The 144,179-nt window shown below is 45.0% G+C and overlaps 1 protein-coding gene across 4 annotated transcripts; it reads right to left on the bottom strand.

Annotated features, from left to right (window-relative positions):
* Positions 1-35,777: 35,777 nt before the first annotated feature.
* LOC141082913 (NACHT, LRR and PYD domains-containing protein 3-like) lies at positions 35,778-130,173 on the bottom strand. 4 transcript variants are annotated; one of them, XM_073566966.1, is made up of 12 exons: positions 130,143-130,170; positions 129,895-129,960; positions 122,250-122,351; positions 69,259-69,335; positions 68,271-68,431; positions 65,295-65,472; positions 64,793-64,855; positions 60,543-62,229; positions 56,900-56,986; positions 56,585-56,755; positions 52,774-52,938; positions 35,778-38,885 (listed from the first exon to the last, which is right to left on the bottom strand). In XM_073566966.1, exons 4-12 carry the CDS (start codon positions 69,290-69,292, stop codon positions 38,798-38,800), a joined length of 2,634 nt encoding a protein of 877 aa, XP_073423067.1. In that variant the 5' UTR covers positions 69,293-69,335; positions 122,250-122,351; positions 129,895-129,960; positions 130,143-130,170; the 3' UTR covers positions 35,778-38,797. The 4 variants fall into 4 exon arrangements, with proteins under 4 accessions (XP_073423067.1, XP_073423064.1, XP_073423066.1 ...); XM_073566963.1 differs by lacking the exon at positions 35,778-38,885 and adding an exon at positions 48,662-52,579 and having other exon boundaries at positions 130,143-130,173; XM_073566965.1 differs by lacking the exons at positions 35,778-38,885; positions 122,250-122,351; positions 130,143-130,170 and adding an exon at positions 48,662-52,579 and having other exon boundaries at positions 129,895-129,955.
* Positions 130,174-144,179: the final 14,006 nt, after the last annotated feature.

The raw sequence follows: 144,179 nt of genomic DNA, 5'->3' as shown, positions 1-144,179 counted from the left end.
CGGTACCGGGCCCGATGAACTTTATCGGGAGATGTCACGGTAGCTGGGACCCGGCCCGTGGCCCTGGGCGCCCATTGTAAAAGGAGAATGTTTCAGTGTGCCTTATGGTGGTGAAAGTTTATAAGTGATTCGTGACGCCACCTGTGGTGTTCGGCAATAGAGATGTAGAATCATAGAATCATAGAATTGTAAAGTTGGAAGGGACCTCCTGGGCCATCTGGTCCAACTCCCTGCTCAAAGCAGGATTCGCTAAATCATCCCAGTCAGATGTCTGTCCAGCCTCTGTTTGAAGACTTCCATTGAAGGAGAACTCACCACTTCTTGTGGCAGCTTGTTCCACTCATTGATCACTCTAACTGTCAAAAAGTTTTTTCTAATATCTAATCTGTGTCTCCTCCCAATCAGTTTCATCCCATTGCTTCTAGTCTTTCCTTGTGCAAATGAGAATAAAGTTGATCCTTCTACAATGTGACAGCCCTTTAGATATTTGTAGACAGCTATTAAGTCTCCTCTCAGTCTTCTCTTTTGCAAACTAAACATTCCAAAATCCTGCAACCTTTCCTCATAAGACAGGGCTTGCAGATCGGTCACCATTCTGGTCGCTCTTTTCTGAACTTGCTCCAGTTTGTTGATGTCTTTTTTAAAATGTGGTGCCCAAAACTGGACACAATATTCCAGATGAGGTCTGACCAAAGAGGAGTAGAGGGAAATAATGACTTCACGTGATCTAGACTGTATGCTTCTGCTAATACATCCTAGAATTGCATTTGCCTTTTTTGCTGCTGCATCACACTGTTGACTCATATTCAGTCTGTGATCTATTAGTATACCCAAGTCTTTTTCACATGTGCTGTTGCTTAGCCCTATTCCTCCCATTCTGTATATGCTTTTTTCATTTTTATTGCCCAGATGTAGTACTTTGCATTTTTCCCTGTTAAAAACCATTCTGTTAGTTGCTGCCCACTTCTGCAGTTTATTTATATCTTTTTGAATCCTCTCTCTCTCTTCTCTAGTATTAGCTATCCCTCCTAGCTTTGTGTCATTAGCAAATTTAATCAGTTTACCCTCAATTCCTTCATCTAAATCGTTGATAAAACTGTTGAACAATACAGGGCCCAGGACAGAGCCCTCCGGGTCCAGAGCTCAGCCAACTTCCTGGCAAGATGAACTTAGAACTCCTCTTACCCTGGTCCTTGTTCTCTTATTCTCCTTACGTTCCGTACTAATCCTTCTTCCCAATGCAGAATCAAGCTTCCTTTCTCTGTCTCTTTCCTGTGCCAGCAGACCCAGATCACAGTGGCCTGCTGCAGCACTTCCTTCCTCCATCCCTCTCCCGGGGATCTTCTCTGTCTCACACTCTGTCCTTCTACATCCTCATTCACTGACTGAGTGGAAGACTGACTGACTAACTCAACTCTTCTCGCTCTTTTTGGTGCAAACTAAACTCCACCCACCTCCCAGCACATTTCGTGTTCCAAGCAGGGAGCCACCAATGGGTGCTTTGCTATACTCCAGGCAGGGAGCCGCCGAAGGTGCTTTGCTACACTACTTTGTGGTGTGGGGTGCAGGTGTTGGAGTGTGGCCAGGTGTCTCCACCTTACCTTGATGGTGGGGCACCACACCTCAGGAGGAGGTGCAGTACCTCTGTGGCGACTGAGCCTCAGGGGCGCCACATACGCAGCTGAGAAGCTCAGAAGAGGAGTTGGAGGAGGAAGATTAGAAGGTTACATTGCAGCTTCCCACAGAGACATGAAGTGATGCAACCACAACAAGCACTGCATCCTCAGCCCCAACTCTGGCTGTGGTCAGCACCGGTTACAAGTGTGCAGTTCACAGGCGCGGCAAGGGTTGCCTAGCCTGAGCATTTTTTGAGACCACAATTGATAAACCAACACGTTATCTTCAAATTTGCAAACAAACCTCAATAGAGGCAAAAATTGCAATAATTTGACAACTACATGCATGAATCGGCACATGCACGATCAATATATCTTGGTCTGGGAATCTCACTGCGCTAAAATGTGGACTAGAGGGCCTCACCAAACACCATCCATCCCACAACCCTATCTACTTCTTCTTCCCCCTCTGGCACTTTGCCAAGTATTCTCACCAGTAGCGTAGCTACCAGGTGGGCAGGGTGAGCGGTGGCCCCCGGCCCCTCGCTCTGAAGGGGCCCACCCACTGAAATTGTATCTGCGGCAGAGCAAGGAGAATCGATCATCTCCCTCCCTGTTCTGCTTTGTTCTCTCTTCTGTGTGCACAGGACCTGTGATGAAGTCACAGGAGGGGAGGAGTCAGGGGTCACATGATCAGGGGCCTCAGTGTGCTGGTTGTCATAGTGCTGGATGAGGGGACGTTTATGTGTGGGGTCAGGATAGGTTTACAGGGTGCATGTAGCAGAGCTGTGTGTGTACAAGGTGTACGGAGCGGAGCCGTGTGTGTACGAGGTGTACGGAGCGGAGCCATGTGTGTACTAGGTGTACGGAGCAGAGCCGTGTGTGTACGAGCGAGGTGTACGGAGCGGAGTCATGTGTGTACGAGCGAGGTGTACGGAGCGGAGCCGTGTGTGTGTGAAGTGTACAGAGCGGAGCCGTGAGTGTACAAAGTGTATGGAGTGGAGCCATGTGTGTACAAGGTGTACGGAGCAAAGCCATGTGTGTACGAGGTGTACGGAGCTGAGCCGTGTGTGTAGGAGGTGTACGGAGCGGAGCTGTGTGTGTACCGAGCGGAGGCGTGTGTGTACGAGGTGTACGGAGCGGAGCCGTGTGTGTACGAGCGAGGTGTACAGAGCGGAGATGTGTGTGTACGAGGGAGGTGTACAGAGCAGAACCATGTGTGTACGAGCAGAGTCGTGAGTGTACGAGCGAGGTGTACAGAGCAGAGCCGTGTGTGTACGAAGTGTATAGACCGTAGCCGTGTGTGTACGAGGTGTATGGAGCAAAGCCGTGTGTGTACGAGGTGTGCGGAGCGGAGCCGTGTGTGTACGAGATGTACGGAGCGGAGCCGTGTGTGTATGGTGTACAGAATGAAGCACTGTGTGTATAAAGTGTACGGAGCTGAGCAGTGTGTGTGTACAGAATGGAGCCACATGTGTATGGAGCGGAGCCGTGTGTGTACGAGGTGTACGGAGCGGAGCCATGTGTATGGGGTGTACGGAGCAGAGCCGCGTGTGTACGGGACATACGAAACGGAGCCCTGTGTGTACAAAGTGTACGGAGCTGAGCAAAGCCATGTGTGTACGGAGTGTATGGAGTGGAGCCGCGTGTGTATGGAGCAGAGCCGCGTGTGTACGAGGTGTACAGAGTGGAACCGCATGTGTACGAGGTGTGTGGAGCAAAGCCATATGTGTACAAGGTTTACGGAGTGGAGCCATGTGTGTACAAGGTGTACAGAGCATGGCCGCGTGTGCACAAGGTGTACGGAGCAGAGCCACATGTGTACAAGGTTTACGGAGTGAAGCCATGTGTGTGCTAGGTGTATGGAGCGGAGCCGTGTGTGTACGAGGCATAGAGAGCAGAACTGTGTGTGTATGAGGTGTGCGGAGCCATGCGTGTACAAGGTTTATGGTGGGGAGCATTCATACCTCTCAACCATCCCGGATCCAGCAGGACAGTCCCAGTTTTGAGAGAGTCTGCCCTACTGCCCCGGCCGGGAGCTTACTTTTCCCACAGACACAGGAGTACACGGCGGAGCCCCGAGGAGCACTTTAAAATTCACATGTGACGTTCCACCGGAAGTGACGTGCTAGAAGCTGACCACAAAGGGAGTAATTTCAGGAGGAGATTGTGGCGGAACAATGGAGGCACTTCAGGGAATGCTTCAGATCCATCACCGTGTCCTCCTCCTCCAGCGTGGACAGCGGATCACCTTGGACTTGAGGATGTTGGCCATGTGAGCGGATCATGATATGTCCTGCACCGGGAGGCTCAGGTGGGCATTACAATGGGAGTCGGGCTGCTATAATATCTTTATAGAATCTTTCTTTTTTTTTCTCTCTGTTTATTTCTCTCTCTCTTGTTCTTTCTTTCTTTCTCTCTCTGTTCTTTCTTTCTCTCTCTAATCTTTCTTTTCTTTCTCGCTCTCTGTTCTATCTTTCTCTCTCTCTTGTTTCTTTCTTTCCTCTCTTCCTTTCACTCTCTCTCTGTTCTTTCTTTCTTTCCCCTCTTTCTTTCTCTCTCTAATCTTTCTTTCTTTCTCTCTCTCTGTTCTTCCTTTCTCTCTCTCTGTTCTTTCTTTCTCTCTCTCTGTTCGCTTTCTTTACCCTCTTTCTTTCTCTCCTCTCTTTCTTTCCTCTCTTTCTCTCTCTACACCTACAGCTCCAAAATTTTACACACATACACTAATAACATTATTATCGAGGGACATATAAAAAATAACGGATATGCAATGGTTTACTGTATGTAAACCATGTCTCATATCCTGTCGGGTTCTGTAATGATTTTACAGAAGCTGACAATTGAATTATCGGCTATTCTGCTATCTACCTCTGTATGAAATATATATATATATATGTGTATGTCTCACTGACATATATATATATCTATAATATAACGCTAAGAGCGTCACTCTGTCTGAAGCCTTTATAGAATGCGCAAGCGCGACTCGCCTGCACAGTCTGGCTCCAGACAGAATAAAGCATCCAGCGGTTACTGGTAAGAGGAGTGTGGATGGCGCCGGAGATTGCCATTCCATGATCTCCGGCGCTATACTTACCTGACTGGGAGGAGCGTTGCCACGGCTCTTCTCGCCGGAGACCGGGGCAGGAGTGTAGTGTCGGAATCGCGCATGCGCATAGCGCTATCCCGCGCCATTTTACTGAAGACACATTTGCAGTGTGTCTTTAGCAATATGGCGCTGGACAGCGCGGTATGGGCATGCACATACTCTGGCGCTTCTCCCCCGGCCTCCAGCAGAACGGGACAGTGCTGGAGCACAGGGTAGAAAGGTGAGTATAAATGTTTGTTTGTTCTTTTTTGTATGTGTGCAGTTTAATAGGGGTGAGGGGGACCATACATATCAGGATAGGGGGGTGAGAGGTAGCATGCATACCAGGATAAGGGGTGAGGCGACCAAGCAAATCAGGATAGGGGGGTGAGGGGTAGCTTGCATACCAGGATAGGGGGGTGAGAGGACCATGCATACCAGGAAAGGGGGGTGAGAGGACCATGCATACCAAGATCGGGAGGTGAGAGGGTCATGCATACCAGGATAGGGGGGCGAGAGGACCATGCATATTAGGATAGGGGGGTGAGGGGACTATGCATATCAGGATTGAGGGTGAGGGGACCATGCATACCAGGATTTGGGGTGAGGGGACCATGCATATCAGGATAGGGGGTGAGGGGACCATGCATATCAGGATTGGGGATGAGGGGACCATGCATACCTGAATTAGGAGGTAAGGGGTGCCATGTATACCAGGTTTGGGGGGTGACTGGTTACCATACATCCTACGATAGGGATGAGGGGCGACCATGCATACCAGGATTGGGGGGTGAGGGGACCATACATACATGAATAGGGATGAGGTGGCCGTGCATACCATTATAGGGATGAGGGGGCCATGCATACTATTATAGGGATGAGGGGGCCATGCATAGCAGGACAGGGATGAAGGGGTGCCATGCATACCAGGATATGAAGGGGCAGCACATACCCGGATGAGAGACCATATACCAATAAAAATGCACGCCACCTGGGCGTAAAACGGTTTCATAGCTAATATATATATAGAGAGAGAGACTGCATATATGTTTTCACAAATATTTGAGGCTAGGGACCCATTATATGTCCATTTTGCAAGCCGGCGAGAAAATCTCGCTGTACATATGCCATACGGATGTCATACGGATGCTTAGGTGCGAGAAAATCGCATCCTCGCATTGCACACGGATGACGTACGGATCACTGTTCAGGGAACATTTCTGTGATTCTCGTCCATTTAAAACGGACAGTATATTTATACGTTGTGTGTGACTGCAGCCTCAATGTGTGATCGGTGAGGACATGGTGCAGAAGTGGAGTCTTCGCAAGAGTGGACGGTGGGACCGTGGAAGGTTCGAAGGGTGGAGGCAGAGCTGGGGTGAAGCCTGGAAGTAGTCTCAAGGGGGGATGAAAATTTTGGCGGTATGGGGCCCTGACATTCCTGGTAGCAGTCCTGGACAAATGTGCTGAGACAGCCATGAAAAAATTCTGCTACCATCTACCACGATGATGAAGATGAAACTAATGTGGACATTTTAGCAAGACAATGATCCCAAACACACAACCAAGTTAACTCTCAATTAGTTTCAGAGAAAGAAAATAAAGCCGATCACTGGACCGGAAAATGTATCGAAGAAGCTAAAGCTCAGAGTTCAAAGAAGGAGGCCACAGGATCTTCAGGATTTTTTTTAATTTAAATATTTTTATTAGGTTTTAAACTTTTTACTCTGTTTCTCTCCCTACATATATCCACCTAGACCCATAGTGGTCTGTAAAGTACAAAGTGCCATATAGAGGAAAAAATCCCCATGCTGGTAATTTTCCTTGAAAAAGCTAAAAAGGCGAAACGTGCGTCGGACTCCAGGAATTCTGTGAACAGGAGATTAAATGGGTATGTGCTCATGTTATATGTGATTACCAGCATGGGGATTTTTTATATTTTTCTATATGGCACTTTGCACTTTACAGACCACTATGGGTCTAGGTGGATATATGCTTATATGCTGATATATTTTTGCACTTTACCATTACCTGTATCCATTCCTTTATTCCTGTATTTGTGTGTATTTCACTTGGGTACATGGGTCGCCCTCCCAGGGCTGTGGGGTACTCGGTACCGGGCCGGTGTCAGCGGGATGTGTCACAGCAGCGGTGACCTGGTCCGTGGCCCTGGGTGCCGAAGTAATGGGGGAGATTGAATGGTGGAATGTAGTGGATTAAATGAATAGTTCGTGACGCCACCTTTGGTGTTCGGCAAGTGAGATGTTAAGCCGACGCTGCATGCAGATCCTCTGGGACTGGTGGTGTGTTGCAGCCAAATGGTGAAGCTCCCCACAGGTGGAGCTGTAGTCCCAGGGCAGTGTAGATGTAGGGGTAGAGGAGAGGCACAGGCGGTGTAGAAGCTGGTACCCCGATGTAGTGGTACAGGGTGTGTTAGCGCAGGAATAATTGGAGGACACCAGGGCATGTAGTTCCAAAGCTTTACTCACAGTCTGTAGTACACACAGGTGCCTGTGTCCTCCGGGTCAGGGACTCAGTCAACCTCCAGGTCAGATGGAATGCTCCCTTCCAACACTCCGCCAACATGTGCCTTTCTGAACGTCTCCTCTTATAGCGCCTTTGGTGTGAAGTACTCCTAGTACTGAGTTACACTGGAGTTCCTCCTGACTGATGTTCCCAAGAACTATACTTGTACGGCAGACAGCTGTAGCCTGCTTCAGGAACTCCTCATTCCTAAGTCCCGGCTCACTATCCAAGTTGCTGTTGTGCCCTCAAGTCTTAGATGGGAGTAGTGCATTTACAGCTCATTACTCCACCGGTGTCTGCTGCAGAACCATTAGTATCCATACAACCTCGGGGACCGGGCCCCAGCCTTGCGCTTAGAACTTCTAGGCAGGGTTCTCTCCTAACCCACGTCCTCTGTTCCCTTTTACTCCTACGTTCCGTACTAGTCTCTCCTTCTTATGGAAGATCAGGTTTCTGTTCAATGTCTTTCTTCTTCTTTCCTTTCCCGTGCCAGCAGACCCAGGTCACTGAGATCTTCTGCAGCACCTCCTTCCTCCATCCCTCTCCCAGGGATCTTCTCTCCTCACTCCTCTGAACTGAACTCCTAAACCTTCCTGCTCTTCTATGTATTCTAACTCCACCCGCCTCCCAGCACGTTTCGTGTTCCAAGCAGGGAGCCACCAAAGGTGCTCTGCTACACTCCAAGCAGGGAGCCGCAATGTGGCTTTGCTAAACTACTGTGTTGTGTGGGATGCAAGTGTTGGAGCGTGGTCAGGAGCCTCCAACCTACCTGGATGGTGGGGCACCACACCTCAGGAGGAGGTGCAGTACCTCTGTGGCAACTGAATTCTCAGGGGCGCCACATAAACATTCCTTCCTCTTACTTGTATTTTGTTTGTCTATTTATCTATGATATGAATTTACTTAATAAAATTTATTTTTTATGATATGTCTCTCTTTGTGAGTGCTTTTACAGTAGGTAGTCTGTGTGGGGCTCATGCAATATATAGAGAGGCTGTGTGGGGCTCAGTGAGTATATGGAGAGGCCTTGGGGGGGCCTCATGCAGTATATGGGAGGCTGTGTGGGGCCTCATTCAGTATGTGGAGACTGTGGGGCTCATGCTGTATATAGAGAGGCTGTGTGGGGCTCATGCAGTGTATAAGGGGAGGCTGTGTGGGGCTCATGCTATATATGGGGAGGCTGTGTGGGGCTCATGCAGTATATATAGGGAGGCTGTGTGGAGCTCATGCAGTATATATAGGGAGGCTGTGTGGAGCTCATGTAGTATAAGGTGAGGCTGTGTTGGGCTCATGCTGTATATGGAAAGGCTGTGTGGGGCTCATGCTATATATGGGGAGGCTGTGTGGGGCTCATGCAGTATATATAGGGAGGCTGTGTGGAGCTCATGTAGTATATAGTGAGGCTGTGTTGGGCTCATGCTGTATATGGAAAGGCTGTGTGGGGCTCATGCAATATACAGTGTGTCCGTAAAGTCATGGTGCAAATGTAAGGAGGTGAAGTGCAGGAAGAGCCGGGGGAGGGTTGCCTCCTCTGCTCCATGCCCGGAACCATTGAGCAGGACAGCAGGTTCCCCGGGGAACAGTAAAGGAGCCGAGAGCAGGGCAGAGAGCGGGAAAAGTGCACGCGCTTTCCTCAGAGTAGCCTGGGAGGTAGACAGGAGAGGACGCTGACCCAGATGGGGAGAGAGATAGATCTCCCGTTCACCAGTCAGAGACCGAGGGACCGCACACAAAGACTGCAGACCGTATGTGAAGCCGGGTACTGCAGAGTCAGCAAAGTTGCGCTCTCATCCCTGTGATAAGACTATTCCCTGCAAAGAGACTGTGCCTGTTGACTGGGCTGTGACCTGTTTAGAGAGACTGTCCCACGTACGAAGTTCTGGTAACCTTGGTGTAGGTGCAGAGCCCCTGATTCCAGTGAGAGAGCATCGCTGCAGAGTTGGAGAGAAGGACCGGAGCATAGGGGATCTCGTTTGTCTCATATCCCTATGACTGCCGCAGTAACCCTTCATATCTCGGCTGGACATTGTTAAAGACACAGGATACAGATTACTACAGACTACAAGCGCTGCTGGTGATTCGGCGCCAACGTGGGAGAAGAGTGACACTTCAATCAAGACCCCTTCAGACTGATAAGTTCCTCCATAGGAAAACTTATTCTAATGCTGTTTAATACTGTTTATGCCTTTTTGTCTGCTTCCATAACTCGTTCTCATAATATTCATATTTGCACTGTTATTTTGTTAGTGTTACCCTCTGTAAATAAACCTCCCTTTAACTGTTGCTCCGTCTGTTCCGTGGTGAAATGAGTCCGCACCTGAAGCAGGAGGTAAATCTGGGCTGTCAAACAAAGACGTTAATGGACCCAACCTACGTGATATAGCTGATGAGATTAAGACTTGCTCCCATGTTTTCAAAAGTGTTCAGTGAGTATTGCTGATTGTTTAGTTTGTACATGTATTTTGTCGATCCAATGTAAAGAAGTGAATTCCAGGAAGAGTGGTCTCAATCCAGTTTCACTCATTGCTTATGTTCCACAGACCTGAACCAGTCCACTGTTCTCTTAAGAATCGCAGATTGATGGTATTTTTTTTTAGATCGGGCAGACTAGTACCCCCTTTGGGATGACATAATATTTTGCAACATATCCTAGTGTTACGATACTGGTGTAGCACTGCAGGAATCCAGTGGCCGGAGGAGCACGAGCAAGAAGCAGCAGGCAGTAATAGAAGTTCTTTCAAGTAGCAGTCGGAGTTATAGAGAAGTAGGAATAGTCTGGATAACATAGTTATCAGATCAATGAGCTGGAGACTGAACTAGACTAAACAACTAGACACAATACTCAAGCAATGAGTGAGGGATCCATGGGACTTAAAGTAGGCCAAAATAGGAAACAAGAATGGATTCCACAGGTTCAGTATCTGCTATCTTAGTAAAGGGCAATTGCAAGACACAACAGCAGCCTCCAGTGGTAAGAGGTGGAATTGCAGCACAATATCAAGGTGATCAATAGCAGCCACTAGTGGTCAAACTGTAGAAGGACAACAGGAATCCTGACACCTACTGTAGGTCTTGACATTCCCCATACAAACTTGTAAAATAGCCTTATTGAGAAGGGGGACAAAGGTCTGAGGAATGCAGACAGGAACAGTCTGGAATATATAAAGAAGTTTTGGCAAAAATATGCAGTGAAACATGTTGGGGAGGATGTGGGCTTTAATTGTATGTCCTGCTGTGCTAGTTAATGATGACACCTCACGGTCCCATCAATTGAATAAGTATACATAGTTATCATTAAAGTCAATGAATTTTAGGTAGATTAGGGACATCTTATTATTTATACCCCGTATGCATTTAGTAATTTAGTAATAAATTTAGTAATAAAAGTTGGCTTGCTAGAGAAGGATTCAAACATGGGGTTCTCCCCTTCACTCTAAACCAATATTTTAGAGAATATTTTGGCATCTACATTCATTAGTGATATTGGATGAAAATTAGGGCTGGCTGTTGATTCTTTTCCAGGCTTTGATAAAGCCATTATGTAAGCCTCAAGTGATTGGGGCAGCAAAGAGGTGACTTTTGAGATATTTTTGAACACTTTTTCTAAAAATGGTAATAACTGGGGTGCAAACATCTTAAGAAATCTATTATTGAATTCATCGGGGGGCTAAGGCTCGTCCCTATAGGGAATGCTTTAATGGTCTCTCCTATCTCTTGATCAGTGAAGGCTTTGTCTCCTACGTCCTTCCTCAGGTAACCGGTATGAAGAATGGACAATGTCTATAATATATCTGTGAATTTTTGTTTCAAGTATATTAGATGGCATGTCATGGAATTGTCCATGAATATTATATAGAGACCTCTAATAGCAACAAAATGCTTCCTCTATCTCAGTGGAATTATGAATTTCTGGCCACGGTGCCCCTTGTAATTTTGATGCGTATGTCCTTTGCACGTGGAGATGTAACCTCCTTGCTAATGAACGGCCACATTTATCTGTGAATTCATACGAGTAGCATCACATGCGATCTTGGTGTTTTGTATAAGTTTGATCTTTTGAAGACCTTAGCTCCTTTCTAGCTTTAAGCAGGTCTACCTATACCTGGAGGAAAGCAGATTGTTTATGTTGATTGTCAAAGAGATCAATCCACTCAAGCAAATGGGAGACTTTAGTTGCTCTTTTTTCATTACCCTGATCCATGTTTTATAAGTATTCTTCTGAGGACTTATTTGAATGCTTCCATGAGTCCATAGTCCCAGGAAGGTCTGAGACACAGAGGGAGTCTTTAGGCAGAATCTTTTACAAGTTCCAACGTTTGAAGCTTTAGTGGAGTCAGGTATGATCAGATTGCAATATGCAGGAGCATGATCTGACCATATAGCAGGTTCTATCTGAGATGTAAGTTTCCAGGTAAGTGTGGCTCCCCAGAGGGTTCAGTCACCACAGAGGTACAGCACCTCACCCAGAGGTGGGGTACTCCACTCTCAGGTAAGGAGGGGACATCACCCAGAACTTACACACTTGCATCCAACATCAGATCTCTCAGTCAACAGGAAGAGCTGTGTAGAGGGTTGTGGGTGGAGAAAGTTAGAAGGGGAGGAGTCAGAGTGGTATGCAGTGGTCTGTGAGACCAGAGGGACATTCTACAGGGTGAGGCTGAAGCTGAGAGCAGCTGGTCCCCCAACTACAGAAAGTTAAGTGAAGAAGGACAGAGGAGAGAGAGAGAGCCTCCAGAGGTGGAAAGGAAGAAGAGGTATTAGGGGCATGGATAGTGAGAGATCCATCCGTGGGGCCAGTATCCACCGGCGTGGCCGGTAGAGGGACCAGGTCGCTAGTGGAAAAACTAAGGACTCAGCTAGGAAACTGGAGGCTGCAGTATTTCAAGTGCTACAGCTACATCCATACACATTTGCAGAAAAGGCAGACATATAGGATCCAGGGGACCTAGAGTATGTTGCCCGACAAGATCCGAGGCTGCTGGCTTGTGACACTGTGTGTGAAGACGTGGGGCAGGAGAGGTGGTAGCCAGCATAGTGAGAAACCAGGAAAGGAACATCTAAAGGGGGCTCTGGCACGGTGTACCCCAATTTACCTGAGAGGTGTCTGGACCACGGACCCTAAGGACACAGCACCCCAGCTGGGGATTGTAACATCTGAACTGTGAGTAAAACCTGTGAAAACTACACACTGCTGTATACTCATGGCCCTGGCGGGCGCTCCATAAGGGGGTAATGGCTAATTAAGAAAAAGTCTATACGGCTAAGTGTGTTGTGTAAAGGAGAATAATACACCCTATCCTTTATGTCTGGATGTAATGCAAGGAGAAAGACCCGGCCGCAGGTACCTGTTCTGCGCCGGTGTGAAAGGCCAAATTAACCCCACCCCCACCCAGAATATACCCGGGATTAAAGTGGCCTAGGCAAGATTATACCCCAGGTATATAGTGGCCTAGGCAAACTATACCCCCGGGGTTAAATTGGCCTAGTCCAGATTATACCCCCCCCAAGGTTAGAATATACCCGAGCTGCTGTAGATCAGATTTTTCATGCTTTTGAGAACCATCAAAAACAGGGCCCCAGGCAGCACACGGGGGAGGGGGGGTAAAGACAGCGAACAGGGTCCCAGGCAGCCCACGCAGGCCTCAGGCAACACACAGGGGGCAGAGACAGTGAACAGGTCCACAGGCAGCACACAGGGGCAGCACATGGGGCGCAGAGACAGCAAACGGGGTCCCAGGCAGCACACGGGGGCAGAGACAATGAACAGGGCCCCAGGCAGCACACGGGGCTTCAAGCAGCACACAGGGGGGCAGAGACAGCGAACGGGGCCCCAGGCAGCACACAGGGCCACAGGCAGCACACAGGGGGCAGAGAAAGCGAACGGGGTCCCAGGCAGCACACGGGGCCCCAGGCAGCGCATGGGGCTCCAGTCAGAATACAGGGGCCCCAGGCAGAGCACAGGGCAGAGACAGCGAACGGGGACCCAGGCAGCATACGGGGGCCCCAGGCAATGCACAGGGCCCCAGGCAGCATACAGGGGCCCCTGTAAGCACACAGGGGCCCCAGGCAGCCACAGGGGGCAGAGACAGTGCATGGGGCCCCAGATAGCACACAGGGGGCATAGACAGCATGCAAGGGGGGAAGAGACAGCACGCAGGACCCCTGTGCACTGTCTCTGCCCCCATGTGCTGTCTGGGACCCCCTATGCGCTGTTTGGGACCCCCTGTGCGATGTCTGGGACCCCATTCTTGAGTATATCACTCAATCCTGTCCGATGTCTGGGGCCCCTGTGTTCTGCCTGGGGACCTGTGCACTGCCTGGGGCCTCGTGTGCTGTCTGGGACCCCGTTCGCTGTCTCTGCCCCTTGTGTCCTGCCTGGGGCCCTGTGTGCTGCCTGGGGCCTAATGTGCTGCCTGGGACCCCGTTCGCTGTCTCTGCTCCCTGTGTGCTGCCTGGGGCCCCGTATGCTGCTTGCAATTTTCCAAATTTGAATTTTCATGCCCTTAAAACAGAAATACTGTATGTTACACAAAATAGTTAATAAATAACATTTCCCACATGTCTACTTTACATCAGCACAATTTTGGAACCAAAATTTTTTTTTGGTTAGGAAGTTATAAGGGTTAAAAGTTAACCAGCGATTTCTCATTTTTACAACACCATTTTTTTTAGGGACCACATCACATTTGAAGTCACTTTGAGGGGTCTATATGATAGAAAATACCCAAAGGTGACACCATTATTAAAACTGCACCCCTGAAGGTGCTCAAAACCACATTCAAGAAGTTTATTAACCCTTCAGGTGCTTCACAAGTGACACCATTTTGGAAAGTAGACCCCCTAAGGAACTTATCTAGAGGTGTGGTGAGTAGAGATGAGTGACTTTGCCTTTTTTAGGGTCGAGTCGGCTTTCATGAAACCCGACTTTTGCAAAAGTCGGGTCGAACGAAATCGGCCGACTATAGGGAAAAGTCGGGGTCCGACTGAAACACAAAACCCAATGCAAGTCAATGGGAAAGCAATGTCGGCAGGGAGTGGAGGACAGTAAACAAACCTACAGTGCCCATTTCAATGCCAAAAACATCAATTCTTATAACAATCTTGTCAACCTTAATTTACTTCATAATAATAGTTACGCATTGAAAACTGGGGCTTATTTGGTTGAAGTTGTTGGGTGGTAGGGCTGGCTCCAGGTTTTCGTGTGCCCTGGGCCAACGAGTGTCACTGCGCCCCTTTAATACATACCACAACTCATGATGCTCCGATACGGCACAGAAAAAAAGGTATAGTACAATGACAAATACTTCACTGCTTACATGACATGACTGATCTATTTTAAATTGTACAATAGCTCAAAAAAAAGGACAGTATATTACTCCATACAGTATTATGGCCACCACATTGTGCGCCATACAGAATAATGAGCCCCATATATTTCTCCATACAGAATAATTGGTCACATATAATGTTCCATACAGTATATGATGAGCTCCACATAATGCAACAGTATATGATGGTCCCCATGGACGATGCTCCAGTGTGTTATGGGCCCAATAGATGCTGCTCCAGTGTCTGATCTGCCCCATTTGGAATGCTCCAGTATATGATGGGCCTCATGGATGATGCTCCAGTGCATGATGGGCCCTAATAATGCTCCATATATAATGGGCCCCATTTCTAATGCTCCAGTGTATCATGTGCCCCATAGATGCTGCTCCAGTGTCTGATCTGCCCCATTTATAATGCTCCAGTATATGATGGGCCTCATGGATGATGCTCCAGTCTATGATGGGCCCTAATAATGCTCCATATATAATGGGCCCTATTTCTAATGCTCCAGTGTATAATGGGCCACAGTAAATGCTGCTCCAGTGTCTGATGTCCCCAATCTGGAATGCTCCAGTATATGATGGGCCTCATGGATGATGCTCCAGTGTATGATGGGCCCTAATAATGCTCCATATATAATGGGCCCCATATCTAATGCTCCAGTGTATCATGTGCCCCATAGATGCTGCTCCAGTGTCTGATCTGCCCCATTTATAATGCTCCAGTATATGATGGGCCTCATGGATGATGCTCCAGTGTATGATGGGCCCTAATAATGCTCCATATATAATGGGCCATATTTCTAATGCTCCAGTGTATAATGGGCCCCGTAAATGCTGCTCCAGTGACTGATGTCGCCCATTTGGAATGCTCCAGTATATGATGGGCCCCATTTATAATTAACCCAGGCATGGTATGTGAAAAGAGCTCCATGGAGTAATCTGAAGTGTGTGCTGCCGCATCCTTCACTTTTCGTGTGGGTGAAGGACACAAAGAAAGGGGTTGCTCCTGACCAGAAGCCTGCACTTACGACTCAGTGCTTGCATTTTTTTAAACTTCAGAAGAGGAGGCGATAGAGCTGGAGGCTGTTTCAGCAATGTAAACCAAAAACAGTTCCTGATGCTCTGGCTTTAAAAGCAGTCTACCTACTCCCAGAAAACGGAGCCTTGCCGGCCTTCCAGAGCTACACCATGACGCAGGCTCAACACCTCCGGCCTTAGCTGCTATTGTGTTTTTGGCACTACCAGCAGATGCACCACCATCACCATCAGTACCAGGTGGCCCCCCATGCCCACGTCCATGTCCTCTTCCACCATACTTCCTCATGTTTTGGAAAATGGACCCAAAATACCAGCACATATATGGTACTGTATCAGAAGTGTACAGCTCTATACAGTCTAGGGATAACAGTAAATCTCCGTATATATTTCATGAGTCATACACAGACGCTCACAGGCTCAGTATGGATTAACCAATAAAATAAAAAGTTGAAAAAGGGTACAGTATCACCAGATACAAGGTATATATAGTACATTGTAAACTTTCTGAATCTCAGTATACATTTCTGGAGGCAGACACAAACGCTCTCAGGCCCAGTATGGATAACACAAGAATATAAAAAGCTGTAAATGGGTAATGTAACACAAGCGTACAGCTGTATACAGTGTTGGGGTAATCTTAAAGCTCCTAATCTATTGCCGGAGTAACAGACAGACGTTTACAAGCTCATCATGTATTACACCAGAATCTAAATAGCTAAAAAGGTTACTGTATCAGAAGCGTCTACAGTGTTGGCCAAATTTGAAATATCGGTATATATTTCCGGAGTCACCCTCAGACGTTCACTCTGACTGGGTTTGACCATAATAAAAAATGTTGTAAAAAAGGTACTGGATAACAAGATAGCAAGTATATATATTATAGGGTACAATTGAAATCTCTGTATACATAGTCCCGTAGTCACTCTCAGACGCTAACTCAGTATGGATTTGACCGTAATACTAAATGTCAAACAAAGGTACTGTATAACAAGATACAAGCTGTATCGAGTATAGGTTAAAAATTGGTATCTCCGATTCACCGTATATATAGAAGGCGTAAACCACACACGCTCACTCACTATGGATGATACCGTAATGCAAAATTTTGAACAAAGGACCTGTATCAGCACATACCAGGTGTATCCAGGCTAGGGGTAAATGTAAATTTCGGTATATACTTGCATAGTCAGACACAGACACTCACAGGCTTACTATGTATTTCACCAGAATTTAAAAAGTAGAAAAAGGGAAAGGTAGTTGAAACGTACAACAGTCTACAGTTTTGTGGTACTTTTAAATCTTCATATATATTTCAATCTCAGTAAGCCAGTCCAGACTCTCTGCTACTGGTAACTACATGGATACAAGAACAGACGGAAAGTTGAGTGTTAGCAGAAATTTGGGAATTACTCATCGCGGGAAAACATCACGGTAGATGTTGCAGAGGCAAGGCAGACCCTCAATTACTGTGTCTGTGGAGACAGCGAAAACGGTTCTTTGTGAAGAAAGGATTGCTTTATTGCAGTAGTGTGGATCACATCACCGTTACTCGTCTCCATCAAATTGTGATCACAGGGAGAGATGTAGACATGGTCCTCACTGCCTATCATGATGTGTCTAGTCATTTTGGAGTGCAAAAGACAGAAGCCACAGGTCGTAGGCGATTCTATTGGATTGGCATGAGAGGAGACATTGAAAAATGGTGGCAGGAATGTCACACGTCTGTGACTATCACAGCTGTGAAAGGTGATCATAAACCACCACTGCATCCTCTTGTAAGTTGACGTCCATTACAAATGGTAGCCATTGATCTTCTGAAGGTAGAGGCCAGCAGGACAGGCCATAGCTACATCTTAACCATCATCAATCAATATACCAAATTTCTAGTGGCCGTCCCTGTGAAGGATTTAACTGCCCAGACTACACAGCGGTGGAGCAGGGAGAGGTAAGTATTGCAACTTGCAAGTGCTGTGGCCATGACCAAGCAGGGGGGGCACACTTGTGGTTGACTGTACTGGCACAGGGCCCCTCATAGTACGCTGGTGTATCTGACGGCGAGTGGGCCCCCCCACCGTCAGAGACACTGTATTGTACAATGAGGGGCCCTGTGCCAGTGCCGTCGGCCATCAATGGGCCCATCCACCTGTTCAGAGCAACGGCACTTGCCCGGGTGCGCCAGGTGTTGACCCCAGCTATTGGGGGGTGGGTGGGCTGCTCACTTAGGGAGGTTTAAAAAATGGCATATGTTGATGTGTTGGCTGGACATTCAGTTGCTGCAAAGGGCGGAATTGGGCAAGTACGAGGAAAAGGAGGACTATAGCGAGGCAGTTTTCTGGCAACCTATGTGTCATCAGGGGAAGGTGGGACTAAATCCTTTAAAACCCATGCATGGTTCATTTTAATGAAGGTTAGATCATTAACATTTTGGGTTGACAGACGGGTTCTTTTTTTGTCAGTATTGATCCAGCAGCACTGAAGATTCTTTCAGATAACACACTAGTAGCAGGGCAAGCGAGCTCCTGTAAGGCATATGTGGCGCCCCTGAGGCTCAGTCGCCACAGAGGTACTGCACCTTCCCCTAAGGTGTAGTGCCCCACCATCCAGGTAAGGTGGGAACTCCTTGCCACACTCCAACACCTGCATCCCACACACAGGATAGTTCAGCAGGACCACATTGTAGCTTCAGGCTCAGGGTAGCAGAGCACCCTTCGTGGAACCCTGCTTCGTAACACAAGATGTGCTGGGAGGTGGGTGGAGTTAGTATAAAAGAAGGGGAAAGATAGGATTTAGAGTTCAGTTCAGACCGGGAGGTCAGCCTGAGGGGAGCCAGGAGGAGGAAAGATAGTCAGGAGAGGCTGAGGACTGGTCTTAGTGGAAAGAGCTCCCCGTGGAAGGAAGAGAGGAAGGAGTGCTGCAGTGGCCTCAGTGATCTGAGCCAGCTGGCACGGGAAAGGAGAGAGAGAAAGAGAGAAGGAGGGAGACGTAGAACTGGAACCTGTATTTCCATAAGAGAGAGAAAGACAAGTACGGAACGAAAGAGGAGAGAGAACAGAGAGGAGTTGTGGGTTGGAAGAGGAACCCTGCCTATAAGTTCTCAGCGCAAAGCCGGGGCCCGGTGTTGTGAGCTCATTTTCGGGTTTGCCTCTGGCTTCTGGTGAGGGTTATGGAGCTGGCTGTGCTGACAGAGGAGTAGTGAGTTCTCTATCTGGACTCCCTCTGTTGGTGAAGGGAGGTAATGAAGCTGATCTAAATGGCAGAGACCAGGCACCTGAGGAAGAGGACTGTGATTGGACATCAGGAATTTCTGATTGGATTTAAGGCAGCCGACTCCCTAGTTTCTTGCTGGTGATTTCTCCTGACTGTGGCTTCTGGCTTCCAGTTTGGTTCCTGCCTTCTTAAAGCTAAGTTTTCTCTGCTATTGTTCATATGAGTTTTTGTCTGGTTTACTTAGTTTTTGTGTTCAGCCAGCCCTGGCTGGGACTGGGCTGAATCTCCATTTTGTCTCTGATCAGTTGATCTCTTTTGCTCTGTCTTCAGAATATACCTGAGTGCTGATATAGGGAATTGAAGTCTAGCGACTTCAGGGCATTTTTCTATCAGACATGTTGGACATTTTTTGGCAGGGTTTTTTGCGTGATTGCAGACAGCAGCTTTTCTTTCCTGTCCTTTCTAGTTAGTGAGGCCCCCATTGTTTGCTCAGCCTATCTTTCTATCTGTGTTTGTGTTTTCATCTTGCTTCACCGACAATACATGTTGGGGGCTGTCTATTGCTTTGGGGTCTGCTCTGGGGCAGTTTAGATTTCCCCTTTCTTTCTTTAGGCTTATTTAGTTCTCCAGCCATGATGAGGCGTCTAGGACCACCATAGGCACGCTCCACGGCTACTGCTAGTTGTGTGTATAGGATCAGGGGTCTGCAATCCGCTAGTTACCAACCTCTCCGGTTTTCTGGGCTTAGCTTGCTTTTTGTTTTTTCCTCCTCGGTGACTCTTTCATAACAGAATCACCAGCCATACCGCAGATTCTAGGGTACTCAAAAGCAGGAGAGAATTGTTAAAAAAAAAAAAAGTGTCGGAATTTTTTTTTTTTTTTTTTTTTTATATGTATATTTTCTCTTCTTTTTCTCTGGGGCCGTAGGAGGATCCTTTTTTCTTCTTTCTCCTTGATGGAGATTAAGTAATTGTCTGATCGTGTGGAGCAGCTTGCTGCTGAAGTGCGGGGAATTTCCGCCTATCTCACTCATTCGCATGCTGTTGAACCAAAGATCCCTCCTGATGTGTTTTTTGGGGATCGGTCTAAATTTTTGAATTTTAAGAATAATTGTAAATTATTTCTTGCCTTGAAGCGTAACTCATCGGGGAGCTCTGCGCAGCAGGTTAAAATTGTCATCGGCGATCCCCAGGATTGGGCGTTTTCTTTGACACCTGAAGATCCTGTTTTGACTAATGTGGATGCATTTTTTCAAGCCTTGGGGTTATTGTATGATGAACCTAATGCTATTGATCAAGCTGAGAGAGCCCTATTGGCATTGAACCAGGGTCAGGATCCTGCAGAGCTATACTGTCAGAAATTCCGAAAGTGAGCGGTCCTTACTACATGGAATGATAGTGCATTGGCAGCTCTCTTTCGGAAGGGTTTGTCTGAAACTTTAAAAGATACTATGGTGGGATTTCCTGTTCCCTCTGGTCTTGACGATTCTATGTCATTAGGCATTCAAGTTGATCGGCGTTTACGTGAACGCAAGACTACACGAGAGGCGCTGCCACCTTTTGAACAAATGTCTGAACCTATGCAATGTGATAGAGTTTTGTCTAGGGCGCAACGTCAGGAATTTAGAAGGCGTAATAAGCTGTGTTTTTTCTGTGGAGATGCCTCTCATGTTATTTCTGTCTGCCCTAAACGAGAGAAATGTTTTGCACACACATTTGCTGTGGGTGGTGTACAAACTAAGTTTCTTTTGGCAATTACTCTGATCTGCTCCTTATCCACATTTTCCGAGAAGGCTTTTGTGGATTCAGGAGCGGCCTTGAATCTGATGGACTTGGATTTTGCTAAACGTTGTGGTTTTCCTATGACACCTCTGTGGATGCCTATGCCTTTGAGGGGTATTGATGCTACTCCTTTGGCGAAGAATAAACCTCAGTTTTGGACCCAGGTGATAATGCGGGTCGCCCCAGACCACCAAGAAAATTGCAGATTTTTGGTGTTGCATAATTTACATGATACCATTGTTCTGAGTTTTCCCCGGTTGCAAATCCATAATCCAGTTTTGGATTGGAAATCTGTGTCTGTGGTGAGTTGGGGTTGTCGGTGTGCTTTTGGCGACACTCCTGTTTTCTCCACCTCTCCCCAGTCGCATGATGCTCCTGACTATTTGGCTGATTTTTATGATGTATTTAGTGAGAGCAAGTCTGCGTCTTTGCCTCCTCATAGGAGTTATGACTGTGCAATTGAGTTGAGACCTGGGTGTAAATTTCCCAAGGGTCGACTTTTCAATTTATCTGTACCCGAACACGAGGCTATGCGATCTTATATTAAGGAGTCGTTGGAGAAGGGTCATATTAGACCATCCTCTTCGCCCTTAGGTGCTGGGGTTTTTTTCGTGGCAAAGAAAGATGGTTCATTAATGCCTTGTATTGACTATCGTTCCCTCAACAAAATTACGGTTAAATATCAGTATCCGTTACCCCTGATTTCTGATTTATTCTCCAGAGTTAAAGGTGCTTGCTGGTTTACTAAGCTTGACCTCAGGGGGGCGTATAATCTTATTCGCATCAAGAATGGGGATGTATGGAAGACGGCGTTTAATACTCCGGAGGGACATTTTGAGTACCTGGTGATGCCTTTTGGGCCCACTAATGCCCCTTCTGTCTTCCAATCCTTCATGAATGATATTTTCCGGGACTTTGCGGATAAGTTTTTGATCATCTATCTGGATGATATTTTGATCTTTTCCAGGGATTGGGATTCTCATGTGGAACATGTTCGGACGGTGTTCCGGATTTTGAGAGTGAACTCCTTGCATGTTAAGGGATCGAAGTGCCTTTTAGTGTACAGAGGATTTCATTTTTGGGATTTATTTTGTCTCCGTCAACTATTGAAATGGACCCGGCCAAGGTACAGGCCATTTATGATTGGGTTCAACCCACTTCTTTGAGGGCTCTCCAGAAGTTTTTGGGTTTTGCTAATTTGTATCGTAAATTTATAGCTAGTTTTTCTGGTATTGCTAAACCACTGACTGATTTAACTAAGAAGGGTGCTGATGTGCTGAATTGGTCTTCAGAGGCTGTTTCGGCCTTTCAGGAGCTGAAGCGGAGGTTCACTTCTGCTCCGGTTTTGCGGCAACCTGATGTCTCACTTCCTTTTCAGGTGGAGAAAACAAAAAGCAAAAACACAAATATCCTGAACTAAAAAGTAAAAAATGTATACTGCAAATAATGCATAAAGGTAATAATAATAAGGGTATTTAGTAAACATAATTTTGATCAAAATAATGTACAAGCCATCCCGCCACGTCACGGCAACCCTTGTGGGACAGTCCCTACTCTAGTATTTAAAGCCTTCTCACTTGCCAAGTGGCGTGAATGTGAACAAGGGTCGAGCGGCTGAACCACTAGTAACAGTGTAGGCCAGACTGGATGGCTTTCCCAGCTCAGAAAGAGGGCGGTCACACCCATATATGCACTGAATGCACAATGAAATGAATAAAAAACAAATCTGAACTGAGAATAGTAAGTTAATGTGTATGCACAATGTAAGCGCATATCAACACATGACCATTAACCAGAGAAAACAAAAAGCAAAAACACAAATATCCTGAACTAAAAAGTAAAAAATGTATACTGCAAATAATGCATAAAGGTAATAATAATAAGGGTATTTAGTAAACATAATTTTGATCAAAATAATGTACAAGCCATCCCGCCACGTCACGGCAACCCTTGTGGGACAGTCCCTACTCTAGTATTTAAAACAGTCTGGCCTACACTGTTACTAGTGGTTCAGCCGCTCGACCCTTGTTCACATTCACGCCACTTGGCAAGTGAGAAGGTTTTAAATACTAGAGTAGGGACTGTCCCACAAGGGTTGCCGTGACGTGGCGGGATGGCTTGTACATTATTTTGATCAAAATTATGTTTACTAAATACCCTTATTATTATTACCTTTATGCATTATTTGCAGTATACATTTTTTACTTTTTAGTTCAGGATATTTGTGTTTTTGCTTTTTGTTTTCTCTGGTTAATGGTCATGTGTTGATATGCGCTTACATTGTGCATACACATTAACTTACTATTCTCAGTTCAGATTTGTTTTTTATTCATTTCATTGTGCATTCAGTGCATATATGGGTGTGACCGCCCTCTTTCTGAGCTGGGAAAGCCATCCAGTCTGGCCTACACTGTTACTAGTGGTTCAGCCGCTCGACCCTTGTTCACATTCACGCCACTTGGCAAGTGAGATGGTTTTAAATACTAGAGTAGGGACTGTCCCACAAGGGTTGCCGTGACGTGGCGGGATGGCTTGTACATTATTTTGATCAAAATTATGTTTACTAAATACCCTTATTATTATTACCTTTATGCATTATTTGCAGTATACATTTTTTACTTTTTAGTTCAGGATATTTGTGTTTTTGCTTTTTGTTTTCTCTGGTTAATGGTCATGTGTTGATATGCGCTTACATTGTGCATACACATTAACTTACTATTCTCAGTTCAGATTTGTTTTTTATTCATTTCATTGTGCATTCAGTGCATATATGGGTGTGACCGCCCTCTTTCTGAGCTGGGAAAGCCATCCAGTCTGGCCTACACTGTTACTAGTGGTTCAGCCGCTCGACCCTTGTTCACATTCACGCCACTTGGCAAGTGAGAAGGTTTTAAATACTAGAGTAGGGACTGTCCCACAAGGGTTGCCGTGACGTGGCGGGATGGCTTGTACATTATTTTGATCAAAATTATGTTTACTAAATACCCTTATTATTATTACCTTTATGCATTATTTGCAGTATACATTTTTTACTTTTTAGTTCAGGATATTTGTGTTTTTGCTTTTTGTTTTCTCTGGTTAATGGTCATGTGTTGATATGCGCTTACATTGTGCATACACATTAACTTACTATTCTCAGTTCAGATTTGTTTTTTATTCTTTTCAGGTGGAGGTAGACACTTCAGAGATTGGTGCAGGAGCTGTTTTGTCCCAAAAAGATCCGGTGACGTCTAAAATGAAGCCCTGTGCCTTCTTTTCCTGAAAGTTCTCCCCATCTGAACGCAACTATGATGTGGGGAATCGGGAATTGTTAGCCATGAAATGGGCATTTGAGGAGTGGAGGCTTTGGTTGGAGGGAGCTAGACATCAAGTTGTGGTCCTCACTGACCACAAGAATTTGATTTACCTGGAGTCGGCCAAACGCTTGAATCCTAGACAGGCTAGGTGGGCCTTGTTCTTTACGCATTTTGATTTTGTGGTCTCCTTTCTTCCAGGCACTAAGAATGTTAAGGCAGACGCCCTTTCTAGGAGTTTCTTTGCTGATTCTCCTGTTGTGACCAAGCCTACTACCATCCAAGGTGAGGGGGTAGTTCTTTCTGCCATCTCGCCCGATTTGAGACGTGCTCTGGAAGAATTCCAGGAGGACAAACCTGAGCGTTGTCCTATGGGAAAATTGTATGTTCCTGACCAGTGGAGGAAGAGAGTGATGTCTGAAGTTCATTGCTCCGCATTGGCTGGTCATCCAGGTATTTTTGGTACCAGAGATTTGGTGAGTCGGTCTTTTTGGTGACCTGCCTTATCTCGTGATATCAGGAATTTTGTGCAGTCCTGTGGGACTTGTTCCCGGTCTAAACCCTGTTCTTGCTCTAGTGGGTTGTTGATGCCCTTGCCGGTGCCTAAGAGGCCATGGACCCATATTTCAATGGATTTTATTTCTGATCTTCCTGTCTCTCAGAGAATGACTGTTATCTGGGTGATTTGTGATAGATTCTCTAAGATGGTCCATCTTGTACCACTCCCAAAGTTGCCATCTTCCTCAGAGTTGGTACCCTTGTTTTTACAACAGGTGGATCGGTTGCATGGGATTCCTGAGAACATTGTGTCGGACAGAGGAGTTCAGTTTGTTTCCAGATTCTGGAAAGCCTTTTGTTCCAAGCTGGGAATTCAGTTGTCCTTCTCCTCTGCGTTTCACCCTCAGACCAATGGGCAGACGGAGAGAACAAACCAGACTTTGGAGTCCTATTTGAGATGTTTTATATCTGCTGATCAGGATGATTGGGTTTCATTTTTGCCCTTGGCCGAATTCGCTTTAAATAATAGAGCTAGTTCTGCCACCTTGATGTCCCCCTTTTTCTGTAACTTTGGGTTTCATCCTCGATTTTCTTCAGGGCAAGTGGAATCTTCAGCCTGCCCAGGTGTTGACACTGTGGTAGAGAGAATGCAGCAGATTTGGGACCAAGTAGTGGATAAGTTGTCTCTCTCCCAGGAAAAGGCCCAGCGGTTTTCTAACCGGCATAGGACCATTGGTCCCTGGTTTAAAGTGGGTGATATGGTTTGGTTGTCATCAAAGTATATCTCTATGAAGGTGGCTTCTCCAAAGTTCAAGCCAAGATTTATCGGACCTTACAAGATTTTGGAGATTCTTAATCCGGTTTCTTTTCGATTGGCTCTTCCTGTTACGTTTAAGATCCATAACTTGTTTCATAAGTCGCTGTTGAAGAGATATGTTGAGCCAGTAGTTCCTACGGCGGCACCTCCTGACCCTGTATTGGTTAAAGGTAATGTGGAATATGAGGTAGAGAAAATACTGGATTCTCGTCTGGCTAGACGGAGACTCCAGTATTTGGTCAAGTGGAAGGGTTATGGCCAGGAGGACAATTCTTGGGTCTCTGCCTCTGATATTCATGCCGATAGATTGGTTTGTGCTTTTCATCAGGTCCATCTTGATCGGTCTGGTGGCATGGATGAGGGTTCGGTGACCTCTCCTCAAGGGGGGGGCACTGTTGTGAGCTAATTTTCGGGTTTGCCTCTGGCTTCTGGTGAGGGTTATGGAGCTGGCTGTGCTGACAAAGGAGTAGTGAGTTCTCTGGACTCCCTCTGTTGGTGAAGGGAGGTAATGAAGCTGATCTAAATGGCAGAGACCGGCCACCTGAGGAAGAGGACTGTGATTGGACATCAGGAATTTCTGATTGGATTTAAGGCAGCCGACTCCCTAGTTTCTTGCTGGTGATTTCTCCTGACTGTGGCTTTTGGTTTCCAGTTTGGTTCCTGCCTTCTTAAAGCTAAGTTTTCTCTGCTATTGTTCATATGAGTTTTCGTCTGGTTTACTTAGTTTTTGTGTTCAGCCAGCCCTGGCTGGGACTGGGCTGAATCTCCATTTTGTTTCTGATCAGTTGATCTCTTTTGCTCTGTCTTCAGAATATACCTGAGTGCTGATATAGGGAATTTTTCTATCAGACGTGTTGGACATTTTTTGGCAGGGTTTTTTGTGTGATTGCAGACAGCAGCTTTTCTTTCCTGTCCTTTCTAGTTAGTGAGGGCCCCATCGTTTGCTCAGCCTATCTTTCTATCTGTGTTTGTGTTTTCATCTTGTTTCACCGACAATACATGTTGGAGGCTGTCTATTGATTTGGGGTCTGCTATGGGGCAGTTTAGATTTTCCCTTTCTTTCTTTAGGCTTATTTAGTTCTCCGGCCATGACGAGGCATCTAGGACCACTGTAAGCACGCTCCACGGCTACTGCTAGTTGTGTGTATAGGATCACGGGTCTGCAATCCGCTAGTTACCAACCTCTCCGGTTTTCTGGGCTTAGCTTGCTTTTTGCTTTTTCCTCCTCGGTGACTCTTTCATAACAGCCCGGTCCCCGAGGTTCTATGGACACTTATGGTTCTGCAGCAGACACCGGTGGAGTAGTTGGCTGTAAATGCACTACTCCCATCCAAGACTTGGGAAACAACAGCAACTGAATAGAGAGCCGGGATCCAGGAGGTCCCCGAGCAGGCTACAGCTGTCTGTCATACAAGTGAGAGTTCTAGGAACATCTGAAGAGAGGCATTCCAGGGTAACTAAGTACTGGAGTGCTTCGCACTAAAAGGCGCATTGGCGGAGTCGTTCAGAAAGGCACACGTTGGCGGAGTGTTGGTGGGGAGAACCCTGTCTTGCCTGGGGGTTGGCTGAGTCTCTGCCCCACAGGACACAGTACTGAAGCGGGCACCGGTGTGCACTATGAACTGTGAGTAAAGCTCTGAAACTGCAAGCTCTGGTGTTCTCCATTCATTCCCGCATCAGCACCGCTACATCTGGGTACCAACATCCATCCTGCCCGTGCCTCTCCGCTAATCCCACATCTACACTGCCCTGGGACTACAGCACCACCTGTGGGGAGCTACACCATCTTTGCTGCACCACATCATCAGTCCCAGTGGATCTGCATGCAGCGTTGGCTTAACATTTTTCTTGCCAAACACCACAGGTGGCGTCACGAACTATCCATAAAAACTACATCACAAACCCACCATTTTATTGGGCGCCCAGGGCCACGGACCGGGTCACTGCCACCGCAGCACATTCTCCTGATACTGGCCCGGTACCGAGTACCCCACAGCCCTGGGAGGGCGACCCACATATTGTATCAATTCAGGCCAGGTGTCCAGTTTAGAGGCCCAATAGACAAAGGGGAATGACCTGTGAGGGAGAACACCGATATGGGAGAAGTAGTTTATAACCGTAGTTGACAACTGCTGTCTCCTGTAACTTTTAATCGATGCAGTATTAGCAGTCGTGTGAGGCTGTGTTCACACACAGCGTTTTTTTAGCGGTATTTTTAGTGGTTTTGCCAATAAAACCGCTATAAAACCGCTAAAAATAAGCTTACCATTAATTTCTATGCATTTTGCACTTTTTATGCATATTGATGCGTTTTTTACCGTGAAAAAACAGCATCACAGTAAAAAACACAGCATGCTCATTAATTTTGCGGATTTTTCCGCGTTTTTGGCTAGTTCTATGCGTTTTGAAAACACGCCGGAAAAAAACGCATCAAAACCGCGCAAAAAACTTGCAAAGAACGCGTGGATTCTGGGAAGGGAGTCAGGTTTTTGAGCAGAAATTTTTTGCTACGTGTGCACTTAGCCTGAGCGGTACTTGAGAAATCATTCTACAACATGGTCATTAAACCCCTGTCTCCAACGCCACTTTGGCTGTGTGCACCACGAACACCTCTTCCATTGTGCCCACTACGGCTCGTGGGAGAACCAGCACCGCTGCTGTGTGCTGGGAAATCCTCAAACAAGCGGTTTACCAGAGTAGCTTGTTTGTTAGCCAGTATTATCTCTAGGTTCTCCTGTGACATGATGTTGTGTAATTTGCCTTTGTAGCGTGGATTGAGGATGCTCGCCAGCCAGTAGTCGTAATCCCTCATCATTTTGGCAATGCAGGGGTCCCTTTTTAGGATCCGCCAGGCATAATCGCACATGTAGGCCAATGTTCCAGGTGTCAATGCTGCACTTCCACTGCTGGATGGAGGAGCACTTTCTGGCAAATCCACATCCCTACAGTCACACACAAACACTGTACCTGACCTTGGAACGGCAACATTTTCTCTTGCCCCCTGAGAAGCATCCTCCTCCCCAAAATAATCATCCCCCTCATCCTCCTTCTCCTCCTCTTCTTCCTCCACCTCGTCCAGGACAGTTCCCTGACCAATGGCTGACTGTCATCAAGGCTTCCCTCCTCCTCCTCCTCCTCCGCTGCAGACGCCTGATCCTTAATGTGCATCAAACTTTGCATGAGCAGATGCATAAGTGGGATGCTCATGCTTATGATGGCGTCATCTGCGCTTACCAGCAGTGTGCATTCCTCAAAACACTGAAGGACTTTACAGAGGTCTTTCAGCTTTGACGACTGCACACCCGACAATTCCATGTCTTCCCTCAAACTGCCTGCCCATGTATCCTCCCAAAAATGCATTACAGCCTGCCTCTGTTCACACAGCCTCTCAACCATGTGCAGGGTGGAGTTCCACCTTGTTGCATCGTCTATGATTAGGCGGTGCTTGGGGAGGTGGAGCAATCGCTGAAGCTTCTGCATACGAGTGGAGTGGACATTTGAGTCACAGATGTGCGAGCACAGTCTTCGGACCTTATGTAGCAGGGATGTTAACTCTGGATAATTATTAAGAAAGCACTGCACCACCAGATTCAAAGTGTGAGCCAGGCAAAGTATGTGTGTGAGTTTTGCACGGGCTGTAGCTGCCACAAAATTACGGCCGTTATCACTGACTACATTGCCTGCCTCAAGATGTAAAGTCAATATAGAATCACTGCACATGTAAATTATGCTAAAGTGAGCTTTTTATTATTTAATTGACGGTGATGAAGCGACAGCTGACGTTTCGGCCTAACAACGGCCTTTATCATAGTCACCCTTCATAGTCGCCCTTTTGAAGTAGAGTTTTGGTAGTCACCGGTTTCACTGCTGAGGCACGGCGGTGCCTGCATCCCCCACAGCGCCACCAATGTTTTTTTGCCATACCAACAGGATCTCTGCTCCTCTAGCACCTGGACTATTGGCTATATTGGATAATCCGCAATTTTTTGAAATATTGCCTAGCAGTGATAAACTATCAACCGGTGACTACCAAAACTCTACCTCAAAAGGGCGACTATGTGATAAAGGCCGTTGTTAGGCCGAAACGTCAGCTGTCTCTTCATCACCGTCAATTAAATAATAAAAAGCTCACTTTAGCATAATTTACGTGTGACGTTATTCTATATTGACTTTACATTTAGGGGACCAGAGGCTCCCTTTCACTAGCACCGTTTATTCATTACACTAGTCGAGTGCTAGCCATCTTCCATATCTACTGCCTCAAGATGTAGACTGCCCAGCCATGACTCAGTTTGTCGCTGCAAGTAGTCGGCCAGTACCTCCGCGGTGTGTCTGTTGTCGCCCAAAGACATCATCTTTAACACAGTCTGCTGACGCTTACCATTAGCTGTTCGATAGTGGGACACCTCGTGTGCAACACTGCCAGCTACGGATGGAGTGCTCGTGCGACTCTGCTCTGTGGACGAGCTTTCGCTGATGGAGGAGGAGGGTCGAAAGCCTACAGCCAACTGTTTCCTATACCGTGGGCTAGACAGCACTGTTCCACCACCGCTGTCCCCTGTGGAGCTTGCATTCACCACATTAACCCAATGCGCAGTGATGGACACGTAACGGCCCTGGCCATGCCTACTGGTCCATGCATCTGTTGTGAGGTGCACCTTTCCACTTATTGACTGTTTTAGTGCATGGACAATGCGGTCTTTCACATGCCGGTGGAGGGCAGGGATGGCTTTTCGAGAAAAGAAGTGCCGACTGGATAGGTCATAGCGTGGGACAGCGTAGGCCATGAGCTTGTGGGAAGTTTCGCTTTCAACCAAACAGTAGGGCATCATCTCTAATGAGATTAGTTTGGCAATGTAGGCGTTCAAACAGTGTACGCAGATGAGAGGATGAGTACTTTATTGTCCTACTCAGAGTGCCTGACAGGGTGAGCTGGACTGGGGAGCTGCATATGGGGGAAGTAGCGTTGGACCGGACAGAGTGAGAGGGGATTGGTGATGTATTGGTGGTGATGGCCTAGATTCAGTGTTGTGTTGCAAAACCATTATGATTCCCTGAGTGCTTTGGCCTTGCGACGACACCTCCACATTTAGTGCTGGTGGTGTGCTTAATGGTGGCAGTTGTCTTACAGTGGGGGAAGCGATAGAGCATTGCTGGCTACCTTCAGTCGGAGCAGGTGCACATGTGTTACCTGAGGTTTTGTAGTCCATCCACGCTTGCAAGTGCATGTTGATTAAATGTCTAAGCATGCAACTAGTATTCAAATTTCTGAGTTGTTTACCTTGGCTAAAGGGCCTTCCGCACTTCTTACAGGTAACCTTTGCCTCATCAGTAGGATTTTGGACAAAGAAGTGCCACACTGCACTCATCCTACTATGGTATACATTTTCTGGCCTTGCATGCTGTTGTAAGTTGACCGTCTGGCCAAGTTGTCCTGCAGCTCTTTTAGTTTTTAGTCCACGTTTTTGGACAGCTACGGGCCTGCCAGATAACCGCTGCTGTGATGTCAATGCCTGGTGCGGATCCTTCTCCTTATCTGAACTATTGCCAGCGCCACCCTCCTCCCCCAATGGATGCCAATCCGGGTCAAGAACTGGGTCATCCATCACCTCTTCAAAGTCATCTGCACCTTCCTCTTTACCTTCCTCTGTGTCACCGTGTAAGGTGGTATAGTATGCGGGAAGGGGCACCTGAGTTTCATCAGGGTCAGATTCTGGCTCAATAGACTGCGAGGGCAATGTAGTGCTCTGGGTCAATGTACCAGCAGAATCATCTAGCAGTGGCTGTGCATCAGTGCGCTCCATGTCAGATTCATCTTGGACTGGGGAATTCAGGATTTGACTGGATAACCCAGGCATGGTATGTGAAAAGAGCTCCACAGAGTAATCTGAAGTGTGGGCTGCCGCATCCTTATCTTTTGGTGGGGGTGAAGGACACAAGGAAAGGTGTCTTTCCTGACCAGAACCCTGCACTGACGACTTCGTGCTTGCAGGTTTCGAACGTTCAGAAGAGGAGGCAATAGAGCTGGTGGCTGTTTGGCAATGTACGCCAAAACCTGTTCCTGATGCTCCGGCATTAAAAGCGGTTTTCCTACTCCAAGAAAAGGGAACCTTACAGGGCTTCTTTGGCCAGATGATGACGCAGGCTCAACACCTCCTGCCTTAGCTGCTATTGTGCTTTTGCCAGAACCAGCTGATGCACCACCACCATCAGTACCAGCTGCGCCCCTCTGCCCACGTACGCGGCCTCTTCCACCATACTTCCTCATGTTTGGGAAAATGTACCAAAAATACCAGCAGAGAGATGGTACTGTATGAGGAGCGTCCACCTGTGTAATGTGTATTAAAAAAAATTAAATCTACGTATATATTTTGTTAGTCACAGATGCTCTCACAGTATGTATTTGATCGCAATCCAACAAGCAGATATATCGAACTGTATCAGAAGTGTACAGCTGTATACGTTTTTTGTGTAACTAACAATCTCCGTATATGTATTTATGGAGTGTCACACACACACGCTGACTCTGTAGAGATGTGACTGTAATGCGAAAGGCAGATATACAATACTGTTTGAGAATCAGATAGCTCTATACGGTGTGTGTATGGAAAATTGTCAATCACCGTCTATTTGTATACGGAATGACACACGCTGTCTCTGTCTAGTTTTGACCGTAATCAAACAGCAGATATACAAAATTGCTTGAAAAGCGGACAGCTCTATTAGGTGTAGGTCTGGAAAAATGGAAAATCTCCTCGGCTTTTTCTCCAGAGTCACACACAGATAGCTTTACTGTTTGAAAAGCGGACAGATCTATAAGGTGTAGGTTTGGAAAAACGGAAAATCTCAACTTTTTTTTCCAGAGTCACACACAGATAGCTTCACTGTTTGAAAAGCGGACAGCTCTATACGGTGTAGGTCTGGAAAAATGGAAAATCTCCTCGGCTTGTTTTTCCAGAGTCACAAACAGATAGCTTCACTGTTTGAAAAGCGGACAGCTCTATAAGGTGTAGGTCTGGAAAAATGGAAAATCTCCTCGGCATGTTTTTCCAGAGTCACACACAGATAGCTTCTATTTGTCCGTGATACCAGCCGGAATACACGGTAGTGTGTGAGGAGCGTACACCGCTATACGGTGTGTGAAAAAATGAACGCTCAGTAACTCACCAGAGCAAAATTACAAAAGTTGGAGTGCTTTGAAAAAAAGCAGTTTGAACAGTAGTGTGCACACAGCAATGCAGCTAGCAGGTAGCCCTAAAAGGCAACCTAATCACCACCAGCGCTGCTGCACACAACAAAAATCGTCCCCTTTCACTGCACACTAACTGTACAGTGAAAAGCGCTATCAGCAGAAGCATTTTCTTTCTTCTTCCCTGCGCAACGCTCTCCGTGTTCAGAATCAGCAGCACCTCTCCCTATTCTAAGATCGGCAGAAGTAATATGGCAGTCACGGCCTTTTATACCCACTGTAACGCCACACAAAGCCAGCCAATCACTTCAATGCCCTTCTCTAAGATGGTGGTGGCCGCTGCGCATGTCATCGAGTTGCCCACAATGTGCATCCTACATCATTGGCTGAGAAAAAGTGCTGGAAGCATTATTTGAAACACGACTTTGGCACTCAGCTCGGTGACCTCATGGCCGACCTCACGCTATGGTCGGGTTTCGATCGGCGAAACCCGACTTTAGCAAAAGTCAGCTATTTTTTAATTTGACTGACCCATTTCGCTCAACTCTAGTGGTGAGCAATTTAAACCCCCAAGTGCTTCACAGAAGTTTATGATGTAGAGCCGTAAAAATAAAAAATCTTATTTTTTTCACAAAAATTAATTTTTAGCCTCCAATTTTTTATTTTTCTAAGGGTAACAGGAGAAATTGGACCAAAAAAAGTTGTTGTGCAATTTGTCCTGAGTATGCTGATACCCCATATGTGGGGGTAAACCACTATTTGGGTGCATGGCAGAGCTCGGAAGGGAAGGAGCACCGTTTGACTTTTTCAACGCAGAATTGGATGGAATTGAGATCAGATGCATGTTGGGTTTGGCGAGCCCCTTATGTGCCTAAACACTGAAAACCCCCCAATTCTAACTCCAGCCCTAACTCCAACATGCCCCTAACCCTAATCTCAACCCTAACCATAACCCTAACCACAAACCTAACCCTAACACACCCCTAACCCTAATCCCAACCCTAATCCTAATTCCAACCCAAACCCTAATCTAAACCCTAACGCTAGCCCCAACCCTAACCCTAGCTCCATTCCTAATCCTAACTTTAGCCCCAACCCTAACCCTAATAGGAAAATGGAAATAAATACGATTTATTTTATTATTTTTCCCTAACTAAGGGGGTGATAAAGGGGGGTTTGAGTTACTATTTATAGCAGGTTTTTATGTTCGGCAGCGGTCACACACTAAAAGGCGTTTTTTATTGCGAAAAATAGGTTTTGCATCACCACATTTTGAGAGCTATAATTTTTCCATATTTTCACCCACAGAGTCATGTGAGGTCTTGTTTTTTGCGGGATGAGTTGACGTTTTTATTGGTGCTATTTTTGGGCACATGACTTTTTTTAATCGCTTTATAGTCCGATTTTTGGGTGGTAGACTGAACAAAAACCAGCAATTCATGAATTTCTTTTGGAAGGGCGTTTACACTGTTCCGTGGTGGTAAAATTGATAAAGCAGTTTTATTATTTGGGTCAGTACGATTACAGCGATACCTCATTTATAGAATTTTTTATGTTTTGGCGCTTTCATACAATAAAAACTATTTTATATAAAAAATAATTATTTTTGCATCGCTTTATTCTGAGAGCTATAACTTTTCTATTGTTTCGCTGATGACCCTGTATGGGGGTTTGTTTTTTGCGGGACAAGATGATGTTTTCTGCGGTACCATGCTTATGTATATCTGTCTTTTTGATTGCATGCTATTCCATTTTTTGCTCGGCGGTAAGATGATAAAGCATTGTTTTTTGGCTTGTTTTTTTTATGATTTTCTCTAAAGGGGTTAACTAGTGGGACAGTTTTATAGGTCAGGTCGTTATGGACGCGGGGATACCAAATATGTGTACTTTTATTGTTTAGATTTTTTTTAATTCAAAAATGTATTTATTGCTGGAATAAATATTGATTTTATTATTATTTTTTATTACATTAAATATTTTTACAATTATTTAAAAACTTTTTTTTATTTAATTCTTACTTTTACACTGTGTTCCACTATGGGACACTCATTTTGTGCAAGCTGATCGCTTCTATAGCGTGCAGATCTGCATGCTAAGAAGCTGTCAGCGCTGCATGCATTTTGCACTGACCTGTGAGACTTCCTGATATGCACTGCGCACTGTTGTCATGACAACATCGGGTCTCCATGGCAGCAATCGGACACCCCGTCATGCCAAGGGGTCTCCAATCCAAAGGCAGAGGGGCTGTCAAAGCTGACAGCCCCTTTGCCGGCTCCGGGTACGTTGTGATGTTTGATCACAGTGTTCCGGGGGTTAAAGTGCTGGGAGCGGTCCGTGACCACTCCTGGCACTTAGTACTGGGTGTCAGCTGTGAGAATCAGCTGACACCCGGCTGCGATCAGCTGCACTACCCTCGTGAGCCCGGATGATCGCCTATGACGTACTATCCCGTCCAGGGGAATTAATGGTGGTTTTACTTTTACCACATTTTTTGCGGTCCTGTATTGCAGCCCGTTTTTCCAGGCCATATCATCGCATTTTTTGTGTTGTACCGCAATAACGGGCCTCAAATAATGTTTGCGGATCGCCGTTTGTTTTTCCAATATGGAAATTATGATTGAAAAAAAACCGGCGTTCTGCAAAACTGGAAGTGAGGGCCCCCTTGATTAAAATGGGGTCCATGTCCATGCACTGTATAAAAGATTGAGCAAGCTCGATCTTCTATCACGGCTGCAAAAACGTCCCTCATGGCCGTATGGCGCACCATTGAATTTTTGAGGGCCGATTTTGCGGCCCCATAGAAAGCTATTGGGGTCGCAAAATCGGCCCACAAAAATATGGTAAGTGTAAAACCAGCCTTAGTCCCAGGGGACATGGATGGGATAGTACTTCATCTGGCAGAAAGGGGTTAAACAGCCTCACCTGGACATGAGTTCCAGACTCGGCAGTGAAATATATAAATCCCATCATCTCAGTTCACCTATGAAGCTCAGCTGTAGACAATAATGTGGTAATAAAGAATAGGGGTTCCCTATTTATAACCATATCCCTACTCATATTCCTCTCACTTAGATTATTATTAACCCTAGTGCTAACTTTGTCTCTCACTTTAGCCCTATCCATTTCACAAGTTTTTCTTAAGCCCTATCGTCCACATTTTGAGCGCCATTGTGGACAGTGGTGACGATGTCTGTAAAGTTTTGTTGAATTAATGGCACTTTATAAGCGAGTAAAATAAATAAATGTCAGGAGTCAAATCAGAAAAGGTTATGGTGCCTCTAGGGAAAAAAATTAGAGAGAAACTATCAGAGAACAATAAAATACGAGCAAAAATACTAACACAAACTACTCAAGTAATACTATAAAACTGACACTTTAAAAAGAAAAAAAGACTTTACTTTTACCATTTATTTTTATCAATAGTTGCACAAAAAGTTCTCATTACGCATATTAAATACACAAGGATTTTTTTTATATCAGCATGTGGTCAATTTTTCATCAGTGTTTCTTGGATGAGAAGAAAGGATTTTTCGTAATCATAGTGAAATCCGTTTTTTTGTAGCCATAATTGGGCCACAATGCTAATAAAACATCCCCCAAAAATAAAGGTAGGTGCTGTGCCCCCCAATGAAGGATAGGAGAAAGGGATTTTAGGTAAGTACAAAAAATCTCTTTTCTAGGTCATTTCATTGGGGAACATCTCAAAGCAGTCCAAGGATGGAAAATAGAAAAAAAAATCAGACCAAGAAGGTAATGGGACCGATCCCTCAGGGTGTAACCCAAGGTATTGATTCTTGTAGCACTTTTCTTTCCAGGCTCATGGCAGCCGACACAAAGGTAAAAACTATGTAAAAGTTTGAGGACGTGTGGATGGAGGAGGACCAAGTTTCAGACTTCAAGAACTGCAGAACAGAAGCCTGATGGCGAACAGTAAGGCTGAGTTCACACGTGGCGTTTTTTTCGCGTTTCCACTGCGGTTTTACCTGTGCGATTTTGCCGCGAAAAATAAGCATCCCATGCATTCCTATGGGATTCCGCAATGCTGTGCTAATGCTGCGGTTTTTACCGCGGCGGAATCGCTTCACGGTTAAAAACGCAGCATGCTCATTAATTTCACGGAATCGCGGCGATCCCGCACCCATAGGAAAGCATTGTTCTGCTTACTTTCCGCATGTGGCTGTGCACACCATGTGAAAAGTAAGCAAAACAATTGCGGATGGTACCCACTGTTCGGAGGAGATGAGACTGTCCTCCAGGCTTTGGGTACCATATCCCTGTAAAAAATAGAATTTAAAGTAAAAAATATTGTTATTCTCACCTTCCGACGTCCCGCGCAGCCTTCCCGCCTCTCTCCACGCTCCCGGTCCCAGTAAGCCTTTGCGAGCGATGACGTCCGTTCTCTCGCGATCGCGAAGTCTCGCGGTCATTCGCGCGACGTCATTGCGAATGACCACGAGACATCGCGATCCCGCGAGAATGGACATCATCGCGGTAATTGTCGCAAAGGATTACTGGGACCGGGAGCGTGGAGCGAGGCGGGAAGGCTGCGCGGGACGTCGGAAGGTGAGAATAACAATAATTTTTTTTTATTATTATTTTTTACATTCTATCTTTCACTATTGAGGCCGCATAGTAAAAAGTTGGTCACACTCGTCAAACACTATATTTGACAAGTGTGACCAACCTGTCAATCAGTTCTCCAAGCGATGCTACAGATCACTTGGAAAACGCTAGCAATTCTGCAAGTTAATTACGCTTGGAAAATGCTAGTTTTTCCACGGGAAAATCGCTGGAATTTAAAATGTGATTTTCCTGCGTAATGGAATTCCGGAATTCTCGTGGTAATTTCCATGAGAGTTCCGCTACGTGTGAACCCAGCCTTAAGGAGGGCGCCACCGCCCAGGTGAAGTGAGCCTTGACCCTCAGCAGAGGCGCTCTGGCCTTAGCCAAATATACTTCCAGAAATTCAGAACGCTGTCAGTAAGAGATGGAGGCCTGCAGATGGTGAAACCTCAACGAGATTCTTTCGAAAGGTCAGATGGGGAGTCTGAACATCTGAATGAGACTGTCACCGACATGTATTGATGCACCTGACCACATCCATCTTGAGTAAAAATTATCCAGACAAATGAGAGATGGACAGAAGGAGGGTAGAGCGATCTCATTAAGGTTGAAAGCTACCTTAGGGCAAAGGAAGGTATGCGTTCCATTTGTGAAAAACAGGGATAGCACTCATTTGAAAATAAAAAAAAGACGCGTGAATGAGCCTGAAGGAAAACAGTTTGGGCAAACATAACGGTTAGTTATTAGTCTCATTATTAGCAGATGGATCACATTGCTTCTAATGTACATAGATGCAACCTGCTCACAATTTGACGGCCAAATAATTTTTATAAAATGATCATGTTTTATGTTAAATAATTATTTTCATATTCTGTAAATCTTAAAATTAATATTTACTTTGGCAAAAGAAGCAAAAAACTTTTTTCTAAGACTTTGTGTACACAAAGTCTTTATTTTCTGAGTTTTCCAAACAGACACTAAGGCTACTTTCACACATCAGTTTTTTGCCGTCAGGCAGGATCCGGCTATTTTTAGAAAAAACGGATCCGGCATAAATTTTGGAGAACTGTAGAAACGGATCCGTTTTTCTGCTGGATCCGTCTAGCAGGTTATATCTGTTTCCTGGGGGCTGGACAATTGGATCTGAGCATGTGCAGACTTAAAAAAACGGATCCGGTAGCTGGATCCATCTTTTTCTGGATCCGGCGCATTCCGGCGCCCATAGACTTTCATTGTGGCAAAAGGCCGGAAGCGTCGGATCCGGCGCTTCCGGCTTTTTCGCCGGAGACAAAAAACGTTACAGTAGCCGTTTTTTCCAGACGCCGGAATGAGACAAGTAGCCGGATCCGGCAAAAAACGGATGAAACGCAATGCCATCTGGCGCGATCCGGCGCTAATGCAAGTCAATGGGGAAAAACTGGATCCGGCATTGCATTTCGCCGGGTCCGGTTTTCCAAAAAAAAGCCGGATCGCGCCTTACAGCAAAAAACTGATGTGTGAAAGAGGCCTAAGTGGAGACTTTATTTTGAAACATTTTTGAGAAGTTTTGAGATTTTGGAAAGTATTTGGAGAGTTTCCACACAGTTTCTGCTCCAAAAACCCTTTTGTGCACTTAGCCTAAATGTGCAAATGAACACAGCAGCAGCCAGAAAACCCAAAGCTCTGACACAATACCGGACCCTACTAGGATATAGACCACCTTTCCTTTGGCTCTGTCATCAGTATCAGGTCAATGGGGGTCTGATATTGATGACCTAGATAGTGGAAAATCCCTTCAATCTTAGACAACTTGAAGAATGTCGTTTAATAACACTGCACATTATCGGACGCCTTTGTCTTCTTGTTATATTTTATACATGGATACGTAAACCAGGCTTAAGTGCTTCCAGTTGTTTTAAAAATTCTTCTCCTTCAATGGATAAATCATTTACCTCAATCCTGAAATAAATAAAGGAAAGTAATTACCAAAATAATAAAGATTCATGGCAAAATTAAAACCCAGCACCCCAGCCTGATCACTTCCAGCTAGTGATGGGCGAGCATTAAAATGCTCGTGTGCTCGTTGTTTGGGTCGAGCAAATTGGAATACTCGGATACTCGGACAGAACAACGAGCCCAATGTAAGTCTATGGTAGACCTGAGCATTTTTACTGCGATCCCCCTGGGGGTCATTTTAGGCTCTAAAAACATCTGAAAATGATGGAAACACTGCTCAAATGACATGGGGACCGCCCCTGGAAGCATTCCTGTCTCCTAGTTCACAGCTTTAAACAATTTTTTCAGAGTTTCATGTCATTTTTACCGATGCACCAAAAAACATACCAAAACGAAACCAAAACGGATTTTGCTGGGAAATATGTTAAGGTACATCCTTTCCAGGTTAATGACTTGTATATAAGGCAAAATAATTAACCCCAGACCAAAATGTTCCTCCACCACTTGGGCTATGTTCAGACACAGCGTTCTGAAAAACATTCTGTTTTCTTATGCATTGACTGCAAGGCCTGCCCTGCTACCAAGTGATATGCACCCCAATAAGCCTTTGAACCTACATACTGGATGGGTCCAGGAAAATCCACTTCACATTATTAATTTTGTACTTCCATACTCTTTTCTTATGCTTTGACAGCAAGGCCTGCCCTGCTACCAAGTCATATCCACCCCAATAACCCCAATCCTCCCTTGGAAGAAATATGGAGGAGGGCCTCTTAACAAAAAAATGTCCCATTAAAAAGGAGTGGGTCTCCTAGACTTGTAATGCCCATACACTAAGTGTGCTGGCTGGCAAATATGTTTCCCTGTGGGTTACAACTCAACCTTTTCCATAACAAGTATTTTAAGCCCAGCAAAACCACACACCCTTGTTCGTGTGACGACTCCTGGCGTGGACCCTCTGAGCAGTGATACCAACCCACCCCGGGCAAGCTGACCTAGTGAGGACTACCCCCTATACAGGGAGCTTCAGGGGCAGGCCCACGGGAGTAAAGTGCCACGACTGCTGGGACCAGGTGGCTGGCTCGAGGAAGTCACAAGAGACTGTTTAGCAGGGCGAAGACTGGGGCACGCAGGGTACAAGAATATGTAAAGCGTGTACTCGGGGCATGCTGGGTACGGAAGTGTGTAGAGCGTGTACACGGGGTCACGCAGCATACAGGATGGTGCAGGACGCATACTGGGAAGCACGCCTGAGAACAGGATGGTGCAAGACGTGTACTGTGAAGCACGCCTGGGTACAAGACAGAGCAGAGCACGTGCTGAGAAGCACGTCTGGGTACAAGACAGAGCAGAGCACGTGCTGGGAAGCACGTTTGGGTACAAGACAGAGCAGAGCAAGCATGCCTGAGTACAAGACAGAGCAGAGCATGTGCTGGGAAGCATGCCAGAGTGAAAGGTAGTGGACCTGAGTACAGCGAGCCACCATGCAGGCACCAAGAAGGCCTAGCAAGGAAGCAAAAGCGATAATTAGGCGCCACCTACAGGATGATTAGGCGGGAAGACGTGTGATTTTGGTCAGTAAGGAGGTTATGTCAGGTACACATAGGTAGATGTGCGTGTCATCGGCATAGTGATGAGATTGCAAACCGTGCCATTGCATCAGCTGTCCCAGGCTGAAGGTGTAGATGGAGAAGAGTAGGGGTCCTAAAACTGAGCCTTGGGGAACACCAAAAACAGGTGTCGAGGTGAGGAGGTGGTGTGGGAGAGGGTGACAATGAATGTCCCCCTAACAGTCTTGGTTTTTAAAGACTCTGCCGACAAACCCAAAAAGACCATTTGGACCACCGGCCATGTGCTCATCAGCAGAGGTAGCAAAACTACCAGCCTTACCACCACCAGCATGATCAGGCACATGGCAGCAAAGCACCCGACTTTGTTGGTTGAACACCAGGCTTCATGAACAGTGTCTGCGCGTGATACCATTGTTTCTTCTGCTGTTGTGCATGCAAGCCAATCCCCTGTCCATGGTGCATGCAAATATGCCTGCTGCCCTGCATCTGTAGTTGCACACAAACTCAACTAGCACCATTAACAAGCACGTCCACGTCCTTGTCCCAATGCAGCGTACAGTTGTCCATACCCCAGTCCTTTTAGCGCAAGCGGAAATACGCAGCCAACGCCAGAGTACTAAATTCATGCATTTTTCACCTGCTTGTGCTTGGAATGTTGCATTTTAGGCTCATGGGAGACAGAAGCTTTCCGCAACCTGATGGCGGTGAATGTAACTAGGTACTTGGTCCACACCCACAACTCTTTCTTCCGGTCTGCCATCACGACGTTACGCAAGCATTCACGTGTCCCACAACATTACCCGGGCCTTCAACAATGCTGTTAGAGGAAAAGTGCACCTAACCATGGACACGTGGACAAGTCCATGTGGGCAGGGATGGTACATCTCGCTGACGGCACACTGGGTTAGCGTAGAAGAAGTCATGACCCAGTCGGACAGTGGAAGACCATGTCACAGATGTATGGAGGAGACAGGTTGTGCAAGGCTTTGTATGTCATAGTTAGGTTTTTGAACTGTAGCCTATATGCAATAGGAAGGCAGTGAAGGGCCTGGCAGAGAGGAGAGGCTGGGGAATAATGGAGGGACAGTTGGATTACTCTGGCAGCAGAGTTAGGATAGATTTGAGTGTTGCAAGAGTGCTAGAGGGAAGGCCAGAGAGAAGAAGGTTGCAACAGTCGAGGCGGGAGATAATGAGGGTGTGCACAAAAATTTTGGAATTTTCTTGGAAAGTTCGGATCCAGGAAATGTTTCACAGTTGTAGTGGGCAGGAGGAGGCAAGGCTTGGATATGTAGCTTGAAAGAGAGGGCAGAGTGGAGGATCACCCCAAGGCCACGAACATGCGGGAATATTAGTTCCGGTGTGCCGTCCTGGCGTTACACAGGCACGTGTCCCACAACATTACCCATACCCTCCACAATGCTGTTACTTGTCCACCTAACCACAAACATGGGGACAAGTGCTTGTGGTCAGGAATGTTACATCTCACTAAGGGCACACTGGGTTAACATAGTGGAAGCCGGGACCCACTCCGACCTTGGAATGATGCACGTACTCCCAACCCAGAGTATTGCGTGCCCTACATCAATCTGGGTTGCCCCCACAGTCTACAGCTCCTGCACCTCCTCCTTCGCTTCCTCTTCAGCCTCCATCTCCCAAAGAAGCACATCAGTCACAGGCTTGAAGCACTGCAGCATTGCCTCATCAAAGCGGCAACAGGCTGCGGTGAAGCTAATATGCTTAGGTGACAAACAGCACAATGATGAAGAGTTGTGGACAGCTCTGAAAGAGCAGGCAGATCTGTGGGTGACACCGCTGAACCATCAGTCAGGCATGGTTGTGTGTGACAATGGCTGGAACCTTGTGGCTGCTATGTAGTGAGGCGAGCTCACACATGTGCCATGCCTGTCTCATGCACTTAACCTCATTGTTCAATGTTTTCTGAAAAGCGACATGAAGCTGCCAGATTTGGTAGGAAAAGATCAACGCTCTGCGTACCCATTTTAGGAAGTCAGCTACAGCTTCATCTGCCCTTGCCATGATTCAGCGCTAGCAGCTTCTGGCTCACCGACTGGTGAGTGATGTCCCCAGGCAATGGAACTCTACACTGTAGATGTTGAAAAGGATTTGTGAGCAGAAGAGGGCAGTTGGTGACTAGTCTACCAGCATCAACAAAGTTGTCGGTATTCAGTTCAGACTTCACACATAAGATCTCAGGAGTGGACATGGATGTCAGACATATGGACCATCCTTCCAAACTTTGAAGAATCGTGACAGCTTACAATCTACACTAAGTAACAACAATAACAATAATTAAACCCAAAAGCACCAAAAATGCTCTTGACAACTTACATTCTCCAATGAGGTGGGGGAGATAAAAACAACAGGGGTGTATTTACAAAAATGTATTAACAATGATGTTTTTAAAATACTATTACTGTGGTAGGTCGAAAGTCTGGAGGCCTGAGGATGAGGAGGAAGAGGAAAGCATGGTCAGTCATCCTCTTGGTGAGGACACAAAAGTATTGACTGTTAGCAGTCTTGCACGCATGGCTGAATTTATGTTTCGCTGCCTTTCACATCACCCTCATATTCTCAAAATTTTGGGTGATGGACAATACTGATTGGTGACACTTCTAGACCCACGCTACAAGGAGAACTCTATATCTCTTATTCCAGAGGCAGACAGGTGTGTTGTGAGCTCATTTTCGGGTTTGCCTCTGGCTTCTGGTGAGGGTTATGGAGCTGGCTGTGTTGACAGAGGAGTAGTGAGTTCTCTATCTGGACTCCCTCTGTTGGTGAAGGGAGGTAATGAAGCTGATCTAAATGGCAGAAACCGGCCACCTGAGGAAGAGGACTGTGATTGGACATCAGGAGTTTCTGAGTGGATATAAGGCAGCCGACGCCCTGCAGGGTTGCTGATGATTTCTCCTGCTCTGAGGTCTGGCCTCCAGTTCAGTTCCTGTCTTCTAAAGCTAAGTTTTGCTCTGCTATTGTTCCATGAGATTTTGTCTGATTTACTTAATTTTGTGTTCTGCCAGTCCCGGCTGGGGCTGTGCTGAATTTCCATTTTTGTCCCTGATCGGTTTAATCTCTTTTGCTCTGTCCTCAGAAAATATCGGAGTGCTGATATAGGGATTTTGAAGTCTAGTGACTTCAGGGCCGTTTTTCCTATCAGACATGTTGGGACATTTTTGGTAGAGTTTTTGCGGATTGCAGCCAGCATCTTTTCTGTCCTGTCCTATCTAGTTAGTTGGGCCCCATCGTTTGCTCTGCCTGTCTTTCTGTCTGTGTTTGTGTTTTCATCTTTTTTCACCGTCAATACATGTTGGGGGCTGTCTATTGCTTTGGGGTCTGCTCTGGGGCAGTTTAGATTTTCCCTTTCTTTCTTTAGGCTTATTTAGCTCTCCGGCTGTGACGAGGCGTCTAGGACCACCGTAGGCACGCTCCACGGCTACTGCTAGTTGTTGTGAATAGGATCAGGGGTCTGCGATCCGCTAGTTACCAACCTCTCTGGTTTTCTGGACTTAGCTTGCCTTTTTGTTTTTTCCTCCTCCGGTGACTCATTCATAACACAGGTGTATTAAAGTGTTGGAGGACCAGAGGGCCCATCTTGCTGAATTATTAAAAATACTCCCATATGAAAACGCTGGCAGCAGAGGTCACAGTTCATTGGCCAAGCAAGGAGTACAGGTGAGAGACACACAACTCAAATCCAGCACAGGCAGTGGAACAGTTCGGGGAGAGTTTTCTCAGACCCTCCCATTCACCTGTGTCTGAGGTGCAGGGGACTCTTACATGGAGTGCAAGTGTTTGAAAATGATGAGGGAGTACCTTCCTGACCGTATCAACATCCTCTGTCATTCCTCTGTGCCTTTTAATTATTGGTTATCCACGCTGAAAACGTGGCATGAACTGGTTCTCTCTACTGCGCACGTTCACTGTACTCACGGTCAAGGATGAAACGGTGCCTCGCTCTCTAGCATTTAATGGCCAAACAGCGCCTTGGTAAATGGCAATATCGCTTTTAGTGGCACAATGTGAACTGTCCTTTGCAGCGCCATTGCTGTAAGGATGGAGCACGCTATTAAGCCTACTATGCGCTGCTTGTCCACGCAGAAAATCTTTGATGTCTTGCCCGATTTCTATAAGCTGGTCCCATGCCTCTAGGTCACCGGGTCTGTCTGCTGCATTTTGCAGCAGCATTGGCACTTCGGGTGCATAGTGCACTGCCCCACTTCACCTCCACTTCAGCCTTCAGCTCAAAAAGGTAGCACATCAGTCACAAGCTGGAAGCACTGCAGCACTGCCTAATCAAAGCAGGAACAGGCTGCACTGAAGCTAATATGGTTCTATGGAAAGCGCCACAATGCTGAAGAGTTGTGGACAGCTATGAAACAGCAGGCATTTCGGTGGATGAGACCGGTGAACCCACAGTCAGGCATGTTTGTGTGTGACAATGTGTGAAACCTGGTGGCTGCTCTTTGGCAAGTGCTTCTTCCACTGTTGTGCGTGCAAGCCAATCCCCTGTCCATGGTGCATGTGAAGATGCATCCTGCCCTGCACGCGTCGTTGACCACAGTCAAACTGCACCATAATCAAGCACGAACACGTCCTTGTCACAGCACAGCCTTCAGTTGTCCATTCCCTAGTCATTTGAGTGCAAATGGAAAGACGCAGCCAACGGCCCACAGGACACAGTACTAAACTCACAAATTTGTCGTCTGCTTGCACTTGAAATGTAGCATTCTAGGCTCTTGGGAAACGGACGCTTTCCGGTACCTGATGGCTTTGACTGTAACATGGTATCATGGTATTCGGTCCCCACCCAGCACTATTTCTCCGGGTCTGTCATCATGATATTAGACAAGCAAGAACGTGTCACACAACATTACCAGTGCCATCAACAATGCTGGTACAGGGAAAGTGCACCTAACCACAGACACGTGGACAAGTGCTTGTGGGCAGTGACGGTACATCTTGCTGACGGCACACTGTGTAGGCATAAAAAAAGTCATGACCCAGTCAGATATTGGGAGACCATGTCACAAATGTATGGAGGAGACAGTTTGGGGAAGGCTTTGTGTATCATTTAGGGTTTTGACCTGTAGCCTATGGCCAATAGGAAGGCAGTGAAGGGCCTGTCAGAGAGTAGAGGCTGTGGGATAGCGGAAGGACAGTTGGATTACTCTGGAAGCAGAGTTTTGGATTGATTTGAAATAAAACTACCCTGCTTGTGACAGCTTACAATCTACACTAAGTAACAACGATAACCATAATTTAAAACAAACAAAACAATCCTGCTTGTGACAACTTATAATCTACACTAAATTACAATGATAACAATAATTTAAACCAAACAAAACAATCCTGCTTGTAACAATTTATAATCTACACTAAGTAACAACGATAACCATAATTTAAAACAAACAAAACAATCCTGCTTGTGACAACTTATAATCTACACTAAATAACAATGATAACAATAATTTAAACCAAACAAAACAATCCTGCTCGTAACAATTTATAATCTACACTAAATAACAATGATAACAATAATTTAAACCAAACAAAACAATCCTGCTTGTAACAATTTATAATCTACACTAAGTAACAACGATAACCATAATTTAAAACAAACAAAACAATCCTGCTTGTGACAACTTATAATCTACACTAAATAACAATGATAACAATAATTTAAACCAAACAAAACAATCCTGCTTGTAACAATTTATAATCTACACTAAATAACAATGATAACAATAATTTAAACCAAACAAAACAATCCTGCTTGTAACAATTTATAATCTACACTAAATAACAATGATAACAATAATTTAAACCAAACAAAACAATCCTGCTTGTGACAACTTACAATCTACACTAAGTTGCGCTGCATTTCCAGTGACTCTCACATTCTAAACATTTTTAGTGACATTCATTACTAGTGTTGAGCATTCCGATACCGCAAGTATCGGGTATCGGCCGATACTTGCTGTATCGGAATTCCGATACCGACTTCCGATATTTTTTCAATATCGGAAGTCGGCATCGGAATCGGAAGTTCAAAGTTGATTGACAGCCGAAATGACGTCATCATGATGCGCGGTGTGTGCGCATCATGATGCGCCGTCATTTCGGGCCTTCCGGGGGTCTCTGCCGGCCTGCCGGGGGGCTGTGTGGACTGCCCGGGGTCTGTACCGGCCTGCCGGGGGGCTGTGCCGGCCTGCCGGTGGTCTGTGCACCCTGTGGGGGTCTGTACCGGCCTGCCGGGGGGCTGTGCCGGCCTGCCGGGGGGCTGTGCTGATGTCCGGGGGTCTGTGCAAGCATCGTCCGATGGGACTATAAGTCCCATCGGGCGATGCCTGCTACCATGACAGTGATTGACACATTAGCCAATGATGGGACAGTAGTAGTCCCATCATCCGGCTAATGTGTTAAATGTTAAAAAAAAAAAAAAAAAAAAAAAAAAATACTACATACATACTACATACATACTACATGCATGCTACATACATACTACATGCTACATACATACTACACAGCAATGGCATAAAGTGAGACTAGGGACTTTTTTTTTAAGTGGCGGAGGAATACAGTGCGGAAGGATACCTACCTTCCGTCATTGGATTCCTGCAGCCCGTAGAGAACGGCAGCATCAGCTGATGCTGCAGTTCTCTACCCAAGATCGTCGTGGGACACACTCGTGGACTGCTTCGGATCGTGGGTGAGTATTTTTGTGGTTTGTTATGTTAATATTTATTCCGTAAAAGACAATGGCTTCGGGGAACAATGTGACAAGTATTGGTAAGTATGTTACTCTATGTTATATGTACTGTATGTCTATGTATGTATTGTATGAATGTATTGTATGTAGTATGTATGTAGTATATATGTGGTATGTATGTAGCATGTAGTATGTATGTAGCATGCATGTAGCATGCAGTATGTATGTAGCATGCATGTAGTATATATGTAGTATGTATGTGGTATGTATGTAGCATGTAGTATGTATGTAGCATGCATGTAGTATGCATGTAGTATGTATGTAGCATGCATGTAGTATATATGTAGTATGTATGTAGCATGTAGTATGTATGTAGCATGCATGTAGTATATATGTAATATGTATGTAGCATGTAGTATGTATGTAGCATGCATGTAGTATGTATGTAGTATGTATGTGGTATGTATGTAGCATGTAGTATGTATGTAGCATGCATGTAGTATATATGTGTTATGTATGTAGCATGTAGCATGCATGTAGCATGCATGTAGTATGTATGTAGTATGTATGTAGTATGTATGTGGTATGTATGTAGCATGTAGCATGCATGTAGTATGTATGTAGTATGTATGTGGTATGTATGTAGCATGTAGCATGCATGTAGTATGTATGTAGTATATATGTGGTATGTATGTAGCATGCAGTATGTATGTAGCATGCATGTAGTATATATGTAGTATGTATGTAGCATATATGTAGTATGTATGTAGCATGTAGTATGTATGTAGCATGCAGTATGTATGTAGCATGCATGTAGTATATATGTAGTATGTATGTAGCATATATGTAGTATGTATGTAGCATGTAGTATATATGTAGTATGCATGTTGCATGCATGTAGTATATATGTAGTATGTATGTTGCATGTAGTATATATGTAGTATGCATGTTGCATGCATGTAGTATATATGTAGTATGTATGTTGCATGTAGTATATATGTAGCATGTATGTAGCATGTAGCATGCATGTAGTATATATGTGGTATGTATGTAGCATGTTGTATGTATGTAGCATGTATGTAGCATGTAATTTTTTTTTTTTTTTTTTTACATTCAACACATTAGCCGGATGATGGGACTACTACTGTCCCATCATTGGCTAATGTGTCAATCACTGTCATGGTAGCAGGCATCGCCCGATGGGACTTGTAGTCCCATCGGACGATGCCTGCACAGACCCCCGAAGCCTGCACAGCCCCCCGGCAGGCCGGCACAGCCCACCGGAGCCTGCACAGACCACCGGCAGGCCGGCACAGCCCCCCGGCAGGCCGGCACAGCCCACCGGAGCCTGCACAGACCACCGGCAGGCCGGCACAGCCCCCCGGCAGGCCGGCACAGACCACCCGAGCCTGCACAGACCCCCTGGCAGGCCGGCACAGCCCCCCGAAAGGCCCGTACAGACCCCAGAGAGGCTGTACAAGGCAAAAACAGGGTTTTTCTTATTCCGATACCGGAAGTCCCATAGACTTGAATGGGACTTCCGGTATCGGAATCGGCGATACCGATACTTTTTTTTAAGATCGGCCGATCCATTCCGATCCGATACTTTGAAGTATCGGACGGTATCGCTCAACTCTATTCATTACTGGTTGATGACACTACTAGACACACGCTACAAGGAGAACTTTCAATCTCTTCTTACAGAGGCAGAGAGGTGTACAAAAGTGTTGCTGTACCAGAGGGCCCTTGTAGTAGAATGACTGCAAAAAATTCCCACATGAGAATGTTGGCAGCAGACGTCTGAGTTTGTGGTACAACCAAGAAGTCAAAGCGACAGAGACAGAAGTACAATCCAGCTCAGGCAGGGGAACAATGGCAAACTTCTGTGACACTTTTCTCAGACCCTCCCATCGTGCTGGCACAGAGGCAAGGGGGGTGCTGGCACAAGAAGTGCAATGTTTGGGAATATACTGAGTACCTTGCAGATCGTACTAACGTCCGCCGGGATTCCTCTTTGCCTTTTAATTATTGGGTATCCAAGCTGGACACGTGGCATGAATGTGCTCTCTACGCCTTGGAGGTCCTGGCCTGCCCTGCTGCTATTGTTCCGTCAGAGGGGGGTTTTAGTGCCGCTGGTGGAATTACGACAGATAAGCGCATCCGCTTGTCAAATGACAATGCTGACAGGCTGACCTTTATAAAAATGAACAAGGCCTGTATTGGGACAGACTTCTGTACACCACCGAATGAAAGCAGTGAAACATAACCTCAAATACGTTGTCTTTTTTGTGGAGGTGTATTCTCATGCACCTCTTCACAACCACACATGGGTATTCGCTTCATGATTTGGTCTGTTTGGTGTTATCCTCCTCCTTATCCTCATCCTCATCATCAACAACCAGTAGACACAAAAGTCACTCAATTTTTGTGCAAGAGTGTTTTTATGATGCCCGTAATAAATTTGAAACCAAAACAAATGTTTCTCCCCCAGGGGGAACTGTCATGCAAATGAGTTGCACGTATATTCTTCCCATTTATTCTTATATTTTCCGGTTTTACTATCTCTGGACCATTATCATAGGACCTAGTATATAGCTCTCCATCAGAAAAATATTGAAATACAATTATATTATATTTTAATTTATATCCCTGTCTCTGAGCCGTTGCTAGGGACAAGCATATCTTGTTGGACACATTATGGCTTCATATCTATGAACCTGTGTTCGCCCCTCCCTTTTCTTTTTTTCTTTCATAGGTGGATTCACATTTTTTATTTATTTGTTTGATTTCAGTATGCTTTCTCATTATGTCTCCTCATTGTCCGCCACTAAATCACCAGGGTTAACATGTTCTGTGCTGCTACAGGCAGTCCAATTTTTCCCAAGGATGTCTATGGTGCCCATAGTATACTTTTTAAAAATGTACCCCCCATGCGGACATGTTTGTCAGCCCAGGCACTGCGTGTATATAACGAGAGTCACAGACTGGCCAAAAAAGGGAATTTAGCCCTAAAATAACTCAAATTTTGGCACACGCATGTATGAGGCGTGTCAGAAATAGACCTCCACTGTAAAATGTGGCCTGATTTTTTAAAAGAATGCAACATAGTGCTGTATATAACTTTAGTACCAGACAGGAAATTACTGGAGTATCGGCCTAAAATCGGCACATTTTTATCACACGGACGTATGAGGCTTGTCACAGATATACCACACTGTCAAATATGATTATTAGTTTTTTGGTGGATGCAAAAGACTGCTGGATATAACGATAGTGACAGACTGGCCCAAAAATGGAGTTTAGGCCTAAAATGCCTCCATTTTGGCACATGGATGTATGAAGCATGCCAGAGATAGACCCCACGCTAAAATATGGCCTGTTTTTGTAAAAGAATGCAACCTAGTGCTGTATCTAAGTAGTTTCACCCAGGACAAAGAAAAAAAGCACCGTAAACTGGCAAAAGTTTGAGCACACACAGATATGAGCTGCCATGGAGATACCACTAGAATAAATGTGTGGCCTTTTTTTTTCTGGCCAAAAAAAGCTGTATTTTAACAAAAGTCACAGCCAGCCCGAAAAAAAAACAGCCGTAAACTGGCCAAACTTTGAGCACACACAGATATGAGCCGCCACAGAGTTACCACTATGACAAATGTGTGCCCAAATGTGTGCCCTGTTTTTGTTTATTTTTGGCCTAACTAGTACTGTTTATAAGTACATTTTCACCCAGGAAAAAAAGTAAAAAAGAAAAGCGCCGTAAATTGGCAAAACTTTGAGCACACAGAGATATGAACCGCCACAGAGATACCACTCCGACAGATGTGGGGTTTTTTGGTATTTTTGGTCTAACAACTGCTGTATATAAGTACAGTTTCACCCAGGAAAAATAAAGAAAAGTGCCGTAAACTGGCAAAACTTTGAGCACACACAGTTATGAGCAGCCGCGGAGATACCACTACAATAAATGTGTGGCCTTTTTTTTGGCAAAATACTGCTGTATTTAAACCAAAGTGATAGGCAGCCCCAAAAAAATAAAACAGCCGTAAACTGGCCAAACTTTGAGCACACACAGATATGAGCTGCCATGGAGATACCACTACGACAAAAGTGTGCCCTGTTTTTTTTTTGGCAAAACACTGCTGTATTTAAACAAAATTGACAGCCAGCCCACAAAAATAAAACAGTCGTAAACTGGCCACACAGATATGAGCACGGAGATACCACACCAAAAAATGTGTGGCGTGTATTCCAATTGCACCTGGGGCTAGCTATATACGGCTGATATATCCCACAGGTAGCAGCAGCACCAGATACACACATACAGTGCCTGCAGGCCTTGCACTGATGTGCATACAGCGACGTACACTACCCTGCCTGCCTAACACTGGAACCTATATACTCTGGAATTAGTCCTTAGAAGGACTGTTGGTTTAGCTGGATGTGAGTATTTAGGATAGTAGACCCCACACTAACTAAGAAATGCCCAATTCTGACCCTATCAATGCAGCAGCTCTCCCTACACTCTCTGAATCCGGAGCTGAATGCGCCGAGCAGGGCGGCGTCTGGTTCCTTATACCCCTGATGACGCTGGGCAGCCAGCCAATCATTGCACGACCACAAGAAAGATGGCTGCAGCGTTTCATGGCCTGGCAGACAATCTCTGCACCATGATTGGGTCTCTAAAGTCCGCCAAAATTGCTGGGTGGAGACCCGAGTTCCCGCCGAGTAATCCCGGAAATACTCGGTGCTCGCCGAGTACACCGAGCAAAGTGATACTTGGGCAAGTACCGAGTAGTGGCGAGCACGTTCGCTCATCACTACTTCCAGTGTCCAGAAGTGCTCAATTGTGGAACTGCACCGAACAGCTCTGACAATTGTTTAGCGGCAGAGATTGGGTACTGCAGCGGCCCTTAGTGATTCAAATGGGGGTGGACAACTGTGGTCACCATAAAGCTGATAGAGCTGTACTGGTCAGCTCCACCAGAAACAGCAGATCAGTGGGGGTACCGGGTGTCACACCCCAGCTATAAGATATTGATGGTATATCCTAAAGATAGTTCATCAATGTAAAAGTCCCAGACAACTCCTTTAATAATATCTGTTAACATAACTATTCATGGGGACACCAGAGCCCCTTTACAAAAGAGCTGTTAGGAAATGGGATTCAATGAGTACACATGTAAGTCAAGAGCCCTTAAAGTGAACTTGATATCAGAAAAGTCTGCGCTTAGAGTAAAGCCCCTCATACACAATATATAGCTGTCGGTCGAGCTGATAGGTATCCCTCCCGATTCCTCCATACATAGGAGCTCTCACTTGTCCCAGTTCTCCTCTCCTGTGTCAGACAGTCATTGACAGACTCCTCTAGCGGCAGCTTAATAAAGATGGAGGTAAAGCCTCTGCCAAAAACAAATGCATAGTCAGTAAAAATACACTTTAGGAAAACTCAGCTAGAGATTTTACCAGCAGGCAGGGTCTTATGCTTGCAAAACTCAGTGGGTATGCTGGCGTATAAAATACATCATGAGAACATACCCCTAGGAATCTAAGTTGAGGAGAGTTGCTTCATACAGGTCCCCTAGGTTGGACTTACCTAATCTCCATCAGGTTTACTGATTTTAGTATAAGGTCTTGGATAATTTCAGCGCTGACATCAGTAAGGTAATTATGGCTCAGATCTAGGTGTGTGAGGTTGGGGTTTTGGTCTAGTGAGATCAGAAGTGGAGCATATTCATCCTTCAGCTTTATCTGTTGTAGACTGTGGAGAAATATAATGGTTCAGTATGATCAAATATAGCGCTCATGAAGGATTAACTCCCTTTACCACCCCTAGGACACCAGGGATGTTTCTATTATTATTATTATTATTTATTTATATAGCACCATTAATTCCATGGTACTATACATGAGAAGGGGTTACATACAAAGTTATAGATATCGTTAACAGTAAACAAATTTACAATGACAGACTGGTACGGAGGGGAGGGGACCCTGTCCTTGCAGACTTAATCTGGTGCCTTGTAAGATGAGATTTCAATCTTCTCATATGGTGGCCATTTTACCAAAGCCCACTACAAGGAATTCAATAGAAAAGTGCGGGGACTCTGCTCAATGCTGACATTTTCTGTCAACTCAGAGCACACAGCCTTACAGTGCCGAGACACTCCCTCCTCCAGGCCCGGGGCCCGCAGCATCACCCCACTCCTGCTTACTCCACAGGCTTTCTACAGTAATGATCTTGCCTCCTGTGACCTCGCTCCACCGCAGCCGCCCCTCCTCCCCCGATAAGCTACGTTTGGATTATAAAACGCACCCACATTTTCCTCCCAAGTTTGGGAGAACAAAGGGAAGTCTTATAATCCAAAAAATAAAGTTACATTATTACCACAAAAATTGCATTTTAGCCCCAGATTTTACATTTTCACATGGTGAAAATGCTAAAAATGGCACCAAAATTTGTCCCACAATTTCTGCTAAACGTGGCAATACTCCATATGTGGCTGTACAGTGCTGCTTAGCCATGCGGAGACACTCGGGAGGGACAGAGCACTATTTGACTCTTGGAGCACATATTTTCCTAGAATAGATTGTGGACTCCAAATACAGAGCCACTAAGTGCTAGAAAAGCAGAATCTCCCGTCAAGTGACCACATTTTGGAAATTATACCTCTTTGGGAATTTATCTACAGGTGTAGTGACAATTTTCACTTCATGGGTGTTTTCCAGAAATAAACAGCAAAAGATGTTTCTGGGTAAAAATTGCAAATCTGCCATTATAGTGTCTATACATTGTAGTGCCCAGTACGTTTTAGTGCCCAGTACAATATGCCTATCTCGTGCTTCTGGAGACATGCACCTCGTAATTTAGGTGGGCTCTCATCTCTACAGAAATGCCAAACATGTGGATGCTAAATGTGGTTTACGCACATTGTGGGTTTCAGAAGGGAGGGGGGCATTTGGAATTGGGAGCGAAGAATTCACTCAATTTCTTTTGGGGGCGAGGATCCATTTTGCTTTTCCAGAGCCTTTGTAATGTAACAGAGCCATTCTAGTAACGTGGAAGTCCCCTATATTTCCGTTAACAGATGACAGACCTAAGTGGAGACTTGCTTTTTTAACTGGCGCTGTACGCTGAGCACTTACAGTGGGGGAAATAAGTATTTGATCCCTTGCTGATTTTGTAAGTTTGCCTACTGACAAAGACATGAACAGTCTATAATTTTAAGGGCAGGTTAATTTTAATATTGAGACATAGAATATCAAAAATAAAATCCAGAAAATCACATTGTATAAATTATATACATTTATTTGCATTTTGCAGTGGGAAATAAGTATTTGATCCCCTACCAACCATTCTGAATTCTGGCTCCTACAGACCAGTTAGATGCTCCTAATCAACTTGTTACCTGCATTAAAGACAGCTGTCTTACATAGTCACCTTTATAAAAGACTTCTGTCCACAGACTCAATTAAACAGACTCTAGCCTCTACAACATGGGCAAGACCAAAGAGCTTTATAAGGATGTCAGGGATAAGATCATAGACCTGCACAAAGCTGGGCTCTGTTCAGTGGTGTCCTTCTTTTCAAAGTGCACAAAACTTTGTCGGACTGCATTTTTATGCATGCCTAAAAAGACGGACTCGCCTGATCATAGGCCAGACAGTGTTCACAGTGCCTCCATCCGCCTCATTATAGGGAATCTTCTGCCAGAAGTTCCGTCTGATTCACGTATTTTAGAGATTTACATGGAAACTCCAGTGCAAGCTCTCAGCCCAGAGCGCAGGATAAATGTGCGCCGAGCCTCATTGCGTTCTTTGGGGGACAAATTAACAGCAGGTCAAGATTTTTTTATTTTTTACACCGTTCCTTGTGCGGTATAAGTGATTAGGTGACTTTATTCTTCGGGGCGCTGTGATACCAGATTTATATCTGCTTTTTATGTTTGTGTGCTGTCACACACTAAAAGATGTTTTTTTTTAAATACAAAAACAAGTTTTTCCATCCCCATATTTTGATAGCTATTATTTTTCCATCTTTCTGCTGACAGAGTCATGTGAGATCTTGTTTTTTTGGGACAAGTTGATGTTCTTATTGGCAGCATTTAACTTTGTTTATCAATTTCTATTCTGATTTTTGGGAGGAAGAATGAACAAAAATCAGCAATTCAGTAATTATTTTTGTTGTCTTTTTTATGCCATTACATGTGTGGTAAATGTGATAACACAGTTTTATTCTTCGGGTCAGTACGATTACAGTGATAGCACATTTATATTTTGTTCTTATATTTTGCCGCTTTTACACATTAAAAACAATTTGTTTTCAGTTATACCATTTTTATTTACATTTGAGTTTTCGATTGAATTTTATTCCACTTTTTGTTCTGCTGTATGTTGAAAAAGTATAATTTTTTGCCTTTTTTTACGGTGTTCACTGAAGGGGTTAACTAGCGTGACAGTTTTATAGATCAAGTGGTTGTGAATGCGGCGATACCAAATGTGTGTACTTTTTTATGTGTTGATACTTTTACATAAAAGCAATTTTTTTTTCGAAAAAAAGAATTATTTTTGCATCGCTGTATTCTGTGAGCTACAGGTTTCTTATTTCTCTGCTTTTGGAGCCGTATGGCGGCTTTCTTTTGTAGGACAAGATGATGTTTTCATCAATACCATTTTTATTAACTTTTGACCTTTCAATTACATTTTATTTAACTTTTTGTATGGTGGTATGATAAAAAAGCATAATTTTTTTGACTCGTTTTAATTTTTTTTTATGGTGTTGAAGGGGTTGACTAGTGGGACAGTTTAACAGCGTTATTACGGACACGGCTATACCAAATATGTGTAGTATTTTATTTTTGTTTTTACATAAATATATGTATTTATTGGTATAATATTATTTTTCACTTCTTTGTTCTTTATTTTTTTTTATATTTTTACAATTTTTGAAAACTTTATTTTTAACTTTTTACATTGCTCCAGGATGGGACAATTTTCCCTGCACTAATCACTGATCTAATGCTTTTGCACTGAAGGATATTATATCAGTCCCTGGCACACAGGGAGATGGCATGTTAGCTCGTGCTCTGAGCAGGGACTTACAGGCCACTGTACCTGGGTGACTCAACTGCCATATTTCAGTCCGTTGTCACGATGGAGACAATCAGCACAAAGCAATTGAAATCACATTGTGTCTATCAGAAAAGAGAGGAAGCTTCCTTTCTAAGCTGGTCGATGTTGCTGTCGCTATTGATAGCAGCATCAGAGGGGTTAAACACCGTCGATCAGCACTAGCACTGTTCGTGGGCATTTCTGCAGTGTCAGCTATAATATAAAGGTGACGGATGTCGTGAAGGGGTTCGTAGAACAACCTGATGAAACACAAAACACTTAGTAAGACTACTTACGACAAATGTGATATAGTGCAGGATGGTCTACTAAGAATAGTAATCAAATCGGCGAGATAAGGACCGGCCAGATTGTTCCTGGACAGATCTAGGTCTGTGAGACTCTGGTTCTCAATTAATATAGTTGCCAGCGAAGAACATGATTCCAATGTGAAAGAATTATTCCTCAAGCTGTAAAAAGAATAAAGAAGTTGCATGTTTTACATTATCTCTAGATGTCACTATCTGTTGCTTCTCTTAGGAAGGGTGTACAAGAAGTCCAGCATTTGGAATAATCAGAATAGACTTTAGAGAATTTAGGTTCTTACTTCTTACCTTAATTTTTGAACCCTGCATGCACCTGGAGCTAGGATCCCATAAAATGACAGCATATCACTGTCTTTGAAGTCATTGTTCGAAAGCCTGAACCAAGGGAATAGGAAATTATCAAATGTCGGTTAATACAATTACACTAGAGATGGGCGGACACCTGGATGTTCGGGTCTGGCAGGTTTGGACGAACAGTTACAAAAAGTTCGGGTTTGGGTACCAGAACAGTACCTGAACCAAAATCCAGACCCCATTCACTTGAATGGGAGGCCAAACGTCCAGTGTTTGCAGCGCTGTTATGTGCATGACAGCGCGGCAAACACCGCTTCTGATTGGCGGGGAAATCATCCCCACCAGTCAGAGAGCGGCGGTTCCCACACTGTCAAAAGACAGCGAGAGCGCTCAGCTGTGATCGGAGGTATAAAGTTTACCTCCAGTCACTGGTGTCAGCTGATGGGACTACAGATCCCATTATCCGACACCTGCTACCACTAATTACAGTGAGAGTAGGAGCAGCATATGGGAATATTCATTAGCAGCTCCTGCGCTGTAAGTAAACAATTTAAAAAAAAAACGGCGTGAGTTCCCCTATATTTTTGCAAACCAGCCAGGCAAAACTCACAGCTGGGGGCTGCAACCCTCAGCTATCAGCTTCAGCAAGTCTAGTTATCAAGAATAGAGGGGTCCACACAATGTTTTTATAATTATTTAAATAAATAATATTAAAAAACGGCGTGAGGTCCCCCTTATTTTAGACAACCAACCTTGCTAAAGCAGACAGCTGGGGGCTGGTATTCTCAGGCTGTAAGGGGCCATGGATATTGGCCCCCAGCCTAAAAATAGCAGCCGCAGCTGCCCAGAAAATGCACATTACATGTCCAATTCTGGTGTTTGGCCCAGCTCTTCCCACCTGCCCTGTAGTGGTGACAAGTGGGGTTCATATTTGTGGGGTTGATGTCACCTTTGTATTGTCAGGTGACATCAAGCCCATGGCTTAGTAATGGAGAGGCATCTATAAGACACCCATCCATTACTAATCCTATAGTTACATGGTAAATAAAGACACAACCAGAATAAAGTCTTTTATTTGAAATAAGACTAAACACAGTTTTCCATTTTTATTTAAACGCCTAATTCCAGCAAAGTCCTCATTCTCCTGTAATAAAAGTAAAATAAAAAAACAATAATATACCATACCTGTCCGTCGTTCTATCCCAAACTGTAATTCATGTCTGGGGGATAAACCGTTTCTCATATATTGCTATGTGTTTTTTGCACTTTATATCTTTTCAGGGTGCAGTTGGGCCCATATGGCTATGTATACTTGTGCCTCTGTTCACACAGTATGCATTTGGTTGGCCCGTCGGATCTAAGAGTATGGGCGTCATTAACAGGTTCAGCCAATTGCAATTCATTTTCTGTGTGAACATTGTCATATACAGATTATATTTTTGTGCATTATTATACCAAGCGGCCATTCCCTGATTGTAGGCAGGCTGTCTTATCAGGTATTTTTTGTACCTGTGCCATTTAATTGGATCCACTGCACCTTGATAGTGCTTTTGTTCTGTGGCCTGGGCAGGTAAGCACCTTTTTTGCCTGTGTGCTGGTTGTTTTGTCTAACTTAGTCTTTTTTGTTTTTTTCAAGATGCGTCCATCCAGGCTGAAAACCTGTGGTGACTGAATTGCTGTGAGCGCAACCTTAGAGACCGGTGGTGACGTCAAAGAGGTTACGTCCAGTCACCAAGGCACTGTTTCCAGCCGAACTGAACTGTGGTGACTTCGGTGAGATCCCCGCTAGCACGGTGAGAAAAACTCTATGATGTCACCACCGGTCTCTGAGGCTGCACTCGCAGCAATTCAGTCACCAGTGGTTTTCAGCCTGGACAGCCCGGAATAATAACTATAGAGGGCAGATAATTCACAGGCACTATTTCAAATTAGGCCTTCCAAGGGTCTGTGCACACGTTGCGGATAATAAAATAAAATAAAAAACGCTGTGCAAATGCTGCGGAAAAATCCGTAGCAGAAACGCTGCGGGTTCATTTCTGCAGCATGTCAATTCTTTGTGCGGATTCCGCAGCGTTTTACACCTGCTCCATTAAAACACAGGTGAAATTTGCACAAAATCTGCAGAAAATCCATAGGAAATCTGCACTATATCCGCAGGTAAAATGCAGGTCATTTTACCTGCAGATTTAGCAAAATCCGAGCGGAAATACCCGCAGCACAATCCGCAACATGTGCACATACCCCAAGGTAATAAACCAGATTCAGACTGTTTGCATAAAAAGTAAAGTGCATAATGCTAGTATATTATAAAAAATAGTCACTTATGGAATAGCAACTATGCTCCTGATGCTAAGTAAGTAAATGAATGAAATCATAAAGTGCATAAGTGCATTGGAGCCAAAATCCGCCATATAAATAGAGGACTGTTTAACACATCCTTATCTTTCCGAGTCTTGGACACACCTCAGCTACACCCTGACAGTGCCATTTCACCTGCTGGCTTCCTCAATTGGGGGCATGTATGGTATATTGTTGTTTTTTTATTTTACTTTTATTACAGGAGAATGAGGTCTTCGCTGGAATTAGGCATTTAAATAAAAATGGAAAACTGTGTTTAGTCTTATTTCATATAAAGGACTTTATTGTGGTCGTGTCTTTATTTACCACCATACAACTATAGGATTAGTGATGGATGGGTGTCTTATAGACACCTCTCCATTAATAAGCCGTGGGCTTAATGTCACCTGAAATTACAAGGGTGACATCAACCCCACAAATATGAACCCCACTTGCCACCACTACAGGGCAGTGGGAAAAGCCGGGCAAAGCACCAGAATTGGCGCATCTAATTGATGTGCCTTTTCTGGGCAGCTGCGGGCTACTATTTTTAGGCTGGGGGACCAATATCTATGGCCCCTTACCAGCTTCAGAATACCGGCCCCCAGCTGTGAGCTTTAGTAAGGTTGGTTGTCCAAAATGGGGGGTGACCCCAGACCATTTTTTTAAATTATTTATTTAAATAATTTAAAAAAACAGCATGGGGTCCCATCTATTCTTGATAACTAGCCTTGCTGAAGCTGACAGCTGAGGGTTGCAGCCCTCAGCTGTGAGATTTGCATGGCTTGTTAGTAGAAATACAGGGGAACCCACGTCATTTTTAAAAAAAAAAATATTTAATTACAGCACAGGAGAGGCTAATGAATACTCCCATCTGCCGCTCCTGTTCTCACTGTAATTAGCGGTAGCCGGTGTCGGATGATGGGATCAGTAGTCCCATAAGCTGACACCAGTTACCGGAGGTAAATTTTATACCTCCGATCACAGCTGAGCGTTCACGCTATCTTTTGACAGCGTGGGAACAGCGGCTCTCTGACTGGCGGTGATGACTTCCCCATCGATCAGAAGCGGTGTTTGCCGCGTTGTCAAGAACATGACAGTGCGACAAACACCCCGTGTTCGGGCAGTTGAACCCAAATTGTAACACAGACTTCCTGGTGAAGTCTGTGTTCGGTATGGACGCTGAGCTATACTGTTCGGGTTCACCCATCTCTAAATTATATCCAAAACGTACAATTTGCTGTCTGTGAAAATGTGGTGTGTTTTGGTGTGTGAACTTCAGATATCAATTTTTTCCTACCTGAGTTTTTGAACTGTGTGCAGAATTCCTGTGAGCCTCTCCAAGCCTTCACTTTGAATGAAGCATCTATCTAGATTAAGGTATTCAATTTCTTTGCAGGATTCAAGGATAAAAGCTAAGACTGTGCAGTCCACAGGTGTAAGATGGAATTCAGAAAAGTCCAGCTGTACATGAGATCCTATCGTGCTGCGAACAAGATGTTTATTCCGGGATTCAAAAAGATAAGTCAGTAGATTCATTTTCTCAGAAGGATCTGTTTCCAGTGTCCATTTTGTTTCAATTTCTTGCTTGATCCACCTAATGACATACTCAGAAGCAGAAGTTGTACTACCTAGGAAGGACCTCAGAAGAGATCTAGTGGTACCATCAGAGAGGCCACAGAGAAATCGAATGAACATTTCACACCTGCCATCTTCAAATGATTTGATTCTATTAAGTGTCAATTCCATGTCCTTCTCGGAAAAGTTCAAGAAATGGAGTAAAGCTGAGAAGAACTCCTGTATGGTGAGATGTAGGAAGGAGTAAGTGTTTGTATGACTTTCTATTATAAAACTGGAAAGTAATTTTGATGTAATGCCCACTTGAAATGTTTCAAAGTCTTTGGCATCAAAAGAAAGAATGTGATTCATGACTCCATGTTGTGCCATCCTCCCAATGGAAATCATGAGCTCCTCAGGATGTTCAGTATCTGCGGAGTGATTAGCAAGAATGTGGGCCACATAAGACACAAAGAGTTGCGTCACTGTTTTTGGAAGAAGTGTATTTTGTTGACCATCCTTCATTTGTGTTGTAAATGACATGGATAATACTGTACAGATGATCCAGCAGTATGATGGAATATAGCAGAAGGTGTATAATGTGTCATTCTGTCTCACATATTGCAAAACCCTATTGGACAATTCCTTGTCTTTGAAAAAATGTTCAAAGTATGCCTCCCTTTCCTTGGGGAAGAATCCCATGATCTCACAGACCCTTTGGAAAACACCAATATCAACAGAAGCCAGATTGGTTGGTCGACTAGTTAACAGTATTGAAGACCTGTTGAGAAGTCTTTGTCTCACCAAGCTAACCACAATGTCATCAACTCTCTCCTGCTGTTTGGAGTTGGAGCATACAGTTTGTGAATTAAAATTAATGTCATGAACACTTTCATCTAGACCATCAAAGATGAAGAGCAATTTTTCTGGATCCTTTAAGATATTTTGGAGTTGAGTCTGTAGATAAGGATAATGGTCAAGGATCATGTCTTCCATACTGATTGTATCATATCTTTTTAAATCCCGGAATTTAAAGAAGAAAATAAAAGAAAATCTCTGATAATGTTTCTTGGTCACCCAGTCATAAACAAACTTTTGCATTAGTGTGGTCTTTCCAACTCCAGGTACGCCACTGACCATGACTGCATGTGGTGTACACCCAGAACGGTGACACCAACGGAACAGCCTGTTGGGTGAGATACGCTCTAAAGTGCTTTGTGCTTTTCTCAAATAATGCTCATGTCTTCCCCCAGTTTCTATTATCTCATGTTGAGTGCGATTCCTGAACTGCTGAGTAGAGACAACAATTAGATCCAGGTAACAAGTAGAAATGCTACCGCTTCGTCTCTGTTTTGCAAGTCCTGAAGCGCTGTGGTCTTCTAAATTTTGAGTCATTTCTAGAAGATGTCTCTTATGAATATTATGGGTATCTGCGAAAAAAGATTAAAGAATATAATCAACCTAAAACTTGGTCAAATTAAAATAAACTGAGATAAACAGACAGTAATCACATTAAATGAGCATAGGAAACAATCAGATAATAGCTACAGTCTGCACCCAGATATTTTATCCTGCAGAAAATACAAGGATATTTTAACCTGCAACCTACAAAGAGGGAGAGGCTGGTAGACCAATGGATAGTTTCCGGAAGGAGTCCTGCAACCGCTTATCCAAACTGCACCTTTTTTGCCCTTCTCTCTACATAAAGACATGAGGCAGTCCAGACAATGACCAGTAAAGGTCAATAACCTAACTAATTATAAATGTGAAGTCCAGATCATAGGTACAGTCTTCACTCACTTACTTTAACCTGCGGAAATACCTTACCTCTGCAACTTACAAAATAGAGGAGGTAGAAACCTCTGCAACTTACAGGTAGGAGAGGCAGATAGATCTCTGGAGAATTTCTTGAAGAAGGCCTGCATTTTGGCATTCAAAGTGCACCCCTGTGCAGCATTGTTTTCTCCCCTTTAGTTTAAGATTGCCTGTTAGATGCTAAACAGTGGATTGTGTGAATCAATAGCATAGTCTACTATGCTATTTCTTACCTTTTATTCCTCATATACTAACCAAATGAACACCCTTTAAAGGGGGTTTTACACATAGCGATATCGCTAGCGATATCGCTATAACGTCACAGATTTTGTGACGTTATAGCGATATCGCTATGTGTGATACTTACCTCCGACCGGCTCCCCCGCTGTCCATCGCTGATCGCGCGAGAATGTCCGACTCCATTTCTCGTCGTCACCTTCCTGCTGGGGCTTCCTGCTGTGACGACGAGCGACACGTAGAGGCGGGCGGGAGGACGTCAGGATCGCTGTGTGTGAAAGGTGGGTATCGTGCGCTGCGTCGCTGCTGCATCGCTGTGAGGTCTGCCTGTGTGGCAGCTCACTAGCGATCATTTAGCGATGCACCAGCGATCCTGACTGGGTCGGATCGCTGGTGCATCGCTAAATGTAAAAGGGCCTTTAGGCTTTCTCTAGTAATGGAAGCCTATGTGTCATGATCCAGGACGGGGTTTTGTCTTTGGCCCGTCCTGGTCAGACAGGGGTTAATTGTTTCTACCTCTCTCTGGCAGAGGGCGGCTATTTAGTGGCCACTCGACCTAGGTCCGGTGTCAGTTATACTCCTGCCCTCGGCTGAGTTAGTTGACCTCTTGTGTACGTGTGCCTTGTGCCTGATAACTCGCTGCTTGCTTGGTTTTGATCCTGTTCCTTCCCTGTTACGAGTTCTGCCTGTCCCTCTTGTAGTGCGCTATCTTCTCTGTGTACGACTCTCTGCCTGTGACTTGACTATTCTCTGCTCGTTCCTCTGGTACCGTGCCGCCATCTCCGTTTATGACCCCTGCTTGTCTGACCTGCGTTTCCCTCTCCTCTACTACAGTATCCTTGCAGTTAGTATATTACATCATCTGCAGCAGTAGGACGCTAAGCCCTGCCCCCTGCAGTCACATGATCGTAGGTCCTTGTACTCCTTACTACTTTCAGCATCGCAGGTACTGTCTACTTGAACTTTCACTGCAGTATCGGACCCTGGGCCCTCCCGTAGTGTGGGTAAGTCACTCTGCTCAGCCATGGCAGTTTGCCGACGCTGACAGGATCCTGACACTATGGACATGTTTACCGCATAAATCCACAGCTTTACTGGCATATACATAAATTGAAGAAGGAAAATTTGAAGTTAACAGGGCCTTACAAAACATGTTTGTTTCTATTAATGTGAAAATGAATCATTAGATCTGGTTCCTTTTTTCAAGAATGGTGAAGGGGTAGATTTCTATTGAAAGTGGTTGTCTTATCTCAGCATCTCCCCAATCCATATTTCCTAACAGAATTAGTGATGAGTGAGTATACTCGTTGCTGCATGATTTGCAGCTGCTAGACAGCCTGAATACATGTGAGGAATGCCTGTTTGTTAGGGAATCCCCACATGTATTCAGGCTGTCTAGCAACCACAAATCATGCAGCTGAGATGACAGACACTACATCTCCGAGCACACCAAAATACTCGGAGATCACCGAAAATCTGAGCAACGAGTATACTCGCTCATCTCTAATTAGGATGTATGGTCTATATCAAGGTTCCCCAACTCCTGTCCTCAAGGCCTACCAACAAATCATGTTTTCAGGATTTCCTTTGTATTGCTCAGGTGAAGCAATTATCACCTGAGCAATACTAAGGAAATCCTGAAAACATGATCTGTTGGTGGGCCTTGAGGACTGGAGTTGAGGAACCCTGGTCTATATGGAGTAAGGTTCCCTGGTTGGTCAAAGTCTTGCCACTCAATTGTTTTAGTCAGCTCCATAGACATTGAATGTGGCAGTAGCCATGGAAGATTCAACAAGGTACTTGGGAGACCAGGTTTTAACGGTGGGGCCCCAATCAACTAGAATTTTATCTCCTACATACATACAAATTTCCAGAGAGACCCTTACAGTAAGAAAATGTTATCAATTGCCTGAACTGAATCCTAATATTTGTATAATTTACCACTTAGTTGATATAATTGGTGTCCATCTGCATCCAGATTGATTTGTGCCACTAACATATCACCTAGAATAAAAGAAGCAAGCAGGTAATCAGTCATCTGAAACCATTTCAGCCAAACGTCCCAACCCATAAATATCCAGAGTTACTGGGGTTCAAAAATGCATAATTAAAGGCACAGAAGTAATATCTGCATAATGAGTGATTGAGGATAAGAGCCAATATGGGCATATCTTTTTAGGGCAGTTCCAAAATTAAAGATATGTCAAACTTTTACAAAAAATGATTTTTTAATAGCTCACATGCATCTAAAATATTTAAATGTATACAGCTCCTATGCAGATTTCTATGTCTCCTTGGTTGTTGCTTACAATCATAACCTTAGCAGGTACATCCTATTACGTCCCATGTGACCTGTTTTAACTTGCATGAGTAATGTAAAGCTCCTCTAGCAGTAAAGACAGTTAGGGTAGAAGGTTTTCCATGCCATGAATAACATTATTACCTCTTTCAGTAAATTCAGCCATTACTCCAATCAGATTAGGATTTTGGCAATTATTCTGTAGGACAAAAAGACTTTCCCACAGCGCTAGCACAGCATCTCGCCCCATATCCATAATATCTCTAATTAGAATTTCTGAAAATGCGGAGGATCCTAATTCTTTCTCCATTAGAAGGTAATCCTGAAAAATAAATACCTGTATAAGTATTCTAATAATTTTCACAATTCCTCCTCAGGTGCAGAGATTATAGGGAGGGCAAAAGTGGCAAATGACAATGATGTCATAAATAGAGATGGGTTGACAACTGGATGTTCGGGTCCGGGGGTTCAGCTGAACAGATACAAAAAGTTTGGGTTCGGGTACCAGAACACCACTGGACCCGAACCTGATCCCGGGCCCTATTCACTTGAAAGGGGGGCCCGAACATCCAGTGGCTGACATGCTGCTATGTGCATGACAGCGCGGCAAACACCGCTTCTGATCGACAGTGAAATCTTCCCTGCTGATCAGAGAGCCACGATTCCCCCTTTATCAAAAAAAAGCATGAGCGCTCAGCTGTGATCAGAGGTATAACGTTTACCTCTGGTCACTGGTGTCAGCTAATGGGACTATTGCTCCCATCATCCGACACCTGCTGCAGCTAATAACAGCAGGAGCGGCTGATGGTTGTATCCATTAGCCGGCTCCTGCACTGTAAATTTCTCTTGTGTTTTCTATAACCAGCCAGGCAAAACTCACAACTGGGGGGCTGCAACCCTCAGCTGTCAGCTTCAACCAGGATTGCTATCAAGAAAAGAGGGGTACCCACAAAGCTTTTTTTAATTATTTAAATGAATAATTTTAAAAAACGGTGATGCGCCCCCCCATTTTGGCTATCAGCCTTGATAAAGCAGACAGCTGGGGGCTGGTATTCTCAGGCTGGTAAGGGACCATGGATATTGGCAACCCAGCCTAAAAATAGCAGCCCACAGCTGCCTAGAAAAGGCACACCTATTAGATGTACCAATTCTGGCGCTTTGCCCAGCTCTTCCCACTTGCCCTGTAGCGGTAGCAAGTGGGGTTAATATTTGTGGGGTTGATGTCACCTTTATATTGTCAGGTGACATCAAGCCCACAGGTTAGTAACAGAGAGCAGTTTTTCTCATGGTATGGTGCTAGCGGGGATCTCACCGAGGTCACGGCTGTTCAGCCTGGCTGAGTACACAGCCTCAGTGACCAGAGGTAACCTCAATGACATCATCTCCAGTCACTGATGCTGTGCACGCAGCAGCTCTGTCACCAGTGATTCTCAGCCTGGACGGTCGCATCCAGGTTGAAAACTGTTTTTCCGACAGACATGGATTACGGCGTGGCACAGAACAATGGATAGGTGAGGGATATTGATGTTTTTTTTATTTTTTATTTTTGTTTTATTACAGGAGAACGAGAGCGTCAGTGGAATTAGGCTTTAGTTGAGTATAACTGTTTGTTATTTTTAAATAAAAAAGTAAAAGTGTGTTTTGTTTTATTTCTAAAAAAGGACTTTATTCTGGCTATGTTTTTAAGAAGCATACAACTATAGGATTAGTGATGGATAGGTGTCTCATAGACGCATCTCCATTACTAACCCATGGGTTTGATGTCACCTGACAATACAAAGGTGACATCAATCCCACAAATATTAACCCCATTTGCTACCGCTACAGTGCAAGTGGAAGGAGCCGGGCAAAGCGCCAGAATTGGTGCATCTAACAGATGTGCCTTTTCTGGGCAGCTGCGGGCTGCTATTTTTAGGCTGGGGGGGTCAATGTCCATGTCCCCTTACCAGCCTGAGAATACCAGCCCCCAGCTGTCTGCTTAAGCAAGGCTGGTTGTCAAAATGGGGGGATGCATTACAGCTTTTTTAAATTATTTATTTTAATAATTTAAAAAAAACAGCATGGGGACCCCTCTATTCTTGATAACCAGCCTTGCTGAAGCTAACAGCTGAGAGTTGCAGCCCCCAGCTGTGAGTTTTGCCTGGCTGGTTAAAGAAAACACAGGGGAAACCACAATGTTTTTTTAAATTATTTATTCACAGCGCAGGAGCCGACTAATGAATACAACCATCAGCCACTCCTGCTCTCGTTGTTATTAGCGGCAGCAAGTGTTGGATTATGTAGTCCCATCAGTTGACACCAGTGACCAGAGGTAAACTTTATACCTCCGATCAAAGCTGCTTGCTCATGCTGTCTTTTGACAGCGTGGGAACCGTGGCTCTCTGACCGGCGGGGATGATTTCACCACTGATCAGAAGCGGTGTTTGTCACTCTGTCATGCATAGGTGCACGGGTGTTCACCGATGTTCCTGTTGAAGTCCATGTTCGGTGCCCGTACAGTAGGCATTCGGTACAGGTCGCCAAACTTTACGGTTCGGGTATGCCCATCTCTAGTCTTAAATACTTAGGGCTTCAAACTCACAGTTACTGTTAAGCTGACTTCCAACCAAACTTATCTCCATCATCTTGGATCCAATACTAATTGTATGTTAAAAGTAAGCTACTTTCTACAGAAACTGGATTTGTCTAGGTTATATAAGACAGAAGCCACCAAAAAGCACCTCCAGTTAGGCTTTAGGGGTGCATTGTGTATGATTCTGCAGATATTGTTGGTACCAGATTGCCTCTATTTCATTCACCTTGTATAGCTTTGTCTGATCAGACATAAATAGTGAAGACCACCACATGGAGAAGATTGTCCCTCTACCTAGACTGATATTTTATTCTGATATATACCTTAATTCTTCTTGGAGAGGATTACTCATGTAAAAATAATGCTTTTATTATTTATTATGAAACTCAAAGAAGGGGTTGATTTAGGGTTTGGGTCTTGAAGACCAGTTACAAATAGGTTGGGAAATTTAGACCATTATACATAAAGGAATCAGGTTATACCTTGTGCATATTATAGTTTTGGAAATATTTACTAACTCATACTTATATGAAAGACTTTCTTCTCACCATCTCCATTGGGATATTTCGGAACCCAAGCTCGCTCAGGAAGTTCCGAGTGTCCAAAATCTCCACTATGTGCGTCAGGTCATTCCAAAAATATTCATACAGAATTTTCAGGGTGAACATTTCATACTGTAAAAGTCGACAGCGAAACTGCTCAATGTCATCTAGATAAGAAAATCACATGGTGTCACTGACTCATCTTATTTTTTACATGCTCAAAATAATGGCTACCATAGCTCCTATGGCTCAAAACCAAGGAGGTAAATTATTAGAGGACAAGATCAATATTGAGACAGAAGTTGCTACGAACCATACTATTTTCTTCAATATAACTAAGATGCATTGACAGACACAATCAATAGACAGGTGTGAGGCACTTGTAAATTTATAGCAGCGAGCACTGACAATCATGAGTGGTTCATACGAATGATCAATAATGCAATCGTTTGTTCCTCCACCAGGCATATATTTTACAATATTGTCTCAGCATATCTCTTGAGAAATTGTCAGACGATGGGTTCTTATGCCCCCTTAAAGGATGCAATCAATGACAAACATGTTTTTGGATTGTTGGTAGGTTTATGGTAGCAAAGAATATTCGTAGGGCCATTCATGAGAACATCTGTAGGAATGTTCACGTGAACAGTCCTTTAGGCAATAATTGACCTTTAGGCTGGGGCTCCATGAAGCTGCATCCATTTATTATCAAAGATCCAGCTACATACATGCAGTGTCTGATACATACATTTGCCAATAGTACTTCAATTCTATCCACAAAATCATGCATCGTTTGGCTGCCAAATGTGGATTCCTCAACCTGGAGACTCAACCTAATGAAGATGAACTCCACCTATGCGAGAATGGCTTAGAAAAGCAACTAAAACAGCAATTTTTCAATCGTGGTTCATGAGGGAGGAAAAGCTGCTACTGTTGAACATATTCAGTTGTCTTCAGCCTTTATTACTGATGTAACCAAGGTGACTTTACTGACCATCACTGATGACTCTTGAAATATTTTTCTCCATGGCTTCTATCCTCCACAAATTAAAGATGTCTTTAAACTTCAGTCTAAAATGCCAAAACAAAGTAGTAAATTTTAATGGGTCAACAACATATAAAATGATAATAGATAAGGTGATTGAAACATGATCAACAGCAGTCAAGCAAGGCAAAAATAGGCCAATAAGCTGTCCATGTTGGGTGAATATTTGTTTACAGACAGTCATCTCTCTGGAATCCCCACACAGATGAACACTTGGATCAGTCAACTGTAGAGATAAGCGAACTTGTTCGGAAAATGTTCGCCAATATCATATTCAGGACGAACAGTGCACATTCAGATTCACGTTCAGATACCCTAGCATTTTTCCTAAAAATCAGCAAAATTCAGCCAACGTTCGGTAAGTGATCGAGTTTACTATGGGCTCTTTCAGACGTCACTGTTTCCAGTAGCAGCACGGGCTACAAAATGTCCTGCACACCTGCACCTGGGAATCAACGGTACAGTTCATGATGTTCCCCAGTGTTGGATGCTGGAAACAGCTCACATCACTGTCCCTTGCTCGCACTGTGATCAGTGCTTGCAAAGGACAATGTTGAGAGTTGTACTCAACTGTTAACAGCAAGAGCAGGCTGAGGCTGATAACAGTGTTCATCAGCCTCCATCTGCGCTATAAATAAATACATTTTTTTTTAAAAATGACATGTAGTTCCTCTGTATTTTTGATAACCAGCCAGATGAAACTGACAGCAACGGGCTGCAACCTTCAGGTGTCAGCTTCAGCAAGGTTGGTTATCAAGAACAGAGGGGCCTCCATGCCATAGTTTTTAATTATTTAAATAATTTAAAAAACCATTGTGGGGTCCCCCCTATTTTTTGACAACCAGCCAAGCTAAAGCAGACAGCTGGGGGGCTGGTATTCTCAGGCTGGTAATTGGACTTAGCTATTGCCCCCCAGCCTAAAAATAGCAGCCTGCATCTATTAGATGCACCAATTGTGGTGCTTTTCCCTGCTCTTCCCACTTGCCCTGTGGCGGTAGCAAGTGGGGTTCATATTTGTGGGTTTGATGTCACCTTTGTATTGTCCAGTGACATCAAGCCCATAGGTTAGTAATGGAGTGGTGTCTCCATTACTAATCCTATAGTTATTAATTCTATAGTTATATTGTAAATAAACACACAGCCAAACGTGGGATGTGGAAATATAAAATGTTGAGCTAGTTTCACACTTGCGCCTTTCAAGCGCACATAATAGGCATGCAAAAAACGCTTACAAATGCTTGTAAACGCTGGGATTTTTCATCGCATCATCATGTGCATTATGACAAAAAACGCTGCGTTTGTATGCGTTTTCATGCGTTTTTTCATGCGTTAGCATTTTTTATGCGCATGGTGGCACAATCACAGGAGGAAAATGCTTGAAAAATTCTTGCAACAGACTCCACCAATGGGACAGCAGTGGGCGTGTGTTATGCAAATTCTTTATATAGACACTGTTTACAGCTGAATTCTTCACATTTGCTTTCATTTTCTCTTGACAACATGGATCTGCGTTGGAAGAGTTTTCACTTCATCTTGGATCTGGACATTAGGATGGCTCAGGCTTATGCAGTTGCTTGCCATAACAAAGGGAGAGAGAGAGACAGCAAAGACGGCAGCGCCAGCGTGTGTGAATACATCTGATTATTGAACTCCTCTACAGCGAGCTCCAGGCAAACCCAGATAAATTTACTGATTATACACGGATGTCCCAACAAAGCTTCAGGTATTTGCTTGGTCATGTCCAAGATGCCATCCGGAGACAGGACACACAGCTCCGTTGTGCGATTCCTCCTGAGGAACGGCTCCTGGTCACATTACGGTACATAGTATTGCAAAACCAATAATTTTATTTGTTGTGACACGTAGTATTCCAAAGCTGGCAGTATTATTGTTCTGCCATGTACAGTAGTTAACCAAAGGCTGTAGTATTAGTTTTATGCCATGTAGTAAAGAAAAGGCTTCATATTTATTTGTATGACATGTTTTGTGTCTTTTTTTAAACTATGTTTTTTGGTGTTGTAAAAATCCATATACATAAATAATAATTTTTGTTCTCTTGTTTTCACAGATTCCTGGCTACTGGAGAGAGCCTTTCTTCACTCCACTTCCAGTACCGGACTGGAGTATAAACTTGTCTGGAATTGTTGCCCACACATGCCGGGCTTTGTGGGATGTTCTCTGTCCCGAATTTATGCCCCTGCCCAACGTGGAAAAGTGGATGGAAATTGCTGAAAGATTCTGGACAGTCTGCAATTTCCCAAACTGTTTGGGTGCAGTTGATGGGAAACACATCCGTATTATAAAAGCAAAAAGAACAGGCTCTGAGAACTATAACTATAAGGCTATGTGCCCACATTGCGTTTTAATCCGGACACTCAAAACCGGACTCCTTCCCAGAAATCGCGCGTTTTTTCCGCGCGTTTTTTTCCGCGCGATTTTACCGTGATTATGTCCGCGATTTTGCCGCAATTATGTTTGCGATTTTGCCGCGGTTTTCACGTGCGATATTCAAGCACTTTCCAAGCGATTTGAAGCATCGCTTGGAAAGTGATTGACAGGTTGGTCACACTCGTCAAACAGTGTTTGACAAGTGTGACCAGCTTTTTACTATTGAGGCTGCCTATGCGGCCTCAATAGTAAAAGATAGAATGTTAAAAATGATAAAAAAATAAAAAATCGGGGTATATTTACCTTCCGACGTCCCGCGCAGTCTCAGCGACGCTCCCGTTCCCAGCGATGCCTTGCGAGACCTGTGATGACGTTGGTCTCACGTTGCTATAGCGATCTCACGAGACCACTAGAGTAACGCGAGACTACGTCATCACAGGACCTTGCCGCAAGGCATTACTGGGAACGCTGAGGCCCGGGAAGGCTGCGCGTGTCGCCGGACGGTAAATATACCCCGATTTTTTATTTTTATTATTTTTTTACAGGGGTATGGTACCCAGGGCCTGGAGGACAGTCTCCTCTCCTCCACACCGTGGGTACCAACCGCATATGAGACGCTTAACTTCGCGCATGGTGGGCATAGCCACATGCGGGAAGTAAGAGGTTCTCATGCATTCCTATGGGTGCGGAATCACGGCAATTCTTTGCGATTCCGCAAAAAAGAATGAGCATGCTGCGTTTTTTTCCGTGATGCGATTCCGCCACGGAAAAAAGCGCAGCATTAGCACAGCATGTGCGGAATGCCATAGGAATGCATGGGGTGCGTTCTGTATGAGTTTTTTTAAACGTTTTTGCACCGAAAATCATGGCAAAAATGCTTAAAAATCGCATCATGGGCACACAGCCTACTTTTGTACAGTACTCATGGCCATTTCGGATGCAGACTGTATGTTTGTTGCTGTTGACATTGGTTCATTTGGCCGTGGGAATGACTCCCAGGCTTTTAAGAACTCTGACATGGGCCAGAGGTTGTATGGCAACCAGTTCAATTTCCCCATGCCACGGCCTCTTCCCAGCACCGAAGGTCCGCCACAGCAGGTGTGATAGTTATGATAAAAGGCCAGGGTATTGTACATATGGCATGTATTTTCCCCATCATCTCCTCAGTTTATCAACACACATTGAATAGAAGATGTGGTTAATTACAAGGTATATCTAGAATCACCTTGCCTTGTATCACAAAAAGTTAAATGATGATGGTAAAAACCCATCATAGACAATTAACTTTTTATGATACCTGGCAAGGTAACAATAGATACGCCTTGCACTCAACACCATCCTTTATTCAGTCTGTGCAATATTCACTGACTGAAGAGACTTGTGGGGAAAATACAAGTCATATAGATTTGTGTTTTTGACTACACATATCTCCAAGACTGACATAAGAAACATGTGTCAGTAATGGAGCTATGTGGTGGCAAAAACGCAAATGTATGGCGCAGTGTGTGTACGGCGCAGTGTGTGTAGGCGGCGAAAGACATATTAATCAAACCGTATTTTGTGAAAGCAGAATTGCACATTTATTTGTAAAAAAAATAAATAAATTTTTATTTTGAAGGACGTTTGGGGGAAGAGTGGGATACTTTGGGAGTGTGGAGAGACGAGGAACGGCTGGAAGTTGAGGAAGGGGTTCTAGGTGAAGGGGTGACGAAAGTAGTGGGGGAAGGGAGCTCAGGGATGGAAATGGAGGCAGGTTGAGAAACATTAGGAGAGGGGGGAGTGACAAACAAAGTCTTTTGTTTTTTGTTCTTCTTTGGGGCATGAGTCTCCTGCCTGGACTGACTACCACCGTGTGACCGCCTTACATTGCTCGACCACCTGGAGCTGGTGGACCGTGTCCGTGATGAGAAAAAGAGGGAATGTGGGTCACCCCTCTGCTGCTGGGTGGTAGCGGTGGCGGTGCTCCTAGAAGGAGAAGTGGTGTCGGTGCTTTTTGTGGGAGAAGTGGTGGCGGTGCTCCTAGGAGGAGAAGTGGTGGCGGTGCTCCTAGTAGGAGAAGTGGTGGCGGTGCTCCTAGGAGTAGAAGTGGTGGCGGTGCTCCTATGAGGAGGAGTGGTGGCGGTGCTCCTATGAGAAGTGGTGGCAATGCTCCTATGAGGAGGAGTGGTGGCGGTGCTCCTAGGAGGAGAAGTGGTGGTGGTGCTCCTATGATGATGAGTGGTGGCGGTGCTCCCATGATGAGGAGTGGTGGCGGTGCTCCTTGAATGATGAGGAGTGGTGGCGGTGCTCCCATAATGATGCCGAGTGGTGGAGGTGCTCCTAGATGGAGATGTTGTGTCGGTACTCCGAAGAGAAGGTGGCGATGGCCCAATCAGGTTGTGCGGTGGCGATGCGCCAAGATGGTGAAACGGTGGTGGTGGTGGTGCTCCAGACAGGAGCAGCGCTTGCCATGCTGGTGGCGGGGATGGAGTGTCCAGCAGCACTCGGCATTGATGTGGTGTAGTGGTGTCCGGCTGGGCTAGGAATGCAGGTGGCCATGCAGTGGTATGCAGCAGAAGTCGGTACTGTGGTGAAGCGAGTCAGTGGTGGCACAGGTGGGAATGACACCACTGACTGCTGCATGTCCTGATTCTGCTGCATAGCCTGTAAGTAAGCAGTGTTGCAGGCCTGTAACACATTCAGCTGTTTCTCAGGACTAAGGTGTTTCGCCATGCCCTGTTCGATTTTACTAAAGAAATGGTGCGCTGGTCTGTTGAGGTCGGCCTCCAGCCGGTCAAGGCACTGGTCGGCAGAGTGGAAGAGGTGTTCCATGTTGTTAAAACCACGTTCCATTAGTGAAAAACCGCTTTCCACTCTGTCTGACAGCGCCTTGAGGCTGGCATGAAAGGCCTCGCTCAAGTGCATGAACTCGGGCAAGACAGGCCTGTCCGAGGCCCTCTGCCGCTGGCGGGTAGTGCCCGCTTAACCAGTGGAAGAGACCTGGGACAGGGGAACACCTGATTGACTAGCTTCCTGGTTACCAGCTGTCCGTGTTGCTGACCTGGCTGTTGGATGGCTGGGACGGGTCCTAGGTTGTCCGATGAAGGACCGCTTCAGGGACAGGTTTCAGGGTGCTGCTTCAGGTGCTGTGGAAAGAAAGCAAAAACATTACTATCAGGCATTTAAAAGAAGCATCCGCTGTGGAATATAAAAGCACAGATTTAAAAGGAAATGAAAAAAAAATACTTACGCTCTGGTTGCAAGGACCGGTCTTAGGCAAGCCAACTCGCGATGATCGCGGTACTTTCTTCTTGTCCTTGCCACTGAACCACTGCGTCCCTGTCCCTGAGCACGAACATCAGTGTTGAAGTGGTCCTTCATCGAGCACCAACGTGTGCGGACTTTGTTCACTGTTGGAAAAATAAATAAAAAACATTATACAATGCAATGATGGCTACATCTGTATCATCACACACACCTGAGTGAACTTGCCAAACAGTCAATGTGCCATTGCAAAAGAATTCAAAAGACAATGCAGTCACTGTTGATCCTGAGGACACTGATATGTTTCCTGATAGAATATATCTATCAAGAAACACAACAGTATCCTCATGAACAAGATTCTTGCCATGATCAATACAGCAGTAATAAACACAAAGCAGTCACTGTTGATCGTGAGGACACTGATATGTTTCCTGATAGAATATATCTATCAAGAAACACAACTGTATCCTCATGAACAAGATTCTTGCCATGATCAATACAACAGTATAAAAAACACAAAGCAGTCACTGTTGATCCTGAGGACACTGATATGTTTCTTGATAGAATATATCTATCAAGAAACACAACAGTATCTGTTGTGAATTCGCTTTCTGGCCTACCTCTGGTTACTACTGAAGGTAGTGGAGCTGGTCATATTGACAGAGGGTTTGCGAGTTCTCTTTCTGGGCTCCCTCTGGTGGTTACTGGAGGTAATGGAGCTGATCTGATTAACAGAGGTTTGCCACCTGATAATGAGGAGGACGATTGGAGATCTAGGGTGTCAGACTGGATTTAAGACAGCCAACTCCCTCTATCCCTGCTGGTGATTTTTTCCTGCCTCCTGAGGTCTTAGCTGAGCATGGAGGGACTGAGCTGGAAACTAAGTGTTCTTTTGCTATTCTGTTCACATTTGATCTGGTTTTGTCTATTTCAGTTTTGTGTGAGTCAGCCAGCTCCGGCTGGGGCTGTGCTGAATCACCATCTATATGTTACTGCTTGTGCCAGTTTGTTTTTGTCCCTTATTAGATTGGCCTCTTTTTGGTCTGCTTTCAGAATATACCAGAGTGCTGATATAGTGGGCGAAGTCGTGCAACTTCAGTATTTTTCTATCAGATGTGTTGGACATTTTTTGCAGGGTTTTTTGCGTGATTGCAGACAGTGTCTTTCCTTTCCTGTCCTGTCTAGTTAGTTTGGGCCCCATCGTTTGCTCAGTCTATTTTCCTACCTGCTTTGTGTTTTCATCTTGTCTCACCGACCATATATGTTTGGGGGCTATCTATTTCTTTGGGGTATGATCTGGGGCAGTTTAGATTTCCCCTTTCTTGCTTTCAGCTTAGTTAGCTCTCCGGCTGTGCCGAGGCATCTAGGATCATCGTAGGCACGCTCCACGGCTACTGCTAGTTGTGTGGATAGGATCATGGGTCTGCAATCCGCTTAGTTACCAACCTCTCTGGTTTTCTGTGGCTTAGCTTGGTCTTGCTCTCCTCCTTGGTGACCCAATCATAACAAGTATCCTCATGAACAAGATTCAAGGCATGATCAATACAGCAGTAATAAACACAAAGCAGTCACTGTTGATCCTGAGGACAATGATATGTTTCCTGACAGAATATATCTATCAAGAAACACAACAGTATCCTCATGAACAAGAATCAAGGCATGATCGATACAGCAGTAAAAAAACAAACAAAAAACTGTTGATCCTGAGGACAATGATATGTTTCCTGATAGAATATATCTATCAAGCAACACAACAGTATCCTCATGAACAAGATTCAAGGCATGATCAATACAGCAATAAAATACACAAAGCAGTCACTGTTGATCCTGAGGACACTGTTATGTTCACTGATAGAATATATTCTATCAGGAAACACAACAGTATCCTCAGGATCAAGAGTCAATGAGGCATCACACAGCAGGGAAATACTTACTAAATGCCTTTTTGGAAGCTGCAGAGGCGCTGTCCCAGCCATCCATCAAAGCTGTGGCCACCTCATTCCAGAGCTGCCGGGTCACCACAATGTCCTTGTACTGCTGCTCATGGCTGTACAACAACGGGACACGGTACTTGACAAGGCAGATCAGGTGCTCATTGTCTAGATAGATGTCTTCATCCTGTAGTGGAACCTAGAAAAAAAAATTAGAATCTTGGAAAGTTTGGAGATTGAAATATAAAAAAAAGGAAAAAAAGAAAAGAAGAAAGATATAGAAGATAAAAACAGGACAGAAAAATGGCAGAGAAAAAAACAATTTTGAAAAAAAGGGACATTCAAAGACTGGATACTTACATTGCGTCTCCTCGCCGGGATTTGGCTAGGCTGCTCCCGCTGTTCCGGCTCACTTGCCTGGTCCGATGCTGAGGTCTGTAAAAGAACACAAATTATTACCGATTTGTAGAGGCAGCTATACTTACCCAAAGGCAGCAAGATCCACACATCACACTCTGCTTGGGCCAGTTCTTGCTTGGATGGAGAATATTTCGATCCAGAAGACATGCTGGAATTAAAAAAAAACAAAACATTAGTACATAATAAATTTTAAAGGACAGCCACATACAGTATATAGATTTTAGAATACTCACACTTTAGCTGCTGAAGCTTTTAGCCAAAGTTGTGTCTTGTTTCTTGCTGGGTGGGTGTATTTTCTCTTCCAGGGCTTCTTATTTCTTGCAGACTGTCTGTAGAGTAAGTGGTCTGGCACTACAGACACCTTCTTTTATGTATACTTCTCCAAAACAATGTTGCTTGTTTAGGGGGTGGTTTAAACCAGAGTCTAGACATTGTTTACTCTGAAATCACGTGCGCTCACAAATTGCTGACATGCGCACTTCACAGTGCACGTCAGCGACCCCATAGATTATAATGCTATTTTTTTGTGCATTGCGTGCGCACGCGATTTTTTAACGATGTTGTGCGGACAAAAAAATGCAATATGTAGCGTCCGGCGCATCTGGTCGCACACCTGGAAAATGCGCAGCACACGAAAACGCTGAGGCACGCGTGCAAGCGCTAGACACCATTTTAAAGATAGGGGACCATTTCGCGTGCGACTGATAGCGCACGATGCGCTGCGCGATAAAACGCTAGTGTGAAACCAGCCTTAGTGGTAAAAATTTAAATTTTTTTTATTAGCTGCAAACTTTTTAGTTATACAAGGGTTGATAGATGAAACTGGATCTCACAATTTGTTGGGCACTTTCTGCCTATCGCAGAGATACCCCATATGTCGATAGAGACTACTGTTAGGCCACACGGCAGAGCTAAGTAGGATGGAGCGATATTTGGCTTTTGGAGCACAGATTTTCCTGGAATAGTTTGCAGGCAACATTTCAAGAACCCCGAAGGTGCCAGAGTAGCAGAAAAAAAAAACAAATTGTCCCCATTTTAGAAATGACACATCTTAATGAATTCATCAATAGCTGCAGTGACTATTGTGGTCCCACTGTGTTTTCACTTTGTAACATACACTCCATGCTTTTTTTTGTAAACTGTAAATTTGCCAGTTATATATTATGTATTATATATTATATTATAATATATTATATTATTATATTATATATATTATATATTATATATTATGGCCCTATATTATGTCAAGCTTGTGGTTCTGGAGACCCGCACCCTTTAAATTGTTAAGTGGGCTCATCCCCATTACAGTAATGCCAAACATGTGGCTGATAACTGCAATATTTGCATGGTGGGACTCAGAAGGCAAGGGGTAATTTGATAAAGAGAAAAAAGATTTCACAAGATTTTATTTGAGAGAGTGGGAGACATATTGTATTTCCAAAGCCTTTGTCCTACCAGTAACATGGAGCTTGTTTTGTGCTGGATTCATTAGGGGTTTTATTGGTAACATTTTGGGGTGCCTATTATATTGTTTGATCACCTATAAGATGGGATCACGTTTTTGTGTTCTACGCTGAGCACTTACATTTGGGTTTCCATCTATAGTCCACAAAAATGCAATTCAGATGAAGCAATATAAGGAGATCGATAGAGACAGTTTGGACTCCATTTGGCCCCTGTTTTGGTGGTGTCCTGTCTTTTTTGAACACATCTGTAGTTGAACACACTTTTGTGCTCTGAAAAGAAGCCTAAAATGTTAGGACTTTGCTGGAGCAGAGACCAGACAAGGTCTGAAGTAACTCTATCTGCCTCATAATATTGAGCAGCTCCATCGGTGGTTTAATACGAACAGGGTTTTTAGGGGGATGTACACGGAAACCCTGCCATAAGCGCTCAGCGGAGGGCACAGGATAAATGTGATCTGAGCTTTATTCTGATTTTTGGGAGACAGAACAAATAAAGAGCAGATCAAGAATTATTTTTTTCGCAATGCTGTGTGGTATAAGTGATAAGATGGTTTTATTCTTCGGGTCAGTGTGATTACAGCTATACCAGAATTAAATAGGTTTTTTTTTAGGTTTTTCTGATTTTACACACTAAAAATGATTTTCTTTATATAAAAAATAGTTTTTTTCGTTGCCATATTCTGAGAGCTATATTTTTGAAAAAAAAATTTGGTCCAATAGTACTGTATGAGGGGTTATTATTTGAAAGACAAGTTGAAATTTTTATTAGCATTACTAAGGCAAACAAAACATATTTTGATCTCTTTTATTCAGATTTTTCAAACGAATAATTAACAAAAAAAAGCAATTCAGTTATTTTTTTTTGGGCAGCTCCCCATGTGGTAAAAGTGATAAGGCTGATTATATTCTTTAGGTCAGTACGATTATAGCAATACTAGAGTTATATTTTTTTATGCTTTACTATTTTTGCACACTTAAACAATATTTTACAAAATTAATTTGTTTTTAGATCGCTATATTCTTAGAGCTGTAACTTTTTGTTATTTTTTTTACCGAAAGATCCATACAGGGGCTTGTTTATTGCATGACAATTTGACTTTTCATTGATACCATTTGCATTTTTTACATATGACTTTTTGACCACTTTTTATTCAATTTTTTTTTATGATGACAAAGCTAAACTTTTAGGATGTTTTTTAAAAATTTTTACTATATTTGTTGTACTGAGTAAATAATGTGACAGTTTTATAGTGTGAGAAAACGTACTCCATTTTCTCTAGGTGTCCCTATTTTGTACCATGATTTTTGTTCCATGGTGATCAAACATCTTGCTTATGCCCTACATTCCTATTGGATGATTATAGTAATTGAAGCTTGGGGGGGAAGGCTACATCTTTTTCTAGGAAGTCTTCTTTGTTTGTGACAATATATACGGTAACTTAGCCTGTACCACAATAAGCCAGACATTAGCCTTTGTACACCAGCTTAAGATTGTGCTGTCTGAATTTCCAAGTTCTTGCAAACATATCTTATTATTTAGAGTTCAAAAGGCAATAGAAGAGAATGGATTTCACTCAAAGAAATTTGGTGCTCGAACAAGGACAGATGTGCATTGTATCATCCAGCTCTCAAATGAGGAAGGATAATACAGGAACAATAAACCTAAAAGCTACAGCATAAGGTAACAAGCTCATACTTGCGTTTTTACTTCAGTTTAGTCCTTCTACATTCCAGTTGAGTTATTTTGCATTAAATAGTCTGGTCCAAGAACTGTGAAATACCAATGCCTTTTTGAACTGTGTGTATACGATAGAATTAATGTATAAGCGTGAAACGTGTTGCTGGTACTTGTAGGATTACTTTTCTTGCTGCATCTTGAGTGGCTGTTGAGCAACAGCAGAAGTATTCTATTGATCATTTGCTAGGGATTGTGTAATGCCAGGTGTAAAAAGTGGCTGTGACCCTGATCTATGCATGAGGAAAGTGTGATGGCACTGTGAAAAATTAGTGTTGAAATCTTTTGAATGAGACATGAGGGTTTTGGGGCAAGTATAGGAAACTTGCTGAGCAGATGGGGAAAAAAGTACACCCCAGGGAAAGAGAAAAAAAGAGTGGTCAGAGATTGTGAAGGCAAGAATGGCGTGACAGATTGTAAAAGAATGCGGAGAATGAGGATTCCAGCTCATCAAGAAACATATACTGTATATCAAAACAAGCCCCCAACCACCAAAAGGTTGGACCAATTATTAATTCTCTTAATGAAAACCCGTAGCAGGCAATTCCTTATTGCATGCAGGATCATGTCACCCTAAGTGTGCCAAAAAGGCACTTCCCCATTGACGAAAAGACATGGATTAGGAGAAACTGATCAGACAATTTAGAATGGAATAATGAACAAAAAATAATTTGTGACATGTTCAAGTGGAAAGGTTATCCTCTTGGGATAATAGACAGAGCTATCAATATAATAAATAATCAGGACACAAAAGGCATGTTAAAAAATGTCATAGTTTTTCAGAAAATAGTGACCATTTTATTCATTTATCCACTACCTTTAGTCTAGAATTTAATGGCATTAAATTTTGATTAAGATTCTTTTTTAAACAAAAATATATGAAAAGAAAATATGCATATTATCTTCCATGTTATTCTACAGCACAGGCGCCGCCACCTACCTGCTGAACTTGGTTTTATTAATTTATTTTTTTAAACATATTGTATTCTGCATGTAAAATAGGGGGTGGGTCACTGAGGGATCAGTGACCTGTCATACGCCATACAAATGAATATCTAAGCAGAGCACCACATGAAGACCCCCCACACAGTGCCGCCCACAGCTCCACCCACAGGTCACCCCAAAGCACAAGAATTTTATTACCTGAAAAAAACAGATTAAACACAACCACAAGGCAGATTTCATCACCCAAGGTATCATTTTAATCAGCATAACGGCGTCAACCTGACAGTGTCTGTAGTTTACTCAGCACAATCCTGCTGACAGGTTCACTTTAAGGATATTGTTTTAAAGCAATCCTGTCAGCAGGATTTTGCTAAGTAACCTACAGGCATTGTCATGCTGCGATTGTTATACTGATTAAAATGATACCTGGGGTGAAGAAATCCGTCTTGTGGTTCTTGTGTAATGAGTGTTAAGGCCCTGTTACACATAACGATGTCCCAGTGATCCCACCAACGATCCGACATGGATGGGATTGCTGGGACATCGTTAGGCTGATCGCTGGTAAGCTGTCACATAGACAGCGATCATGACCAGCGAGCAAGCTGGTATCCAAGCTCTTGGATACCCGCTGTTTACCCTGGAAACCATGCTCCAGGGCGGGACTGTATTCAGAGTCTTATCTTCCTGCTCTAAGCCAGAGAAACCAAGGAAAGACCTGCCTAAGGCCACTCCGAATCACAAACAGTCTGTCTCTATGATGAGGACCATGTTTTGAGCTTCGGGGCAGCCTATTTGCAGAGTCTTTCTTTGGGTTCTCAGGCTTAGAGCATCAAGATAAGACTCTGCCTACAATCTCGCCCCGGAGAACGAGCATCTCATTAGCTGCATTAGCTCTTTAGAGACCCCGTCTCACATAATGAGGTTGTTAGCGAGATCGCTGAAACGTCACAGGTTTTGTGACGCAACAGCGACCTCGCTAGCGATCTCGCTACCTGTGACACATAGCGGCGACCGGCCCCCCTGCTGGATATCGCTGATCGTGCTCGAATGTCCTAGGCCATTTTTTGATCGCTGGTGTCCCGCTGGCCAGCATGCATTGCTGTGTTTGACGCCGACGAGCAACCTCGTTGGCGACACAGAACTTAAGGACACAGGAGTGAGTTGTCAGAATAGCTGCTGTGTGACAAGGTCCCATCGACCGCCGAGGTCGTTATACGGATTGCATTCTGTAATGCTGTAAATAAGCCCCCGATGTAACCTGAAAGATAAGAAAAACTATTTATATTATACTCACCTGGGGGTCCGGTCCAGTCCGATGGGTGTCACGGTCCGGGTCCGGCGCCTCCCATCTTCTAGCGATGACATCCTCCTCCTTGCTTCTGGCGCACTCCTGTGCAGGCGTACTTTATCTGTCCTGTTGAGGGCAGAGCAGAGTACTGCAGTGTGCAGGTTCCGGGAAAGGTCAGAGAGGCCCGGCGCACTGCAGTACTTTACTCTGCCCTCAACAGGGCAGATAAAGTACACCTGCCCAGGAGTGTGACAGAAGCAAGGAGGAGGACGTCATTGCATGAAGATGGGATGCGCCGGACCGGGGACCCGCGACACCCATCGGACCGGACCCCCAAGTGAGTATAATATAACTCGTTTTTCTTATCTTTCAGGTTACATCAAAATGCTGTAGATATGCCCCTGATGGCGGTGGCTGCAGCTTATATACGAAAAAAATATGTGATAGATTCCCTTTAATTGATAGATACAAAGTGTCGGGATTTAGAGACACGAGGGCATTCTTGACTAATGCTGACCCCCGTGTGGTTCGAACACTCGGGCCTGGGAATTTCCACTGTCCTGGGGGAGGGTGTCTGCAAATATATACAGCAAGATTTGGTGCGTTTGGATTATGGTTTTAAAGAAAAACTGTCTTGGATTGGAGTTATTGGAGGACGTCCTGCAGATATCCTCCTTGGAAATGACATTGGGGAGTTACAGTGTCATTTTGTGGGAGCAGTCACTCGACTACAGGCCCTTCAAGCACCATGACATCCAGACCTCACCAGGGAGCAATCTGTTTGGCCAGAAGATCCGTGGACCTCTCACTCTTCTGAAAAAACTATTGAAGGGAGATATCGCAGACATCGGAGCACCCATCATTCCCTATGTTCTAGAGTTCAGAGACTGTCTCGCCCAGCTAGCTACCTTGGTTAATGAACATCAGTGAATGGCCCAGTCCAGTCAAACAACCTGGTGTGGCCATAACACCAGGACCCAGGAATTTATGGAAGGACAACAAGTGTTCATGATTAGAGTTGAGCGACTTTGCCTTTTTTTGGGTCGAGTCGGGTTTTATGAAAACCGACTTTCGCAAAAGTCGGGTCGAACGAAATCGGCCGATTTTTGTGAAAAGTCGAAGGCCAACTGAAACACGAAACCCAATGCAAGTCAATGGGGAAGCAAAGTCGGCAGGGAGTGGAGGCCAGGAAACACACCTACAGTGCCCTTTCGAATGCCAAAAACATCAAATCTTATTACTGAAGCTTTTCAACCTTAATTTACTTCATAATACTAGTTACGCACTGAAAAATGGAGGTTATTTGGCTAAATTTGTGGGGGGGTAGGGCTGGCTCCAGGTTTTCATGTGCCCTGGGCCAAAGAGCGCCCCTTTAACACATACCACAACTCATGATGCTCAGATACGGCAGAGAAATAGTGGTATAGTACAATGAAAAATACTTCACTTTTTACATCTCATGATTGATATCCATTTTAAATTCTCCAATAGCTCCAAAAATGGACAGTATCTTACTCCATACAGTATTATGGCCACCGCATAGTGCGCTATACAGAGTAATGAGGCCCATATATTTCACCATACAGAATCATTGGTCCCATATAATGTTTGAAACAGTATATGATGAGCTCCACATAATGCTACAGCATATGTTGGTCCCCATGGATGAAGCTGCACTGTCTTATGGGCTCAAATAATGCTCTATATATAATGGGCCCCATTTCTAATGCTCGAGTGTATAATGGGCCCTGTAAATGCTGCTCCAGTGTCTGATGTCCACCTTTGGAATGCTCCAGTGTATGGTGGACCCCATATATCATTCTCCAGAGTATAGTGCTCCCCAAAAATTGCTGTCCCAACATTGGAAACAATTAAATAAGTCTCCTCAAATAAGTCTCCTCGCTAGGGAATCCATGTACTAGTCTGGGCGTACAGACGTGATGTCATTGCGCTCTCTGATCAGAATATCACTGTCAGGAAACGCGGAAGACGTCATGGCGGTGGAGCAGGGAGAGGTAAGTATTTCAACTTTGCAAGTGCTGTGATCCAGAGCAAACAAGGGGGGGCCCACTCGTTGGCGACGGCACTGGCAAAGGGACCCTCATAGTACGGCGGTGTGTCTGACGGCGGGTGGGCCAAACCTGCACTTTCAGCTGCACCTTCCTTTTTGTCACTGTGTAAGGTGGTACAGTATATGGGAATGGTAACCTGAGTTTCATCTGGGTCACATTCAGGCTGTGTAGAGTGCGAGGGGAAGGTAGTGGTCTGGGTCAATGTACCAGCAGAATCATCTAGCAGTGGCTGGGCCTCAGTGCACTTGTGGCGCCCCCAGGTGTACGGTCGCCACAGTGGCATTAGTTAAACCAACTCACAACACATTTCCCACTCCAGGCCAGCAGGGAGACCTCTGAACCTGACTGCTGAGGAGCTGCTGTCTGTGGTCGGGAGGAGGTAAGTTAGGGCAGTCTGTGAAGGGAAGGGGAAGTGTGTGGACGTGAGAAGGGGAGCTGGAGGATGAGCAGAGTTAAGGCTCACTCCTAGCTTGAGCGCATGGTCCGGATTCCGGTCTCCGAGTTTGTAGGGACACTGACGTTCCTGCAGCAGAAACCGGAGGAAGTAGCAGCTGTAAATGCTCTGTACCCAACTAAGGCTCGGAGGCCCCAGCAGCGACGTGTGGGAGCCAGAAGGAAAAGGCTACGGCTGCCTGCCATACGAGAAAGTTCCAAGAGAGAGTCAACAGGGGGAACTTCATTGAACTCAGCACTGCGAGTACCTCAGATAAGCGCTAGAACGGAGGCCACACTACCTATCTGCAGAGAGAGAATTCCAAATTGGCTCCCAGGCTGACCAACTAATTCTCCATCTGTACTCTGGGTCCTGGACGGCACTTACCAAGTACAGGTAAAGGAACTGCACGACTGTGTCTGTCCTCGTTCTCCTGCGCCTGGCGCACGGCTCTGCTACATCCTGCACTGCACACCATCTACCAACTACCATCTACATCTTAGCTGCACCACAACTTCTGTCCCAGAGAAGCGCCACTGCAGCGCTGGTCAATCTACTCAGAAACCACAGGTGGCGTCACGTATCATTCACCTATAAACGTAATTCACCCCTTTGCATGGACGCCCAGGGCCACGGAACAGGTCACCACCACTGTGACACATCCCAGGGAGACACTATCCTGGTACCAATTAACCCCACTGCCCTGGCTGGCCACCCACACTCCATGTCAGATTTATCTTGGACTGGAGAATTCACAATTTGACTTGATAACCCATGCATGGTATGATAGAAAGAGCTACATGGACTAATGTGAAGTGTGGCCTGCTGCATCATTCACTTTGGGTGGGGGTGCAGGAGACAAGGAAAGGGGTTCTTCCTGACCAGGAGCCAGCACTTGACATTTTTTGAAACTTCAGAAGAGGAGGGCATATTTGCTGGAGTCTGATCCGGCAATGTAAGCCCAAACCAGTTCCTCATGCTCCGGCTTTAAAAACGGTTAACCTTCTCCCATGAAAAGGTAGCCTTCCAGGCGTTCCGTAGACAGACCATGACGCAGGCTCAACACCTCCTGCCTTAGCTGCTATTGTGCTTTTGCCACTACCAGCAGATGCACCACCACCATCAGCACCAGCTGGCCCCCCCCACGCCCACGTCCGCGGCCTCTTCCACCAAACTTCCAAATTTAGCACAAAATAGATGCAAAATAACATCACATATATGGTACTGTATCAGAAGCGTACAACTCTATTCAGTCAAAGGATAATTGTCAATCTCCATATATATTCCATCAGTCATACAGAGACACTCCCAGGCTCAGTATGGATTAGAGAAGAATATAAAAAGTAGACAAAGTGTACAGTATCATCAGATAGCAGGTATATATAGCATAGTTTAAACATTAACAATGTACATCTATATATCATGAGTAGTGTTGAGCCACCCCGCTAGAGTTTTGGTTCGTCGCACAGGAGGCAAGTTCGTCATAGAATCATAGAATCGTAGAGTTGGAAGGGACCTCCTGGGCCATCTGGTCCAACCCCCTGCTCAAAGCAGGATTCGCTAAATCATCCCAGTCAGATGTCTGTCCAGCCTCTGTTTGAAGACTTCCATTGAAGGAGAACTCACCACTTCTCGTGGCAGCCTGTTCCACTCATTGATCACTCTAACTGTCAAAAAGTTTTTTCTAATATCTAATCTGTGTCTCCTCCCATTCAGTTTCATCCCATTGCTTCTAGTCTTTCCTTGTGCAAATGAGAATAAAGTTGATCCTTCTACATTGTGACAGCCCTTTAGATATTTGTAGACAGCTAATAAGTCTCCTCTCAGTCTTCTCTTTTGCAAACTAAACATTCCCAAATCCTGCAACCTTTCCTCATAAGACAGGGTTTGCAGACCGGTCACCATTCTGGTCGCTCTTTTCTGAACTTGCTCCAGTTTGTTGATGTCTTTTTTAAAATGTGGTGCCCAAAACTGGACACAATATTCCAGATGAGGTCTGACCAAAGAGGAGTAGAGGGAAATAATGACTTCACGTGATCTAGACTGTATGCTTCTGTTAATACATCCTAGAATTGCATTTGCCTTTTTTGCTGCTGCATCACACTGTTGACTCATATTCAGTCTGTGATCTATTAGTATACCCAAGTCTTTTTCACATGTGCTGTCACTTAGCCCTATTCCTCCCATTCTATATATGCTTTTTTCATTTTTATTGCCCAGATGTAGTACTTTGCATTTCTTCCTGTTAAAAACCATTCTGTTAGTTGCTGCCCACTTCTCCAGTTTATTTAAATCTTTTTGAATCCTCTCTCTCTCTTCTCTAGTATTAGCTATCCCTCCTAGCTTTGTGTCATCAGCAAATTTAATCAGTTTACCCTCAATTCCTTCATCTAAATCATTGATAAAGATGTTGAACAATACAGGGCCCAGGACAGAGCCCTGTGGTACCCCACTTGAGACATTCTTCCAACTGGATGTGCAGCCATTTACGACCACTCTTTGGGTCCGATCACTAAGCCAGTTATGAATCCACCTAACAGTTGCCTTGTCCATTCCATACTTAGTCATTTTTTCAATAAGGATTGTATGAGAGACTTTGTCAAATGCTTTGCTGAAGTCAAGATATACTATATCTACAGCATTTCCTTGATCCACCCAATCAGTGATACTGTCATAGAAGGAAATTAAGTTAGTCTGACATGACTTATTAGTTACAAACCCATGCTGACTCTGTTTAATCACTTCATTCTTATCCAGGTATTGACATACATGTTGTTTAATAATTTGTTCAAAGATCTTTCCTGGTATAGAAGTCAGACTCACCGGCCTATAGTTTCCTGGGTCCACCTTCTTCCCCTTTTTGAAGATAGGAACAACATTTGCTCTTCTCCAGTCTTCTGGCACTTCTCCTGTTCTCCAAGAATTTTCAAAGATTATGGAGAGGGGTTCAAAAATTTCTTCTGCTATCTCCTTCAGTACTCTGGGGTGTAATTCATCTGGACCTGGAGACTTGAATTCATTTAGGTTAGCTAAGTGTTTCCTCACTATCTTTCTGTTTATTGATATCCTGGATTCTTCTATTCCCTTAATAGGACAGTGAATAACAGTTGATGTTGCATTTCCTTTCTGAGAGAAAACAGATGCAAAATAGGAATTTAAAAGTTCAGCCTTCTCAACATCCTGTCTTACCATTTCATCATTTTCATCCTGTAAAAATCCTATAGCATCTTTGACTTTTCTTTTACTTTTGACATATCCCCAAAATCCTTTATTATTGCTTTTGACATCTCTTGCAAGCCTCAGCTCATTTTCAGCTTTAGATAATCTGATTTGTGCCCTGCAGGTTCTGCAGACAGCATTATATTCTTCTTTAGATATGCCTCCCTCTTTCCATTTTATAAACATTTTTTTCTTCCTTTTTAGCATGTGCTTAAGTTCTGTGTTCATCCATCCTGGTTTCCTTAAATGCTTCCTATTCTTCCCTCTTTTTGGAATTGTTAACAACTGTGCTTTGAGAATTTCATTTTTCAAGATTTCCCATCCTTCCTGGACATTTTTGTCTTTAAGGATATCCAGCCATTGGATCCCTCCAATTCTCTTTCTGAATCCCTTAAAATCTGCCTTTCTGAAATCTAACCTTGACGTCTGAGTCTTCACAGGTCTTCCGCCTCTAGTTATCCAAAATTCTAAAATAGCATGGTCGCTACCTCCTAGGGTCCCAGCCACTTTTACCTCCTCAACCATTTCCTCCCTGTTTATAAGGATTAGATCCAAGGTAGCAGTTCCCCTTGTTTTCTCCTTTACCTTTTGGAAGATAATGTTCCACACTGTCGAACCACACTGAAAACAATGGCAGGCAAACACATACTAACACATACAAAACAATTACAAAACACCTTAAAAGGTGTCCCAAAGCCGACAAAATGCTCAGAAGCCAAAAATAACATATGGAAAAGGGCAACTACATTTACAAAAGAGGTGGAGGAGTAAAAGGAGGAGGTGGAGGAGACACAGATCAAGGCTTGTCATGCCCTTATGAAGTCAAGAAAGTCTGGACTAAAAATGTAAAAACCAAACCCAAAAAAACAAAATCTGAAACGAACACGATCATATACCGTCGTACTTCCAACCAATAAATTATGGAAACTAGCGATCGGGCGGCGTTATTCCCATGAACCTCCAAACAGCGTCCATGAAGCCAAAGTGTTTACTTTCCGGGGGCAGTATGATTGCAAAGCTGAACCTTAAAGGGATGTCCAAAAGGGCACCACCAGGAGTGGAGCCTGTGGCTTAATTGTACTCCACCCGGGAAACCACAACCATGCCAGCTCAAAAAAAATGCACACATTGAAAGCTTTGTCGATTGTGTGTGTGTGGTGTGGTATGTCCATTTTAGTTGTGCTAGCGATTTGTCAGCTTTATTCCGTTAACGAACGAGACTCCGGCATGCACCTGCGGTACGCGTAAAGCTTACTAGAGGGATACGCAAGGCTCTGGCACGCGCGATCGAGCAATGACAGGGCTATCATGGCCTTCCATGTCCGGGGCTACATGCGCGCTACACTGAAAGGACCATCTTTTGCGCTTACAGGTGCAGATAACACGCTGAACACCGTTAGTGATGGGGATCTGGGATTCCAATAATTCACCATGAACGATGACCTGCACTTACTGGGAAATTAACAGCAATTCCTGATTTCGGCCTAACCGCCATTCCAGAAAAAATGCAAAACATTTCATGTCCAAACCACAGGTGCTGTAGCTTGCTTAACAGCTCTGCAGCCGTTCTCAGGCCCAGAATGGATTCTACAAGATTCGAGAAAGTTGATAAAGGGTACAGTTTCACCAGATAACACGTATATATGTTGCATAGTTTACACATTATAAACCTATGTGTATCAATCAGGAGGCAGGCTCAGACGGTCTCAGGCCCAGTATGGATTAGACCAGATTGTACAAAGTTGAGATAGGGTACATTATCACTTGATAGCAGGTATATAGAGCATAGTTTAAACATTTAAAATCTCCGTGTTCTCTGCATGGATTACACAACAATCTAAAAACTAGAAAAAAGGAAATGTATTTCAAGCGTACACCATGATACACTTTTGGTGGTATTTTTAAATCTTCATTTATATTTCTGTCTCAGTAAGACAGCCCAGACTCTCTGCAATAGGAAATTAGATGCATACAATTATTTACCTAAAGTCTAGTGATTGCAGAAATCTACGAATTACTATTCATGGGAACAACTTCCGTCACAATTCTCAGAGGCAATGCTGACCCTCAATTAATTAGTGTGTGGACACAGCAAAAACCTTTCTTTGTGAAGAAAGTGTTGCTGTATCGCAGTATCGTTGATCCCATCGCCGTTACTCATATCCATCCAATTTTGATCACAGGGAGAGATGTAAACATGGTGCTCACTGCCTATCATGATCTGTCACGTAACTTTGGAGTGCAAAACACAGAAGCCACAGGCCGTAAGCGATTCAATTGGATTGGCATGAGAGGGAGGGCATTTAAAAATGTGTGCTGGAATGTCACACGTCTGTGGGTAGGAAAACTGTTAAAGCTGATGAGAAACCACCACTGCATCTCATTGTGAGTCGACGTCCATAAGAAATGGAAGCCATTGATCATCTGAAGCTGGATCCCGGCCAGCGGGACAGGGCATAGCTACGTCTTAACCATCATCTTCTATCAGTTCACCAAATTTGAAGTGCCAGTCCCAGTGATGGATTTGACAGCCCCGAAAACACAGCGGAGGAGCAGGGAGAGGTAAACATTGCAAATGCTGGGGCCCTGCACAAGCAAGGGGGGCCCACTCGTGGGCGTCGGCACTGGCACTGGGCCCCTCATAGTACGGCGGTGTGTCTGACGGGGGGTGTGCACCACCACCATCAGAGACACTTGATTGCACTATGAGGGACCCTGTGCCAGTGCCCGCACCCACGAGTCGGCCCACCCACCTGTGCAGGGCAATGGCACTCGCACGGTTGCGTGCGCTCAGTGGTGACCCCGGCCATTGGGGGGAGGAGGCTGCCCAGTTAGGGAGGTTTACAAAATGGCATGTTGATGTGGCACATTCACCTGCTGCTAAAGGCGAAATTGGTCAAGTCCCAGGAACAGGCGGACCAAAGAAAACAATTTTTCTGGCAACCTATGTGTCATCAGGGTAAGGTGGGACAAAATCCTTGGAAACCCATGCATGGTTCCTTTTAATGAAGGTTAGATCATCCACATTTTGGGTTGACAGACGGGTCCTTTTTTCTGTCGGTATTGATCCAGCAGCACTGAAGACTCTTTCTGATAGCACACTTGCAGCTGGGCATGCGAGCTCCTGTAAGGCATATTGTGCCAATTCAGGCCAGGTGTCCAGTTTAGCTGCCCAATAGACAAATGGGAATGACCTATGAGGGAGAACATCGATATGGGAGGAAAAGTAGTTTGTAACCATACTTGACAAGTGCTGTCTCCTGTCACTTTCAATCGATGCAATATTACCAGTCGTGTGAGCGGGACTTGAAAAATCAGTCCACAACATGGTCATGAAACCCCTGTCTCCAACGACACTTCTGATGTGTCTACCACCAACACCGCTTCCAAGTTGCCCCCCGGCCCCTACGGCTCGTGTGAGAACCATCACCGCTGCTGTGTGCTGGGAATGCCTCAACCAACCGGTTTACCAGAGTAGCTTGTTTGTTAGCCAATATTAGGTCAAGGTTCTCCTGTGGCATGATGTTTTGGAATTTGCCTTTATAGCGTGGATCCAGGATGCTGGCCAACCAGTAGTCATCATCGTTCATCATTTTGGCAATGCGGGGCTCCCTTTTTAGGATCTGCAAGGCATAATCTGACATGTGGGCCAATGTTCACGGTGTCAATGATGCACTGCGAGTGCTGGGTGGAGGAGCACTTTCTGGCAAATCCACATCCCTCCAGTCACGCACAAACCATGTACCAGACCTTGCAAAGCCAACATTTTCTCTTGCCCCAAGAGAAGCATCCTCCTCCCTTAAATAATCATCCCCATCATCATCCTCCTCCTCTTCCTCTTCTCCCTCCACCTCGTCCATGACAGTTCCCTGACCAGACAATGGCTGACTGTCATCAAGGCTTCCCTCCTCCTCTTCCTCCTCATCAACCTCGGCTGCAGACACCTGCTCCTTAATGTGCGTCAAAGTTTGCATGAGCAGACGCATAAGTGGGATGCTCATGCTTATGATGGCATCATCAGCGCTTACCAGCCGTGTGCATTCCTCAAAACACTGAAGGACTTTACAGAGGTCTTTCAGCTACGACCACTGCAAACCTGTCAACTCCATGTCTGCCTTCAAAGTGCCTGCCCGTGTATCCTCCCACAAATGCATTACGGCCTGCCTTTGTTCGCACAGCCGCTCAACCATGTGCAGGGTGGAGTTCCACCTTGTTGCAATGTCGATAATTAGGCGGTGCTTGGGAAGGTGGAGCAATCGCTGCAGCTTCTGCATACGACTGGAGTGTACCGGCGGATGTGCGAGTACAGTCTTCGAACCTTAAGGAGCAGGCCTGTTAAATCCGGATAATTAGTGAGGAAGCACTGCACCACCAGGTTCAAGGTGTGAGCCAAGCAAGGTATGTGGCTGAGTTTTGAAAGGGCTATGGCTGCCACAAAATTCCGGCCGTTATCACTAACTACCTTGCCTGCCTCAAGATGTAGACTGCCCAGCCATGACTCAGTTTGTCGCTGAAAGTAGTCGGCCAGTACCTCTGCGGTGTGTCTGTCGCCCAAACACCTCATCTGCAACACAGCCTGCTGACGCTTTCCACTAGCTGATCGATAGGGGGACACCTCATTTGCAACACTGTCAACTGCGGATGCAGTGCTTGTGCGACTGCGCTCTGTGGACCAGCTTTCGCTTCTGGAGGAGGAGGATCGAACGCCTACAGCCAACTGTTTCCTATACCGTGGGCTAGGCAGCACTGTGCCACCACCGCTGTCCCCTGTGGACCCTGCATCCACCACATTAACCCAGTGTGCAGTAATGGACACGTAACGGCCCTGGCCATGCCTACTGGACCATGCATCAGTTGTGAGGTGCACCTTTCCACTCACTGACTGCTTGAGTGCATGGACAATGCGGTCTTTCACATGAAGGTGGAGGGCTGGGATGGCTTTGCGAGAAAAGAAGTGGCGACTGGGTATTTCATAGCGTGGAACTGCGTAGGCCATTAGTTCGCAGAAAGCTGCGCTTTCAACCAACTGATAGGGCATCATCTCTAATGAGATTAGTTTGGCAATGTGGGTGTTCAAAGCCAGTGTACGCGGACAAGAGGATGAGTACTTTTTTGTCCTACTCATAGTCTCTGGTAGGTTGAGCTGGACTTGAGAGCTGGATATGGTGGAAGTAGCGGTGGACATGGCGGACTGAGAGAGGGTTGATGATGGTGATGGAGTGGGTGTTCTTTCTGATGGCCTAGATTCAGTATGTCATTGCAATAACAGTGTGATTCCCTGAATGATTTGCCCTTGCGACGACAACTCAACATTTGCTGCTGGTGGTGTGCTAACCGGGGGACTTACAGTGGGGGAAACAATGTTGCGTTGCTTACTACCTTCTTTGGGAGCAGTAGCACATGTGGTACGTGAGTTTTGGTAGTCCATCCACGCTTGCAAGTGCATGGTGGTTAAATGTCTTAGCATGCAACTGGTATTCAAATTTCTCAGATTTTTTCCCTCGGCTAAAGGTCTTTGCGCACTTCTTACAGATTACCTTTGCCTGATCATTAGGATTTTGTTCAAAAAAGTGCCACACTGCACTCTTCCTACTAGGGAAGACAGTTTGAGGCCTTGCACGCTGTGCTTTTTTGACCGTCTGGCGAAGCGGTCCTGCAATTTTTTGGGTTTTTGTAACCCGTTTTTGGACTGCTCCGGGCCTGCCAGATAACAACTGTTGCGATGTCGATGCCCGCTGCGGATGCTCCTCCTCCTCTTCTGAGCTATTGGCAGCGGCACACTCTACCCCCAATGGATGCCAATCTGGGTCAACAACTGGGTCATCCATCACCTCCTCTTCAATGTCATGTGCACCTTCCTCTGTGTCACCGTGTATGGTGGTATAGTATGCAGGAGGGGGCAACTGAGTTTCATCAGGGTGAGATTCTGGCTCAGCACACTGCGAGGACAATGTAGTGCTCTGAGTGAATGTACCAGCAGATAAATCTAGCAGTGGCTTTGCATCAGTGCACTCCATGTCAGATTCATCTTGGCCTGGGTAATTCACGATTTGACTTGATAACCCAGGCATGGTATGTGAAAACAGCTCCATGGAGTAATATGTAGTGTGGCCTACCGCATCCTTCAATTTTGGTAGGGGTGAAGGACAAAAGGAAAGGTGTGGTTCATGACCATGAGCCTCCAATGATAACTCAGTGCTTTTATTTTTTAAAACTTCAGAAGAGGAGGCGATAGAGCTGGAGGCTGAGTCAGCAATGTAAGCCAAAACTTGTTGTTGAAGCTCCGGCTTTAGAAGCGGTTTACCTACTCCCAGAAAAGGGAGCCTTCGAGGCCTTGTGGAGCCAGAAGATGATGCAGCCTCAACACCTCCAGTATTAGGTGCTATTTTGCTTTTGCCACTACAAGCAGATCCACCACCAACACCAACACCATCATTACCAGCTGCCAACCCCCGCCCACTTCCACGGACTCTTCCACCACACTTCCTCATTTTTTGGAAAAATTTACCCAAATTTACACAAACTCTCTGGTACTGTAAAACAAGGTACAAGGTGTATATAGTACTGTGGAGAATTGGAATGTCTCTACACTTCAGGAGACTGTGGGATTCAGTCAGGCCCTGTTTATGTAACACCGCAATATGACAGGCAGATTCTCTATGCTGTTAGAAGGGTGTATAGAGAACTGTGTAGAATTGGAATGTCTCTACACTTCAGGACACTGTGGGATTCAGTCAGGCCCTGTTTATTTAACACCGCAATATGACAGGCAGATTCTTTATGCTGTTAGAAAGGTGTATAGAGGACTGTGTAGAATTTGAATGTCTCTACACTTCAGGACACTGTGGGATTCAGTCAGGCCCTGTTTATTTAACACCGCAATATGACAGGCAGATTCTCTATGCTGTTAGAAGGGTGTATAGAGGACTGTGGAGAATTGGAATGTCTCTACACTTCAGGACACTGTGGGATTCAGTCAGGCCCTGTTTATTTAACACCGCAATATGACAGGCAGATTCTCTATGCTGTTAGAAGGGTGTATAGAGGACTGTGTAGAATTGGAATGTCTCTACACTTCAGGACACTGTGGGATTCAGTCAGGCCCTGTTTATTTAACACCGCAATATGACAGGCAGATTCTCTATGCTGTTAGAAGGGTGTATAGAGGACTGTGTAGAATTGGAATGTCTCTACACTTCAGGAGACTGTGGGATTCAGTCAGGCCCTGTTTATTTAACACCGCAATATGACAGGCAGATTCTCTATGCTGTTAGAAGGGTGTATAGAGGACTGTGTAGAATTGGAATGTCTCTACACTTCAGGACACTGTGGGATTCAGTCAGGCCCTGTTTATTTAACACCGCAACATGACAGGCAGATTCTCTATGCTGTTAGAAGGGTGTATAGAGGACTGTGTAGAATTGGAATGTCTCTACACTTCAGGAGACTGTGGGATTCAGTTAGGCCCTGTTTATTTAACACTGCAATATGACAGGCAGATTCTCTATGCTGTTAGAAGGGTGTATAGAGGACTGTGGAGAATTGGAATGTCTCTACACTTCAGGACACTGTGGGATTCAGTCAGGCCCTGTTTATTTAACACCGCAATGTGACTGGCAGAAATTGCCTAGTGTATGACAAACTACAAGGTGTATATAGATTTGGGCAGAACTGGAATCTCCCCACTGTGTAGGTCTGTAAGAACGGAACAACTCCTTGACTTATCCTTACAGAGTCACACACAGATAGCTTCACTGTGGCCGTGATAACAGCCGTTACATAGCACTGAGAGAGGAGCGTGCACGTACTCTGCTGTCCAGTGTATGTAAAATTGTCAAGCTCCGTGTTTTAGTATACGGACTGACACACGCTGTCTCTCTATAGTTTTGAATGTAATCAAACAGCAAATATACTAAACTGTTTGAAAACCAGACAAAACTATAAGGTGGAGGTCTGTAAGAATGGAACAACTCCTCGACTTATCCTTACAGAGTCACACACACAGATAGCTTCACTGTGGTCGTGATAACAGCCATTACACGGTACTGAGAGAGGAGCGTACACCGCTGTATGGTGTGTGAAAAATGAACGCTCAGTAACTCACAAGGACAAAACAATAAAATCTGGATTGCTTTGAAAAAAGCAGTTTGCTCAGCAGTGGACACACAGCAATGCAGCTACCAGGTAGCCTTAAAAGGCAGCCTAATAACCAACAGAGCTGATGCACCAAAATATAGCCTCCCCTTGCACTGCACACACAGTGACTGGTGTGTTGTACAGGCAAAATCGCTAGCAGCAGAATCAGTTTTTGGTATCTTCTTCCCTGCCTAACACTCTCCCTACAGAATCAGCAGCAGCTCTCCCTATTCTGAGATCAGCATGAGTAACATGGTGGTCGGCGTCCCCGCCCTTTTATACCCCCTGTGACTTCCCACAAAGCAAGCCATTCACTTGCATGCCCTTCTCCAAGATGGTGGTGACCGCTGCCTATTTCATCACATTGCCCACAGTGTCCATTCTTCTTGATTGGCTGCAAAAATGGTGCTCAAGCATCTTTTGAAACGCGACTTTGGCGCTAAAGTCGCCGACCTTGTGGCCGACCTCACGCTAAGGTCGGGTTTCGTTTCATGAAACCCGACTTTGGCGAAAGTCGGCGACTTTTCAATTTTTTCGACCCGTTTCGCTCAACTCTACTCATGATTATTGCAACCCCTGCCACTGTACAAGGAACTATAAACAGTGGAGCAAAGTGGACTAAAGTGAGTCGGTGTATACCTCATGGCATGCTCACTTAGTAAGAGGGGGGAGAGGTTGTGATGGTGGGATATGGTATGTGGGGATCATTTTATTTGTATTAATATTTTACTGATTTTCATGGCGTTCTCTTGTAGGATGAGTTGTTATTTGCTAATGTATGAAGGGCTGTTGTTGCCATCTGATATCAGCCCCCACAGTACTGTATTGTTTGCTAATATACTAATGACATATTGACCTAGCTTGTTGAAGCAATGAGCCCTTGCGATCTCCCCCCCCCGATCTGTGGATGAGAAAGGGGACTTTTAAAATATCAGTGTGGTGAGACACAATCTCACATGGTGTGTGGAACTATGATGTTCACAGAGAGAAAGAAGAGTATATGGACTATGTTATCCTCTGTCTGCTGGATTGTTGGACTCTCATTTCCCGGGCTTTTATCCTGTTACTGAACTGCATTCGAGTTCTGGACTATCTTATTCTTTGCGTGGTGGATTGAATATGGACCTTTCGTATTTTTGCGTAAATAAAGGTCATGGAATTGTTCACTCTTCTCTTGCTCTGTTGATTTAAAGGCATTGAGAGGGTTAGATAACCAAATAGAGGAGGAGATTATAAACATTTATTACTGGAGCTGAAAGTTTTGGATATTCCCAATGGGTGCTCGTTCTCCAGTAGGTTTGAATCAAAAACATGATCTAACTTTTCACTATTGATTTTTACCTATAAGATAATGTTTAGTTAAATTAAGACTCTGGATCCAAAGGAATAGAGAGGGTTAAAACCCATGACAGACGAGATGATTGTTAATATCTATTATCAGAGGCAGAGCTTCTAATCTACTGAGTCTCTGGATCCAAAGGAACCAAGAGGGCTAAATCCCAAGACAGAGGAGAAGATCATAAATAGCTGCTATCTGAGCTAGAAGCCCCAGGAGATTTAACACTTGATCTCCTGCAGGTTGAAGTCTGAGATCTAGCTTAACTTTTCATCATTTCTTTAGATATTTTATCTTTTTTGTGCTTATCGTATGTTATTCTAACATATTTTTCATGTTTAAATAGTTGTACAGCTGTTCAGATTTTAAATAGTGTGGTTAGTATAATAAATGAAAATGCCAGGAAAAAGGTAGTTGGGCTTTATATCCATTGGGCTGTATATTCATGTTGCACTTGCACTTTATTCAAAATCAACGTGATTATTCCCTCAGGTCTACTACCATATCCATTCTTTCATAGACCTTCATTGTTGCAGCCGTCCATTGTATCCCATACTCACCTTTTTTAAGTCTCTTTTCATTTCATGACTTTTAATGGTTTTTCAATACAGATTTTGTACATTTTATTTATTCTCTATCAGGCATTTTTTCTTTCCTCGCATTTTCTCCATATCAATGCCTTAGGACAGTATACTTTGCTGCTTGTTTGCTTTATTGGTATCATTATAATAATTTATTCACCTTTCTTGGTGGTGGCAGGGACCACTTGTTTTGACATACTGTATATATGTTTTCCTTTTGCTCATTATGTCAACCATAATTAAGACCTTCTGGCTGAAATGCGTTGGTTTTGGTGACTGAGCTCTCCTGTCTATATTTATGTTCTTGAAATAAATTTGTAGATTTTAGTCCACTCACTGAGTGCTGGATAGCTTTTCTCCAGATTGCAAAAAGATGTTAAAAAAGGCAAGAATGCCCCCAAAGGGAATTCTGGATGTGTCTAAGGGGTAGCAGTTCATGAGAAAACACCGTGGTTGGTTACAAGACAACGGTCTAATGTCTAAAACTGGGCAGTGGAAGGAAATAGCTGAGGAAGTGATTAGAGGGGAGTGTAGAGAAAGTACAAAAGGTAATAGTGCAATATATCAATGTTTTGGCAATGGACTGGAAGGGTGGTGTGGGCACTGGCCCTAGCTCAGCTAATACTTAAGCCAAGCTCCAGGCGGAGATCGTGTGGACACAGCTTATGTGCCAGCATAATTTCCAAAACGTAATTGTACATCAATTTGCAGGAACCCTTTAAGGACTGTGACGTACATACGGTGGGGAAAAAAATATTTGGTCACTTAAAAATATGCAAGATTCCTGGCTCTCACAGACCTGTAACTCCTACTTTAAGAGGCTCCTCTGTCCTCCACTCATTACCTGTAGTAATGACACCTGTTTGGACTTGTTATCAGTATAAAAGACACCTGTCCACAACCTTAAACAGTCACACTCCAAACTCCACTATGGTGAAGAGCTGTCGAAGGACACCAGAAACAAAATTGTAGCCCTGCACCAGGCTGGGAAGACTGAATCTGCAATAGGCAAGCAGCTTGGTGTGATGAAATCAACTGTGGGAGCAATATTAAGAAAATGAAATGGAAGACATAGAAGACCACTGATAATCTCCCTTGATCTGGGATTCCACGCTATATCTCACCCCGTGGGGTCAAAATTATCACCAGAACGGTGAGCAAAAATCCCAGAACCACACGAGGGACCTAGTGAATGACCTGCATAGAGCTGGGACCACCGTAACAAAAGCTACCATCAGTAACACACTACGCCCACCAGGGACTCAGATCCTGCAGTGCCAGACGTGTCCCCCTGCTTAAGCCAGTACATGTCTGGGCCCATCTGAAGTTTGCTAGAAAGCATTTGGATTATCCAGAAGAGTATTGGGTGAATGTCATATGGTCTGCTGAAACCAAAGTAGAACTGTTTGGCAGAAACAAAACTCGTCGTGTTTGGAGGTGACAGAATGCTGAATTGCATCAAAAGAACACCATACCTACAGTGAAGCATGGGGGTGGCACTATCATGCTTTGGGGCTGTTTCTCTGCAAAGGGACCAAGACCACTGATCCATGTACATGAAAGAATGAATGGGACCATGTATCATGAGATTTTGAGTGCAAACTTCCTTCCATCAGCAAGGGCATTGAAGATGAAACATGGATGGGTCTATCAGCATGATAATGATCCTAAGTACACTGCCAGGGCATCAAAGGAGTGGCTTCATAAGAAGCATATGAAGGTTGTGGAGTGTCCTAGCAAGTTGCCAGATCTCAACCCCATAGAAAACTTTTGGAGGGATTTGAAAGTCTGTGTTGCCCAGCAACAGGCCCAAAACATCACTGCTCTAGAGGAGCTCTGCATGGAGGAATGGGCCAACATACCATCAACAGTGTGTGCCAACCTTGTGAAGACTTACAGAAAACGTTTGACCTCTGTCATTGCCAAAATATATATAGGATATATAACAAAATATTGAGATTAACTTTTGTTAATGACCAAATACTTATTTTCCACCATAATTTCCTAAATAAATATTGCCAAATCAGACAAGGTGATATTCTGTATTTCTTTTCTCATTTTGACTCTCATAGTTGTCGTCTACTTATGATGTAAATTAGGCTGGGATCACACATGCAAGAAATGCGGCCGAGTTTTGCATGTTAATACACGGCACTCGGGAGCAGAGCGGGCGGCCACTTAGCAATACATGCAACTGAACGCTCCGCTCCTGAGTGCCGGCAGCAGTGTCGGGTATTAACATGCTCCCATCACTTCCCGCATCTCCCCTGGCTCACTTTCCACATTTGATCCCATCACAGAAGAAGAAGTCTCCAGACTCCTCTCTTCCTCTCGTCCGACCACATGCACTATCGACCCCATTCCCTCACATCTCCTCCAGTCTCTTTCCAGTTGTCACAACTCACCTAACTACAATCTTTAATCTCTCCCTCTCCTCGGGCATTTTCCCTTCCTCCTTCAAACACGCCATCGTTACGCCATTACTAAAGAAACCCACTCTTGACCCATCCTGCACAAACAACTACAGACCAGTCTCCAATCTCCCCTTCATCACCAAACTTTTGGAGCATCTAGTTTACTCCCGCCTTACCTGTTACCTCTCTACTCACTCCCTCCTAGACCCTTCACAGTCCGGCTTCCGTCCCCTACTTTCGACTAAAACTGTACTCAAAGTGACCAATGACCTTCTGACAGCAAAACGTAATGGTGACCACTCTGCTCATTCTTCTTGACCTATCTGCAGCTTTCGACACTGTTGACCACCATCTCCTACTCTCTAGGCTCCAGTCACAAGGCATTAAGGACACTGCTCTCTCCTGGTTCTCTTCCTATCTTTCTGACCACTCCTTCAGTGTTTTGTTCTCTGGCTCCACGTCATCTCCTCTTCCTCTCGTTGTCGGGGTACCTCAGGGCTCAGTCCTTGGCCCCCTTCTCTCTCTACACGGCCCCAATTGGACAGACTATCAGCAGTTTTGGCTTTCAGTACCATCTTTATGCTGATGACACACAACTATATACGTCATTCCCCGACCTTACCCCCGCTGTACTACAGAACGCCAGTGACTGTCTGTCCGCAGTCTCCAACATCATGTCTGCTCTCTATCTGAAACTCAGCCTCTCCAAAACTGAGCTTCTTCTGCTCCCGCCGTCTACTAACCTCCCTAAATCTGACATTTCCCTCTCCGTGGGTGGCACTATAATAACACCCCGGCATCAGGCGCGCTGTCTGGGTGTTCTTTCACATCCCATATACAATCTCTTGCCCGCTCTTACCGCTTACACCTAAAGAACATCTCTAGAATCTGCCCTTTTCTCACCATGGAAACAACAAAAACCCTCACTGTAGCATTGATCCACTCCCGCCTGGATTACTGAAATGCTCTATTAATTGGCCTCCCCGTTACTCGACTATCCCCTCTCCAGTCCATACTTAATGCTGCAGCCAGGGTCATCTATCTGGCTAATCGATACTCGGATGCGTCTGCTCTTCGCCAGTCCTTACATTGGCTGCCCATTCATTATAGGATCCGATTCAAAGTACTTGTTCTCACCCACAAAGCTCTCCACAGTGCAGCAACCCCCTACATCTCCTCCGTCATTTCTGTCTATCGGCCTAACCGACTGGTGTGCTCTGCAAACGACTTTCGACTAACCTCTGCACTAATCCGTACCTCCCACTCCTGACTCTAAGACTTCTCCCGCGCTGCGCCAATCCTCTGGAATGCTCTACCCAAAGAAATTAGGACTATCCACAATTTGCATAGTTTTAGGCGCTCCCTCAAAACACATTTGTTCAGAGCGGCCTATCACGTTCACTAGTCAAATTCATTCTATGTGTAAGTGTGCATGAGTAGCCCATTCACTATCTCCATCCATCCTTCACTCCCGCAAGATGGCTGTACCATCATTGTAAATAGATCACTGTAAATACACACCTGTACTTTGTATCTCCCCCACCTCATTGTAGATTGTAAGCTCTCACGGGCAGGGTCGTCTTATTTTGCTTTAATTATTGTATTGTTAACGTTGTTACTTATGACTTGCGTTTTGAAACTGTTAAACGGTAAAGTGCTGCGGAATATGTTGGCGCTATATAAATAAAAAATATTATTATTATTATGCGAGACTCAGCCGTGTTTCTCACATGTGTGATCCTGGCCTTAAAGGTCTTTCTCATCTTTTTAAATGGAAGAACTTGCACATTTGGTGGCTAACTAAATAATTTTTTTCCCCATTGTATGTATGAATGGCGAGCCATGGATCTAACACTTGCCTTTGGCTCTTTTGTCAGTGAGATACACTCCAGTCAGAAAAACAAGTCTCTTCCAATTAAATACTATTTGGATCAGCTTCTAGAATAGGATTATACTTCCACCAGTCACTTCAGATGCAACATGACATCTTGACTAGCAATATACAAGGCTTACATAAGTTACTAAATGTGTAATAAATAGATGAATTCTTATATTCCAGACCCTGAATCAAGAGCACATGATCTCAATTCAGGAGACTGGGTGATCCTAAAAAAACATGGGAGAAAGAGCCTTGAGCCAAGATTTGATGACATTCCAGGTTCTCCCCAGTCCCCAACCACAACAACTTTGGTAAAGGTTGAGGGAACACCTACTTGGATACACGCCAACCACTGTAAAGGAGTCACACCACCCGCAGAATAATGGTCTCAGCTAATTGTAGCCTCTGACCAACACACTATGGTTCTACACTGTCTCACAACAAAAGATGGCGGATGTGTCAGATAATACATCCTACATGTTGTCACTTATATCGAGCTTATGGAAATCTCCAGGTTAGGATTTATAATCAGAAAATAGCTGAAATAAGAGAGAAAAGGTCTGGTTGTTTCAGATGTGGCAATACTAATTATTAGAGTTGAGCGAAACGGGTCGAAAAATTTCAAAAGTCGCCGACTTTTGGCAAAGTCGGGTTTCATGAAACGAAACCCGACCCTAGGATGAGGTCGGCCACGAGGTCGGCGACTTACGCGCCAAAGTCGCGTTTCAAAAGTTTGTTTTGCGCTCTTTTTCAGTCAATCAGGATCCACGGACACTGTGGGCAACGTGATGACATAGGCAGGGGTCACCACCATTTTTCAGAAGGGCATGCAAGTGATTGGCTTGCTTTGGTGGGCGTCACAGGGGTTATAAAAGGGCGTGCACGCCGACCGCCATCTTACTTCTGCCGATCTTAGCATAGAGAGAGGTTGCTGCTGCTGATTCTGTAGGGAGAGCGTTAGGCAGGGAAGAAGAAAAAAAAACTTCTTCTGCTGCTAGCGATTTTGCCTGTACAACACACCAGTCACTGTGTGTGCAGTGCAAGGGGAGGCTATATTGTGGTGGATCAGCGGTGTTGGTTGTTAGGCTGCCTTCTAAGGCTTCCTGACAGCTGCATTGCTGTTTACCCACTGCTCTGCAAACTGCTTTTTTAAAAGCAATCCCAATTTTTTTTGTCCTGCTGAGGTACTGAGCGTGCATTTTTTCACACCATACAGCGGTGTACGCTCCTCACACAGTACCGTGTAACGGCTGTTATCACAGCCACAGTGAAGCTATCTGTGTGTCACTCTGTGAGAATAAGTTCCGTTCTTACAGACCTGCACCTACTAGTTTTGTCTAGCTTTCAAACAGTTAAATATATTTGCTGTTTGATCACATTCAAAACTATAGAGAGACAGCGTGTGTCAGTCCGTATACTTAAAAAACACGGAGCTTGACAATTTTACGTACACCGGACAGCCGTGTACGTGCACGCTCCTCTCAGTACCGTGTAACGGCTGTTATCACGGCCACAGTGAAGCTATCTGTGTGTCACTGTGGAAGGATAAGTGGAGGACTTGTTCCGTTCTTACAGACCTACACTCTAGGGAGATTCCTATTCTGCCCAATTCTACATACACCTTGTAGTTTGTGATACACTAGCCAATTTCTGCCTGTGACATAGCGCTCTGATATTCAGTGGGCCTCACACAATCCAAAAGTGTCCAGTGTCCACTTGTGTGTGCAGAAATTCAAAATCTCCCTTATCCTGTAGTCACTTTTTTCACACCTGTGCCATCGAGCCTGTGACATAGCGCTGTGATATTCAGTGGGCCTCACACAATCCATAATTGTCCAGTGTCCACAAGTGTGTGCAGAAATTCAAAATCTCTGTGATCCTGTAGTCACTTTTTTCACACCTGTGCCATCGAGCCTGTGACATAGCGCTCTGATATTCAGTGGGCCTCACACAATCCAAAAGTGTCCAGTGTCCACAAGTGTGTGCAGAAATTCAAAATCTCCCTTATCCTGTAGTCACTTTTTTCACACCTGTGCCATCGAGCCTTTGACATAGCGCTGTGATATTCAGTGGGCCTCACACAATCCATAAGTGTCCAGTATCCACAAGTGTGTGCAGAAATTCAAAATCTCTCCTGTCCTATAGACACCTTGCACCTTGTTTTACATTACTATATAGTTTGTTGGATTTTGTCTACATTTCTACAAAAAAATGAGGAAGGCTGGTGGAAGAGGCCGTGGAATTGGGCGGGGGTTGGCAACTGGTAATGATGTGTTGGTGGTGGATCTGATGGTAGTGGCAAGAGCAAAATAGGACCGAATGCAGGAGGTGTTGAGCCTGCGTCATCTTCTGGCTCCATAAGGCTTCGAAGGCTTAGTTTTCTAGGAGTTGGCAAACCGCTTTTAAAGACAGAGCATCAGGAAAAAGTTTTGTCTTACATTGCTGACTCAGCCTCCAGCTCTATCGCCTCCTCTTCTGAAGTTGTAAAAAGTAAAAGCACTGAGTCGTCATTGGAGGCTCATGTTCATGAACCACACCTTTCCTTGTGTCCTTCACCCCAACCAAGATTGAAGGATGACGCAGGCCATACTACTGATTACTCCATGGAGCTGTTTTCACATACCATGCCTGGATTATCAAGTGAAATGGTGAATTACCCAGGCCAAGATGAATCTGACATGGAGTGCACTGATGCACAGCCACTGATAGATGATTCTGCTGGTACATTCACTCAGAGCACTACATTGTCCTCGCAGTGTAGAGCCAGATTCTGACCCTGATGAGACTCAGTTGCCCCTTCCCGCACACTATACCACCATACACGGTGACACAGAGGAAGGTGCACATGACATTGAAGAGGAGGTGATGGATGACCCAGTTGTTGACCCAGATTGGCATCCATTGGGGGAAGAGGGTGCTGTTTCCAATAGCTCAGATGAGGAGCATCCACAGCAGACATCGACATCGCAACAGCTGTTATCTGGCAGGCCCGGAGCACTCCAAAGACAGGTTCCAAAAATCAAAAGAGTTGCTGGACAGCTTGTCCAGAGGGTCAAAAGATCACAGCGTGCTAGGCTGCAAAATGTCTGCCAAAGTAGGAAGAGTGCAGTGTGGCACTTTTTTGAACAAAATCCTCATGATCAGGCCAAGGTTATCTGTAAGAAGTGCGCAAAGACCTTTAGCCGAGGGAAAAATCTGAAAAATTTGAATACCAGTTGCATGCTTAGACATTTAACCACCATGCACTTGCAAGCGTGGACACAACACCAAACCTCAAGTGCCACATGTGCAACTGATCACAAAGAAGGTAGTCAGCAACGCTACATTGTTTCCCCCACTGTAAGCCCACCGGTTAGCACAGCAGCAAATGTTGAGGTGTCGTTGCAAGGCCACAGCAGTCAGGGAATCCCACTGTTATATCAACGAAATACTGAATCTAGGCCATCAGAAAGAACACCAACTCCATCACCATCATCAACCCTCTCTCAGTCCGCCCTGTCCACCGCTACTTCCACCATATGCAGCTCTCAAGTCCAGCTCACCCTCCCAGACACTATGAGTAGGTCAAGAAAGTACTCAGTCTCTCATCCGCGTACACTGGGTTTGAACGCCCACATTGCCAAACTAATCTCGTTTGAGATGATGCCCCATCGGTTGGTGGAAAGCGCAGCTTTCCGCGAACTCATGGCGTATGCAGTACCACGCTATGACCTACCCAGTCGCCACTTCTTCTCTCGCAAAGCCATCCCAGCCCTCCACCATCATGTAAAAGACCGCATTGTCCATGCACTCAAGCAGTCAGTGAGTGGAAGGGTGCACCTCACAACTGATGCATGGTCCAGTCGGCATGGCCAGGGCCGTTACGTGTCCATCACTGCGCACTGGGTTAATGTGGTGGATGCAAGGTCCACAGGGGACAGCGGTGGTGGGACAGTGCTGCCTAGCCCACGGTATAGGAAACAGTTGGCTGTAGGCGTTCGATCCTCCTCCTCCTCCTCCAGAAGCGAAAGATCGTCCACAGAGCGCAGTCGTACGAGCACTCCATCTGCAGCTGCCACTGTTGCACACGAGGTGTCCCCCTATCGAGCAGCTAGTGGAAAGCGTCAGCAGGCTGTGTTGCAGATGATGTGTTTGGGCGACAGACACACCGCCGAGGTGCTGGCCGAGTACTTGAAGCGACAAACTGAGTCATGGCTGGGCAGTGTACATCTTGAGGCAGGCAAGGTAGTTAGTGATAACGGCCGTAATTTTGTGGCAGCCATAGCCCTTTCAAAACTCAGCCACATACCTTGCTTGGCTCACACCTTGAACCTGGTGGTGCAGTGCTTCCTCAAAAATTATCCAGAGTTAACAGCCCTGCTCCAGAAGGTGCGAAGACTGTGCGCGCACATCCGCCGGTCACCTGTACACTCCGTTCGTATGCAGAAGATGCAGCGATTGCTCCACCTTCCCAACCACCGCCTCATTATCGACATTGCAACAAGGTGGAACTCCACCCTGCACATGGTGGAGCGGCTGTGCGAGCAGAGGCAGGCCATAATGCATTTGTGGGAGGATACACGGCCAGGCACTTTGAGAGCAGACATGGAGTTGACAGGTGTGCAGTGGTCGAAGCTGAAAGACCTCTGTAAAGTCCTTCAGTGTATTGAGGAATGCACACGGCTGGTAAGCGTAGACGACGCCATCCTAAGCATGAGCATCCCACTTATGCGTCTGCTCATGCAAACTTTGACGCACCTTAAGGAGCAGGCGTCTGCAGCCAATGTTGACGAGGAGGGAATCCTTGATGACATTCAGCCATTGTCTGCTCAGGGACCTCTCCTGGGCGAGGTGGAGGAAGAAGAGGAGGAGGAGGATGATGATGGGGATGATTACTTAGGGGAGGAGGATGCATCTCGTGGGGCAAGTGAAAATGTTGGCGTGGCAAGGTCGGGTACAGGGTTTGTGCGTGACTGGAGGGATGTGGATTTGCCAGAAAGTGCTCCTCCAACCAGCACTCGCAGTGCATCATTGACACTGGGAACATTGGCCCACATGTCAGATTATGCCTTGCAGATCCTAAAAAAGGACCCCCGTATTGCCAAAATGATGAACGATGACGACTACTGGTTGGCCAGCATCCTGGATCCACGCTATAAAGGCAAATTACAAAACATCATGCCACAGGAGAACCTTGACCTAATATTGGCTAATAAACAAGCAACTCTGGTAAATCGGTTGCTTGAGGCATTCCCAGCACACAGCAGCAGTGATGGTTCTCACACGAGCCGTACGGGCCGGGGGCAGCTTGGCAGAGGTGTTCATGGTGCACACAGCAGAAGTGGCGTTGGAGACAGGGGTTTCATGACAATGTTGTGGACTGATTTTTCAAGTACCGCTCACACAACTGGTAATACTGCATCGATGGAAAGTGACAGGAGACAGCAGTTGTCAACTATGGTTACAAACTACTTTTCCTCCCATATCGATGTTCTCCCACACAGGTCATTCCCCTTTGACTATTGGGCCGCTAAACTGGACACCTGGCCTGAATTGGCACAATATGCCTTACAGGAGCTCGCTTGCCCAGCTGCAAGTGTGCTATCGGAAAGAGTCTTCAGTGCAGCTGGATCAATCCTAACAGAAAAAAGGACCCGTCTGTCAACCCAAAATGTGGATGATCTAACCTTCATTAAAATGAACCATGCATGGGTTTCCAAGGATTTTGTCCCACCTTCCCCTGATGACACATAGGGTGACAGAAAAATGGCTTGCTTTGGTCCACCTCTTCCTGGGACTTGACCTATTTCGCCTTTTGCATCAGCTGAATGTCCAACATCAACATATGCCACTTTCTAAAACTCCCTAACTGTGCTGCCTCCCCCCCCCATGGCCGGGGTCACCACCTAGCGCACAACACCGTGCGAGTGCCGTTGCCCTGGACAGGTGGGTAGGCCGACTCTTGGGTGCGGGCACTGGCACAGGGTCCCTCATAGTGCAATCAAGTGTCTCTGACGGTGGTGGTGCACACCCGCCGTCAGACACACCGCCGTACTATGAGGGGCCCAGTGCCAGTACCGACGCCCACGAGTGGGCCCCCCTTGCTTGGGCAGGGCCCCAGCATTTGCAATCTTTACCTCTCCCTGCTCCTCCGCTGTGTAGTCTGGGCCGTCAAATCCATACTGTGCCTGACACCGTCTGAGCCTGCCTCCTGATGTATAGACATATATTTTGAATGTGTACGCTATCCATACATGTTATCCGGGGATACGGTACCCTTTCTAACCTTTGTGCAATCACGTGCAATCCATACTGGGCCTAACACCGTCTGAGCCTGCCTCCTGATGTATAGACATATATTTTGAATGTGTACGCTATCCATACATGTTATCCGGGAATACGGTACCCTTTCTCACCTTTGTGCAATCACGTGCAAGCCATACTGGGCCTAACACCGTCTGAGCCTGCCTCCTGATGTATAGACATATAGTTTGAATGTGTACGCTATCCATACATGTTATCCGGGGATACGGTACCCTTTCTCACCTTTGTGCAATCACGTGCAATCCATACTGGGCCTAACACAGTCTGAGCCTGCCTCCTGATGTATAGACATATATTTTGAATGTGTACGCTATCCATACATGTTATCCGGGGATACGGTACCCTTTCTCACCTTTGTGCAATCACGTGTAATCCATACTGGGCGTGAGAACGGCTGGCGAGCTGTTAAGCAAGCTACAGCACCAGTGGTTTGCACACGTAAGTTTTTCATTTTTTCAGGAATGACGGTTAGGCCTAATTCCAGAACTGCGGTTGACCTGCACTTACTGGGAAATCATCGTTCGCGGGTAATAATTGTAATCCCAGATCCCCATCACTAACGTTGTTCAGCGGGTTATCTGCACCTGTAAGCGACAAACGCTGGCCTTTTCAGTGTAGCACACATGCAGCCATGGACATGTAAGGGCATGACACACCAGTTATTGGCCAATCTCATGTGCCAGAGCCTCACGTGTCCCTCTAGTAAGCCGGACTCGGACTGCGGGGCATGACGGAGTCTCGTTCGTTAACGGAATTAAGCTTGCAATGTGTGCATCTTTTCTGTAGCTGGCATGGTTGAGGTTTCCCAGGTGGAGTCGAATTTAACCGTAGTCTCCACTCCTGGTGGTGCCCTTCTGGACATTCCTTTAAGTTTCAGCTTTGCAACCATACTGCCCACGTAAAACAAACACTTTGCCTTCATGAACGCTGTTTGGAGGGTCATGACTCGTGGGAATAACGCCGCCCAATCAGTTGACCTGCTAGAGAGATCCTTCGTTGCTCCCAAGCATGACATCACACTCCCTAGGAGGAAGGTAATGCCACTGTGGCGACCGTACTCCTGGGGGCGACACAAGTGCACTGATGCCCAGCCACTGCTCGATGAATCTGCTGGTACATTGACCCAGACCACAACATTCCCCTCGCACGCTACACGGCCTGAATCTGACCCTGATGAAACTCAGGTTACCCTTCCCATATACAGTTCCATCTTACACGGTGACAAAGAGGAAGCTGCAGATGAAAGTGCAGGTTCGGCCCACCCGCCATCAGACACACCACCGTACTATCAGGGGCCCTGTGCCAGTGCCGTCGCCAACGAGTGGGCCCCCCCTGCTTGCTCAGGATCACAGCACTTGCAAGGTTGAAATACTGTGCAGTGAGATGGAAGATGGGGACGACGAGGAGTCCAGACTAGTACAGGGATTCCCTAGCGAGGAGACTTATTTGATTGTTTTCAATGTTGGGACAGCAATTTTTGGGGAGCACTATACTCTGGAGAATGATAGATGGGGCCCACCATACACTAGAACATTCCAAAGGTGGACATCAGACACTGGAGCAGCATTTACAGGGCCCATTATACACTAGAGCAATAGAAATGGGGCCCATTATGTTTGGAGCATTATTTGGGCCCATAAGACAGTGGAGCTTCATCCATGGGGACCAACATATACTGTAGCATTATGTGGAGCTCATCATATACTGTTTCAAACATTATATGGGACCAATGATTCTGTATGGAGAAATAGATGGGCCTCGTCATGAGATGTAAAAAGTGAAGTATTTTTCATTGTACTATACCGCTATTTCTCTGCCGCATCGGAGCATGATGAGTTGTGGTATGTGTTAAAGGGGCGCTCTTTCGCCCAGGGCACATGAAAACCTGGAGCCAGCCCTACCCCCCCACAACTTTAGCCAAATAACCCCCATTTTTCAGTGCGTAACTTGTATTATGAAGTTAATTAAGGTTGACAAGCTTAAGTAAGAAGAATTGATGCTTTTGGCATTCAAATGGGCAAAATACCCTGGTTTTGTTAACATCTTTTACTAGCACTTGCTACTTACAGTTACGTATATTTTACAACAGAGTATTTATGTACGTTTGTCATACTGTGTTCTGTTTCTGTGTCTTAGTTCTTGGGTGGTGTGAACAGGGTCTTATTGACCTGTTCAGTTTTTGTGCATGTGTCATGTGTTCTGAATCTATGAAACATTATATGGGACCAATGATTCTGTATGGGGAAATATATGGGCCTCATTACTCTGGATAGCGCACTATGCGGTGGCCATAATACTGTATGGAGTAATATACTGTCCGTTTTTGCAGCTATTGGAGAATTTAAAACGGATATCAGTCATGTGATGTAAGAAGTGAAGTATTTTTCATTGTACTATACTGCTATTTCTCTGCCGTATCAGAGGATCATGATTTGTGTCATGTGTTAAAGGAGCAAAGTGACACTCTTTGGCCCTGGGCCCACGAAAATCTGGAGCCAGCCCTACCCCCCCCCACAACTTTAGCCAAATAACCCCCAGTTTTCAATGCCTAACTATTATTATAAAGTAAATTAAGGTTGACAAGCTTAAGTAAGAAGAATTGATGTTTTTGGCATTAAAATGGGCACTGTAGGTGTGTTTCCTGTCCTCCTCTCACTGCCGACTTTTATTCCCCATTGACTTACATTGGGTTTCGTGTTTCGGGACGACCCCGACTTTTCCCTATAATCGGCCGATCTTGCTCGACGAAACGAAACTCGACCCTAAAAAAACAAAAGTCGCTCAACTCTACTAATTATGCGTATTTTAGTTTTTAGAGAAAATCTGCGTTGTTAGTGGCGAATCAGCTTTTTATGATTTTTGTGTACTTTTTTGTGTTTTTGCTTTTTACCTTTTTACTCATTTTATTTTCTTTACTGTTTTACATGATCCCACTCTGGGACATGAATATTTTTCATTTTCATTGCTGTACTCCTGTGGCGACCTGTCGGTTTTTCACTGACGCAGCCTGTTTACCCTGCGCATGAACGCCAGACCATTTTACCCAATGTTATCAGATGACCTTGGATTCTGATAGCACCTATTGGCTCCCGCAATCTCAGGGCACCGATAGAGTTAAAGAAAGAGTCCTCTCCCTATTTTAACCAAACTATAGGGACTGATCCACACCAATGCTGCAGGGTGTCAGCTGTCATATGGGATAGTCACCCACAGAATTTTTGCCAGAGGATACTTTTTCACAGCGCTGAAGATTAAGGTCGTGAAAAGGTATACTGGCGGTCATTAAAGGGTCATTAAGGGGTTAAATACATTGAAAAAATTAGAGCGTTTTCTGACAGAATTACAGAGTGTTTACCTTATCTTCTCCTGAAATCTCCGAAAGTGAAAGAAAAGAGTCAGTCCCTCCCAGGAACAGCACAGGGACAGACGTGATTACTGGTTAACTATTTACAGGGCGTCTTCAAGAAAGTTTTCCAAGCATGAGATAAAATGGAGTCCCTGATATAATTCATCCTAGTCACGTGTAACAACAGGCTGCAGACTGAAGAAAGCTTCCAACACATAAAAACTTATGGATAACTTATACAATATTTATTAATATAACTAGCTTGGCCCGTACGAAATTTTCGCACATTGGTCGTCGGGGGAGCAGGCAATTTCAGAAAAAGCAAGCTGGTCAAATGTAAATGTATTTAATGAGATGATGAACACAGACAGGTATTTATATACTGTATGTAGATTGGTAATACAATAAATTGTTTTGATAAGTAGAGGCCAAAAATGTTTTCCAGTTGAAGTGCCACCTGCAGGTCATTGTGTCTTTTTGCAGGTTTATGAAAATGAATGTTTAAACTGTATTTAGTGATAAAATCGTGAATGTGTGGTTTGTTTGACTCTTTTCTTGCTGAAGGGAGCAAGATAATAATAATAATCTTTATTTTTATATAGCGCTAACATATTCCGCAGCGCTTTACAGTTTGCACACATTATCACAAGATTACCTTTGAAATGGTGTATCATGTGTGTATGTGGGGCAAAGTAATCCCCAAAAAGCAGTACATGTGTACAAATGTGTTGCTAGTGTGCTTTAGGGTACTGTGGTGCCACCTGCAGGTCATTTTTCCTTACTTCAGGTTTATGAAAATGAATGTTTTAACTGTATTTTGTGATCAAATCGTGAATGTGTGGTTTGTTTGGCTATTTTTTTGCTGAAGGGGGCAAGTTTACCTTCAAACGGTGTACCATTTACAGTATGTGTGTGGGTCCAGTATGAATGGGGATGCAAAGGAATCACCGAAAAACAGTGTTTAGAAATAATAGAATAGATTGCCTTGTAATGTTTTCATTTTCTGCTCTGTCCAGATGTTTCTGTATCCCAGAATTCCAAGTGGAAGAAGTTCACCGACCGCCATATTGGGACACCCAAGTGATGGGTGTCTCAATATGGAAACTGCTGCTGGTACCAACCTATTGCACGGTACCACCATCGCACCACACACACACTCACACTCTATACACTGTACACACCACACACACTCTCAGACACACTAACACTCACACACTCTCACACATTCACATTCACACTCTAAGGCCGGAGTCACACTAGCGATTAAATCGGATGAATGCAAAAAAAAAAAAAAAAAAAAAAAAAAAAAATCGCATTGCATTCGTCCCAGTGTTATTCTATGGTGCTGCTCCCATCATGCGTTTTTTTATCGGATCCGTTCCTCGGACCGAGACAATGGCAGCATGCTGCGATTGTCACCGATTTTCGGATCGGATTCGCCAATGCAAGTCTATGGATGCGATTAAAAAACGCATTGAAAACGCACCACACGTGTGACTTGCGATTAAATCGCAAGACTTCTCCAGGTCAACAGGAAAGAGCATCAGGCATTGACATTGGGTGTCAATTTGATGCTTAGATGCGAATAATATCGGTTCATCGCCGGAAAATGGGATGACAGACGGATGCCTAGACAAGAAATCTTTGTGCGACTTTGTACCGTTAAAATGGGACGGATTTTTCAATGGTTGTGTGTGACTCCAGCCTAACACTCAATCACACTAAGACTCACATTCACACTCTCACACACACGCACTCACACTCTCAAGCAGCCTTTTGCGCGGTACCACCAGTGGAACACCATCGCACTGTGCCTGCGTGAATTTCGCACAGGCGCAGTGAATCATTCAGCTGATCCTGGCGGCAGATGCACGACGTGTCTACTGGCAGAAGAAGCCGGTCACATTAAAGGGGTTTTCCCACGAACGAAAGTTAATTTTAAAAATTGTCTGTGTCTGACAGTGTATGGAGCATACCACATCTCCTGGGCAGGGGAGGAAGCAAAAGACAATACTGACATTACTGACATTCTAGAATGCATTTGGCCACTCATCACTCCTGCTATATTATCATCATCATCATCTGTACCATCTAATCAAGCTGCTTTTCCTCTTCCCACAGGTATGCATTGAATGTCCCCAGCTTTTCCCAGCTCCAGACTGTGTCTTTGTGAATTGCACTATCTTTCCCTGGTAGGAATTGAATGTCCCCAGCTTTTCCCAGCTCCAGACTGTGTCTTTGTGAATAGCACTATCTTCCCCTGGTATGCATTGAATGTCCCCAGCTTTTCCCAGCTCCAGACTGTGTCTTTGTGAATTGCACTCTTTCCCTGGTAAGCATTGCTTACCCTACCTTTTGTATCCATAATGTATTTCATTCCTTTTCTGTCCTCCATGATTACCTCTGAGAATGCCGTCCCTCCCCCGATTTTTATCACCTTTAGTTAACTCTGCACATGTGGTCTGGGCAATCACGCCCACATCCCCTCTCACAGCAGACCCCTCTAAGGCCAGGTTTACATCACGTTTTAGCAGCCCGTTCAACGCATAGCGTTGACGGGCTGCTAACAGTATAGCATAATGCAATCATGTTATGCTATACCCGCTAGCGCAGATGAATCATCATGATTCATCTGCGCTAGTGGTGATGGAGCCTCAGACGCTGCAGCCCGCATCCGAGGCTCCGTCAGCGAATGACAGCACATCGCGAACGTGTGCCGCTTTACGGCATGCGTCACGATGCGCCCAACAATGGGGCTCAATGGCGGCATTAATGGACTGGGTTATACCGCGGTGTAACGCAGTCTGTCAACGGACTGCCTATAACGCAGTGTGACCCTGGTCTTAGTCACAGATATACTCAGAGCCATGCGTCTGCCTATTTCAAATTACAGATTTTTAATCATGCTACTCTGAATTAGACTAGAATTGGACTGGAATTTGACTATAAGGTAACGTAATAGATACCCACAACAATGTTTTGGTTTCTTCTCACCTTCACCTCCATACTTCTCCACTTTGTCAGATCTCATGGACTCCCCCACCTAGTAAGGAACTAGTCATTTCCCCCTCCATCCTCCCCAGCCACCTCACCTTCTGCTCAGAACTGTTCCTCCACATACAATCCTTTTTCTCCAGACACACACCACCACATCATGTCCCATCCTGCTCCCACCTTCTAATGCTCAGTCTATTACTCCTCATTGCTGGTGATGTCTCTCCAAAACCTGGTCCTCCCCAAAACATCCCCACACTCATTTTTAACATCCTGCCACAATCCTCTACACGTTTCTGCAACCATGATAACCTCATACCTATTCATCCAGCTCCCACTCCCCCGGTCCTCTTACCTGGAGCCTTATGGAACGCACACTCTGTCTGCAACAAGCTGTCGTTTATCCATGACCTCTTTATCACAAACAAACTCTCATTCCTTGTCATCACTGAAACCTGGCTCACTCCCTCTGACACAGTCTCTCCAGCTGCGCTTTCCTATGGCAGATTCCATCTCTCTCACACCCCTCGCCCCAGCAACAAACATGGTGGAGGAGTTGGCTTTCTCCTGTCCGATACCTGCTCCTTTACCCCAATTCAACTTCCACCCTCCGCTACTCTTCCCTTGTTCGAGGTGCACTCCATCCACATCTTTTCCCCCTCCAACCTCCAACTGGCTGTCATCTACCGCCCCCCAGAACTAGCCATCTCCACCTTTCTAGACCACTTCACCACCTGGCTACTCCATTTCCTCTCTGCTGACTTCCACCTCAGCTGCCTTTTTATCACTGACTGCCTCCTTTGGCCTCACTCAATGGTCCTCTGCGGCCACTCTCAAAGATGGTCACATGCTGGACCTTATCTTCACCTGTCTCTGTTCCCTCACTAATCTCACTAACTCACCCCCTCCCCGTCTGACCACAACCTACTGACATTCTCTTCCCTCTCCTCTCCGACTGTGCAACCCCCACTCCACAAACTTGCTCACCCTCACAGAAATCTCAAACACCTCAATTTAAAATCAATCTCTGAGTGCCTTCTCCCTCTCACAGGCATAGCTTTCCTTCATGACAAAGACGCTGCCGCCACCTTTTATAACACCACAATAACAGCAACACTCGATTCGGCCACCCCCCTCACGCAGAGCAAAACTTATTAACAATTAACAGGTAGCCCTGGCTGACCAGCCTGACCAAAGAACTGAGAAGGGTTTCCAGGGCGGCTGAGTGGAGATGGAAGAGAACCCATTCTACCGAGCATTTCAACGCATACAAGCAGTCCCTTGCCAGCTTCAAGTACACGCTCTCTGCCGCAAAACAAACTTACTTTGCATCCCTCATATCCTCACTGTCTCACAACCCTAAACAGCTTTTCAACACTTTCAATTCTCTACTCTGTCCCACAGCACCTCCTCCCTCTCCTCATTTCTGCTGAAGACTTTGCCTCCTTCTTTAAGTAGAAGATCGATACGATCAGAAAAAAGCTTTGGCCCGCAGTCCCCAATGCCCCTCTTAGCCGCTCAGCCCTGTTCTTCCAAAACCAGCTTCTCCACCATGACAGAAGATCAGCTCTCCACCCTCCTGTCAAGATCACACCTCACCACTTGTGCACTTGACCCGCTCCCATCTCACCTCATCCCTAACTTGGCCACAGTCTTCATCCCAACTCTAACACACCTCTTCAACCTTTCACTTACAAATGGTGTCTTTCCCTCATCCTTCAAACATGCCTCAATCACACCCATCTAGGGATGGGCGAATCTACTCGTTAGGACTCGTTACTCTGCGAGTAGTAGGGGACTCGCAGGAGTCGGTACTCTGCGAGTTTCCAAGCGATTACTCGCACAGTAACGAGTCCAATGCAAATCAATGGCAATCCTAGTTTTTTCAGAGTTTAATACAAGCAATCCTAGTTTCTTAGCGATTTTGTGTCCCGCTGTCAGCAGCGAGTCTTAGCGAGTCTAGGACTCCTATATACTGTATTCGGGACTCGCAGAATACAGAATATGTTAATTTTCAGAGACAGCCTAGTTTGTTAGGTGAGAAAACTGTGAAGAGCACTACTATGATTGGCTGCTGTCCATCGTGAAGCCTATGTCATGTATCACAGGCAAGGCTGTATATAAACCCTGCCCCCGCCATTTTGGGCACATTCCTGTGACGATCTGAGCTAGTGCAGGGCGAGTTGGAGACATAGAGCAGATCTAGGGACTGTTAGTCAGTGTAGGACCTCAAGATTCCTCACATATAACACAAAAGTTCTTTTCAGAACTACCAGGACGGAGGAGTACTGTAGAGGACTGTAGGCAGGGAGAAAGGCAGGAGCAGCCTTACAGTGCATACAGCACCATCCTCAGAGCTTAGCTTACTCACTCAGCTTCCATCAGAGCTGAAATCAGAAGCATAGCTGAGCAAATTTTCTTTTTTTTTTCCACCAGATATTATTGGGGTCATATTTACCCCTGCAGCGTTATTGTTTCTGTGGCAGACCAGTGCGTTGCTGCTATCTATCCCACCAGCTAATAGCACGCACGCTGCCTGCTTGTGTGCACTAAACAATTTTTTCAGGGAGAGTGCGTTGCTTCTCTGCTAAGTTACAGCACGCACTTCACCCCAGAGCGGTGACGCAGACAGCACCACAGTCCACCTAGGTGACTGCCTTTGCGCACTAAACAATTTTTTCAGGGAGAGTGCGTTGCTTCTCTGCTAAGTTACAGCACGCACTTCACCCCAGAGCGGTGACGCAGACAGCACCACAGTCCACCTAGGTGACTGCCTTTGCGCACTAAACAATTTTTTCAGGGAGAGTGCAGGGCTTCTCTGCTACCAGCTAATAGCACGCACGTTACCTTCCTGCTGTGCCAATACGCATCACTAGCCTTGATTGTCCTCCTATTACAGTCCCCTGTAGTTATCCCCTTTGCACTGTGCATCCCCTGACACTACAGCACGGGTCACATCACATCCCCCAGTGAAGCAGACCCCGGCCCGGTGCTGGGTACCACGGTTTCAGTGCGTCACAGACGCCAATGGTGACACAAGAAATCTCACTCTCTCCTAATCCAAAAAAGGGTACAGTAAAAGAAAATAGAAGAAATGACATCACATAACTCTTACCCATGTTTGCCTGCCCATCTTCTCCAGCGTGATCAAATGACGGGAACATACTTCTGGCGATGGACCTCCAAGCCATATTTCGCTGTCTTTCATCACCATAGCCAGGGTGGGTGGGCTGCCACAGCTGGGGCCACTCTTCAATCAGGCCGATCAGCCTCTCTGTATCACGTCTGCTAAACATCTTTGGTGGGCCTGTGTGTGCAGATCTGATCGCCCTGTGTGTGCAGATTCAGATTCTGATCGCCCTGTGTGTGCAGATCAGATCTGCCTGTGTGTGCAGAATATCAGATCAGCCTGTGCAGTAAATCGGTTAGCACAGGCGACTTCCTGTTTAGCTTCTAGCGTGATGTAGAAACGATTTTCTGTGCTTTAGGGATGAATTCTAAATCGCCCTGTGTGTGCAGATCAGATCTGCCTGTGTGTGCAGAATATCAGATCAGCCTGTGCAGTAAATCGGTTAGCACAGGCGACTTCCTGTTTAGCTTCTAGCGTAATGTAGAAACGATTTTCTGTGCTTTAGGGATGAATTCTAAATCGCTAAGCTAGGGGCCACTTGCGAGAGTAAAAAAAATGGCAGCACAGGAATCGCTGCAATACTCGCATCCCCATTCATTAACATTGGACTCGCTAGACTTGCAACGAATAGCGAGTTTCCGAGTCGGACTCGTTAGAGTCTAGCGATTCCGAGTATTTCAGGATTCGCCCATCCCTACACCCATCCTCAAAAAGCCCTCCCTTGACCCATCCTCTGTGTCTAACTATCGCCCGATATCTCTTCTCCCTTGTGCCTCAAAACTACTGGAACAGCATGTATATCTTGAACTGTCCTCCCACCTCTCCTCCTGTTCCCTCTTTGACCGGTTACAATCTGGCTTCTGACCGCATCACTCAACTGAAACTGCCCTAACTCCTTCTCCTGGACCTGTCTTCGGCCTTCAACACCGTGGAACATTCCCTCATGCTACAGATTCTCTCATCTCTTGGCATCACAGACTTGGCCCTATCCTGGATCTCATCATACCTAACAGACCGAACATTTAGTGTCTCCCTCTCACACACCACCTCCTCACCTCGCCCCCTGTCTGTCGGTGTTCCTCAAAGCTCAGTCCTAGGACCCCTACTCTTCTCCATCTATACCTTCGGCCTGGGACAGCTCATAGAATCCCACGGCTTTCAGTATCACCTCTACGCCAATGACACGCAGATCTACCTATCTGGACCTGACCTCACCTCCTTACCAAAATCCCACAATGTCTGTCTGCTATTTCAGCCTTCGTTTCTGCTTGCTTTCTCAAACTGAACATGGACAAAACAGAATTCATCATCTTTCCCCCATCTCACTCTACCCCTCCACCAGACCTATCCATCAATGTCAACGTCTGCTCGCTTTCCCCAGTCCCGCATGCTTGGTGCCTTGGGGTGATCCTCGACTCTGCCCTCACTTTCAAACCACATATCCAAGCCCTTGCCTCCTCCTGCCGCCTCAAACTCAAAAATATTTCCTGGATCTGCGCATTCCTCAACCATGAAACCACAAAAACACTAGTGCACACCCTTATCATCTCCTGCCTTGACTACTGCAACCTCCTACTCTCTGGCCTTCCCTCCAGCACTCTGGCACCACTCCAGTCCAGCCTAAACTCTGCTGCCCGACTAATCCACCTGCCTCCCCGCTATTCCCCAGCCTCCCCCCTATGCCAGGCCCTTCACTGACTTCCTATTGTCCAGAGGCTCCAGTCCAAAACCCTAAAATGACATGCAAAGCCATCCACAACCTGTCTCCTCCATACATCTGTGACATGGTCTCCTGGTACATACCCTCACGCAACCTTCGATCCTCTCAAGATCTCCTTCTCTACTCCCCCCTCATTTCTTCTTCCCACAACCGCATACAAGACTTCTCCCGTGCTTCCCCCATACTCTGGAACTCTCTGCCGCAACACATCAGACTCTCACCAACAACGGAAACCTTCTAGAAGAACCTGAAGACCCACTTGTTCCGACAAGCCTACAGCTTGCAATGATCCTCAGTCTACTGAACCACCGCCCAACCAGCTCTACCCTCTCCTAGTGTATCCTCACCCATCCCTGTAGACTGAGCCCTCACGGGCAGGGTCCTCTCTCCTTCTGTACTTGTGTGTCCCTTGTCTTGCACATGTTTATTGTACTTGCCTATATTTCCCCTTTTCACATGTAAAGCACCATGGAATAAATGGCACTATATAAATGTATAATAATAATAATTGCAGCAGGGGATCACAGACGATTTATTTTGTGAGGTTAAATATTTCACTGACTGTTTTTAAACAATATTTTACCTTACAAAATGTATCCTCTGCGATCTCCTGCTGTAATGTCAGTATTGTCTTTTGCTTCCTCCCCTGCCCAGGAGCTGTGGTATGTTCTGTACACGGTCAGACACAGGGGTGAGAAAGACAGAGCACAGGGGGGAGACAGCTCAAACGGGACAGCACATGAGGGGAGAACACAGCACAGGAAGGAGAAAGACAGCAGACAAGGGGGATAGTACATGGGGTAGACAGGTCAAAGAAGAGAGCACAGATGGGAGAAGTCAGCACATGTTGAAAGAGAGAGTGGATAGGTGGGTGAGCACATGGGGGGAGAGATTCTCAATGCTGCAAAGCCTGCCTGCAAAGCCTGGCATAATAAACAGATAGAAATTACAGTGCCAGACAGACAATACACATCTCAGGGCTAGAGTCTACAGTCAAACCGGGACGATGGTAACCACAGTTCCAAGCCTGATTGTAGTAAGCTGAAATATCAACCATGAACAACTCCCATATAATTTAGAAAGTAAATAGTCATTTTCTATCGTAAAGTATTATCTCAGCATGCTCAATATATCCAAATTGTATAGATAAAATCTATGATATGATAGTATCTTATCTAGCTGAGCAATATGATCCAAACAAGTTCAAATAGTTGAGAAGTTAAACACAAGATCAGGCAAAGAGCTGTTCAACTATATCTAGTCAAAATGACTATTTTTATCAGATGCAAGGCTATGAAACCGGACACAAATAGATAGCCTTCTATACTAAATAGTATTAGGCTAATAGCATCGAATAAAGTACTTTAGGGTAAGTGCTATTTTATCAGCATGCTCGAGGAGCACACTATGGTGTTAATGTTGAAATAGATATAAAGAATATTAGATTCACCTCAGCCGATGACTATTTAAATATTATCTCGGCATGTTCAAAGTAAACCCGATAGTATAGATATCACTGATGAATATATGCACGTTATAATGACCGATTACCGGTAGTGCTGTCTGAATGCCGGTGTCCATAGAAAATGTGCACGCTATAATGACCGATTACCGGTAGTGCTGTCTGAGTGCCGGTGTCCATAGAAAATGTGCACGCTATAATGACCGATTACCGGTAGTGTTGTCTGAGTGCCGGTGTCCATAGAAAATGTGCACGCTATAATGACCGATTACCGGTAGTGTTGTCTGAGTGCCGGTGTCCATAGAAAATGTGCACGCTATAATGACCGATTACCGGTAGTGCTGTCTGAGTGCCGGTGTCCATAGAAAATGTGCACGCTATAATGACCGATTACCGGTAGTGTTGTCTGAGTGCCGGTGTCCATAGAAAATGTGCACGCTATAATGACCGATTACCGGTAGTGCTGTCTGAGTGCCGGTGTCCATAGAAAATTAATTACCTTGCGACATAGTCCCGGATGAGTGCAGAGACGCCCAAGAGATGCAAAGAAAGCCCTGACGGGCGTTTCACCGTCCTCGGTTTCGTCAGGAGGCAGGAAAGCCTAAGAATACATACTGACGCTGTTATAATGATGGATCTGATCTGTCTAATATAATTTCCGTCTATGTATATTGAAGAGTGATATGATAAATATGATGATTATCTCATTTATTGTCTACACATTATGCTTTTTTGTATTTTTGTATTTTTTTGTATTCATTTACTTATTTCTTTTTTATGTCATCTGAATACCATGATAAGTGCAACTATCTGTGAAATTATTATCAATCTGCTATATTAATTGTCCTTCTAGGAAATGCATACATACAGTATGATAGAAATAAGACATCATAGATCTAGTATATCTTTATAAAAGATACTTGTACATCTTGATATTATTGGATGCTGTTCTGTGTTCATATTGTTAGACTGTCCCTCTAATATTCCATAGAATAAATGAGATATTAAGATATGGATTCTCCTATGGAGGGTACAGTCTTACAATATATTTATATCTATATACTGATGCAGTGGTCTGGTGCCTTCATATATAGCATTACGGCATGGATATCTATCCCATCACCAGATGGTATGAAAATTTAATGGGGCATATGAGATATTATACATTAAGAGAGATTCTTATTTCTGCAAAACCTGCCCCCATCGTGACATTACCGCCCTCCCGATGCGTTAGCATCGGGCTTCCATCTAGTATAATATATTTACAAGAAAATATTTACATATATTATGACGATACCAAATATGTGTATATTATATTTTTTTATTGTCTTATTTTGAAAGGGGCGAAAGGGGGGTGATTTGAACGTCTGTAGGTTTTTTTAAAAACTTTTTTTTTTACTTTTCGCATGCTTCAATAGTCTCCATGGGAGATTTGAAGCTGCAATACTTCAATTGTCTCTGCTACATACAGGCGATGATCAGATCACCTGTGTGTAGCAGAAATGCTCACTTGCTATAAGTGCCGACCACGGGGTGGTACTCATAGCAATCTGGCAATGACAACCATAGAGGTCTGCTAGTGACCTCTGATTGGCATGCTGATCCATCGGTGACCCACGATTATGTGACGGGGTCACCGAATGGTGGGAATTATGATGCTCTTCCGGTAAGCGCGAGTTAAATGCCGCCGTCAGATTGACAGCGGCATTTAACTAGTTAATAGCTGCAGGTGGATTGCACTTCCACCCATGGCTGTTGCAGGCACACGTCAGCTGTATAGATTAGCTGTCATGTCTCTTACTGTTTCTCTTATTCATTCTTGTCTGGACTACTGTAACTCTCTACTAATCAGTCTCGCTCTTACCAAACTGTCCCCCCTCCAATCTGTCTTAAATGCTGCAGCCAGGATCATATTCCTCACCAATCGCTACATTGATGCCTCTACCTTGTGCCAGTCCTTACGCTGGTTACCCAACTGTGGTGCCCCTGAGGGTTCAGTCGCCACAGAAGTACTGCACCTCCTCCTGAGGTGTAGTGCCCCACTATCCAGGTAAGGTGGAGACACCTGACCACACTCCAACACCTGCACCCCACACCACAAAGTAGTGTAAGAAAAGCACCTTCGGTGGCTCCCTGCTTGGAGTGCAGCATAGCACCCCTTGGTGGCTCCCTGCTTGGAACACGAAACGTGCTGGGAGGTGGGTGGAGTTGAGTTTGCACAAAAGAGCGGGAAGAGTTGAGTCAGTCAGTCTTTCATTCAGTCAATGAGTGAGGATGTAGAAGGACAGATTGTGAGACAGAGAAGATCCCTGGGAGAGGGATGGAAGAAGGAAGTGCTGCAGCAGGCCACAGTGATCTGGGTCTGCTGGCACAGGAAAGAGACAGAGAAAGGAAGCTTGATTCTCCATTGAGAAGAAGGATTAGCACGGAACGTGAGGAGAATAAGAGAACAAGGACCAGGGTTAGAGGAGAACCCTTTTCAAGTTCTAAGCGCAAGGCCGGGGTCCGGTCCCCGAGGTTGTACGGATACTAATGGTCCTGCAGCAGCACCGGAGGAATAGAAGTAGTGACCACTTTATTCCCACTCAAGACTTGGGGGCACAACAGCAACATATTAGTGAGCCGGGACTTAGTAGCAAGGAGTCCCCAAAGCAGGCTACAGCTGTCTGCCGTACAAGTAGAGTTCATAGGAACATCTGACAGGAGGAACTCCAGTGTAACTCAGTACTAGGAGTATTTCATTCAAAGGCGCTATAAGAGGAGACGTTCAGTAAAGGCACATATGTTGGCGGAGTGTTGGAAAGGAGTACTTCATATTGCCTGGAAGTTGGCTGAGCTCCTGACCCGGAGGACACGGCACGGATGCTGGCACCTGTACATGCAACAGACTGTGAGTAAAGCTTTGGAACTACATGCCCTGGTGTCCTCCACTTATTCCTGTGCCAACCTGCCCAGCACTGCTACATCCCTTGCGCCTGAGACTACACCATCTAAGTGTCACTTCACCTACACTGCCCTGGGACTACAGCCCTGCCTGTGGAGGGCTATAACATCACTGCTGCACCACACCATCTGTCCCAGAGGATCTGTCTGCAGCGTCGGCTTACATCTCTATTGCCGAACACCACAGGTGGCGTCACAAATCACTTATAACCTTTCACCACTATAAGCACACTGAAACATAACCCCTTTTGTAATGGAGCCCCAGGGCCACGGACCAGGTCACTGCTGCCGTGACAACCCCCGTTGAGAAGATCAACCGGCCCGGTACCGAGTACCCCACGGCCCTGGTGAGTGAGGGCGCTCCACATCCACTCCAGAAACCAGTACAAACTTATTACCCTCACCCACAAAGCACTCCATGGCTCAGCACCAGCCTATATCTCCTCCCTCATCTCAGTCTACCACCCTACCCCTGCCCTCCATTCTGCTGATGATCTGATGTTAGCATCCTCAATAATCAGAACCTGCTACTCCCGTCTCCAAGACTTTACACGGGCTGCGCCAATTCTTTGGAATGCACTACCCAGGTCAATACAATTAGTCCCCAATCCCTACAATTTTAAGTGTGCCCTAAACACACATTTATTCAGACTGGCCTACCGCCTCAACACATTAACCTAACTATCCCTGGGTGGCCCAGTCAAAAGTTTTACCATAACCAGGTTCCCCGCATCATGTTCCCACATGCTTTATACATCTATAATCCCTCTGTGTCCGTACTGTTACATACTCAACACTATGGCTGGTCTGAACAATGAAGGCAACTGTTAACACCCACCTTTCGTGTCTCCCCTTTTTTTCCTCATAGATTGTAAGCTTGCGAGCAGGGCTCTCATTCCTCTTGGTATCTGTTATGATCTATGTGATTATTGTTATGCTGTTATGTCTATCGTCTGTACAAGTCCCCTCTGAAATGTAAAGTGCTGCGGAATATGTCGGCGCTATATAAATAAAATTATTATTATTATGTCCCCAGAAAGGTGTGGGCTCTAGCGCTGAGGGAGAGTCCGACATTTAGCATACCATAGCTCCCAACCGTCCCGTTTTCCGCAGAACAGTCCCGTTTTTGCCTGTCCACCCGCTGTCCCGCCCGGAACTCTATTTTTCCCGCACTGCAGGGAGATAAGCCGCATGCACCGACCCCATCCTCGCCCGCCCAGAGACCCACCGCAGCTCCTCACAGCCTGCAACAATGTCTTTAGGCTGTGCTCTCTTCTATGTGCACAAGACCTTTGATGAGGTCACAGGAGGGGAGGAGTCAGGGGTCACATGATCAGGGGCCTCCATGACTGCAGGACTCCAGGTGCTGGATGAGGGAAAGTTTATGTGTGGGGTCAGGAGGGGTTTACAGGGTGGATGTAACAGAGCTGTGTGTGCACAAGGTGTGCAGAGCTGTGTGTGTACAAGGTGTACGGAGCGGAGACGTGTGTGTACGAGGTGTATGGAGCGGAGACGTGTGTGTACGAGGTGTACAGAGAGGAGCCATGTGTGTACGAGGTGTACAGAGAGGAGCCGTGTGTGTACGAGGTGTACGGAGCGGAGACGTGTGTACGAGGTGTACGGAGCAGAGATGTGTACGGAGCAGAGCCGCGTGTGTACGAAGTGTACGGAGCAAAGCCACATGTGTATGAGGTGTACGGAGCAGAGCAGTGTGTGTACGAGGTGTTTGGAGCAGAGCAGTGCGTGTACGAGATGAACGGAGATGTGTGTATGAGGTGTACGGAGCGGAGACATGTGTGTACGAGGTGTACGGAGCGGAGACGTGTGTGTACGAGGTGTACGGAGCGGAGACGTGTGTGTACGAGGTGTACGGAGCGGAGACGTGTGTGTACGAGGTGTACGGAGCGGAGACGTGTGTGTACGAGGTGGACGGAGCAGAGATGTGATTGGGCCAGACTTCTCAACACCACTAAATGATAGCAGCGTAATATAAACTCAAATCCAGTGTCTTTGTTTGGGAGGTCTATTCCCATGCACCTTTTCACACCCTCACATGGGTATACGCTTCCTGATTTTGGCTATTTGCTGTTGTTCTTCTCCTTCTCCTCATCGTCATCCTCCACCACCATATGACCAGGGTGACCATGGTCCGTGATGCAACACTCACATAATTCTTTTTAAAAGGTGTTTATGATGCCGTAACAAAAAAAATGGTTATACAATGTGTTCATGTATGAACCCCAGGGGTAAATGTTGGTCAGCCCATACACTTAGTGCATGGGCATTACAAGTATAGGAGACCCGCTCCTTTCTAATGGGAACATATTTTAATGAGGCCCTCTACTTCTCTTCAAAGGGTCATTGGAGTGGCTCCAAATTTTTGGCACCCCTTGCATTCACTGCATAGGTAAACACTATGGGAGACCCACTTCCTAATATAGGGAACATTGTTTTCAGGAGGCCCTCCTGTAGTCTCTTCAATGGGGTATTTGGGTGCGTCTAAATTTTGGGCAGGCCTTGTATTCACTGCATAGGCAAACAGTATGGGAGGACCACTTCCTAATAATGGGAACATTGTTTTCTGGAGGCCCTGCTGTAGGTCTCTTCAAAGGGGTATTATGGGGCGTCAAAATTTTGGGCAGGCCTTGCATTCACTGCACAGGCAAACAGTATTGGAGAACTACTTCCCAATAATGGGAACATTGCTTTCAGGAGGCCCTCCTGTATGTCTCTTCAAAGAGGTATTGAGGTGTGTCTAAATTTTGACCAGGCCTTGCATTCACTGCATAGTCAAACCGTATGGGAGAACCAATTCCTAATAATGGGAACATTGTTTTCAGGAGGCCCTCCTGTACGTCTCTTCAAAGGGGTATTGGGGTGCATCCAAATTTTTGGCAGCTCTTGCATTCACTGCATAGGCAAACAGTATGGCACACACTCTTCCTAATAATTTTGGCATTGTTTCATGCAGCCCTTCTGTACATCTCTTCAAAGGGGTATTGGGGTGCGTCTAATTTTTGGCAGCCCTTGCTTTCACTGCATAGGCAAACAGTATGGGAGACTCACTTCCTAATAATGGGAACATTATTTTCAGGAGGCCCTCCTGAATATCTTGCCAAATGGGTATTGGAGTGCATCTTAATTTTTGGCAGCCCTGCCACTCACTGCATACGCAATAACAGTATAGGAGACCCACTATTTAATAATGGGAACAGCAAAGCATAGCCGGCTGATGGCTCTCTAAGAATAGTGAGGGCCAACTACTGACCCTTTAAGAATAGTAAAGGCTGCCTGCTGGCTCTATAAAAATAGGCTTTGTGACTTTCAGAGTCCCTCCTTCATAAATGAAACAGGATGTGTCTGATGATGTGGCCAGAAAAGGTTGTAAAATGACATTTCCCAGTGAATGCATTTGTCTTGGTTGAAAGCAATTCTAAAGTTCAAAAAGCATCAAAAACACTACGTGTGAACATAGCCCAAGGTGTGGATTAGCATTTTTGTTTTTGGTTATTTATTTTGCTTTATATACAAGTCATTACCCTAGAAAGGATGTTCCTTATCATATTTCCCAGGAAAATCTATTTTGTTTTTGTATGTTTTATTGTGAGTTTGTAAAAGTGGTGTAAGACTGACAACATTGTTCACAGCAGTGACCTGGGAGTCAGAAATGCTTCTAGGGGTCTTCCCCATGCTGTTCCCATGTCATTTGAGCAATGTTCCCATCGATTTTCTCAATTTCTAGTCTGTCTAGAAAACCGCCGGCAAAATGCTTGGTTTTCCCAAAGGCTTACATTGGGTACGTTGCTTGGGCCGAGCACCCGAGCATTCCAATTTGGTCGACCCGAGCAACGAGCACCCGAGCATTGTAGTGCTCGCCCCTCTCTAGTCCTGATGCCTTATGCTGAAGAAGAAATTCCCTTGAAATGGGTGTTTCAACAGAGCAATGACCCCAAATACACCAGCAAGTGGGGAACATCCTGGTTGCAGACCAACAAGATCGCTATTATAAAGTGGCCAGCCCAATCCCCCGGACCTCAGTCCGATTGAAAAATTGTGGCTTGATAGAAAATATGCTGTTTTTGAAACAAAACCTAAGGCTGTGTGCACACGCTGCGGATTATGCTGCGGTTCCACAGCGGATTTGGCCGCAGCGGACCCGCAGCAGTTTTAGCTGCGGTGTACAATACCATTCAAATGAATGGAAAAAAAAAAAACGCTGTGTAGACAGTGCGAATTTTTCCGCGCGGTTTTGAAACCGCAGAAAGAATTGACATGTCAATTCTTTCTGCGGAATCCGCAGTGGTTTCCTATCTCCACCTTTGTGGAGATGGTGAAACCGCAGGGCCAAACCGCAGGCTAAACCGCAGGTCTTTTGACCTGCAGATTTATCTGCGGATTTTGCAAAATCCTCGAGAATGAATCGGCAGCGGATTCCGCAGCGTGTGCACACAGCCTTAGAATGCAAAAAACTGTGGAATGAAGTGCAGTCAGCTGGGGCTGTAATATCTGTCCGCAGGTGACAGATGTTAGGTGACTCCATGTCACTTTGATGGAAAGCAGTGGTCAGAAATAAACGGTTACACAACTAAATATTAGCTCAGTGATTACCAGAAAAGCCAAGACAGGAAACAAAATTTTTCTTATACTGGAAATATTAGAATTTCTACATGAAAATGCGACACTATTTTTTTTTTAAAGTTTAGTATTCTTTCTCTTCATTTTCAGGGTAAAAATTGATATTTTGATCATATTTTCATTTGGAATAGAATGTGCAGCTTTGTGTATCTGGAAATAAATGTGATTATGAGGATAGAGCTTTATCTCGGTTGTTTTAAACCCACTGCTATTATTTTTCACATAACTGTATAGCACTGTAGATAATCCTATGGGAAAACACTCAAAATAATCTCCATACCTAGGGCATGGTGCAAAAATAAGTACACCAAAGGTGATGAAAACGGGCACCAAAGTGATACACTGTAGTGAGTTTAATATCTCCATATAGTCACAGCCGACACCTAAAGAAACGGAGTTGAAAAAAAAGGCAAAGAAAAACTAGGAAAAAAAACAAGTAAAAAAAACGTGCAAAGCAAAGTTCTTATCACAGTCAAGTGTCAAGAATCAAATTAAATGCTTGATATGCTGGAAAATATAGTAATAGGTGGGTTCTGTAATAAAATTAGAATGATACAAAAACTCACCAGTTTTCCAGCGCTCGGTCGCCTTCTGTCTCAGGAGGCAAAGTCCAGACGCATGTACAGAAGAATCTATAAGGAAAAGAGACACATAAAGCCCTCAACCTTTACTCATAAGGAATAGGGTAGATCCAAGAGTGCGGGGCGGTGGCAGATAGAAATGTGCTCATGATGTAACCAAAAGCACCGTTTTCCTCTAAATAAGCCGTTACCAAGTGCTTCATTTTTCATAGTTCTTAGTTACCAACACGTACCCTAGCAGCGCTGTACAGACTACAAAAGTAGCGAAGGGTGAGGTTACCATGTGCGGTGTAAAGATATAATGAAATGACAGTAATATCCCAGCACTGTGCTATCTGAGTCAGCGTAACCTTTGCTACATCTGTCTGTTTTTGCTGTAGCTTTGATAAAATCACTGACTTATCAGTAGCAGATTATCACTAGAAAAATTGCTGCCATGCTGTCCAACCACACTCTCACCCCTGATTGGAGGCTTTCTGCCTATGCACAGTGCACACAGAAAGCTGCCAAACAGTGGTGTGAGTGGGTTGTACAGAGTTCAGCAGTCAGAGAACTGCTAGATCTGCAGCAGAGAAAACAGGAATTTTATCAAAACTTCAACAAACAGCCCAGTAAGTGACACATCACTGTAATCAGGGTCTCTGTTTCTACAATATGCTGCTCACAGCATCAGTAGAAAAAAGCTGTTGATAGATTCCCTTTAGGGCGATTTTCCATTTTTTGCACTTTCATTTTGCTATTTATATGTCCACACGAGGGCTTGTCTTTTTGTGGAAAGAGTTGCACTTTTGAGTGACACCATCCAATTTATCATGTGATGTACTGGAAAACAGGAAAATAATTTCATGTGTGGCGCAATAGCAAACAAACAAACAAACAAAAAATAATAAAAACAGCCATTCTGCAATTGTTTTTTGGGTTTGTATTTACAGTATTGATTTTATGGTAAAAATGACTTGGCAGTGTTATTCTCCAGGTCAGTACTATTACGCAGACACTAGTCATTAGATTTGAGCGACTTTGCCTTTTTTCGGGTCGAGTCGGGTTTCATGAAACCCGACTTTCGCAAAAGTCGGGTCGAACGCAATCGGCTGATTATCATGAAAAGTCGAAGGCCTACCGAAACACGAAACCCAATGCAAGTCAATGGGGAAGAAAAGTCGGCAGTGAGTGGAGGACAGGAAACACACGTACAGTGCCCATTTTAATGCCAAAAACATCAATTCTTATTCCTTAAGCTTGTCAACCTTAATTTACTTCATAATAATAGTTAGGCATTGAAAACTGGGGGTTATTTGGCTAAAGTTGTCGGGGGGGGGTAGGGCTGGCTCCAGATTTTCGTGGGCCCATGGCCAAAGAGTGTCACTTTGCTCCTTTAACACATGCCACAATTCATGATCCTCTGATAAGGCAGAGAAATAGCGGTATAGTACAATGAAAAATACTTCACTTCTTACATCACATGACTGATATCCATTTTAAATTCTCCAATAGCTGCAAAAACGGACAGTATATTACTCCACACAGTATTATGGCCACCGCATAGTGCGCCATACAGAGTAATGAGGCCCATATATTTCCCCATACAGAATCATTGGTCCCATATAATGTTTCATAGATTCAGAACACATGACACATGCACAAAAACTGAACAGGTCAATAAGACACTGTTCACACCACCCAAGAACTAAGACACAGAAACAGAACACAGTATGACAAACGTACATAAATACTCTGTTGTAAAATATACGTAACTGTAAGTAGCAAGTGCTAGTAAAAGATGTTAGCAAAACCAGGGTATTTTGTTGATACTTTTTTTGCAAAAAAATGTACGCTAAGCCACTCCGCCGCGTCAAGGCATACCCTTCTCGGAGCAGTCCTATCTAATATATTTAAAAACCTGAACATGTGAATAGTACCTTCATGAGCATGGTTCAGAAAGGTGCTGCCCGGTGTGGGCTCGCTGGGCAAAATGGCTTTTTATGCATGTCCCAAAAGAGAGAGGCGGGGATCTCCCAAAGCTTGCATAAGCAAGAAATCAATAGATTCAGAACACATGACACATGCACAAAAACTGAACGGGTCAATAAGACCCTGTTCACACCACCCAAGAACTAAGACACAGAAACAGAACACAGTATGACAAACGTGCATAAATACTCTGCTGTAAAATATATGTAACTGTAAGTAGCAAGTGCTAGTAAAAGATGTTAACAAAACCAGGGTATTTTGTTGATACGTTTTTTTGCAAAAAAATGTACGCTAAGCCACTCCGCCGTGTCAAGGCATACCCTTCTCGGATCAATCCTATCTAATATATTTAAAAACCTGAACATGTGAATAATACCTTCATGAGCAGGGTTCAGAAAGGTGCTGCAGGGTTCGGAAAGGTGCTACAGTGTATGATGAGCTCCACATAATGCTGCTGGTCCCCATTTCTAATGCTCCAGTGTATAATGGACCATGTAAATGCTGCTCCAGTGTCTGATGTCCCACATTTGGAAAGCTCCAGCATATGATGGGCCTCACGGATGATGCTCTAGTGTCCAATTGGTCCAAATAATGCTCCATATATACAGTGGGGCAAAAAAGTATTTAGTCAGTCAGCAATAGTGCAAGTTCCACCACTTAAAAAGATGAGAGGCGTCTGTAATTTACATCATAGGTAGACCTCAACTATGGGAGACAAAGTGAGAAAAAAAAATCCAGAAAATCACATTGTCTGTTTTTTTTTCATTTTATTTGCATATTATGGTGGAAAATAAGTATTTGGTCAGAAACAAGCAATCAAGATTTCTGGCTCTCACAGACCTGTAATTTCTTCTTTAAGAGTCTCCTCTTTCCTCCACTCATTACCTGTAGTAATGGCACCTGTTTAAACTTGTTATCAGTATAAAAAGACACCTGTGCACACCCTCAAACAGTCTGACTCCAAACTCCACTATGGTGAAGACCAAAGAGCTGTCAAAGGACACCAGAAACAAAATTGTAGCCCTGCACCAGGCTGGGAAGACTGAATCTGCAATAGCCAACCAGCTTGGAGTGAAGAAATCAACTGTGGGAGCAATAATTAGAAAATGGAAGACATACAAGACCACAGATAATCTCCCTCGATCTGGTGCTCCACGCAAAATCCCACCCCGTGGGGTCAGAATGATCACAAGAACGGTGAGCAAAAATCCCAGAACCACGCGGGGGGACCTAGTGAATGAACTGCAGAGAGCTGGGACCAATGTAACAAGGCCTACCATAAGTAACACACTACGCCACCATGGACTCAGATCCTGCAGTGCCAGACGTGTCCCACTGCTTAAGCCTGTACATGTCCGGGCCCGTCTGAAGTTTGCTAGAGAGCATTTGGATGATCCAGAGGAGTTTTGGGAGAATGTCCTATGGTCTGATGAAACCAAACTGGAACTGTTTGGTAGAAACACAACTTGTCGTGTTTGGAGGAAAAAGAATACTGATTTGCATCCATCAAACACCATACCTACTGTAAAGCATGGTGGTGGAAACATCATGGTTTGGGGCTGTTTCTCTGCAAAGGGGCCAGGACGACTGATCCGGGTTCATGAAAGAATGAATGGGGCCATGTATCGTGAGATTTTGAGTGCAAACCTCCTTCCATCAGCAAGGGCATTGAAGATGAAACGTGGCTGGGTCTTTCAACATGACAATGATCCAAAGCACACCGCCAGGGCAATGAAGGAGTGGCTTCGTAAGAAGCATTTCAAGGTCCTGGAGTGGCCTAGCCAGTCTCCAGATCTCAACCCCATAGAAAACCTTTGGAGGGAGTTGAAAGTCCGTGTTGCCAAGCGAAAAGCCAAAAACATCACTGCTCTAGAGGAGATCTGCATGGAGGAATGGGACAACATACCAACAACAGTGTGTGGCAACCTTGTGAAGACTTACAGAAAACGTTTGACCTCTGTCATTGCCAACAAAGGATATATCACAAAGTATTGAGATGAAATTTTGTTTCTGACCAAATACTTATTTTCCACCATAATATGCAAATAAAATGAAAAAAAAACAGACAATGTGATTTTCTGGATTTTTTTTTCTCAGTTTGTCTCCCATAGTTGAGGTCTACCTATGATGTAAATTACAGATGCCTCTCATCTTTTTAAGTGGTGGAACTTGCACTATTGCTGACTGACTAAATACTTTTTTTCCCCACTGTAATCTGCCCCAATTACAATGCTCCAGTATATGATGAGCCCCATGGATGATGCTCCAGTGTCTTATGGGCCCAAATAATGCTCCATATATAATGGGCCCCATTTCTAATGCTCTAGTGTATAATGTGGCCTTTAAATGCTGCTCCAGTGTCTGATGTCCACCTTTGGAATGCTCCAGTGTATGGTGGGCCCCTTATATCATTCTCAAGAGTATAGTGCTCCCCAAAAATTGCTCCTAACCTTTAAAACAATTAAATAAGTCTCCTCGCTAGGGAAGCCCTGTACTCTGGACTCCTCGTCATCCCCATCTTCCATCTCTCTGCACTTGGACTGTTTAGGCAGAGGGCATACAGACGTGATGTCATCGCACTCTCTGACCAGAATGTCACTGTTAGGAAACTTGGAAGACGTCACAGCGGTGGAGCAGGGAGAGGTAAGTATTTCAACTTTGCAAGTGCTGTGATCCTGAGCAAGCAAGGGGGGCCCACTCGTTGGCGACGGCACTGGCACAGGGCCCCTCATAGTACGGCGGTGTGTCTGACGGCGGGTGGGCCCTCCCGTGGGCCCTCCCACCGGCAGAGACACTTTTGCGTACTATGAGGGGCCCTGTGCCTGTGCCATCGCCCATGAGTATGCCCCCCCACCTGCTCAAGGAACCTGCACTTTCATCTGCACCTTCCTCTTTGTCACCGTGTAAGGTGGTATAGTATGCGGGAAGGGGAACCTGAGTTTCATCAGGGTCAGATTCTGGCTGTGTAGAGTGCGAGGGGAATGTAGTGGTCTGGGTCAATGTACCAGCAGATTCATCTAGCAGTGGCTGGACATCAGTGCACTTGTGGCGCCCCCAGGAGTACGGTTACCACAGTGGCATTACCTTCCTCCTAGGGAGTGTGATGTCATGCTTGGAAGCAACGAAGGATCTCTCTAGCAGTTAAACCAACACACAACACAGTTCCCCCTCCAGGCCAGCAGGGAGAGCTCTGAACCTGACTGCTGAGGAGCTGCTCTCTGTGGTCGGGAGGAGGGAAGTTAGGGCAGTCTGTGAAGGGAAGGGGAAGTGTGTGGACATGAGAAGGGGAGCTGGAGGATGAGCAGAGTTAAGGCCTGTTTCACACATCAGTTTTTGCTGTCAGTTGTAATCCGCTAAAATGGCGGAAAACGGAACCGTCGGCGGATTGACAGCAACGTGTGGCACCAGACCATTGCTTTGATAGATCCGGCGAAGGCTGAATCTTAAAGGAACCCGAGCCCAGAAAAAGGAGGGAGAGAGAAAGAGAGAGAGAGAGAGAGAGAGAGAGAAGAATTTTTCACGATCCCGGAACGGCACTCAGGGTTAAAGATCTTCCCTGAGAAAAGGTTTGGCGGACCGTCAACAAAAAAAAACCTTGCAGAGTCCATCTCATCCTCCCGGGAGACGCTAAAATATTGGCGGATCCATCAAAAAACGGGTGTGACGGACGGCCGTCAGTCAAGATCCGCCACTAATGTAAGTCTATGGGGGGAAAAAACGGATCCGCCCCTTTTTTGGCGGGTCCGTTTTCTTTCAGAAATTGTCGGATTTTGACTGACGCCAAAAAACTGATGTGTGAAACAGGCCTAAGGCTCACTCCTAGCTTGAGCGCATGGTCCAGATTCCGGTCTCCGAGTTTGTAGGGACACTGACGGTCCTGCAGCAGAAACCGGAGGAAGTAGCAGCTGTAAATGCTCTGTTCCAACTAAGGCTCGGAGGCCCCAGCAACGACGTGTGTGAGCCAGAAGGAAAAGGCTACGGCTGCCTGCCATAAGAGAAAGTTCCAAAAGAGAGTCAACAGGGGGAACTTCAGTGAACTCAGTACTGCGAGTACCTCAGATAAACGCTAGAACGGAGGCCACACTACCTATCTGCAGAGAGAGAATTCCTAATTTGCTTCCAGGCTGACCAACTCCTTCTCCATCTGTACTCTTGGTCCTGGACGGCACTTACCAAGTACAGGTAAAGGAACTGCACGACTGTGTCTGTCATCTTTCTCCTGCGCCTGGCGCACGGCTCTGCTACATCCTGCACTGCACACCATCTACCAACTCTTTCATCTGCCCTGCGACTACTGCCCTACCTGTGCAGGGCTTTTACATCTTAGCTGCACCACAACATCTTTCTCAGAGAAGAGACACTGCAGCGCTGGTCAATCTGATCAAAAACCACAGGTGGCGCCACGTATCATTCACCTATAAACGTTATTCACCCCTTTGCATGGACGCCCAGGGCCACGGACGGGGCCACCACCACCGTGACACATCCCTCTGAGACACCGGCCCGGTACCGATTAACCCCACTGCCCTGGCTGGCGACCCACACTCCATGTCAGATTCATCTTGGACTGGAGAATTCACGATTTGACTTGATAACCCAGGCATGGTATGTGAGAAAGAGCTACATGAACTAATGTGAAGTGTGGCTTGCTGCATCATTCACTTTTGGTGGGGGTGAAGGACACAAGGAAAGGGGTTCTTCCTGACCAGGAACCAGCACTTGACGACTCAGTGCTTGCATTTTTTGAAACTTCAGAAGAGGAAGGCATATTAGCTGGAGTCTGTTTCGGCAATGTAAGCCAAAACCAGTTCCTGATGCTCCGGCTTTAAAAGTGGTTAACCTACTCCCAGAAAAGGTAGCCTTCCAGGCCTTCCGGAGCCAGACCATGACAAAGGCTCAACACCTCCTGCCTTAGCTGCTATTGTGCTTTTGCCACTACCTGCAGATGCACCACCACCATCAGTACCAGTTGGCCCCCCCACGCCCACGTCGGCGGCCTCTTCCACCATACTTCCAAATTTTGGAGATCATGTACCCAAAATACCACCAGCTATATGGTACTGTAAAACAAGGTAAAAGGTGTATATAGTATTGGGGAGAATTGGAAGCTCCCTAGAGATTTTAGGAGGCTGATCTATTATCTCAGGCCCACTATAGATTACACCTCAATTTAACAGGCTGAAATAGGCAGGTGTATGACCAGGTACAAGGTATATATAGTATTGGGGAGAATTGGAAGCTCCCTAGAGATTTTAGGAGGCTGACAATGATGCTCTCAGTCCAAGTATGGCAGCAGGCAGCCTAATAAGCAGGACTGCTGCACACAAAAGTGTGGAAAAATGAACGCTTGGTAACTGTGCAGAAAAGAGGAAGAAAAGTATTTTTGCTTTTAAAAAAGCAGTTTGCACAGCAATGTGCAAACAGCAATGCAGCAATCAGGGAGCCTTATAAGGCAGCCTAATAACCAACAGAGCTGATACACAAAAATATAGCCTCCCCTGTCACTGCACACAAACTGTTGTGTTGTACAGTGAAAATCGCTACCAGCAGAAGCAGTTTTTTTGTTCTTCTTCCCTGCCTAACGCTCTCCCTTATTCAGAATCAGCAGCTGCAACCTCTCCCTAATGCTAAGATCGGCAGATGTAAGATGGCGGTCTGCGTGCACGCCCTTTTATAGCCCCTGTGACGCCACACAAAGCCAGCCAATCACTTGCGTGCCCTTCTCAAAGATGGTGGTGACCGCTGCCCATGTCATCGCGTTGCCCACAGTGTGTGTCCTCCATCATTGGCTGAAAAAGGGTGCTGGAAGCATCATTTGAAACGCGACTTTGGTGCTCTGGTCGCCAACCTCGTGGCCGACCTCACGCTATGGTCGGGTTTTGTTTCATGAAACCCGACTTTAGCGAAAGTCGTCGACTTATGAATTTTACCGACCCGTTTCGCTCAATTCTGCTAGTCATACATAGTTTTTGTTTTGCTTAAATGATGAAAAAAAATTCAGAAATTTGAAGAAAAAATTAACTTACAGTATGTCATCATTTTCTGAGACCCAGAATGTTTTCAATCTTTGGGATATGGAGCTGTGTGAGGACTTGTTTTTTGCACCCTAAGCCTATGTTTTTTATACCACTTTGAGGTAGATGCAATGTTTTTATCAATGCTTTATACATATTTTTTCTCTGTTGCGATGGCCGAAAAACCACAATTCTGGCGTTTTGATGTTTTTTCCTATTTCGGCATTGGTTGATAATTTATTGTATATTTGGTAGATCAAACTTTTATTTTTACTTCAACAAATTTTTATTGCATATTTTCGCAAAAGAAAACATATAAGCAACAGCACCCCCAACGTAGGGGTTTAAACAAGGGAAACATAAGCATACTCATAGATTGATATAATGTATAAAACAGAAAACATATCAACACTTGCATAAAAAATCATATGAAAAGACATATATCTTCAATGCAAAGGGGCAGACCTCTGACTAAGTAACCACGGTTCCTTTATTCGATCAACCTTTTTCTTGGTAACTGACGAGTGCGCCAGAGTTTATTCATATTGGCAATGTATATTGATTTTGTAATCACAGTCTCAAGAAAATATTATATAACAAGAGAGGTTCACAGTTTCTCTTGCAACTCTGCTAAAAATACAAACTTTATTTAAAGATCACAATTACTTAATAGCCAAAAATTATTTAAAACAATGCATCATACCAAAGAAGAATGATCACCACTGGGAGGTGCCTATTCCTGTACTGGCTGATTCTCCCTGCCTGACAGCGGAGGTTGGAGCCCTAGGACCTGAGCAATTGGCCCCCCCACTCCATGGCGACTCACCCTGCTATCCCTATAGGGCCCTATAGTGGCAGGGGCGTGATAAAGGTTTGAAACAGGTAGGTGAGAAAGAAAGAAAATGTATAATCTTATTCTTCTTGGCTTGAGTTCTGGATCAGATATTTTCTTTCTTCTTGGAAATATACTAGATTGTCTATTACTTGCAAATGGAGAGCTGTTCTCTGATATATTAATCACTGTATTAGGCCTGTTTCATACTTACGCTGTTCCCGTCAGCTGCCATCCGCCAAAAAGGCGGAGAACGGATCCGTGTGCGTCGAGACACCAACGGGTGCCACTGGACCTTTGCATTGACGGGGTCTGCCGATGTAGTAATGTTAAAGGAACCGCAATCAAAAAGTACCGCCGTGGGCCGCGGGACTGGGAAGAGTGAGAAGAGACCGGGGTCGGGACGAGATCGCGGGACGAGCCGCGAGAAGAGACCAGGGTCGGGACGAGATCGCGGGACGAGCCGCGAGAAGAGACTGGGGTTGGGAAGAGATCGCATTGCGGGGTGAGGAGAGAGAGGGAGTGAGAGAGAGAGAGAGACGATTGGCATTTAGAGTTAACTTTCCGGCAAAGCCAATTCCGGGCATGCGCACTATACAAATGCAGATCCGGCAACAAAAAAAACGTTGCAGTGTCCGTCCTGCCATGTCAGCGGACGCTAAAATTTTGCCGGATCCGTACAAAAACGGATCCAACGGATGATCATCTGTCAAGATCCGCCATTAATGCAAGTCAATGGGGAAAAAAAGGATCCGCCAACAAAAATGGGGGATCCGTTTTTTTTTTCAAAACGGCGGATTTTGACTGATGGTGAAAGACAGATGTGTGAAAGAGGCCTTAGTCTATTTATCTCCTTAATATATGAAGGGTATCTAATTGCCGTATTAATCCAGTTAACTCATAGTGGAATAGCAAATGAAAAATTTTCCCTATTTGATAGTGAGACCCAAGAAGAAGTAATAGAGAGAATATATTATTACTATACCCAACTGTCAAGGAATCAGTTAACTATTGAGAGGTTATCAATGTATCTCTGTATAGATTTATCTCAGCCAGAGCAAAAAAGAAGGCATCCAATCAAAATACGACAAACCCATGTAAAATTTTAAACATGAAAAAAAACACGTCTATACAAAACCCACAACACTGCAAACCAAACAGTCTATATATACAAAAGAGCCACATCCAATCATGCAGCTTACAGTATAAAGGATTAAATACCTTTATAGTTCACAGCTCATAGTAAACTTAAAATAAAGCCCCCCATAAATAGGGTGGCACTCAATCAAGCGACTAATGTAGCAACAAATAGAATGTCCATATATAGAATGATTTGGGACAGTCACAGCTAATGGCCAGTAACACTGCAGTATAAAACGTAGCTCATTCACAGCTTATACCGGCCATAATAAACGCAAATAAAGCCACCTAGGTATAGGGTGGCACTCAATCAAGCGACTCATATAATAACAAATAGAATGTCCATATATAAAATAATTTAGGACAGTCACAATTAACGGCCAGTAGTGTTGAGCATTCCGATACTGCAAATATCGGGTATCGGCCAATATTCGCGGTATCGGAATTCTGATACTGAGTTCCGATACTTTTTGCATATCGAATACCGGAATCGGAAGTTCCCATAATGCTATGAGCCAGTTTGATTTGATTCAGCCAATGAGGAATCCTCAGAAGTGTGGGCACTAGGGTGACCGCAAAAATCGATGTCGGAATTTTGTCCGTCTGGACCCCACAAAACGATTCCCCTTTCCAGATATTGAGATAGCCAAAATTTGAGCTCGATCAAACGACGTTAACCCGTGCCACTCGTCGCTCAAAGTTTGAAAAAATCCAAATTGAGGTTTTTTAAGATTTAGGTATTTTGCATAGTCTGTTAGACTATAAAGAATGTGACAACAACATTGCAGAAATAGCCCTGACCAAATTTTCGAACCATTTGTGGTATTTGAATGCAGAGTTGGTGGGATTATCGTTTTTTGATCCCACCATTACAGACAATGAAAAGTTGTTAATGGCTAATAAATTGCTCAGTAGCACAGATGAACCATTCAAATACCAAAAATGGTTCGAAAATTTGGTCAGGGCTGTTTCTGCAATGTTGTGTCACATTCTTTATAGTCTAACAGACTATGCAAAATACCTAAATCTTAAAAAACCTCAATTTGGATTTTTTCAAACTTTGAGCGACGAGCGGCACGGGTTAACGTTGTTTGATCGAGCTCAAATTTTGGCTATCTCAATATCTGGAAAGGGGAATCGTTTTGTGGGGTCCAGACGGACAAGATTCCAACATTTTTTCCCCCCCATATGAGATCCGGTCACCCTAGTGGGCACATCCTGTTAGGCATGTAGGCATGTTAACTAATGGCATGGCTGTGATTGGCTGCGAGCAGACCACCCAGCTGCTCCTCCCCCAGACACACGCTGAACAGTGATCTTTGGAAAGTGAAACTAGTGTATGAGGAGGAAACGACAAGTTCTCATTTCAATGCCAGAACACCCCCCCCCCGGACGTTTATCTTAGAAGCAAGAGATGATATCTTGGAAACCGTGCAGACTAGCCACAGAAGGTAAATTACTTATTGTCTGCATTCTGCAGCCTAGATATGCACTGAGATTATGTGAAAAGCCCGGCAACCTGTTCTGTTATGTATTTCCGCCAAGTTGGATCGCCCGCCAGGGCTGTGGGGTATTCGGTACCAGGCCCGTTGGTTTCAATGGGAGATGTCACGGTAGCTGTGACCCGGTCCGTGGCCCTGGGCGTCCATTGTAAAAGGGAAATGTTGAACGTGTGGATGATGATTAAAGTTTATGAGTGAATGATTCGTGACGCCACCTGTGGTGTTCGGCAATGAAGATGTTAAGCCGACGCTGCAGACAGATCCTCTGGGACAGATGGTGTGGTGCAGCAATGATGTGGCCCTCCACAGGTAGGGCTGTAGTCCCAGGGCAGTGTAGATGGAGAGGTAGTGAAGAGACGTAGATGGTGCAGTGCAAGGCACAGAGATGTAGCAGTGCTGAGTGTGTTGGCGCAGGAATAAGTGGAGGACACCAGGGCATGTAGTTCCAAAGCTTTACTCACAGTCTGTTGTGCATACAGATGCCCGCATCCGTGCCGTGTCCTCCAGGTCAGGGGCTCAGTCAACCTCCAAGCTAGATGAAGCACTCCATTCCAACACTCCGCCAACATGTGCCTTTTCTGAACGTCTCCCTCTATTGCTACACAACCCCTTTAACATAGTCAATATCTTTGCAACTCCGAACGTCTTAAAAAAAAAATGAATTCCTGCTATTCCATTTGATTAGGCAAAACCTCTATGCCTTTAACTCCTTCACCCCCAAGGGTGGTTTGCACGTTCATGACCGGGCCAATTTTTACAATTCTGACCACTGTACCTTTATGAGGTCATAACTCTGGAACGCTTCCATGGATCCCGGTGATTCTGACATTGTTTTCTCGTGACATATTGTACTTCATGTTAGTGGTAAAATTTCATTCAAATAACTTGCGTTTATTTGTGAGAAAAACGGAAATTTGGCGAAAATTTTGAAAATTTTGCAATTTTCCAACTTTTTATGCCCTTAAATCACATAGATACAGCACACAAAAAACTTGATAAACAACATTTCCCACATGTTTACTTTACATCAGCACAATTTTGGAACCAAAATTTCTTTTTGTTAGGAAGTTATAAGGGTTAAAAGTTGACCAGAGATTTCTCATTTTTACAACACCATTTTATTCTTAGGACCACATCACATTTGAAGCCACTTTGAGGGGTCTATGTGATAGAAAATACCCAAAAGTGACACCATTCTAAAAACTGCACCCCTTAAGGTGCTCAAAACCACATTCAAGAAGTTTATTAACCCTTTAGGTGCGTCACAGGAATTTTTTTGAATATTTAAAAAAAATGAACATCTAACTTTTTTTCACAAAAAAAATACTTCAGGTTCAATTTTTTTATTTTACCAAGGGTAACAGTAGAAATTGGACTGCAAAAGTTATTGTGCAATTTGTCCTGAGTACGCTGATACCTGATATGTGGGGGGGAACAACTGTTTCGGCGCATGGCAGAGCTCAGAATGGAAGGAGCGCCGTTTGACTTTTTCAATGCAAAATTGGCTGGAATTCAGATCGGACGCCATGTCAGGTTTGGAGAGTCCCTGATGTACCTAAACAGTGGAAACCCCCTACAAGTGACCCCATTTTGGAAACTAGACCCCCCAAGGAACTTATCTAGATATGTGGTGAGAACTTTGAACCCACAAGGGCTTTACAGAAGTTTATAAAGTACAGCGGTACAATTAAAAAATCATATTTTTTCCACAAAATGATCTTTTCACCCCAATTTTTATTTTCCCAAGGGTAACAGGACCCTAAAAGTTATTGTGCAATTTGTCCTGAGTACGCTGATACCCCACATGTGGGGGTAAACCACTATTTGGGCGCATGGCAGAGCTCGGAAGGAAAGAAGCGCCATTTGACGTTTTTGGCTGGAATTGAGATCGGACACCATGTCGCGATTGGAAAACCCCTGATGTACCAAAACAGTGGAAACCCCCCACAAATGACACCATTTTGGAAACTAGACCCCCTAAGGAACTTATCTAGATGTGTGGTGAGAACTTTGAACCCCCAAGGGCTTCACAGAAGTTTATAACATACAGCCGTACAATTAAAAAATCATATTTTTTCCACAAAAATGATCTTTTCACCCTCAATTCTTATTTTTCTAAGGGTAACAGGACTCTAAAAGTTATTGTGCAATTTGTCCTGAGTACGCTGATACCCCACATGTGGGGGTAAACCACTATTTGGGCGCATGGCAGAGCTCGGAAGGAAAGCAGCGCCATTTGACGTTTTTGGCTGGAATTGAGATCGGACACCATGTCGCGATTGGAAAACCCCTGATGTACCAAAACAGTGGAAACCCCCCACAAATGACACCATTTTGGAAACTAGACCCCCCAAGGAACTTATCTAGATGTGTGGTGAGCACTTTGAACCCCCCAGTGCTTCACAGAAGTTTATAACGCCCGGGCGTGAAAATAAAAAATTCGTATTTTTTCCACAAACATGATCTTTTAGTCACCATTTTTTTATTTTCCCAAGGGTACCAGGAGAAATTGGACCCCAGAAGTTGTTGTCCAATTTGTCCTGAGTATGCTGACACCCCATATGTGGGAGAAAACTACTGTATGGACACACGTCGGGACTCGGAAGGGAAGCAGTGACGTTTTGGAATGCAGACTTTGATGGAATGGTCTGCGGGTGTCATGTGCTTTTGGAGAGCCCCTGATGTACCTAAACTATTGAAACTCCCCACAAGTGACCCCATTTTGGACACTAGACCCCCCATGGAACTTATCTAGATGTGAGGTGAGCACTTTGAACCCCCAAGGGCTTCACAGAAGTTTATAATGCCCGG

The sequence above is a fragment of the Dendrobates tinctorius genome, unplaced genomic scaffold (assembly GCF_039654945.1).
Source record: "Dendrobates tinctorius isolate UK_male_01 unplaced genomic scaffold, ASM3965494v1 ptg000019l, whole genome shotgun sequence".
Classification (NCBI taxonomy): domain Eukaryota; kingdom Metazoa; phylum Chordata; class Amphibia; order Anura; family Dendrobatidae; genus Dendrobates; species Dendrobates tinctorius.
Note: the sequence above shows the minus strand (reverse complement) of the source record. Positions and strands in the feature narration are given on the sequence as shown.

Bases quoted from the DNA above. Each gene is read 5' to 3' on its own strand.
- LOC141082913 (XM_073566963.1), bottom strand. From the start codon at position 69,292: ATGGAGAAAAATATTTCAAGAGTCATCAGTGATG. The intron at 62,230-64,792 runs GTAAATTATACA...CTTTTTTCGCAG, and splicing joins CCAATTATATCAACTAAGTG to ATACCCATAATATTCATAAG. The intron at 56,987-60,542 runs GTAGGAAAAAAT...CCCTTGGTTCAG, and splicing joins CACACAGTTCAAAAACTCAG to GCTTTCGAACAATGACTTCA.